The sequence below is a fragment of the Centroberyx affinis genome, unplaced genomic scaffold, assembly GCF_046629955.1.
Source record: "Centroberyx affinis isolate AG114_WGS23_722 - 3 ecotype Tasmania unplaced genomic scaffold, CSIRO-AGI_Caff_v1 ptg000225l_1, whole genome shotgun sequence".
Lineage (NCBI taxonomy): Eukaryota > Metazoa > Chordata > Actinopteri > Beryciformes > Berycidae > Centroberyx > Centroberyx affinis.
In genome coordinates, this window is record NW_027278912.1 from 2,048 (window position 1) to 145,877 (window position 143,830).

General features: G+C 44.6%; 4 protein-coding genes across 5 annotated transcripts; 3 read left to right on the forward strand and 1 right to left on the reverse strand.

Annotated features, from left to right (window-relative positions):
* Positions 1-4,450: 4,450 nt before the first annotated feature.
* Positions 4,451-10,497, reverse strand: LOC139663441 (ubiquitin-conjugating enzyme E2 variant 1-like). Of its 2 annotated transcripts, none has more exons than XM_071542117.1 (4): positions 10,439-10,497; positions 7,169-7,317; positions 5,812-5,937; positions 4,451-5,022 (listed from the first exon to the last, which is right to left on the reverse strand). In XM_071542117.1, exons 1-4 carry the CDS (start codon positions 10,458-10,460, stop codon positions 4,876-4,878), a joined length of 444 nt encoding a protein of 147 aa, XP_071398218.1. In that variant the 5' UTR covers positions 10,461-10,497; the 3' UTR covers positions 4,451-4,875. The 2 variants fall into 2 exon arrangements, with proteins under 2 accessions (XP_071398218.1, XP_071398226.1); XM_071542125.1 differs by lacking the exon at positions 10,439-10,497 and adding an exon at positions 7,752-7,773 and having other exon boundaries at positions 7,169-7,308.
* A 6,174-nt stretch (positions 10,498-16,671) lies between these two features.
* On the forward strand, positions 16,672-95,001 carry LOC139663455 (plexin-B1-like). The gene is made up of 39 exons (XM_071542137.1): positions 16,672-16,845; positions 33,466-33,536; positions 59,990-60,078; positions 60,789-61,953; positions 65,045-65,227; positions 70,426-70,554; positions 70,855-70,955; positions 74,089-74,221; positions 75,813-75,969; positions 77,428-77,536; positions 78,724-78,832; positions 79,357-80,340; positions 81,034-81,168; positions 81,276-81,398; positions 82,189-82,282; positions 82,888-83,054; positions 83,938-84,089; positions 84,263-84,368; positions 84,829-84,965; positions 85,252-85,428; positions 85,544-85,757; positions 85,921-86,163; positions 87,292-87,471; positions 87,632-87,780; positions 88,091-88,191; positions 88,837-89,054; positions 89,167-89,345; positions 89,463-89,529; positions 90,286-90,432; positions 90,537-90,702; positions 91,381-91,484; positions 91,691-91,775; positions 91,938-92,104; positions 92,759-92,919; positions 93,054-93,201; positions 93,345-93,409; positions 93,707-93,782; positions 94,505-94,579; positions 94,870-95,001. The coding sequence occupies exons 4-39, from the start codon at positions 60,799-60,801 to the stop codon at positions 94,972-94,974; spliced, it is 6,801 nt and encodes a 2,266-aa protein (XP_071398238.1). The 5' UTR covers positions 16,672-16,845; positions 33,466-33,536; positions 59,990-60,078; positions 60,789-60,798; the 3' UTR covers positions 94,975-95,001.
* Positions 95,002-98,036: 3,035 nt separating this feature from the next.
* Positions 98,037-104,476, forward strand: LOC139663464 (probable peptidyl-tRNA hydrolase 2). Its single transcript, XM_071542149.1, has 7 exons — positions 98,037-98,203; positions 99,392-99,505; positions 100,353-100,424; positions 100,538-100,612; positions 101,016-101,113; positions 101,876-101,990; positions 102,789-104,476. The coding sequence occupies exons 2-7, from the start codon at positions 99,398-99,400 to the stop codon at positions 102,873-102,875; spliced, it is 555 nt and encodes a 184-aa protein (XP_071398250.1). The 5' UTR covers positions 98,037-98,203; positions 99,392-99,397; the 3' UTR covers positions 102,876-104,476.
* Positions 104,477-106,469: 1,993 nt separating this feature from the next.
* On the forward strand, positions 106,470-138,836 carry LOC139663476 (histone-lysine N-methyltransferase SETD5-like). The gene is made up of 24 exons (XM_071542160.1): positions 106,470-106,864; positions 119,792-120,060; positions 121,514-121,616; positions 122,013-122,275; positions 123,409-123,467; positions 123,881-124,068; positions 124,535-124,573; positions 124,731-125,021; positions 125,353-125,501; positions 125,699-125,816; positions 125,987-126,096; positions 126,577-126,838; positions 127,228-127,311; positions 127,485-127,652; positions 127,746-128,129; positions 129,026-129,286; positions 129,957-130,074; positions 130,596-130,825; positions 131,057-131,113; positions 131,256-131,741; positions 134,433-134,752; positions 134,905-135,023; positions 135,508-135,596; positions 136,016-138,836. The coding sequence occupies exons 2-24, from the start codon at positions 119,990-119,992 to the stop codon at positions 136,577-136,579; spliced, it is 4,533 nt and encodes a 1,510-aa protein (XP_071398261.1). The 5' UTR covers positions 106,470-106,864; positions 119,792-119,989; the 3' UTR covers positions 136,580-138,836.
* The last annotated feature ends 4,994 nt before the right edge of the window (positions 138,837-143,830 follow it).

Genomic DNA, 143,830 nt, shown 5'->3' on the forward strand with positions numbered 1-143,830 from the left:
AGACCCTGTTTTACATTCTGCGTGTGCTACCAAACAGTGTAAGATGAGATGAAACTTGATCGATCCCCACAGGGAAATTAGGGGGTTGCAGCAGCAAAAGTAATAGGATTCAGCAGGGACACAAAAAAACTATGTAGAATATGAAATAAGCAATAAAAGGTAACACTTTACAATAAGGGTACATTCATTAAGGGTTAGTTAATGCTTAATAAGCATTAACTAACCCTTAATTAACAGTTAACTAATGTGTCTGGTAATCATTTACTAATGGTGTTCATGTTAACTAAGGTATTAATTTATACATTATTTAATAGTCATCTTTATAAACTATTAAATAATGTATAAATTAATACCTTAGTTAACATGAACACCATTAGTAAATTACACATTAGTTAACTGATAATAATAAGGGTTAGGCTTAGTTAGTTAATGCTTAGTAAGCATTAACTAACCCTTAACTTAGTGCACCCTTATTGTAAAGTGTTACCCAATAAAAACAGTAAAGAATGATAATAATTGTGGGGTTCTGTAAACATATCCTGCTGTCAATTTAAACATGTTAAGCAGACTGTAGTGGAGGAGTATGGCTTACTAACATGTTTGGATTAAGATAGTTGTTACTGCAGTTTTTACATACAGATGTCACTAGCAGTCATGATTGCTTGCTTAAATAAGGATTAGAATTACACTATATTACATAAATACAAGTATGTATAAGCATAATGTAATTAATTAACTGACAATAACGGAAGAACAAAAATCAGCAAAATGATATATGCTTTGTGTTCTAGTGCATCCATTTTAGTACATATTCTATGTGAGTTTAATTCTGTGAGTAACATCATACCGCGAATATGAGCTCAGTCTCAAAACCATGTGCTCGCCATAAAAAATGCAAATCAACACAGAGTAAAAATCTGTCTCATTTAGCTAATTGGCACTCTCGCTTTGGGCCTGTGTGTCTGAACGTGTGTGTGTGTGTGTGTGTGTGTGTGAGAGTGGTATTGACCCCCCGTGAGCAGATGGGGCCCCTCCACACCGCTCCGCTCGGGCCTGAACACACACCGGGTCGCGCAGGAGAAAGGCTGTGGGAGTGTGTGTGTGTCAGCGGCCATCTGACACCTCCCACAACTGGTCTGCACTCGCCCCGCGCTTTCCATCTGAATGTAACAAATGGAGTGCAATCAGGCAATGGAGTTAATTATCGAGATGGCGTGTGAATGCAGATACTTCACATGATAATCAGGGACTGTCTCCGTCTATCCGGGCGGTAAGCGAACACATCAAGTTCAGTGCAAAAAAGTTGAAAAACGTTATATTTACATTTTACATATGAGGCCTTCAGCTGATGCTCTTATCCGCTTATAATGAGACTAGAATACGCTTTACTTCCTAGATCACTAAAAATGACAAGCAACCAAAAATAAGAAGGTCAAAGGTCAGGGCCTAAAAGGAAAAATCCACCCTTAGATTCTCTCACATTGTTAAATATCATCAATCTTTGATGTTCAATACATTCCAGGAGTTATTTTGCGATGAAGTGTTGCAATTAACTTTTTTGGTGTCTCCACTTTCCCTCAACCTGCCTCCTCTTCCTCTATATTTCCCAGAATGACTTTCGCCCCTTACTCAAAACACAAACATGTCCTGTGGCCGCATTGCGTTCTGGTCTAGGTTTTACATCCTGAAACATCAAACTCCACATCAACAGGAATGAGAAAGATACACCACCAAACAACAAAAATGGACCCAGAAAGGCAAGGTGCATCACCAATACCTGTTCTTTTTTAATAGTGTTTGTTAGTTTGTTGTTGTTTATTGGGTGGATTTTTCCTTTAGTGCCCTTATTATATTCCTGTGACCATAGAATGTAATTGGGAGCGCTAGGACAAGAAATAGAATACGAACTAAGGATTGATAGAACAGGGAAACCTGGGAATGGCGGAAAAAGCAAACCACCAGTTGCGTAGCCTTTTTTTAAAATTTTATTGTATCTACTTGTTCTAGTTGTTGGTGTTCCTGTGGTAAACCAGTGGAGAGAGCCAGGTGGGCCCCGAGGATGATTGGGGGCTGTTCACATACAATTATGCTGATGGAGTGGCGGCCCGTGTTCCGTCTTCCCTTTCATTCTTTGATACAGTCGGGCTAATGGAGGGCCTGTCCGTCACAGCAGATACAATTACAGTGATTGAAGGCTTGTCCGCTCCTCTCTGCCTCTGCCTGTCTGGCCCGTGTTGGGGCTGTTAGGGCGATCGGAGGCGGAACTCCAACAGGATTCACTTTGGCGAACAGTTCACAGAGAAGAAATGGTGAAAGGCGTGTGAATAATGGGTGCAGGCAGGGTTGAACTGCCGCTAGGGATCAACAAATAGGGGCCAATATCGCTACTTTTGTATAGAAGCTGCAGACAGTTGCTATTTTGTACTGCTTCAGTATCTTTAAAACTCCAAGTATTCAGTGTTTCCCCAGACTTTTCTTCATGTCTGGGTGGAGAAGCCTCTGAAACAGGATTTCGACCATCGTGGGACACCAAAACTCTCCACTGACACCCACAGATGAAATTCTTTAGCAGCTCTTTAATGCAGGGTGACTCACCACACCTATTCGACGGCAGGGGAAACTCTGGGATGCATTGCTGTCTTTAAATACAGAATTAATTACTGAACAATTAAATGAATAAATAAAATGTGCGAAGAAAATCGTAATTTTATGTCAGGTTTACACTGTGCTTAGGTAGGAACCTCCATCATATCAGACTGGCTGAGAACAGATTTTTAATAAAAGGCCAATATCAGCTAATTGCCACTTCTTATCACCCAAGTTGAATATCTACTCTTGATACATTTTCTAAAAGGTTATGTCATCTTAGAATCTATAAGGCATCACTGATACATCTAGTTGATTTTGAGCTTCTCTGTGTGCTGTACAGGGTCCTGAGGGGCACCCGGCTGTATCGCTCGCTGTGATTGATTTTGCTAGTCTTTTCTCTCTCTCAGGCCCCGGGTCACGTGCCGGCCTTTGTCCCCCCCCCCCCCCCGTGGCAGAGCGGAGGCAAGTCGAGGTAAAGGAAAAGCAACAGCAGCTGCCGAACGGCCCCCCCCCCCCCCGCAGAGCAGCGTCTTGCCGTCAGTCCGCTAAGACGGACGACAAGACCGGCCTCCAGCTCAGGTCCACAGCTTACTGCTCTCACTGAAGCCTCTCTGAATGAGATGGATGGGGCTTCTGCTGGGTGCTGGGTGCTTTACTTTCTCTCAACCTAAATAAATTATCTTTTCTCTCAGGTTTGAACGGACATAGGAGCTGGGTATTAAAGGCAAACTTGACAAGAGCATGTGGGTTTGGACTTGATGTGGACTATACTGCCCTCTGAACACGATCCTGTCATGATGCGTTGTGTTTGCAGTGTCCCACAGGTGCAGTGAGCACCGGCCCACGGAGAATGACGAGGCAAACACATGCAAAAGTAATGACGTTTAATTCAAACGAAACCATGCGACAGGTCACCATCACCCTGACTAGATTCACACCCGTTATAAAATAAACATCTAAAGCCATACATTGCATTCAGTGGGCATTCACTGTACGAGAGATGGCTCCGTGGAGTTAACACAGGTCAGCCCTAGGATAAAACAAACCAAAACAAGAACCAAAAGTACAAAAAAAAACAAACAAAAAAAAAAAAAAACACAACTCCTCCCTCTCCACACAGGCCACAGTACAGTGGTGATCCTGAAAAGGTGCCGAGCACACAAAATGAGCGTTTTCCAAAATCTGAACAGAAAAGCATGAGGAACCTGTAGCACCCACCCCCCACATACCCACCCACTACCCACTACCCCTCCCTCCCACTGGCTTTCTAATAATCAGTCACCATCACAAAGCGCTATGAACCATATGGCACACAGAGGACAAGTCTGAGAACATGAGTGATGGGGCCAGGAGTGCCCTTGTTGTTGATACATACGCCGCTGAATGTCTAGTAGCAGTTTTATTCCCATGTACCGTACATGCGCTCGTGTTTTTTTTTTTTTTTTAAGAGAAAGGCCCAGCAAATTCACATCATCGGGATTGCGGAGACCCGGATACTCGATTTGAGAACCCGACGCAGCCTGGGGGGGGGGGGGGGACGAAGCGAAAGCGATGTCGGGGGCGGCGGGGGGGGGGATAGCTTTATTTTTCAGCGTACTGAAAGATGTCGAGGTTTTCTCGTTGGGGGGGGGGGGGGGGGGGGGATGTTAACAACTCAAAAAGCAGAATGTGCTGAACATTTAACATCCATATCTCAACGGGTGGGGTGGGGTGGGGGTGGGGGGGCGGTTACGGAAGTATATTTCCTTTTGCCGAAAAGCGAGTCATCTCGAATCCCTCGCCGTGACACACGTATAGTTAAGGAGTAACTGTTGCCGCCCTATGGAAGAATCCGGCACACACACACACACACACACACATATGATAGGTACACTCAGTAAGATCATTTATGTTATTTTACAATCTGGATGTAGAACACAAAAGAGAATAAAAAATAAGATTAGTAAGATGTACAGTATGTTGTTGTTGTTTTTTTTTCCGTATCGTAATGTCTGGTCTGCACGGTGAGCGTTAAGGGACGATCGGGCGGGGGGGGGGCTCGAGGGGAGGGGAGGGAGGGGGCGGGTTCACCTGGGGCGTCCTTCTCTCTGTCCGATGGGAATGGTGAAGGAGGGTTGGGGGGGGGGGGGGGGGGGGTCGGGGTCTGAAAGTGGTAAAGTCAGCGTTAAGTATTTATGATCGTGTGCGGTGTCGTGTGTGTGTGTGTGTGTGTGGTGTGTGTGCGCGAGTTCGTGATGAAGAGGGGGCGGGGCGGGTTTGTGGTTAGCAGCGGGGGGGGGGGGGGCCTCAGTTGCTGTACACCTGGCCCTCGGGCGGCTGGGGGAGCTTGGCGTTCTCTTTGCACATCATGAGCCGCCTGAGCTCCTGCAGCACCATGCGGATGCTGTACGTGTTCTGCCACTTGGCCAGCGTCGACACCGCCCGCGTGTCCACCTGTGATGTCACACACAAAAAAAAAAAAAATGTGATTGACAGATTGAGGGACGGGGCTTCTCGTGTTTGTCTGATGGACTATATGGTAAGAAAGCTTCATCTGTGCTTCTAATGGGCTTATAATCTCTTGGTAATGTATCATAACCCTCTCCAAGTAAAGTGCAACCAGACTTTTCTGCAAGTGTCATCATGCAATTCCAGAAAGAGCTATACATAGGGCTGGGCAATAATTCGATATTATCGTTCATCCTCTTTCAGTGGAATCATATTGTGATGATATGAAGATATTTTGATATCGTGACACACATTTCTGCTGTCTAAACTGATGATGACAAGCAAATTTTACTTAAAAACTCTCATAAAATGAGGTATGGTAGGAATATTATTTGAATATTTCTGTTTTGTTTGACATCACACCTAACATTACCATTCGGTTCAATGAGATGAACATTAATTTGATTATTTAACGTGATTTTGCGTACATGAACCGTATCGTGATATATATTGATATCGAGAAAAATCCTTAGGATTATCGTGATATTGATTTCAACCATATCGCCCAGCCCTAGCTACACATATTTAATTTCTCCTCCTCATGACATATGCATGCAGGCACACTGTATCCCAAACGCAACTCATACACAGATTTAGCTGCTGGATTTAGCTGCTGGAGAGGGTTGATGTTTCCATAATAACATTATTTTCGAGGGGGTAATGTGTCCGGCTACGATGAACGCTCCTGCCTAGAATGGTGATGCTGACATTTAGATAGCCGACTTGGAGACTTACCACTCCGTTTGAGTTGTGTACGCCATTCAGGTTGACCTTGGTCACAAAGCGGACGAAGGGGGGGGTCTCCGGGTATCTGGGTCCACATTCTACCTTCAGACTGTATATCCTGTTTTCATAGATTGTCTGCAATAACAAAAAAGGAGGACAACTTAGCTCACAGAGATAAAGTCACAAAGCAACAGCATTTAGATGGGGGTCTTGCTTCTGTAATTCAGCGTTATTTCCGGTTGAAACGGGACGTTGGGGTGGGACATAACGCGGGGAGGGGCTGTGTAAAAGCGGGTGGGGTTTGGACCGGGACAGACATGGAGAGAGACTCAGAACTGTGAAATGCTTTGTGCATAATCTTCAGCTGAGAGGTAAAAGAGAAGCTGCAGCATAAAGAGGTGGAGAGGTCGTGAATCATAGTTTATTGGTTTGTGGTACGCAACAAAACTAATATGCAACAGCGGGGTCATTCCAGGTTGGCCAGCAATATGAGCTGTTTATGGAGGTAAAAATAGACACTAATCACCCACTTGCTTTGGTAGATGTGTTGGATATTATGTTCCCACTTCATGTTATGCACATGTTGCACGTCACTGCTCTTCCCAAAGCCTACCACCACAGCACCGTTGTCATCCAGAGGTAAATTCGTGTCAGTCGGGGAGAGGCACTTGAGAAGATTTTCTACAAAACAGGATGGTAATTTATGACCGTCCAAACTTGTTCTTCTTGAGTTGCAAGTTTAGATGGTCCTTGCAACTCAAGAAAAACAAATAATGAAAAGACTGCTTACTTCACTCAATGGTGGCCATGTATTTTTGAAATAAATGGCAGTATAAATACTTGATTCCTGAAAAACCTGGATATATGTGGGTATTGGATCTATGAAACGCTTATCCGTTTCATATTCAAATTGAAAATAGGAAAAGGGGAAATGAATGCAATATTCTAAAATCTCAAATTTTGGCCCTGTGGATAAATGCAAAATTGGGATTTTAGACTTTCTTTTGGTTGTTGTTTTCTATGTTTTGTTTCGCTTGTAAAAAATAATAATAATAAATTACTTTTGGACACTAAACTTGCGCACAAATAATTAGGCGGGACGTTGGGCTCCACTGACCGATGCACTCCACCCTTACGCCAATCCACCAGTGGCATGGTGCTGAAATGAAAGATACCCCAGTTTACTGTTCCAGTGTGTGATTGTGAATCGGAACATTGAACTGCGAAGCGTTACATGGGCCCTTTTGTCTTAACAACGGTGATATTTTTTCAAAGCAACTCTTCCCCCCCCCCCCCCCATGTGGTGCTGGAAGCGTGTGGGCCGAGCGCAGACAGCAGCAGCGTGGTGTGTAGCTGGAGGTCTCACCCTGGACGGGCCGAGGATCATGCCGTTCCAGCGGGTTAGCGTCATGTCGTCGTCGTCCTCCAGGCCCCAGCTCACCGTACCGTCTCCCACTCCCTTCTGACCTTCCTCCAGTTCCTCCAGCAGCCGGAAGCTGCGGGGAACTTGAACGCCTTCGCACACACACACACACACAAAAAACAAAAGTTCCGATGATTTTTTGTTGGTGGACACTTCAGGAGAAAATTCATTGTTCACAGACAACTCAAGGGGTTTGCCTGAACGGGAACTGTTGAACAGGAGTTGGTATTAGCAAAAAGAAAATGTCTTTGGAAAAGGGATACATTGCTGTTCAATATTCATTTTAGCAATATCCCTTCATTACCAATTCCTACTTTAACATAGTAGCACTAAGGCGAGCCAGCTATTGCTACCATAAAATCAATCATTCTTTCAAATTCATGGATCACAGAACTGTAATGTCAACAAAACTAATGTAAAGAAAAAAGGATTAGAGTCCAAAGTATTTCATTGTGGGGGAAAAAGTGCAAAAAACAGAAAGAACTGATGCGATGTAGTGTGGAACAAATATTTTCTCTTTGTGCACTTTTCACCTTTTTTTTCCCCATATTGGACCACTTTATAGACTTAATTTATATTTTTCCTCTGTTTGAAAGCCTTCTATCCAAACATTCCATCACTTTCATTAAAGTGTTGGTTGGAACCTATGCACCACTGGATAATCTAGCGATACAAATACTGAATAGTGCCACATAGACGGCCTGCATCTTTTTCCATATACAATATCTAGGACGCACAACCCTTGACTTCCCCCAGTGAAATATTATTCCAACATTTTCAGGCGTAATTGGCTATAATCAGTGCCCACATTCACTGATCACTGATCGTTTAAAAATGTGTAATTGGCCCACATTTAAATGGTCAATCTCTAGTTTGGAGCGGAAACATGCAATTGTGTCTAGCTGGAGAACTGGTTGAGCAACAAAAGATGTGCAATAACCTGTTTTGTCCGACTACCGTGGTTTCACTCTCTACTTGTCTCTTGCCATGGCTAATTTGTGAGAGTGACTAAGGATCAACTTTGTTGCCATGTTTCCTCACCCACATTGACCACAACCAGGAATAAACAGAGGAAGAACTGTGTACTTAGCATGAGCAGCGATAGCCACCATGGCTGAACACACAAAGAAAAGAGAAACTCAAACTGCAGCAACAGAGAATCCAAGGAAAAAGACAAAGTCACAGTACTGGACACACTGTTTGATTGACAGGTGATCCTCTGGGAAGTGCAGCGCAGAAACACCACAGCAATGAGCGCTGAGCCCCAAAGATGGAGACAGAATAAAAACAACAATCTCTTGGATAACTACTCTACTCGTTAGAATAGTCAATAGTTATGGTGGTCGGTGTACTGGTAGAAACCATACACCAGTAGAAATCTGTGCTAAACTTTAGAATTGCCCACACCGTTTCTACCAGATGAGCCACAAAGGCTGGCCGTGAACAATCTTTGGTTGAACATGAGCCATTTGGACGTGTTAACATTCACACAAGGGTTAGGGCTGCCTCATGAGTAGCACCTGTGTGTGTGTTTGTTGATGTAGCCTAAGCAGAGACAGTGAAAGTAAAACAAGCGCACCTCCTAATCTCTGACCAAGCTAAAGCCAACAGAGATGAAGAAGATGATGGGGTTTGTGTGAAACATTTGCCAGTTTCCCTCAGGTTTTGTGTTTTGAGATGTACAAGGACAGTTCTGGCCACAAGTAATATTATGTAGATGCTAGTGAGCAGTGTGGGGGGAAAAAAATCAGGTAGGCCTATAGGTTTCGTTCCAGCACATGCATGAGGATGCGTCAGCAAGCGCTTCTTGATGATGGGTGGATACTGGGTAGGTAAGCCAACTGGATTATCCCTCAGAGCTAAAATAACACTGCATTCAAGCGAGGGCGATGTTAAAACTTTGCCAAGCCTTGAAAATTAAATTGCTGCCAAATGGATGTGAACAATGCAACCCCGAAGACAATCATGTAAAGGGAATTTGCAAAGGTTTTGTGAGATAAGAAACTCATGCAGCTTGTAGATTAGACAATAATATACAATGTTTTTGGAAATGGAGTGATTCCTTGGGGAAACTCCTTGGTGCTATTGGAGCTGAGTTCAATTTAAATGCTGCATGATCCTGTCCTCTCTGTGGACTACACATCTGGACGTGCAGAGCTTTTCTACGCCTATGTGGACAACACACATAGCTGACCAACTGAATCATCTCCTTAGGATAGGCAAATGCCGCCACATCTGTGTACTGTCTGTGAGACTGACACTGGGGGTATCCACAGGTCACAGACCACATGTGACCTGTGGATACCTATAGCTCCTCTATGGCCACACACATGCGCTGTGACATATTGAAGACACAAGCTGACCTTTACAGTCAGCTAGAGAACATTTCATTTCATTTAGTTCAGTGATCACTTTAAAACTACTCACTTAGCTAACGTTAAATGGTAGTTTCGTTACAATCTCAGTCTGTGGGCTTTACTAAAAGACTAAATACACAGCAGCAGACTAGGACAGACAGACTGACTTAAATGTTTTGAGCAATCTGCCATTAGCTTAAAGAATTTTGAAGCTTTAAGAAATCACGTTACGTTAGCTTTCTGTTAGTTGCCTACTAACGTAAACTGCAGGTGTGAAAAGTTAACTAGATAACTTAGGCATAAAGACGATAGTTATCCGGTTATCAAGCACCACGTTAACTACAACTGCGCCTTGTATGGGTTCAACTATTCGCGAGCTAATTTTGTGCATTCATTCTCAAATGCCATGACTCTGCAGTTGTTGGGTAGGGCTGTGTAGCCCTAACGATATCTAACCCAACTATATCTATATCCATCAAGCTCATCACAGTTGTCAATGATTTGCGAACTAGCTAACCAACCAACCAGCCCCCTGAACAAACGTGAGGTGAGATGTGCTCTTCACCAGAATACAGCCTTCCCTCTGCCCTGCTAGCTAGCTAGCTAACGATACATGGCTGTTGCAGTTGGGCGAGTGCTGCTGAAAGACTGGGCCAGCTCAGCTACCAAGCTAACTTAGTCGTTTTAATGGTAGCATGTTCTTGCGAACAGCATGCTATTACAGTCAATGCTACACCGTGGCTTGTCTGTTACACTATCTGTTACTAACAGCAGCGTTTAGGATGTTTTGGAAATCGTACACCTTGAACCAAATCAACGAGTCGTTACTGTCAGTACAAACGTGAAATCGGTTTACCTTCTCCGGCGGCGGCCGCCATCTTTGTCACTGCTCAGCGGGAGCGCGCACGTATGTTGTTCACTCTGCGACGCGGGTCCGTCATAACAAGAAACCAAAACCACCTAACTCCACACCACACCTGCACTGTACAGATGTGAACACAGCGAGTTTCATTTTCCGTTCACTGGAAACGTGTCAAAAAATATATTGTCAAACTAAACTCTTTTTTAACGTCCTTTCCCTGCACTCTGTTAATTATGTTGTTTCTCTTCACTGTGGCCGCCAATTCCTTTGTTCAGTAGCCTGTTATATGGAGTGGAGTTATGCCTGGAGGTATAACGAGAACGGGGACGCAGAGCAAAATGTGACATGGGGGTTTCAGTGTCGGGACTCTATACTCGCTAACCATCTATAAGGCAGCACAAAACCCCATTGGTTAAAGCCAATACGCTTGTGCCACCTACTGGACAATATGAATAATGTCAGATTGATAACTCCCTCAAGCGTCAGCCCAAGGTAAATAAAGTGGATTTTTAGAAACCCATCCTGTATATATTATATTGAGATCTTCCCGTATTCTTCTGAGCGCCAATAAAACCTCTAGATCTGCTGTCATTTCATCTGTATAGCATGCCACTTTGCTCCGTGTCCGATTATTATTAGGCTATTAAAAATGCTCCACAAGCTATGGAAACTCTTTCTCCGTGTCAATTAGCATCCCTGATCCCTGATGCTCTTTTTTTATACAGAAAGTACGAATCACACATTTTAAAAAGCTGTTCGCAAACGCTCCAAATGTTGCTTGAGGTGTCATGACTTGAACAAATGCCATCACACACACCCAAGCTGACCCAACTGGTATTTTCTCCACAGTTGCTGGTGGATTGACATTGATGGGTCAATGTTGGGTTTTTAAAATCAAGGGTTTTAGGCCTGTTGTTTCCCTGTTTATATGGATGTCAAGTTCAGTGTTTTCTGAGATTAGAAGAGGATGAATCTGTGATTGTAGCGTTGGAGTCCCAGGAGCAGACAGGCTTCTAAACCCGTGATTCTCAACCTTTTTCATATCAAGGACCCCTAATTTAGTTCACATTAGAGCCACGGACCCCCATTTCAGAATCAGAATCAGAATTTGATGAGCTTTTGTCTCCCTGACCCAAATCTGAGAATGTTTTTATTGTCAGATATGATGTTGTCCAGAATTCCATGACTATCTGTATTGTAGGTAGAGAGATAACAGAGAAACTATGATCAAAACAGTCATTCTTCTACATTCTCTCATCGTGTCAACTTCTTGTAAATGAAACAATGGTGTAACAGTTTAACAATTCATCAATTCGCTGGGGACCCCCTGGAACCCCCTCAAGGACCCCCGGTGGTCCCCGGACCCCACGTTGAGAACCTGTGTTTTGTGTAGCTCCCTTTTCCAGAAAGAGTATTTTTCGATAAAGCCATTACTGTCCCAAACAGCTGTTGCGCGGACTTGTACGTTCATGTTTGTACGCTATGTATTGCTTCTTTGCATTTGTGTTGGAGCGGTGCCATGTTCCAGCTTTTGGGAAACAGAAGAACAAGTCGGCAGGATTGATCTGTTGCCAAACCCTCAACATACACAAAAACATTTCTGGATGATCTTTGAAATCTCAGAATCGGATGTGACTTGTTTTTCTTTTTGAACAGAGTATTTGATCCTGACAGCCTGAGGACATCATACTGTCTGAAGCAGCTACTGTCTTATGAAAGTGCTCATAGCCTGTCTGATACAGTCTGCTTCCTTTCTTATCATCCCCCTCAATCATATTCTGTGTAATTATGTGGCAGCTCACTGGATCCATGGCTTCTAAAGGCTATAAGACATGAAGCTGTGTTCTTCTGTTTTCTCTCATTTTTCTACCATGTTAGGGTTATGAGATGTAGATATGAATCTGTATGGAGATGCAGACACTTGCTGTCTGCTTGTGAATGAAGATCAGGTTAGATGAAATTGACTATATGGTCAAAATGTCAACTTATTGCAGTCAAAACAAATTGTTAATACATATAATATTTGTCCAAATTCTTTCTGGAAATAATTGCTAATATCTAATTAATATATGAGCTGTCCATAGCTCCTTCTTGTGGCAGTATACTATACTGCACCGAGCTTTCCCATGTCTGATTAGTATACCTTTTAAAGCTGCAATATGTCACTTTTTTCCACATTAAAATAACAATAAAAGTAGGGTAATATATTATATATTACCAGTCTGTGTCTGTGAGCCAGTGTGTCCATGCCTAAATCCGCCCCCTTCTGCCTGAAATTGTTTTTTAAATGATGTTGGACATTTTGGGGCGGATCCCATGTCGTACGGCAGCGGCCAGCAGTGAGCTGGTCGTGGCTACCAAAGTACACCACGTGACTACATCTGCCCCAGCCACGCTAAGCTGGATGTGAATTACCCCAGTGACCTATTAACCACAGAGGAACCAGACAACACAAACCCCAAAGTTCACACAGTCATCCCTGAGATCTGGAGGGAGGGATTAGCCAAAATCCAATCATAAACCCTCTACATCACGCTCAGATCGAAGGCTTTGCTCCCGCATGTGTTCCCGTACAGATCGCCACAGTAGCCCACCGGCAAAACAAACACACCACAAGCCAGCCCCGCCCACCTAAATCTCCGGATGTGTGTCTCAGAGACTTGAAAATGAATTGTAAGAACTGAATACTTAAAAAACGAGGAACCTGCAGATTAACACTTTGAATATATAACCTGTTTTTTTTTTCCTGAAAATGCCAAAGTAGAAATGACATCAGGTCATTCTTTGTCATTTCCCCAAAACTTCTGGAATGATCCGGATGGAAGGAAAGTGACAGCAGGATTTTGAGAGGTGTGTTTGTTTAACAGTCTTGGCACCTTGTAAGCTTTTATTCCCACCAGTCACATAGTGCATAATAATGCAGAGAGTGGAACGTTTGTCGGTGTGTGTGTGTGTGTGTGTGTGTGAGAGAGAGAATCGCTCATAGGAAGGGGGTTGCCCCCTGACCCCCCCACCCCCCTTCCCCAGCCTACCCGCCCGGCTCCCCTCTCTCTGCTCTCTGAAAGGCATGGGTTGGTATTCAGAGGAGTGGTATGGGAGATGTGTGTGTGTGTGTGTGTGTGTGTGTGTGTGTGCTGGGGGATGAATGTGCTCAGTGTTTTCGGGGGGCAGCGTGTTGCCCCTGACAGACAGGCGCGCTCATTCACACACCCGGCTTTTCCCACTTTTCCAACGCACCTCTCTGTCGCCCCGCCATGAATACAAGCCTGTGCTCACACACACAGACACTTCTGCACCAATCCAGACACACATGCTCAAAGACACACACACACAATCTCACTTTTGTTTTAAAACTGTTTTTTTTTTTTTTTAGAATATATTTAAAGTGGGAATCTGTGAGATCCTTGTTTTTAAGACTGAGTCTCCAGCGCACCTGTCAATCAAACAGTGTGGGCGGAGCTTGGATTTTCTGTTGCTGCAGTTTGAGCTGCTGTAGGTGGCGCTCTGTTCTTTGCCTGTTCTGCCATGGTGGCTACCGCTGCTCATGCTAACTACCCAGTTCTTCTTCTGTTTATTCCAAACAAACCGGAGAGGTAAAACGCATCACTTCCTGTGTGTGTTCTCCCAGGAAAGAGCTACCAGACACCGGCTGTTTAGAACAGCAAAATGGAAAAGCTGTCATCACCTGGATATAGGCTGCATCACTGCTGTGTTGTACCAGTCAGCATTCGACAGTATTTATTAAAACAGAAATGTATTTATATGAAAAATGTTGTGGACTTTTACTTTAATCTACTCTCTATAGCAGTGATTCTCAACCTTTTTCACATCAAGGACCCCAAATGTAGTCCACATTAAGGCCATGAACCCCCATTTGATGAGATTTTGTCTCTCGGACTCAAATCTGAGAATATTTTTATTGTTAGATATCATTTTGTCCAGAATTCCATGACTATCTGTATTGTAGGTAGAGAGATAACAGTGAAACTATCATCAAAATAGTCATTCTTCTACATTCTCTAACTGTGCTAACTTCTTGTAAATGAAATAATGGTGAAGTTTAACAATTCATCAATTTGCCTGGGGACCCCCTGGAACTCCCTCAAGGACCCCTGGTGGTCCCCGGACCCCTCGTTGAGAACCACTGCTCTGTAGTGCCTTCTCTCTGTTCTGTCTCCTCACTCGCCTCTAGTCTTGCTTGTGTTGGTTTTGAGGAGTGGCATAGTGGGTGGGACCTAGACAGACAGAGGGGGTGGGGGTGCGGGTGCGGGGGGGGGGCATCTTTGAAGTGAGTGTAACCTATCTATGTTTTTGTCTTTATTAAAGCAGAGTTCAGAGCGGAAAAGATAAAAGGCTTCTTTTCAACGAGGCCAACGAGGACAAAGGTGCACGGAGCAAGAGAAAGCCCCTCCTTAAAGAGGACGAGTGTGTGCAGCGGGTTTTGTGATCCCTGTGTGGTCTCTGTTGATATGCATCAGATGTCTCGGAAGGTGAGGACTCTGGCCCCGCAACGCATTATGCAAATGAGAGCCTTCGCCAGTGTGCTGAAGACAAGCCTACTGGCCCACATGTCACTCAGAATGCAAGCTTTCAGGCCTAAACATGAACAGGAAATATTTGCTATCCATTACAGCTCCAGTCCTGCCACTTCTGGTTTTATGTGGTCGTTGCACACAAGTGATGCTTGTTTCATGGTCCATTATAGCTGGAGGCTGCTGCCAATTTTAAAAGAGTATAACAAAAAACTCTGTCTTTCTTTATTTCTTTCATTCTAATCAAATCCTTGCATATGTAATACATCTATTAGGGTTCGACAAGGTCCTCAGCTATGGGGGACCGTAACTGCCAAAATCAAAAATAAATGACTCAATAAATATATTAATATGCCATTAAAAGCACCAAAAATAATATTAAAAATAAATGTAGGCATTCATTAATTGATAAAATGTGACATAAATTGATATTTCTGTTTTAATTTGCTTCTGTATTTATTTACCTTTGTATTAATTCCCCTATTTTTTTTTTACTTTCCCATTTAATTTTCCATTTTATTTATTAATTCTTTTCATTTTTACATGTATTTCTGTATTTATTTCTGTATTATTGTCCCTTTGCATTTTCCCCCTATTTATTTCCCCAAACTTATGTATTTCTGTATTTTTTATTTATTTTTTATTTTGGCAGTCATGGTCCTCCATACTCAGCAACACGAGAAACACTTTCCCCATTAAGTTTTAAAATATTGCACAATGAATGAATTCAGCTGCCATGGTGTTCACTCTCCCAACTGCCACAGCTACAGTGTAAACAGGTATACAATTTCAGCTAAACCATCTAACTGCAAAAAAAAAAAATCCGCCCAGAAGTGGCTTCGTGGGATAAAATCTTGTCAAGTGGTGGTCCGTGGGCTAATATGTATCTTCATGGGGGTCCGTGGAGTGAAAAGGTTTGGGAGACCCCTGCTAAACCTCGAACCCAGGCAGATGAGGCAAGCATGTCTCCAGTTGGCCAGAAGGGGTCCGCCATTCACCAGCCTTTCACCAATAGCTGATGCTGCCTTCAGGTACTCGCGGAAATATTGGAATCATGGTTTACATGCACACGAAAGACCTAACAAAGCGGCAAATACGACTGGGAGAGTGTGGATTTACTACATGACCACTAGAGAGTATCATCAGCTGATGCTAAACAGATGTGTACAACACGTGAGTAGCCTAAACCCCACACAGCACGCTCATGTTTACCGAGGTTCCTCCTCTTCATTCTGCTGCTGTAGTACAAAGTGGCTTGGTTCACTTGAGTTTTGAAATAAAACCACAGCCTGCCAAAATACAACAGAAGTTTGAAGGTGCATTTTGTTATTTCCGACCAAAAGCACTTGAATCTTGCCACCTCGGAAGCAGGAGATTACGAGGAGCACTTGAAGGCAGCACAAAATCCCATTGCCAAACCCCTTTTTACGCCTGTGGAGGGCTGGGCACTGCTAGTCGTCCCAAGCCATCCACGCACCACGACTTGCCGGGTACATGTGGTGGAAGAAGCCTGCGGAGTGCAACCTCAGCAGGGGAGAAAAAAACGATACTACGCATGACTTTTTACTGCATGGAATAAATGCACAAAAAAATCACCAAACTGTGAGGTGTTTGGGAAACCGGTGAAGTTGGACGTCTGAGAAGAAATTTGCAAGTCTGAACGACAATGGAATTTGTGTTCTCGTAACCCCGGGGAATACTTGTCTCGCCTGTTTTGTCTGGATGTAAAAAAACAAAAACAAAAAACAGTTGCGAACAAATTGGATAATCTCAGTGAAATCAAAGAAAACCTGCTTGGTTCTCTGTAACGAGGAGTAACGTTAAACGAGCAGTTGGACCGCCAAGAAAAAGAGTTGTACACAGAGCAAGGTGAGTGGCAGTGGGTTTCGTTCGCCTCTATTGAATCGAGTCTACTTTCTTGTTTATGTTGATTTCAGTTGAAATTACAAATGCATAGCTTTTTGCAGTTGCTTGTCTTTTTAGAACCTCATTGTTCGCCAGGCAGTATCGCCTTGTTAATAAATTACCATACTGAAGCGTTATTGGAACAAGTTTTCACTATCCACTTCTGGAAAGGTTAGGTGCTTATCTTTCTGCACTTGTTGATAGCTTGTATTATTGTAGTTAGCCCACATAATAGTCTTACCCAGTAATCAAACGAAACCAGAAGCCTTGTTTCAAAACAACTCAAAAGTTAAAGTAATGAAAGTCAGATGAAAGTTTCTAAGCCTTCATTGAATGAGGCGGTATCTCTGTGTTTTAATGAGGGCTTTTTCCTTCGGTCAGCTAGCTTACTTATGTCCTCTAGGCGTCGTCGCTCACGGACAATTTTCAGTAGAAACTTGTGAAAAATGACTGCCACTTATTTTATGACAGGTGAAGAGATAAAACCAAATCTTCATCACTGGTATGCATTCATAAAGTCGTGCTCTTCATAGTGTAAGTGTAGCCTATATAGCCGAGCTCATGGGCACACCAGCCCTGGAAACAGCTTCGGCCCACAGTCTTTTTGGCAGTGCCAGTTTCATTCAGAGATGTGCTATTTCTGACGTTTACATTTCCTATCTCTGCTGGCAGCACCCCAGATACGTCGAATTTCACTTGAAAGTAGTCCGTTTTAAGTCGACGTATGAGTGGTGAAAGCAGCACTTTATTTCAGTAAATTTTCTCAACTTTTAGAATTGGTCCGCACTGCTCGCTGCCGCCCACCACCACGGTGTATTTGGTGGAAGACGTGTGCGAACCGTTTATAAAAGTAAACATTTTTATGGAAGTAAGTGCTGCTTGGTGGATTAAATGTGTGCCGAATTTACCAGTGAAACATAAGGATTCCGAAAAGGTCTTAGGTAATGTTTTACGAAGTACGTGTGTGCCGATAAACACGGCAACCTTAAAAGACAGATTCTTGAAAGGCGTTTGGAACGCATTTCTCTCCGCACAGGATAGAACGGAACCTTTCGCGGATGAATTCTAAATCTCCACACACCAGCCATGCTCAAACTGCGGTAACATAAGGACAGTGATGGTAGATGGGTAATCGGTGATCATCATAAGGTTAACCACCACCACTATAAACATAACTCAATTATACTTTCAGAAAAGCACCTAATTAATCCTTATTTTTCCTTAAAAGACCCATCATCATATAACTTCAGTTTGATACTAGCTTCTATGATATGTACTATGCATTTCTGGCATAAAGATTTGTTGCCAGAAAAAGGTTGGGCAAACTGACTTTATGTGGGTTTAACCTCCACTACATCCATGGATAAGAGAGAAGTCTGTTACTCAAATGCTTTCCTATGCATTAACCCAGTTTGTATTTTACAAATTATGAGCAATACTGGTTACAGTGTGCACTAAAATACAGTATTGCTCAATGCCTTCTGATGGAAAGGAGCATCTGTCTAAAAGCCATGAGAAATAACCATAAGAGATGACTTAATAAGATGTTTTTTTAACACACCCATTTGTTGAACATTTTATTGTGCGTGTCGATATTCACTTGACTACACTTGTCATGGGTGACAGTCCAACACAAGGCCCGTCAGTGAGAGTGTGTGACCTTTGTGTTTTTGTGTCCCATGGGTGACAGTCTCTCCTCACAGTGTAGTGCTGTTCCTTAAACCACGGCCATCTGCTCCTGTTGCTTCTCAACTTAATTGACAGCTTAGTATAAGCCAGGAAATGAGATGTAATATCCCTTCCTGATGATGATGCTGATGATGGTGATTTGCTCATTTAACTCAGATTGCTTGTAGCATTGGCATAACTAGAATATGCGTTTTTTGCGGGGTGAGTGATTTAGTTCCTATATTACATGAAACACAACAGTCCACCGTCTCTGTTGAATGGTCTTTGTACTTGGTTAATCTCTAGTAGTTTTGGTGATGAAGGCATGTTTGTGAGCATAGAGCACAGAGATGCAGAGCCCTTTGAGGCGTTGCAGTATGAATGTTTAATTCTGTGTGGGGCCATACGCCCAAATCAAATTATCTTTAATTTTCTGGTTTTAAAATAAAGATAGTCTCCAGTTACTGAAAATTGGTCAAGTGTGACACATACAAATACAGGTCTTTCTCAAGCTGGCCGCGACTTCCTGAAGTTGAATAACAGTTAGCCTTCTCATGATTGTGGTTCATGTCGGACTGTGAGTGTAAGTAATTAGGGAAGAGTTTTATTTAAGTGGAGAAGAGAGTAGTCTCTGAGACTTGAGTGGGGCGCGTGTTTTCTTTGCCTCTGGCGTGAATGACTGTTTATTAGCAGAACTAGTAGCCGGCACGTTCTTGCACTTGTACCTGGATAAAGTCAGACACCAAGACCCAGAGCTGTCTGGACTTGTAAAATGACCTTTGGCCTTGTGTATAAATGCCGTCATTATGGTGTGCACAGTTTGACCTTTAAAGGCTTGACCTGGAATGACCTGAGATGGGGGGGAAAAAATGCAGTTTTAAAAGGGTGCCAGATGAAAGAGGTGGACTTGGACTTTTTTCCATTTAATTTTAGGAAACCCTGAGGGAAAAGAGCTTACTGGCATTTCAGGGGTAATGATGAAAATATAGAAAGCAATTTCAGCACCAGTTGATTATGTGTGTTCTCTTACGTTTTGTATAAAAGCCCCATGGGATAGTACAGCAAACAATACAAATTATTGCTGTATTATACATGTGTGAATACTTTATAAACTGTAAATGCTTCCATTTTTCAATTTCTTGACTGTCTCATGCACATTTTTGATTGATTGCTTACTTTAGGTGAATCACTGAATTCCCTTTTAGACTAATTACTAACAACCGACTTCAGAGTTGGTTAGAGTACTTCTCCAATACACACGGCTCACCTCACACATTCTGTCACTGTCAAGGTGCCAAAGGTCAAAGGGTGAAAGGGGGATGGGTGTCGACGGCTCTTGTTTTCCGTGTCTGGGCAGCTGGAGGGAACACAGGGAACATGTGGCGTCAGAAACCTTTCATCACGCCCCCCCCCCCCCCTTCCGACCGACCAAATGTCCTTAACACGAGTCAACCGGCGTCATCTGCCCGGGGTGAGGACGGGAGGGCGGACGGCGTCTTGATGAGAGGCGAAGCAGCATTCCCATGATTTGTCTCGTTCAGCATCGGCCGTGACATTTACGCCGCCCGTCCGGTAATTAACAGGTGGGGAGATTGTCAAGGGCGGCGGGAGGGTTTGATGAACTGCAACTGGCGGCCGATGGCACTAGATCACCGGCGGAGGCGTTGAGTAAGTGTCTCCGAACGCGCTCCGGTCAGGACGGAGCTGTCACTGCAAGGTGCCAAGTCAGATGTGATATAGAGAGCTATAAGCCACTTTCCCCTGAGATGAATGTACTCCCCGAGTGCATCGTTAAAGGAAAATTCCACCCTCGCATACTTTCAGATATCGGCAATTTGCGATGTTCAGTGCATTCCAGAAGTTACTTAGTGGTTTAGTTTTGGTGTACCCGTTTTCCATCAACCTGCCTCATCTACTTCTGCTTCAGCTAGTGATTTCCTACGTTTCCCGGAATGACTTTCACCCCTTACTCAAAACACGACATGTCTTGTGGCTGCATTGCATGCTGGTCTATTGAGGCTACTGTCGGTGGAGAAATTGTTATCTCTGCCTCTATTAAGTATCAAACAATTTCCCCCAGGGTTAGGCTTCTGTTCTGCCTCCCGCTACTGATATGTACCAAGTGATTGATGTGATTCAAGGATTGATATGCACCGGAAATCCAACAAGAGCGGTCAGCTGAAAGGAAATATTTGGGGCAGACATCCTCTGCAACTCTCTTATCTGGTGTGGTGGAGAGGACGATCACCCCAACATAGATCAAAGTACAAGTTATTTGGAAGGGCAGCCAAGGCTAGACATGTGAATGCTTCCCTTGCCCGGCAGGGGTCTAGGGCCCCTCCGCTCCCATGGTCAGATTAAATACTCAATTTAATTATGTCACTGAGCATTAAGTCAGTAACCTTATCAGAGTGGTCTGGCTGTTTAATGGGCTTTGCAAGCCAGCAGATGCAAAAAGATTAGGGACAATATGCTGGTGGTGCAAACCCTGAGCAGAGGGATAAAGGATGGGTAGAGAGTCTGACACTCTGTGCCACCCTGTATGAGATCTGAAGATCCGTCTAGATGGCACACGTTAAATACAGCCTCATCTGAAGACATATGTAGATCTGAAAGTATTTAGAAATCAACAAAAGAGCTTGGAATCTGTGCCATCTGATGCACTAAGCAAATGAATTGTGAACTGGATCTTTTACTAAATAGGTTATTTCATGATTTCAGTGACATACATTTTCTCTGTGCTGTAGCAGAGCAAATTTCCATGACAAAGTCACGCAATAATTTGTAAATTTATGCACATTTATAAATAAAGGCCTTGAGATAAAATAAAAAGAAAACCCAGAATGGATTAACTATTTTATGCATGTAGATTTAGAGTTTCAGGCAAATTTAAAAAAGCCCCTGATGCTACACTATCATGAATAATCTTAATTCCCATCTTTCCTCATCAATGGCCTGGCCTGTATCAGGAGCGCCGCTGTGCCTGGAATCCCAGATTTTGTTCCTTTAAACTTGACTGGCTATCCTCCCCAATTTCTGGTAGTCACATTTGGATTCACACAGATTTTTGCATATTGCTTGCGGTGAACATAGCGGCTCAAAAGCCCTAGCTGGACGGGCTGCAGCTCCCGTCTTTCCATGTCCGTGATTTAAATCAGCGAGCCTTTGATTTTTTTTTTGGGGGGGGGGGCGAAAAGGACTGAGGATTTTCTTTCTGATAACAAGAACTGTGATAACACTAAGGATTCTCTTAGGATTTAATTAGAAAGGGTAGCCTGTTCATTATTCAGATATGTAAATGGAGACCCAGATACATACAGTGCTCTGGAATGTAAAATAGATTCAGTACAGTGTTGGAATTCCTTTGAAGCAGCGAGCGAAGTGCTCTATAAGAGTGTGAATTATTAACTCATCAGGGCACCCTGCATGCTTCCACCACATGCGGCTCATGGTGTGTGTGTGTGTGTGTGTGTGTGTGTGTGTGTGTGCATGTGTGTGTTTGCGATTGTTCCCTCATGAATGGAGTTGTGTGTTTGCCTAAGGTCAGTGTTGAAACAGCAGAGCACGTGATGCACAGTCTGCCTCAAGGTGAAGTTGGCCTGAACTGACTGAGTAAAACAAAAAACCCTCTTTTACTAAGTTAATCGTATTATTGACATGCGTGATGCCGGTTTGAGATATCTGCGTGGCCGATCTTGTTAAACAATGTAGTCAAACAGGAATGAATTGCTGTAAATGATGCACCTTCCCCAAGCAGCACACAGTCCAACGAGGAAGGTTGTGTGATTGAAAGGGGGGTGAGGGAACAGGGGTCTAGTCTTTAAAGTTCATGGTGCGGTCAACGTATAGAGTGGGCTATTGTAACAGATGGCATTAGCATGATCCACAGAGTATTTTTTCTCTTTTCTGTCTCTGTCACTCAGATGCCTCTCCATCGCTCTTCCTCGCAAAACTCAACGCAAATTTTCCCCTTTACCTCCTCCACCTCCAACACTTGGCACTTTTTTAGCCGCTCTCATTTTCTCCGTATTCCCTCGCGCTTGCATTCACGCATACCCGCGCTCCCATATCGTTTTCCCATCTCCCCGTCAACGTCGAAGCAGCCGCTTGCGGAAGGCCCTCAGAGAAAGAGGCCCCCGCTAGTGAGATAGGATGACATGGCTGAGAGGGGCTTTGTCATTGCACCCCTGATGAGAAGATGAGACCTCCACCTGGGGTAGGTGAGGGTGGAGACTTTGAACACACACAGACACTTGTACTTCTATCCTTATGAGGACCCTTCCTTGAACACATTCCCTAACCCCTAACATTAGCCTCAGTCCTTTCCACTACATGCCTAACTTAAAAACTAAACTAAATTTAACCCTAAAAGAAAAATCCAACCTAAAACACTTTAACACTATTGAAAACAACTACTGGTGATGTACCCTGTCGTTCTGGACCCATTTTGTTGTTTGGTAGTGTTTTTTAAAGGGCACAACTTTTTTCGACTGCCAACTGACGCTCTCACTATCGCTATCGATTTCGCTACCATCTCTCCACTTACACGTAAAACCCATGTATCAAGTCCAGGCATGTTCACTTGAGGATGTTGAAAGACATGCTGGGAAATGTAGGTAATCACTAACTAAAGTAGAATTAGATGAGGCAGGTTGAGGAACAGTGGGTACAACAAAAAGGTAAATTACAACACTTCGAAATAACTCATGTATCATCAATTACTAGTGTTCATTGCATTCCATAACAGTGTAAGAGTATCTGAGGGTGGTGTGTTCCTTTAACCCTAACCTAATCCTAATTCTAATCTTAACCACAAACCCAAGCCCTAACCCTAAACCGACCCCTTAAAGAAGTGAGGAGCTGCCAAAACACCCCCGCTTCACAAAAACATCCTCACTCCCAAGGTCTAAAACTCAAACTGGTTGGGGCATCTTGGGTTTGAATCTGGTCTGGTACCTTTGTTGCAGGTCATCCCCTCTCTTTTTTTTCCCCCGTCTGTCCCATCTTTCTTCACTCTCTAATAAAGGCAACTGCCAAAAAAAACCCTCAATCTGGTTCTCACAAGGACAGAAGTACAAGAACACACACACACACACTTTTCATTGTGTCACGTTGGGCTTTAAGGTGCATGACGTGAGTTTGGGGAAAACTGGTTCAGAACGTGCAAAGATCTCAACAAAATAACCCGGGTTCAGGTGTTTCATGGTTACTGTTTTTGCATTGTTGTGTTACTGTCTGCACCTGCGCAGGCTTGTGCATACTCCATTGAGATGCTTGTGAAAATGCTATAATGCCCTTTGCATGCAGTTTGCATGTCTGCATGTGTTGGTATAGGCTGCGTGCCTGCAGATACTTTTTTTTTTTTTTTACTGTGCTTGGCCTTTGCAGCTTCGAAAAGGGTGGTCTAGTCTCTGCAGCTCTAGTATCTCTCTCTCCTCACTCCCTCCCTCCCTTCTCTCTGCAGGGGGGAAGAGAGAGGGAAAGTGGCCCTGCCTCCTTTGTTTCTTTTGTTGAAGAGGAGGCTGAAAAGGCCAGCCAACAAGAGAGGGGGAAGCAGGCGGAGGTTGGGAAGAGAAGGGGCGGGGGGTAGAGAGGTAAAGGCCTAACTTGGGGAGAATGGGGGAAGGGGAGAGGACAGGAAAAGGAGGATGTGTGTGTGTGTGTGTCTCCTCTCCTGTCTGTCAGTTGGAGAACAGCTGGTGTTGACTGCAGGCTCCTCTCCTCTTCCTCCTCAGAGGAAGGACAGGTGAGTGGGTGTGGCTGAAGAGGGAGTGTCCACCATCTGGAAACCAGCCTCCAGCATCCAAACTCCAGCATCCAAACAGCTTCTCAGATAACATGTTGTGAAGTCTCACAGTTAAGAGTTTCACATTTTTTCTCAAGTCTGTGCTGTGGAGATGCCAATGGTTTAGGGCAGATGTAGGAATTTTGATCAGGGATTCAGGGATTGATGTTCAGTGTGAAATCTTTCTTTGTTCTTGTTGAATGGTGCTTTGCATTGCATGGCTGCAGTTAGACAGGTGGCCATTCACCCCGGCTTATGATTGGAAGTGAATGGATTTTAAAGCGCTCTTGAAATTGAATATCATCTAAGTGACGTCAGGCAGCTAGCTTTGGCTTTTGACTCCAGAGGCAACAATACAAGAAGCATCTGCTATGGTGACACTAGCCGGGTTTTTTCTTTTTGTGCTAGTGTGTGTGGTTTTTCCAGGCACGCACACGGACGTGAAAAGCAGCATTTTGGAATACCGACAGCAGACCGTTGCCAAGTGGCAACCATGAAGGCCCTTGGAAATCGGGGAGTGCTCAGTTTCCCCAGAAACGCCCTTTTTCTCAAGACAGCTCCCCCCTAAAGCGACCCACCCCCCCTTAACTCCCTTTAAACGCCCCAGGGGGAGGGACCCTCTGTCCTGGGAAAAGGGGGGTTGCTATGGAAAGCCAAGGACGAATGTTGGACAGGCGTGTTAAAAGTTCAGGACCTTGGCTGGCTGCTGGTGGACTCCACAAGTACAGGACATAATCTCCCTGGGGTGCCTGAAATTTACCTTGCCTAACTTTAGGTATACAAATTGTCTATCCAGTAACACTGAATATCACTGACAGCCATGCCATTTTAAATTCTACAATATGTTTTGAAAGGGCTTCATAACCCAGGGTCATACATTTTTCTCACCCCATAGAGGACCATGTAATCCTGTAGTTTAGATAAGCATAACTTCCAGCATTGGAAATAAAGAAATCATAATTACCCTACAACATGTGCACCTGACAAAAGCATTTTGGCCCTTCATAGCAAATGTCTGTGGCTGTAATGACTGCTTACTTAACACACTGCCACAGGAGCCATAGAGTAACCTGATTGTATCCCTTTTTAAAGGCTCACTTAACATGTCGTTGCATACAGCAGACATGTGCCAGGGCAGAGCAGAGTGTTTTTACAACCTGACAACCTGCATGTGTTCCTCCTCTGACCATGACACTTCCTGTTGGTTCGCACTCCCTAAACGGTCAGGGGTCAGGGGTCGTCTGTCAGCCCTCCATAGACATGATACTCCCTTAACACAGCTTTTCTCCAGGAAGCTTTTAACACCGCTGAGTTACCAAGACTTAAGTTAATACGTGTGTGTGTGAGTATGTGAATGCATATCCGTTTCTGTGTGTGTGTGTGTGAACACCCTAACAGACCAAAGTGTTTCCTAGCAACCTTTTGCCACTTGTTGGTAAGCTGAGCTATGGCACACAGTCTTGCAGTATACAAGCTGCACTGTTGCTCTCCCCGTGTTGGATTACAAGGCTTTGATTTAGGCATTCCTTAAGCCGATCTGAAATTTTGGTTCTATTCCTCATTTACTGCTCTATAATCCTGCTGAATAAACTGAGAACCATACAGTGTGACTAATGCATGATTTTACAAAGTCCAAAATATACAAATTACTGTCTACATGCCTTGTGAGGGAGTCAGCCTGCAGAAAGCGCTGGGCTGGTCCCGGTGTAAAAGTTGTAATGTAATGGCTTAACATGCTCGGCTTACATTATACTAGATGTCTCTGTTTAAACCAACGAGCCTACAGGCAGCCTTCATAAATAACTCTCTCTTTGTGTTATTAATGGAGAGCTTAGGTTTTTTTTTTCTTGCTTACCAAGAATAATCTTTTCCACCCGCTCCACCTCAGTAGCTTTAATCTGGCTGGAAATGAACTAGGCCTCTGTTTCCAGGGTTATGGAGGACTCTTAGGGGTGTGTTGTGTGTGTGTGTGTTTGTGTGTGTGTGTGTGTGTGTTTTCTGCCACATAATTCCAACAGTGGTGCAATACTGACATTTGTAGTTGTTCCCTGAGTCCGAATAGGCAGTTTGTTGGGAGAGGTGTGTGTGTGTGTGTGTCAGTTACACAAAAGTCCCTCTGTTTTCCACATAGGAGACTGAGTATTGTCCTGCTGGTCACACCAAACTCTCTCCAGTTGCTAAATGGGTGTGAAATGTTGTCTTGCTGCTCCACTTTGCAAATTGCCCCAAAACGGTGACAGCAATTAGCTATAAACTAAACCATAATAAAAGATTATCGCTGATAGTAGCACATCCAAAATTGTCTCTTATCTTTATTGCCTGCATTTTGGCACCTGCCCCTCCCCATATAGTTCTTTCACTGTATGCTGTTTGTTTTTCCCTTGCTGTCTTTCTGTGTAGAAGCTAGCTAGCACATTAGCATAGAATAGCTACCGAGGGGTCATGGAAGTTGGCTAGCATATTTTCTGTTCCTTTCATTCATACTCAGTGTTGAAATTGTCGGCTGCGTTATTTTTAATACCCCATTATATTTTTCTTTACTGTATCCTATTGCTATTTTCCTCCTCTCTACCATCCTCTCCTTTCGATTCTTCTCGTCCTCCCGCGCTGTCCCGTTGGCAGATAGTCAGGGGGACTATCTCAAGCCTTTCGGCCATTAACATTCCTTCCATTAAAACGTCAACACAGCCCAAGTCCCGGGGCCCGCAGGCGTCCAAGGATCCTGTCGATAAAACCGACCCCCCCCTCCGGGCAGTTGAAGACGACAGGGGCTCAGCGGGTTGCCTGGACTCACATGTGTCCATTTTTTGTTACTGCATATGTCTTGAACCTCAGCTGGCTTCACTTCATTTAATTTTTCTCAATTGCATATAGAGACAAAGGACAAGGATATTTGTTCTTTGTGCTGGTGGTATTTCCATGCAGTACTCAGCAGGAGTGATGTGAGAGGAGCCGTTACACAATTAAACTCCCCCTCCTATTTGACATTATTGGGGTGTTTTGCAGAAGGACGTTAGGCATGGTTTCCACTGGAGCAACTCAATTTGACTTAAAGTTGCCTTGTTTTTACTTTCCTTCAGGCTTACACTGCAGTCATGGCTCATCACCTACCCAACACACTCTTGTTTTTGTTCATGTCTGTTGTGGTACAAGGGCTAATCACTGGTAACATACTTTGTCTTCATTAGTTTTGCCGTGTGTGTAGGATTTTTGTTACATGTATTTCCAATTAAGGATTTTATATTCTACAGTTACATTTCACAAAACATCTTATAAACCTCTAATGAAGCCTATGATCACTCAAGTTCCCAAACCAGTTGGTGACCAAATCGGAATAAAGAGATGTCAAGTCCGTGTCAATCTTATTAAATTCAGACCCCCTTTTTTTTTTTTTTCTTCGGAAGTTCATACATCTCATTTAGCGTGTTGTTATTATATTCCTTGTCTGACACACACGTGCACGCCCACACACACACATGCACACCGCACGTGTGCGCTGAAGTGTAATATGTTCAGCACAGATGTCCTGATGGGATCCAGCTGGAGTGAATTCTGGTAGCAGAAACATGGTGTCGGGACCTCCATACGCCACAAGCACGCTTACACCGAAAACACACGCTACCATGCAGGCACGCAAGGCGACGGTTTGGCCCGAAACACATTCCCCAGTGTCAGGGGTTAACCCAAAATATGTTAAGCAGCGACTCCGAAAATAAAAACACACATTTGTCATGCCAAAAAACATGGCGGATCTCTAGGAGCTGTGATACAATGAAACTGTTTTCATTTCGCTGCACCACAAATATCATCTCATGTTTCATTTTACCTCATGATGTCAGATGGGATGTGAAACCAGTGTGGCTGTGTAAGAGTGGAACATGTGGAAAACTCTCCAGCGCTAGAAAACCTATCTCTTGTTTTGGTTGTGTGCTTCCAAAATGTATGATAGATTCATATGGGACTGTCCGGCCTTGTTGTAGTTTCGTTCCTAGCTGGCTACTTGGTTGGTATGTAGCATAGTGAGGGCATCACCAGACTATATTGACCCTGCCCTCCCCATCCCCTGTCGATTGCAGGCGTTCAATCTGCTGCCTATTGATCACACGCAACAAATTGATTACTATGGCACGACCGTATGTCCTGCATAGTACGAGGCAATCGAAAGGCTGTGGTCTAATTTAAGTCTCGTGCTGTTTAGTGTTACAGCTGGTTTGTACAAACACTGATCTATGTTAGCACATTAGATTCTTGAATATTTCAATTCTTGTAATGGAATTTGATTCAGAAGTCTTTAGCTTCAAGAAGTGGAATTCTTCAGGTCAATTCGTCATCATGCTGGCTCTGACTGGAGCAAGCTGTCTTAGATTAAACCAAATCATAGATAGACTGGCATTAGCAGTTCCTGAACTGATCTCATTTGACGGGAAAAGCAGATTACAGCTATGGATGGCTAAAGAAATGAGCAATCCTCTCAGAAAGTGGACCATAATCTTCCCACGAGTCTCTGCTCCTCCTGTTGGTGTTTGTTAAATCAAGTGGAAAATTGTGGAACGTCCTTTTTTCCTTTTCACTGAACTTTGTAATGAAATCAGTAATCATAGCCAAGTAAGACCTTTGCCTACAAGTTTGTTCCAATTCCATGGGTTCCACTGTAATGAAAGGATTTTAAAAGCGAAGGGCTTTGCCACTTGAGATTAAACTCAACATTTCCCTTCAATATAGCTCATGTGGGTGTCATAGTACGCTCAGCTCATAATTAGATTTTTTTTTTTTTTTACATAAAATACTGGGTGCATGATATGATATTCAAATGAAGTTAAAATTAACCAACCTTGTAGCGGAATAGGTTTAGGCTGTTTGTGTCTTCCCGAACCAAAATTAAATGGATGAGCAAGACAATATCTTGCTACTACCAGTTGTAGTAAGTCATATCCAATTCTGACAAAACTGATTTCCACTTACCTGATGCAAACTGTGACCTTTTTGCATTATAATAGAAGCTTTTCTTTGACAATAGACAGTTATATGTTTAAAACTTGCTTCATGTCCTTTGGGTTATTTATGGTGCAACAGAAAACAGTAAACGCTATGAATTCTCCATTAATGGGAACTATCATTGCTACCACCATCACAAAAAAAATAATAAAAGTCTAACTCTTCCACTGTATTTAGGCAGTTTTCATAACGGGGGACAAATTTTAAAAAACTAAATAATATTATGGTTATGGAACAAAACATTTTTCACCGTTTGTCCTTTACAAGTAAGCTGTGTTGTAACGTATAATTGGCATTGACAGTATGGCTGAGTCGAACTGATCTGGCCTGATTTTGTGGAATAAGCCTGGCCTGTGTAGACTGACAACTGAATGAGAGTATATGGGTGTCATCCCAGTGGCACACTGACCTGGGGGATGTCCTTATTGATTGCCTCTGGGCCTCTGCTGTTGTATTTGATTCATTATCGAGTGTTATCTGTCGCCAGTGGAAACACAAGTTCAGACTTATCCCATGTGCTGCCTCGTAAGAAATTCAAGTGGAATTTCCGCAACTCAGCAACTGATGCTGCACTTGGAGATTTGTCTGGCTGCTACTGCTGATGTGAGCATGACTGGAATCATTGTCTTCAGCGAACAGCAATTTTTGGTGGCTGTGGGCTGCACAACCGCACAAACAGCCCTCTATCTGTTTCCCTCTCTCCGCTGCCTCTAAATCAGATTGACTCGGAGCGTTGTTGTAGTCTTTAACTTTATGTGATCTCCGGAAGATGTGTGAAAGTGCCTGACAGGCATGGCAGGGACAGACCAGACTATTGAGCCTGGGGCTGGGGGGGGGTTGTAGTTGAAACTGTGGGGCAGTGAGGAGGGACGGGGAGGGGGGTGCAGCCAGAGGGAGTGTGACCCCTTGCACTGAGAGTTAAAAAAGCATTGGTAATGAAAGTAGGCAGATGAGACCTAGCTGATAACCTTACCAACCTCTATGTATGTGCGTGGCAGGCAAAGCATGTTACATATTGCACTTTAATGTCCCCCACTTACTAAAAATCAAACTTGGCTAATGTGCCTAGAGAATTTGCACACATGCCGTGTGTTGCTGTCGGATTAAATATGACGGGCTTATCCTATTGCATGCCATTACTGCAACTGAATGAATTGGCCATACAGACGCCATGCTTGTCCTGTTCCGTCTGAGAACACAATTAGACTTAATGAACAAGCTGTCATTGGAAAGCATTCATCCCTTATCTCATTACGGGTTAGGGAGGCCCAGTCTCTCTCTCAGTTCATTATACAGCTACATGAGTAATCCATATGCGCCACTAGAATGCTTCCAAGGAACATTTCCCATATCTGGATGTAGTCATGTAGGAGAACTAGCCTAAATGCCTATGGGTGTCTGCAATTCACCCACAACACTATTTCAGTTTCAATTTGAAACTGAGGCACCAAAGCTGCCTTGTTTTTTTCTGTGGTGGGCTGCATTGGCTTAACCTTTGTTCATCTGGGGCGCAATAGCCAGTTGTTTGCTTGTGGAAGGAAGTAGGATGGCATCAGCCCTGTGCCAAGTAGAGAGGGCACTGCTTTTGAACAGGATGCTTTGGAATTGTATTTTAGTCTCTGTATATATTCTCCAGGGGATAGAGGGGGAAAAAGCAGAACGTTCTGGTATTTAATTATAGAGCGGCAATGGCCAAAGGCACACTGTCAATGGTAGTTTTATGACCGACAGCTTAACAACCTCAGGAATGGTGGCACTGTTGGTTTTGATGACGTTGTGTCATTTCCTCCTCTGAAGAGCCGGGTTTTTTGATGTGTTTGGGAAATGTATGTGTTCCCACTCCTTTTAACGGACGGAATAGAAAGGCCAGTAGAAAAAGCCTTATGGTGCTGTGGTGTGTACCAAACTTTGCCAACACGCCAAGTCAAGGGTAAAAGCTCACGCTTATTTTAGTACTTTATGACGCCTGGAAATGCCATCTTTTTGAAGTTGCTTTTTTCTCACGAGAGTGTCTTTTGTGACAATTTTAGCTGCTTAGAAGGACATGCTGTTTCCCCCTCTTGTTTACAGAAAATATGCTTCCCTGCCTCCCATGTGGTGTGGCAGTGATTTTCTTTTCCGTGTTAATCGGATTTGATTTAAGTTGAGTTGGGCCCTCTCGGCACTGTCAGGTCCTTGTTTATTTGGAGCATGTGCATGTTGGAGAGGATTCTTGGGTGTGATTGCCCCCCCTCCCCTCTCCCCCCACCCACCCCGCCCAAGAGTGTGCGAGGGAGATGTTCGCCCTCCTGTTTTGGCTGGTGACTCACCAGTTTTGGCAAGGGTGAATGAACACAACATGTCACCAGTTGAGTCACTGTACATTTCCTAACAACAATGGGAAGCCTGGCTAAAATCGGCGCAGTCCATTTCATGACCACAAAGGGAGCCATTAAGGCTTAAATGCATCCGGATTCAAGTCGCCCCCTTAACGTGAGAGTGTGTGCCTGGCAGTTGTTTTTTTTGAGTACTCTTACATAAGGTTTCTTCATTTGGCTTGGCGTCACAAGCACTGTTGGCTAACGCTTCCAGCTTTACTGCTTCCAACCTCACTCTGGTTAAGAAAGCAAAATGTAACGGCTAATGTTCTCAAAGTAGAGGTGCTTCAGGCTCTCTGATAACTTGTCTGCAGGCTGTTTGCTCAACCTGATGAACCATTGTGTGATACAGGTCAAACCCAATGAGGGGAACAAACATGACAGCAAAGACGACAATCCTTCCTGTTCCTGTCACATCAATCCTATCAACCCAACGCTGTCTACCCACAATGCTAACTGTTCTGTGCACTTTGTCTTTGGCTCTCCATTTGTCTTCATGTAGATCAGCTCCAGGCCTAGCCGTCACAGTCTGGGTCAAAGACAAATGGAAACATTATATGAGAGCACGATTCAGGTTCATCTCGTGTGTCTGAGCCGGCATCTCACCTGAGGGAATCTCCACATGACAAGACCCAGCAGATCCAGGCCAGGGGGGCTCTTGGAGGAGCTGGTGGATCAGCTGGCAGAAGGCTATAGGGTTTCCTGCTGTTTAAAACCATCTGCACGGCAGTAGGAAAATGCTAAGACCGCAGATGCATCGGTGAGCCTCAAGGCAGAACATAGTGTATCCTATGTGTTTTTTTTTTTTTTTAACAGCCTTGAGAGTGGATTGGAGAAACTCCAGGTTTGACCGAGCTTCGGCCAAGTTAAGGCAGCATTCCTAGACAATGACCGTCATTTGGATCTCCTGTGGCGAAGGGAATGATGCTGCTTTTACGGCTCCAGGACACCCGTGGTGAAGGACAGGCATAAAATGAAAATTTACTAGAATTCCAAGGGCTGAAAAGTTTCCTTATTCATTATCCGCAAAATTGTTCCTGGTTGCATTGTATTTGTTGACTGCTTTTTGAAATGAACCCCATGCAGCTTGGTCATTTAAGCTTGATCAGATTTAGTGTGGTTCAGTCGCACTATGTCTGGCTGTACCGTGGTTGAAGCATTTAGTTGCTTAGATTTACAAACCAGTTCAAGTTTTTGTCTGGTTGACCTGACCCCAAAATATTCATGAAGAGATACTCAAAAGTGCTTTGTAACAGCAGGATTTTTAAATCATAAGGCTTTTTAAAATGTATGTTTTATTGCTTTTTAAACTTTGATGATCCCCTAACTATTTGCCTGCCGAGGCTTTGGGTATCTGTTGTGAAATTGAATGGCGAGGTCATGTTTCATGTTGTGCCAGTGCGCTCTTCTCTGTGGCAGCCATTTGTCTGCCTTTTTTAAAAGGTGACTTTTGTGGTTTTGTGGGTTTGTGGTTTTGCCCCGCCATGTTCAGCAAGCTCTTTGTTGTCATGTTGAACAATAGCTGCCTTGTACGAGGCATGGAGGCCCTCACCTGCATAGCATGAATTAAGAAGACATGGCAGGCGTTGCAAATGCGTTAAGCTCACTTTGTAGGGAAGAATGTTTCAGCCACTGGCTCCTGCTATCATTATCTGTTTCCACGTTATGGTTCCTCGAAGACCGGTTGTGTTATAGTTTATGTCAAGAGTTTGGCCTTTAGGAGAGAAAGCTGTAAAAATGTGCTCTCTGTGGATTTTCTAACTGCATCTCTTCTTCCAGGTTTGGACAAATCCCCATGGGGGCCATGTAACACTTGGAAATGTCAAGCAAAGAGCAGTAGATTTCCACAGGTAAGAAACTACATTACTCCCTGTTTCAGCCAATGGTTATACAAGAAATAATGTATGGTGAAAGATATTGGTAGCCCTACTTCAGAGTGTCTTTCACAAAATCATGTTGAAAATGCAACTTGATTCCTACAGTTATTATAAAGTTGATATTTTGGTCATTGCCCTTGTTGTACACCAAAATAGCCAGATGTGTTAGGGGAGTGATCGTTGCTTTCGAGTTATTTCCTCCTATTCATCTGAATTACACAATAGCTCATCGCCTGGGATTCGAGTTTCCTCCCCCTGCGGTGACAAGTCCACTTCCCCCCAAACCGCATCCCACCACACTCAGCAGCTATTTAAAGTGTCAACGGCTGCTCCCAATTACTCCTCCCCACGCCAAACCAGAAGCTCTGGCCACGCAAAAGGAGGCGAGAGCCCTCCCTGCAGTGGCTTTTATCTGTTTGTTTTCATATTTCCCTTCCCTCGGTCAGCCCTCCTCCCTTGTGCTCTTACCGTTTTTGCCTCAGCCAAGGATTATTGTGTTTTCTCTCCAGCTGACCTTGGTTACATAAACTAGCGCCTGATCCCCCTTCCTTGATTCTCCTCCCTGTCCAGCCTACCATTCTGCCAGGCTCCCATCCCCGAGCGCTCCCACAAAGCCCTGTGTTCTGATTACATTGTGAAATTGGATCCAGGACTATTTATTCCCAGGCTGAGTAGTAAGGGGGACTTGGTTGGAGGTTCAGAGGGTAAATGGAGGATAAGGGGGGGGGACAAGGAAGCTGCTGTGGTCGAACCGGGCGGATGGTGTAGGTGGGCCAGCTGTTTATGCCTCCCCCCAACCTCTCCTTGTGGGCTGAGCATCCAGCCAGACATCTACACCGTCCCATCCCACTGTCAGCAGTTTTTGCCAAAAACCTAAACCCCATCATTCAACTTTGGCCGAGAAAGCGCAGCAGGATGGCCCAGTGGTTAGAGACACCTTCCGACACTGTGTTGGCAAACCTACGCCCTCCTGAGGTGTCCTTGTGAGAGACTCTGAATCCCTAACAGCTGACACTTACAGGAACTCTGTGTAGTGAACACACATTTATAGAGGAGGCAGCGGTGTCCAAGTGGTTAGAGAGACTGTTGTTGAACTAGATAACCTGGTTTCAAACCCATGTAGTCGAGCATCTGCCCTGCTGAAGTGTCTTTGAGCAAGACAGTGAATCCCTACCAGCTGCAGGTGCAGTTCTGTAGCTGACCCTGACCTTTGACCTCCCTGTGGAGAGGGGCAAGAGGTCAATAAGGGGATCAGTAAGGTTACTACTTCTTCTTCTAAGTCCCAAACTTACCACTTTTGGTAGCCTTCATGTCAGATGTATACAAATATGCAACGGCTGTCTTGCTGCCAAATTGCTTCCACCAGTTCCTTTATAGTGTTCCCTCTTCTGTTGTTCCTCACAATGCTGTAAAAGCACATGGACACATTTTGCTAATGTAAAGCCGTCATTTGCACTGTTTTGGTGCCTGGATCTCATGGTCACTTTGTTTAACAAGTCTGTGATTTGAGTACTGTTCAAACACTACTTCACTCAACCAAACCCCAGGGGCACGCACCTCAGTTATCATCGTTTGCTTTTTCATTGACATCGCACTGAGGGGCGTAGTGTTATCGTTGTGTTAAGTGTGTCAGTACACACACACACACACAGTGTTGAGTGAGGAAGTGGTGTTTTGGCGGAGCGTCATGACCTCTCCCTATCCAGTAGCTCAACACAGCATGGCCTCGCTGTGTTTAACCAGCTGCTCATCACACACACACACACACACACACACACACCGAGTCTTCTCTAAACACATACACACCTCATTTGCTCCAGCAGGGCATTACCTTGACCTTGCTTTGCATGCAAAACATACAGACAGACCTGCGCATGCACACACACACACACACACACACACACACATGCATTTCTACATTTGCAGACTCATACACTGATGAGATGATTGAGTCAGGTTAGTTAGGGAAGAGAGCAAAGTTCAATAAAGCCAGGGCTTGTTTTTCCTTGTGTATCACTGGTGCAGGTCAGCACACAACATTGTTCTCTTAGTCAGACATAAAATATAATCGTGCTGCACATACACACACGCAGACACGCACACACAAGCACGCACACAGCTAAAGCCAACCGGAGATGAGCAGCTGAGTATTAGATTACAGGGAAATGATCAGCCATGGCAGACGGGAAACACTGCACAGGAACAAAGTGTGTGTTTGGCTATCTGACTGTGTGTGTGTGCCCTCTTGAATATGACACACCTGGCCTACCATGGACGGTCTCATACTAAAAGCAACCAGACCGTGTAATGGTATCACTTTAAAACCCATGGAACGGTTTAATACAAAACAGGGTATATCATCCATGATTTAGCTGCTGCCACAGTAGACACAAAACAAAAGATAGATTACAGTGTTAAAACACATAAGACTTAAGATAGGATCGCATCAGAATCCTTAAAACCAATTTGAGACCAATTGTCTTTGATTTGATTAATGGAAAGCATACGCAAAGCAGGATGAGACTCGCAAATGGCTCTCCTTGTCTGGCTTCATGCAGAGACTTTGAATCATTATGGTTTGATTTGCAGCTCGGTTGCAGGCCGGGGTCCATGATGGCAACTATGCCGTTTCTGTCAGGCCTGTCAGAGCGACCAAGGCGTGGAGGCATTCGAAACATCCCCTAAAGAGACCGAAAGGATGTTGACATTGAAATACCAAAGTATCCTTGCGAAATGCTGAAGTTTGCACGTCCACAGCACATAACAAACGCACGCAAACTGCCGCCAAGGTAAACTCTGCTTATAACTGAACTACATCAAGCTGTGAGAGGGACTGGACTCTTGGGGTGAAGGAGGGAGGGAGGCATGGGTAGCGGGGCTGCAGATTAGTGCGCCTTTAAGCGTATCAGACATCTTAACTAACATTAGGGGGTTTGATAAGGAATCTGGAGCGATACCAAATAAACCTGCTTAAATGAGCCCATGCTGGGCCCACAGACTGGCTGAAGTCATGGGGCTACAGCAGGGGACAGACTGCTGCCAGCTGCTGCTAGACAACTTTTAGACCTCGCTTGGTGTGGTAACTCAAAATGTGTACATTAGATTTGCCACTACTCCTTTCAGTGCTTTACAGAATACAGTCCACAATGTCAAATGCTTGAGTTTTAACCAATTCAGGTTTTTAAGTCCTCGAACGCACCTCGAAAGAGCCAGAATCTGTGTTTGTTGCTTTGTTGATTCATTCGTTCATTTGCTGGTATGTGTGTAACACTTTTTGCCATGCACAGTGCTTAGGGGAATTACGGTATGCGTTATTTAGGGAACGGAGAACCCCAAGAGCCCTGCACAAGGGGAATTCAGTGTGCGCTCGTATGCCTGGCAGTACAGTAGAAGCCTCACAAGCAGGAGCCGGCTCTATGTTGGTGTGCGGTACATTCACATTAACAGAAAGTAGCTTGGTGATTGTGGTCAATGGTCTTGTTTGTTTACGGAAATTGTACGGATGTCTCATAATTAATGATAATGGTAATGATTTATTGATGATGAAATTCTACACTTGGCACCTTTTAAATAACCTGAAAAGATAAGATAACTTAAATTAAGATAACTTAAGTTTCTTTCAATCCACATTTTTCTTCATTCAAGCCAAGTTGCAGAGCCTCTCTCAACATTTGGATGTTGGCTGCTACAAACATCAGTGGTTCTCTCACTCCTCTAGGGTTTGATGAATACTGCCTTTCATGTTCCCAGTGGAAATGTCTGGCATTTTCAAGTGTGGACACGACTGGGCGTGGTGTGGTTCTACTAATGCCCCTCTTGTCTGGACTCATGACAAACCTGCGTGTCCGACCTGGACCACTCCCCGCTGAAGTGGTGATGGTTCAACGCGCTGAATAATAGGACATATTTCCATTTAGATCCTCCAAAAAGAGAATGACTCAAACCTTGACGAGACACTCTTGGCTTGCCTGTGTTTGTCGGGGCAACATCCTCACACCATGTTACTCTCTGGAGAAAGCACCTCTGTTTTCCTCACGCTACCCCAACCCAAGCACCATATGATCAAATAGATGCTACAGATGACATACTGTATACACATGGGAGGATTACTTTACAGCACAATCTCTTTAGCATTTAGAGTTAAAAACAAAAAAAAGCATATATACCAGTATTTCTCTCAAGAGGTGATCATGTAATCATGTCTTGTAATTGTACTTTTATGAGTCAATCAGTATTGAATCCATTTATGAGTCAATCAGTGTTGAATCCATTATCTCTTGGGGTGTTTGTGTGTTTGGTTGTGTGTATGTCCAAAGGATGTGGTCGTCTCAGAGAGTGGCAGCTAATTGTCAATCCCTTCCCTGGGGGACTGTAATACAGTGGCAGACCATTTGAGTCCTGGATCCTAATGTTCCCGATTACAAAGAGGCTCGCTTTATAAGAGCAGCGCCATGCTCCAGCTTGTCACCGAGACACTATCAGACCAGGTGTCTTCGCTAAGAAACTCACTCGGCCCGTTTGTTAGTCTCATCACAACCCTCGCCTTAAGCCCTCTCAGCTGCCTTCTCTTTATTACAGAAGTAAACCTCCAAGCTACTGAGTTTTTTTTTTTCCTTGTTTCTCTCTCGGTACACGAAAGCGTTAACAGACCGGTGACGTAATGCCAAACACAATCGGCCTCGCTTATCTCTCCGCAGCCTCTCTCAGCGAGGCAAGGTGACTTTCCTCGAGCGAGGCAGCCGGAACACTCGCGGCAAGCAGAGCAATGTAATCAAATCATGTCGTTTAGTCCTCCTCTTCTTCTTCTTCTTTTTTTTTTTTGACTACGTTCTCGTCTCGGGGAGCCTTCGTGAAGTGCGCCTGAACTTGACGCGACTGTCAGGACCGAGTCAGAGAAAAGAGAGAGAGGAACGAAGCGCACGGGCCGCTCACTCATTTCCAGTGATTGTGTCCTCTTTTTTTTTTTTTTTTTTTTTTTTTTCTTCTTTACTTTCAAAGTCACCTACATTCATCTCTCGCTTCCCGGACGTCCAGAGAAGGGTCCGGAATCTCAATCACCGCTTGACCATTTCCGTGACATTCACTCACTCGACTCCAGCCTTTCACGGGCCCCGAACTTTTCTTCCATTTAGCGCCATATCCCCCAATCTAATGCCCCCCCCCCCCCCCTCTCTTCAAAGACGCTCCTCAAAGATATTAGACACAGGAAGCGTTGAGCGCTTTTACTGGGTGGTGCGCTGCCTTTTGATGTTGAAGGGTTGAAAATCCTGCACTGTCAAAAGTGGTGGGCTTTGAAAAGGTAAAGAGAAAAAAAAAAGAAAAAAAGTGGGTCATCTCCCTTCTTTTCATAGGTTTGCCTTCCATATTTTGGCTGGTCTTGAAAGGAAAACGCTGAAACAAGCAGGTTTGGACTCGGAGGCATCGGGGAAAGTGCTGTGACTGGGCATTAGGTTTTTCTGTTGTTGGCATCTTAATACTTGGCATGCTATGACTGCTACTACCGTTACATACCATATACCCCCAGACCACAAGGAATTACCCCCTAAACATCAAACAGGAACTTTTTACTTTGAACCTATTTCTAGAAACGTGATCCACCACCCCAAAACGCTTTTGTGGATGCAAATCTTCCCCCGACCCCTCTGGAATACAAGAACAAAACAATAACAATAAAAAGACCAAAAAGACTACTGCATAAAATATGATGGAGCATTTTAGATGCGGTCCTAATTGGGTGTTTCTCCCTCAACTGGGCCATGGCCTGGATCGCGGTCTGTTTTTGTTATTCAAATGTATTAAAATCCGAGAGTACGCCAACTTGGGCTGCTGTTCCGCCGCGGTTGTGTTTGGGTTTTGGTTATTTGCTTGTTCGTTGCTGGGTCGGTCTCGGCTTATCAGACGCGTGACGGCTTTCCGGTCTGTTAAAAGATTAAATATTTGTTGGCTATTTGTCTGAAATGGGCCGTAAAATAGATGGGTAACGATACCAGTGCGTATTTGATGTCTTGTTTTCCCCTAGTCAAGTTAGTTCGATCGGATTCCTAAGGGATGTGATGAAAGGAAGTCATCCAAGGATTTTCTTCACCGGAGAGGGTATATCCTTTCCCTCTCTCTTTTTTCTCTCTTATTCATTGATTCCCATCCTCCACCTTGCCCCCATACTTTCACCTCTCTCTCTCATTAACCAGCCTTTCTCTGCGTCTCCCTCCCCCCCTCTCCATCCATCCGAGACCGAGTAAATTAATAGATATAGCGAGAAAGAGGGAAGACGCAGAGCGGGAGAGACAGAAAGCAAAATGAGACGGAGAGAGAGACAAAGAAGGGGGTGCGGTGTGTGTGTGTGTGTGTGTGGGGGGGGGTGATACAGGCGAGGACGACAGGGAGATGGATGGAGCAAAGGCTGCCGGGAGAGAGTGATGAGATGAAGGAGAAGAAGAATAGATTGAAGGAGACAATGGCTAGATTAGGGATGGAGGCCAGATGATACCCAGAGGTACAGTTAAACACACATGAGACTGATCAATAAGGTATGCTGGTCTCCAAGTAGGGGGCCTGACCGCCGACACACACACACACACACACACACACACACACACACACACACTCACACACACACGCAGCCTCGCTTGCAAAAGCATGCATGCCTCAGGGGGATGAAAAGGACAACACAACCCATTTGCGCTCTCCCCCTCACCCCATCACACACACACACACACACACACCATCACCAGTCTCCAGGGGTCTTGGGAGCTGAAAAATTGGGAGCCCCTACTATACTGTTCCCTTATGCTTCAAACCACCCTCCAATTAGGCATTTACTAGAGAAAGCCAAGCAGGGAAATGCTAGAAGCCTGACCAAGACGAACCGCTTCTAAATCCTCATATTAAAACAGCTGCAGACGTCGTGATTGTTGTTCTTCTTCTCTGAGTTGTTGACGCCGCTATTTCCACTGTCCCTAGGTCTAAATAAACGAACAATACGAGTACAAGTTACTTTCACCAAAGGCTGTTTCTCAAGGGTAACCGGAGATAATAGGGAGTCTCGAAAGTCACTTGGAGGCGGTAGGGTTGGGAATGCCTTTCCTAATGGCGGCCGATTAGCAAGGCAGATTAGTTTTTCGAGCGTCTCCTTTTAAGTTATAGAAGATGTGTGATTGTAGTTGAAGAGCTCGGAGAACAGACCCCAACCGGAGAGGCTCCACTGTTGTGAAGAGGAACTAATGAAGACATTTGGGAATTGGAGCAGCAAGGGGCAATTTTGTATGTGCGTTTGTGCTTACATGTCGGTTGGATGTTGTTATGTGTGTATGTGTGTGTGTTAGAGTGTGTAATTACCGGTCTCTAGTGAACTGCCAGCTTGCGCATCACCTGACTCCTTCAAAGCCCACAGACCCGGCGGACTGGCGACTAGCAGCTTGTGAAGCCAAATACACTTTTTTATCCTCATCCGCTGCTTACCAGTTGTTGTCCGCACATCTTCAGAACACGCCAGGAACATGTACATATTAATATCACGTTAAAAATCCAAACTCGGACGTAGGCTACATATCCAAGCCGCAAAAACTCTCCGTCAGTTCCCAACCTCCTGAAAATAGCCTCAGTATAAACAAAACACTGGAAAGTAGATTGGAGTTTAGATTTTCCAGGGGTTAACCATGCGTAATGCTATGTTGGCCCGAACATTTGTGAAGCATCCATCACGGTGATGCATGGATGCTGTAGCGGGCCTGCTGCCGTAAGCCCGGCTCTATCTGAGTTAGCCAGCAGGGAGGACGGAGTAATGACTAGTATTTAGGCTGCTGTCAGGCCCTGCGCTGATAACAGTGTGTGGGAGAGACTGCGGGAAATAGACTGTCAATCCCTCATCACGACTCCCATAACCCCCTACTACCCCCTTCTCACACACACACACACACACACACACACACACACAAAGTACAGGGGAATTGGCCAGGAGGCACAGTCCAAATATTTTCTGCTATTTTTTTTTTTTTTTTTTTTTCTGAGATCCATACAAAGCAGAAATGAACGCTCTCTCTCTCACTGTGGCGTAGGCTCGGACCGCATCAAAACAACGGAGTGTTACTTTGAGAAGCCGCAGCGCTCCTCCTAGTCCTCCCATCCGGTTCTCTCCACATCCAGCTAGGTCCGGATAACCGTCGTTAAGTCTAGATCCCGGAGTCAAGCGGCCAAACTCTTACGCTAAAGTGTCGGCATGGAGCACCGGAGGCCACGGTTTGCTGGGGTCACATGGATGATTTCGGTCCATCCATGAGATTACCGCTCTTATTTTGGCACGTGAGTTCAAACAGCAGCAAAGTCATTGTCGATCCCCCTTCACAGGTAGCTGGTAAATAGAGTTTTAGGCCACGGAATCACTTTATTGTTCTCTGTCCCACTGTGAAGATCATGGCGCTACTTATGGACTCTCTACTTTGGACTGTAACTTTAAGACGGCAGACAGATACTCCCCCTGCCATTGTAGACAAGAGCAAACAGAGATGTGTTTGTTGATAGTCTATGACTAGAGTCAGGGTGTGGTTGTATACAGCGGCTAGAAGTCTATTGTTGTCTGATTGTGTGCTTGTAGGCCACACTGCCTCGTGATTATCCAGTAGCAAACTGGAGGAGTGGAGGTGTACATTAAGTTGAGTGGGGTTATTTCTGTACTGGTAGATGCAGTTGCATGCTACAGTGTGGGAAGGAGTGTGTGTGTGTGTGTGTGTGTGTCAATCGTCTGTATTGATCAGCCTTTGAGTGTTAAGAAGCTCATCTGTGACTCTGCTGGGCACTACAGTGCAGTGACACTGCTGCTCATATTGAGTGTGTGTGTGTGTGTGTTCGTTATCAGAACTTCCAGGAAAGAAGGGGGATGTACGCACACACGCGCACGCACACACACACACACGCACACACACGCACACACACACACACAAACACTCCCTCCTATTTGCTACCAGCAGGAGGCTGATGGGGGAGCAGGGAGGGTGCCTATTGTGTTTTAAATGGAGCTGTCCATCCCTTGTATTGGAACAGAAGAGATGAGAGAAGCACCCCCACCCCCCCTACCCAGCCACTACCTCACATCACCCTTCACTCTCCACCCCCTCCCCTACCCCGCCCCCTCTCTTTTTTGTTATTTCCCAGCCTCCTTTTCCTTCCACTGGGGGAGGAAGTGGTGGATGGAGGATGGGACCGCTGTGCGTTTCTTGATTATACCACAACCGTTGGGATGAGCCATAAATCATCATGGCCTGCCCCCCCCCCCCCTGTACTCTGGCTTGGTTTGGACTGGTCCCACTGGGAGATAATTGGGGCAGAGTACCATTGGGTAAACAGATGGGAGGGGTGAGGTGCGCCGTTCCCCCTCCAGGTTAAGGTTTATGAGGGGACCATATTATGGATTTGCTCTCAACCGGAGTGGCTGTTGGCTTTACCTCCCAGGGCTTGGAGGATGTGGTGTGTGCCAACACTGAGTGGGAGGGGTGTGTGTGTGTGTGTGTGTGTGTGTTTGTTTCAGTGCATGGATGTATGGTGTGCATGCAAGGGCACACTTGTTTTGATCATTGAGCTGTGGTGTGTGTGTGTGTGTGTGTGTGTGTGTGTGTCTGTCTGTCTATGCATTGTGACCCCCCCCCCCCCCCCCCCCCCGCTTATCAGTGCTCAGGCAGCTGTGTACCTGACACTGTGTAATCTTATTGATCCCGTTACCAACAATGTTGAACCAGCCACCATGCTTCAAAGCATTGGTCTGCTATGCAACACTACCGAGCCTGGTGTCAAAGGGCCAGTGGGATGTGGTGCTACATGTTGGACTGAGTCCTTTTCACCATTTTACTTTGGATTTATCCCAAATAAGAATTGCATTCTTGTGGTACAACACAGTCCACTCCATTGCTTTCCATATTCAGGCAGAACAATAGTCGGAGGAGGTTTTGGATGGGTACAGTGTGTACAGGGTTCGACAGATATGGGTCTTAGAAGGCTAATACTGATATTTTTTAAATTGAAACTGACGATTTTCATTTCAGCCCCAAAAAATGTCAGCGTCTACGCCCTGATTGTATTGTTGTCGGGATGGAAAAGCCTCTGAAACAGCATTTAGACTTTCCGTTGGAAGCCATGCTAATGAAATAGTCTTGGGTGGGTCAGCAGCTCCTTAAGGCAGAGTGAGGCAGGTTTCACTGACCATTGAGTAAAAATCCTCCCACACCACACTGGAATGATTTCTCTGACCATCTGATATAACAATAATAATAAAAACATATTGACTAGTTGTAGTCAGGGAGGAACCTCCCATCCTATCAGACGTGGACTACATAGATTTTTGCTAAAACCCTAGAAGAAGTAGTTTTGTTTTCAAAAGGAATAACAGGCACATTTTGGGGCCATTCTAGCATAATGGTATTGAATTCCTAGTTGTATATTGAACTCCCGGCTGGCCCTTTTTCTGGCTGTGTAGTGAAGAACTGGCAGTTGTTTATCTACCTGTTCTCCTGCCTCCTGGCTAGATTAAAGCAGGGTGTTGTGTGCCTTCCAAGGTCGGGTCACACAGACCTTGTTTAGATGTGAACGATGCTTTGGGTGCAGTCCGAGCCGAGGCGGTTGGCGCTGTTATCCCCTCGCGCTCTCGCATAATGAGATGTGTGTGTGTGTGTGTGTACAGAGCAGAGGGTCGGTGACCCCTTTGCTGTCTGGAGCACAATGATGAATGAGACTGTTATAGTGGAGGTGTGAGACTTGACTGCGGAGCGCTATACCGTCTGGCACACACACACACACACACACACACACAATTTCCAGCTCTCCCACATGACTGTGTAGATGCGGATGCTGCTTCCGCTCTCCTCCTGGAAGCAGTATCACTTACAGCCGCTGTATCATCATTATTCTTCCGTTTAATCCCGGTTGTCTCATATGTACAGCTCGGGTATTGCACGCGTTTCCCGTAAGCCTGTCCCCGTCTTGAGCCGGTTTAAAAATAGCAGGGGGCACCGCTGGGCCTTTTTTTTTTTTTTTTTTTTCAAATGAATGCCTTTCAAAACCCTAAAACCTCTCCTTTTGATGAATGCCCGAGGAACGTGTCTTTAAGCGGCCATCGCACAGCTGAGCCTAGCCGCCGAGCCATGACTTAACTTCCACCCAGAACCCTGCGCCGAACCACCAAAAGCCAAACAATATCACCACGCAACAAGCAGCAACGACAATGACGTTATTGTGTATATAAATTGAACCACAGCTTGAAAAAAAAAAAAACTGGCCGGGAGTCAAGACGTGAAGGGGAAGGAGAGGGAGAAAACGGGGTGTAGAGAGGTGAGTCTGGAGTGAATATCCTGATTCCAGCCCCGTGAATCACTCAGTGTTTTCATCCGTGTTGGCTCGTAATCCATGTAAGTATGCACTGGGTGATTTGTGCGAGTCAAATGGTGAGGTGGGTTTAGAAGCAAATGCAAAGGAAAAGTGCATCACGGGGGGGGGCCGTAGTGCAAGAGAAAGGAAAGAGCGAGAAGAGGCGTGGAGAAAGGGGAGTCACAGAGGAAAGTCAAAAGTGAGGGGAAACTGATGGACAAAGTGACTAATAGAGGATAACTGAGAGAAAAATGATAGTAGTTGAGCAGAGCGACGTAATGAAAGACAGATTCGGCCGGGGGAAAAATCTGTCAGGAGAGCAGCGGAAAGCCAAGGCGGCTTCTTGACGGAACGAAGGGGTGGAAGAGTGAAAGAAAAAAAGCAGATGGGTTGAAAGAGGAGGCGTAGCTCCTCGCTCCTCCCGCACTTCACCCGTCCCTCCGATCCCTCCACCCCTCTACAACCTAATAACCAGGCTGGCACCCGTGTCCTTCGGCCCTTTATTGCAAAACCTCTGGCTCGTAAAACGGGCCGAGGTGAGAGAGAGCCGGTCAAAGTGATGATCACACACACACACACACACACTTGACACACTTTTATGCGACGCTGCTGCAGGAATGCACACAGCTCTTATCTCTTCTTTTATTTACATTCCCTCCGCCAGTGCCCTCTGTGTGTAAGTTCTGTCGGACCAGCATGCCTCGCTGCAGCCCGCTACTCCTTCACATGGGTTAGTTCACCAAGGGTGGCCCAACCCTGGACGCCCAAGTCCACCTTCAGGGTGGTCCGCTTGTGGCGTAGCGGGTTTGTTTTTGGAGATTACTCCTATATTCAGACAGTGTTATGGTTCTTAGGCAGTATTACACGGTAAGGTAACTCAGTGTAGTTGTCAAATACAGTGTTGCGTTAAATTGGATGAAACCTCCAGCGCTCCCAGTGGGGAAATTGGATCATTGCAGCAGCAGAGAGAAGGATATGGAAAGGAATAGAGCAAAAGAGCGCTTATGAAAACCAAACCTTACCTTACCTTATCACTTACCAAAACATTACACGTATGATAGGCCTGACCTATCACTAATCCCCTCCACCCACCCTCTCTCACACACACACACACACACACACACACACACATGCACACACACACACACACACCTGGCAACTACATATGCACAACCATACACCCCTCGAGGCATTTACCGAACATATGAACTCGCACAGATACTTACAAATGCATCCAGAGAGAGACACAAATCTGCTCCCTTCTCTCTCAAACACACACGCACACACACACACACACGCACACACACACACACACACACACACACACACACACACACACAGGCACACTCACTCACCATCCTCCCCCAAGACATATCCAGAAATATTGACTACATTTGCATCGTAGGCAGCTCATAAAAATGCTCCCCCTGAGCTCCATAAGAGGCCGTCGAGCCGCGGTTTCTCCCCCAGGATGGAGCACTACAACTTGGGATAGAGGAGCGGCGGCAGGCAGGGCCGAGCAGCCAGCGGAGCCGCGGAGCCCCAGCCTGCCGACACACACCTCCAGGAGGAATCCCTGGCATTTCACAGACCCTGGTGAAGAGAGTATGGTCAACGTTTGTCATGTGACCCACCGAGGGTCACATGGGGATAAACGTTGACCATACCGGGGGACCATACTGAGACGAATGTTCTGGAAAGGCTATTGTGCAAGTTGTAGAAGACACAAAATGGATGCGTTTGTGTCTATAGCCGTGCGTTCACACTGCAAGCACTTTGGTATTACCTGTCATAACAGCACATTGTTTTGATGAGTTGACATAGCTAGTTTGCAAGCACCAATTAGGTAGCATAAATGGCAAATAAACAGCCAGCAACCATCAACCCCAACAATGGATGCACAATGGGTCGATGCACTCTCCAAGCTTTGTTTTTGACACGTTTATCCCTGTAGTCTTTCAGATAAAGGTTGTAGAGAACTGTGAAGCTTTGAGTGGCTGTAAATCAATTGTTCACAAATATTGAGTTATTTGTGTTCGTTGGTTGAGCCCTCCAGCCGGGCTGAGTGTTGAAGCGTTAATTCCATGTTTGTCTTTGTTATCAACCCGTGGATCAACCCATTATCTGATTCACGGCCATGGGAACCCCGCAGGCCATTTATGGTTTAGTGGCTTGCCAAAACTTCGGAGGTGTGGCAGACCTCTTGCTTTGTAACCTCAATAGCATAATTCTTTTTTGTTCTGGAGTGTAGTGGAAAATCATCTCGTCTTGTTTTCTCTCCACTCCAAAGTCTTTTGCACCCTAGTAAAAACTGCTCATAACTGCCACAGTAGTGGTCCTCACACTGTTTTACCGTGTCATTCTCACCTCTGGATGTTATGCAACAAGCTTGTTACCCTGGCTCCATAAGCAACACACACCCTAATGTTTTATTAAGGCAACACTATGGAAAAGCAGCATTAGCCGCATGGGAACACAAAGAGGCTCTTTGTATAGCGGTGTGTTTTACACACACATCATTCAGAAAGGTCCAGACAGCACAGCAGTCACACTAACATTTACCCTTCTCTCTCTGCACTGCTCTTGTTATTGCCCAGACCATCACAGAAAGGAGCCTTTATATATGTTTGTGTGTGTGTGTGTGTGTGTGTGTGTGTGTGTGTGTGTGTGTGTACATGTTTGGCCTACCCCTCCATGGGAGAATACTATCCATGCTTTGCAAAATCACCTTTACTGCTATCCCTTCAAAACACTGCCTTTTAATATTATCCTCACGTTGCAACGGTTAGCACTTCTACAGCTCCTCAGAAAAGAAGGCTATGCTACAGCAAAGAGGATTAGCCCACTGGTTTCCAGAAAGAGAGCGAGAGAAACTGCTTGTTCTGTGTGTGTCTGTGTACTTGGGGGCGAGTCCCATGTCAGTCTGAAATTATTTTTTTCAGAACAGTTGTTCAATGTTTTCAGAATGCCATTGGAAGCTAATCCTTTACCATGCTCTCTTTCACCGCTCCTGTGGTTTCAGCCAAATCCAAGCATGTCCAGTTTGTCGTGCATCCCTCCATGCACAAATTGATTGTTTGCAATTTCAGTGTTGCGAATTCCCCCTCGGCACAGATTGCGGCCAGTAAAGCGGGAGCCTCGAAGGCTCATGCCGGCCGTCCCGCTGTCACGGTGAAACTGAGAAATGCCAGGCTTAAATAGACTGAATAATAATTTCTCACATTTTTTTAAAGCTGTTTGATGCTAATGCTGAATGATAGGAACACTGGTTTGAGCGTGAGGCACAGGGGAATAAATATTAACCAGCACCCTGCACAGTTAGTGGAGCGAGAGGGTAAGGGTGTTTGTGCACTGTCCATCTCTTGAGACGTCATAGGTTCCACAACTTCTGTGTGTGTGTGTGTGTGTGTGAGAGAGAGAGAGATTTGTTATTCCATAAGTGTTCCATCCTCCATTTCCTTTTGACTTGAGATGAGTCAGTCAAAGAACACAAATGAAATCACTGGGAACCTTCATTGGAGAGTATGTGTGTGTGTGTGTGTGTGTGTATTTCCAGTCTTGGGGGGATCCAGAGAGGTCCACCATTTGAAATAACGTCTGGAAATGTCAAAGCTCAACTGTTAAACTTTAACTTTAAACTTTTCACTAGACACAATTAAGTTTGTCAGGCGTGGAGAAGGAAGGGCCTGAATCCCAATGAAATCTTAAAGGAATGCACCAACTTTTTTGGAGATTGTCCGGTTGGTCAACTTACCCGTTAACTGGTGAGAACATAGACACCAAAATCATCCGTGTGTCCCCAGTAGATCATTGGCTTCAGTGCTTCTTGCTAACACTTTAACATACTCTATGTTGAGTGATAATAGGACACTAGAAATATCTCAAATATAGCAGCTCTGAGGCTACATGCTAAGTATTAATTGATATGTCTAGCAGATTTGTGTAAGAAATGGTCAAATTTACATGAAATATGATTGAAAAATAAGTTACTATTTTGAACTAGCAGGGGCTACTTTCCCTGTTTCTGTAGGAAGTCAAGGTGGTGGACAATGGGAGACTGTGTACAACTAAAAATCACTGCACAGTGGATGAATAATTAGTTGCTCAACTAAAATAGTTCCAAAAATAAACCTGGCTACATCAGCTGCATTGAGATGAAGATATTTCATTTCACATGGTCAGTCTTCTTACTTTGGATAATGCTAGTGTCCTACTATCACTCAACGTAGTGTATGCTAAAGTGTTAGCATGGAGCCTAGTATCACACAACATAGTGTATGCTAAAGTGTTAGCATGGAGCCTAGTATACATAGTGTATGCTAAAGTGTTAGCATGGAGCCTAGTATCACACAACATAGTGTATGCTAAAGTGTTAGCATGGAGCCTAGTATCACACAACATAGTGTATGCTAAAGTGTTAGCATGGAGCACTGGAGCCAATGATGGTGTCTGTGTTCTTAATGGGTAAGTTGACCAACAGGACAGTCTACCAAAAACTCGGTATACTCCGTTAACCTTCACTAATAGCATATGATCAATTATGACAAGTGTTGAGTGAAAAGTTAAGAAATTTAATAACTGAGTTCCACTTTTGGCGTGTCTGTGTGTTAGCATGCGCCATTGTGGTCAACGCTTCCATACTGCTGTCAACACGCCCTTCTCTTTGTACCACTCAACAAAAAAAATCCACTTCTCCCTTGAGAGCGCCAACTCCCGTCCTCCCTCCATCTCTCATACGTCCATCTGTCGGTCCATGGCTGGCTGCTGTCCCTCTCCCACTAGTTATTCTATTAATAGCTTGTTTTTCTGCTGTGATGTTGTCAGTCATGGTGATTCTGCTCCAGGAGAGTCAAAATATTTGTCTTTCTTCCCATGGCTGCCCACCATCAACTCCAACTATCGCTCTGTCTCTGGTCATCACTGTCCATCCTTTTCTGTCTCTCCCTCACTTATTTCTTATAAGTGGAGCAATGCCTGACAAGATATTATTTGGTCAATGTGATAAATTATTAGATGTAGGTCACCAAACTCTCAGCTCAGAGGGAACATTGCCCCTGAATGCTCCCAGATGGGACTGTTTTTCTTTTTAGATTTGCCTTCCAAACAGTTTTCTGGCAAGTTTTGCTTGATCTTTGCTCTTCATTTAAATGCTTAAAAACAAAAAAAACAAAAAAAACCAAGATCAAATTTGGACTCTGGCTAATCAATGGAAAATGCCCACACCTTGCTGCAGCCAATTCACACCCGTGAACTGACGAGATGCTGCAGAACACCGAAGCTTCCAAGCCTCTTTCTGCTGACAGCTATTTGTGTCTTGCACCTTTAAATATTAATGCTACAGTGACATGCTGTATACCAAATGATAAAAGGAGATTTTGAGGCTTCTGGAGATAGAAGAAGTCAATGTATTCTACCTGAAACAGACCCCCGATGGGAAAGAATGGCAATATTTTTGAGATATATTTTTGCATTTGTGTCCAGGCGTACTAAAATATTGTCACCGGCTGTAAGGTATAGATAACGATGCAGTTATGAGAAATGCAACTTCCTGAGCACACAGGGGATAAAAATCCCAGAACAAACAAGACCCACTACCAATTCTAGAAAAAAAAAATCTGAAAATGTCAAACAGTTTCTTTCTTTACAACAGAGGAGGAGGATAATACGCAGATGTCGTATTTATTGTGGGAATGCAAGAAGAGACAGAAAATGTGAATTTTAACAATGGGGCATCCCCTAATATGGTGTCTGCCTTCCCCTCTGTTGCTAGGAGGCCTTGACCAATCACACTTTTCTTTGTTCCCTCGCTATTGGTCGTCAGCATTTTATTTGGCCAGCATGAAATCCTGTACTACAAAGTCAAGTAGCATTAACAAGCTATCAAGGCCTGATGTGTGTGTGTGTGTGTGTGTGTGTGTGTGTGTGCACGCGCTTCTGCTATCTGGTCCCCTCTCCTAGGGCTTCAGTCATGAATATGGAGCACCTTGCTGCTTTGTTCGGTCACTCACACACAGCATCAAACAGAAGGCGAGGCTGACAGGGCGAGGGTCTGCCTTCAGAGCAGCTTAGACCAGATGAATTACAAGCCCTGAACCAGCAGTTTATATGCCCCGGCATATGGAAATGGGGGGTGTATCTGGAGCGTGTGTGTATTCCTGTACTCCCATCCTTATGAAGACGGAGTGCCTTCCCCAAAATTGATGAAAATCCCCGAAAATGAGGACATTGTGTCATTCCTCACCTTGTTCCTAAGGGTTTGGGTTCAGGGTTAAGATTAGGTTTAGGTTAGGGTTAAGCTTAGTTATAGGGTTAGGGTTAGAGGTTTGGGAATGAATGTAATCAATGGCAGTTTCTCACAAGTATAGCAATACACAATAATCTGTGTGTGAGATACATTTGGCACTCCTTGAGGTGTAGAGGTGGGTGTATTCCAGGTTAGTGTTAAGTTACCTTATTTGCTGTAGTTTAAGTGCAATCAATCTGTAGCCCATTGCCATAAATCTTAGGTTCCTTTGTGTGTCCATGTACCGATGTGTGTATTAGTCTATTCCAAGGATGAGTTATAGCAGGTCTTTTATGTGGAGAGCATCCTTTGTGTTGTGCTCTCTCTCATCACACCGCCCCACGACGCCTTTCAGCAACATCAAAGAGCATGTAGATATGAATCACCAAACGCAACTGACTTGAATCTCCTCAAGGATCAAGCGTATTTGCGAATAAACACGGCTGGTAAATGTCGGACCATTGAATCGCACAGTTGCCCATAAAAGCCGTATTGAGAAAATCCGAGGCTTTCTCCTTCAGATGTCAACGAAAGGTTTCTCTTTCCGTTTTTGTCTGAGAGTTAGCTGTGGCAAGCTGTAATTGGCCTCCCATGTTTTCCCGCAGCTTTTTAGCTAATGGAGTCATATAATGGATGCTATTTTGAGCCAAACAATGGTCAGTGTTGTCAGATTCATTGACAAGTGGCTATTAGCAGGGCTAGGCTAATATCTAAGATGCCTTCAAGTGCTGCTTGGTCATCCTATGTCTAACTTTGGAAATCGTATATATGACTTAACATGTATTGTGCTCTTCGCTGGAAATAGAGTACTAACAAAAGTAGTTGGTGGCCGTTTTATTTTAGAAATTAAGTGGCATATGAGTAGAAAATGGGCATTAGGCATGTAATGGATGTTTTTATTCATTTTAGTCAAAAGTTGTCGTACACATACTTTTAACATTAATTTTAACGCTCTTTGCCCCCTAAATGTCACATTTCAGCAACTTTGGCATCACAGAAAGTTCCCACTTTCTCTGTTCTATTTTCCATTTTGTGGAGTCATTCATGTGCACTCCAATTGTAAGTGCTATATTCCCGACAGCACTTTAAGGCAGTTACCTATAGGCCCATTACTGCTGCTGTGCTGTGCAGCCTGCTGATGAAAATGACAAGACAGGAGAAAAAATAGCCCTCGTCCTTTCCAGTCTCTGCCCTCTGTCAGGGAAGGTTCTGCATACTTTCCGATAGCATGTGCATAGTTCTCCCCGCCATAATCAGCATGTAAAAACACAAGCTGTAATTTCCCCCTGTGAAGGCATTGCCTCATGAAAACACACACACATACACACACACGCACACACACTCCATTTCTCTTCACCCTTCCCAGCGTATTAGTGCTAGACAGTGACTTTGTCCTGTTTATATGAGCATGATGGGAGCTGATATCACAGTCCAGTGGAGCAGAGACCCAGACACTATAGCTGCTGTCTGCTTCTCAGAGCCATAAAATCAGAATTATCACTTGGGTTATCTGTTGGAAGTGTTTGACCACAGGTCTGCCTGATTAAAGTGTTATCATCTGTTCCAGTGGGAGAGCTTTACTGAACGGTCCTGGACGGGGGGTTATATGGCATGTATTGATTTATATGGCATGTGGTTGGGAATGATGTTGAGTTCTTACACCGTAGACCTGTTTACAGTAGCTGGTGGTGTCTGGTTTTGTTTTGATCCTAATACTGCCTAATTCAGCAGTTTGGCTTTCTGCTTAAGTTACTGAATGGTGTGTGTGTGTGCATGTGGGATTGGTTTCTTATGCGTGCATGTGTTTATGCCTTGATATTTCCTCCATTTGAACACCTCCTGCCTCTGTGTGTGTGTGTGTGTGTGTGTGTGTGAGTGTGTGTGTATTGGTTTGAGCATATTGGTGTGTGTGCTTCCTGCTGATCCAGCAGTCGGCATGGTAACTACCTAGCAGAACTCCTACAGTAGCCTGCAGGGAGTACATCTTAATCACCAGCCGACTGGTACACACTGTCCACTCAAAACACACGGCCTCCGGGCACAAGATGGCCGACACTCGGCTTATTATGGAAACTGTGGTCTTTCCACAAGGCCCGACAAGGCCGTCAGCCGCTCGCTCGTGTCCATAACTGGCCCTAGATCTGCTCTGGGCAGGGCAAAGCAAACCAATGTCAAAGGTTGTGTTTGGGTAATTTGCCTCAGGGTAACTGCCGTCCTGCCCACCGGAGCTCCCGGTGAAACAGCAGAGCCATTCACTGGAATGAATGCACTCAAGTCTACTCCGTTACTGAGTTATGGGGGCTTGTGCGCTCAACATGGTATAGTGCCACCTACTGGAGGTGCATGAATGAATTTGCTTGCTTACTCTTTCTTTCTTTAGTGTAACATATTGATGCGATAGTGGCACTGACAAACAGTTGGTGTCCATCTCTCTTTATCCCTCGCTGTCTCTGAACATTACTCTCTCATCCCTAATCAGTCTCCTCGGAGCCCCTTGTAACTTTTATGGCTCACCTGTGATAACAGAGCTCCACCCCCGTCTAATGATTGCTTTGGTTTCTCTCACTGTCTACCTGGTCAAGTGTCCATTACCGCTGTCTGTGGGAATGGCTGGTTGGTGGTCTTTGAACTGCTCAGACCCTTAAGCAGATAAATGCAGTCGTTCGAGGAGCTGCTCTCAGTGTGTAAAGTCGGTAATGATAGTGTGTGTGTGTGTGTGTGTGTGTGCTGGTGTCCGTGTCCCCACCCTACTATTGTGTGTCAGGATGAGCGTCCCGCTGGACGGCTGCCACCCGGAGTTACTGCCCTAAACAATGGAATTATACATTGGGATTCAATACACACACACCCACACACACGCACCACTCTATATTTTTCCTAACCGAGTGTGGTGAGGTGACCGATTACAGAAAGTCACACACACATGCACGCATCATGTCATGTGCCTGCAACTATGGCCATTAGAAAATAGGCTGTAACATAGGCTTGTTTTCTTTTTTATACTGATTGACAGCTTATTGACACACTCAATTTGTACAGAGTAGGTTAACAGAGAAAAACAGCTTATTCAGAATTGGTTAACACATTAAAACATCTTATTCAGAATAGGTTAATGGATAAAAACGGCTTTTTCAGAATAGGTTTACAGATGAAAACAGTTTATTCAACATATAATTGATAGTATTTGACAATCTGAGTATGATGAGTACTTGGGAGCTGCATTGGCTCTGATCCCAATACTACAGATACCTCTATATCACTAATGTCTACCTTGCACAGTGTGGGAATGATATTGACCCACTAGCCCCAGTGCAGGTAAGATTATGCAACATAATGGACATGGCAACATAATAGGCCCACTCATTGAATAGATGAAGCTGAGGTCTGTCTATGTAGGTATTTCCTCTGCGAGATGATGTCATGGCACCCTGTGAGCAGTTGTGGTGTCACGGTTCGCGTCGGGCCGTCCGGCTCCGGCGTGGCGGATGGAGACAGGTGGCTGTCCGGCTCCGGCGCAGGAATGCTTTGTCTCCACGCCAGATCATGTCACAGCGGAAGAGTTAGAGCCGCGGTATGAGTTCGCTTCACGCATTATCGCATCTCTGTTCGAGTGCGTTCAAGAAGTTACCGCCCGCGCCAGTACAGGCGTTTTCTAACGCGCGCGAGGCCAAACGCACCTGTCGGCGTCTGAGTTACGATCCAGATAGACTCCCGAGACTTTTATAGCTTCCTCTCTGGCAGCTGTGGGTGTTTGTTTATGACGACTTAATAAATGAAAGCTACATGCTCTCGTTTATGCCCCCCTTAACATCCGATTCTATATCAGACGTGCCCCTTCATCATGTTGATTTATTGTGCTTAATTTGTGGCCGACACCAGAACTGACCTCAGACCGGGAGGCAGAGGTCCTACATGCAGAGTAACACCGATTCACGGTGAGGAAAGAGGAAACGCACACGCACGTTTCGATCAGAGCTATTGCGTGCCAACCCAAAAGAAGAGGCGTCGACCTTTCGACCCGGATATCCGTCCTCCCTCCGTCCTCCCTCCGTCCTAGCCCCCGCTCAGCCTCCGTCACCCCAGGGTGATTTCTAAAGGGCCGTAAAGTTTAACAGCCATGGGAACTTCCTCCACCCGCCCGGCCAGCCCCTCTGCAGTGACGAGCGGCTCTGAAACGTGTCCAGAGAAGCCCGTCATCCCGTCACCGAGGGACTTCGCCCCTTAAAAGGGCCTAATCACGGAAACTGAGGGACTTTCATGTCTTATTTTCTTGAAGGACTTTCCGGAAGAGAGCGCAGGGCGATAATATCCCTCCTCCTCCTTGTCCTCTCTCGCTCTCTCTCTCTCTCTCTCTCTCCCTTTCTCTCTCTCCCTCTGAAGTTCATCAGCCAAGGAGGAATGTGTTCCTTTTTAGATGGGCGGCAATTGTTGGGGGTTTCTCTATAAATAACTTCTTGTCAGCTAGCCAGCCAGGCCGTCCAGCTAGAGCGCCAGAGGGCAGACTGATGCAGTGAGTCTATGAGTTTGGAATACACTAATAACATAACCTAGCTGCAACTTGACACACAGATGTGCAATAACTAACTAGGTTATGAAGGGTTTCATTCCAAAACGCTACACAGCCATTTTAGGGCTAAAAAAATTGCAGTTTCTGTCCTGTAAAACCAAACAATTTTGTAAAACAGTATTCATAACCCATGTGCTTAACTTTCATGCCAGCAATAATTTTTCAGAGAAGACATTTTTGGAGTGGAACTTGTATGTGCATGAAAATATCTCACATTAATAAACATGACCAGCAATCATTTTTCAGAGAAGAACATTTTTTGGAGTGAAACTTGTATGTGCATGAAAATATCTCACATTAATAAACATGACCAGTGTGTCAGCCAGAGCGTCTCACGGAAGCAATGTCGATGGCGTACAACAAGCTGAGCGATATGGCTGGCCCTGATGTTATGACCGGACCCGTTATTAATAGTTCCTACGAAGTGCTACCGACGGGGGTGGGAGAAACCGTAGCGGACGCACAGCACAGTATAAAACCCGTCTCCGGTTTTCAACGTCTTGGAAGAAGAGTCGTGAGCAAGCCAAGATAAGGGAGATGATTTTGCTCTGGTTTTTAATGGGACGCTATTAAAGTAATGTGTTACTAACCCGGAGAAGCTGGCAGGTGCGACTAGCAATTATGTGTTACACTCAGCAGCACAACTTGGCTGTGAGGGAGGGGAAACGGTGCATGTGTCACTGGTAAAGAGGAGCGCTTGGCTCAACCAGATTGCATGAGCTGGCATATCTGGATTGCGAAAGTTAATATCCTGACTGTGTGTCATTCTTTCCTTGGTAGTCTGTATTTATTTCCATTGAATCCTATGAGTTGTCAACTTGTCCAACCTGAAGTTTGGCTGAATACATGCGGCACCTTTTGATATTTGACCTGATCTAAACCCCCAGTAGAGATTAGAACACATTGCTTAGTCCTGTCCAAAGTCCGTCCTAAGCTTCTGACCCGCCGTGTTACGATTTCTCTCTCCCCATTGGATGCTTTGCTTATCCAAAGGACAATGGTGAACATTTGCAGCGACCCTGGGTCCCTATTGGCCGTCTTTACGAGATAGCCCTAATGGTTTACACAGCTCGTATATCACAGCAGTAACAGTTGCACTGTGGATAAGCAGGCAGGAGGATGTTGACGGCCAGTGTTTGTGTAATTGAACACCGCAGGCTCTCAGAGCCACTAAAGCATCCTTTGTAAACACCGTTTGTTGATGTTAAGGCAGTGACTGATTGCAGATGGCTGCATTCACTCGTGGCCTTGATAAATTCTGTTTTCCTGTGTGTGTGTGTGTGGGTGTGTGTTGGCGTTATGGAGTGTTTATTTGTTTGAAGTGCACATAGGAGGACTTCTCATTATAGGCCTGTGTGTGTGTGTGTGCTTGTGCTCACAGTCATGTCACTAATTAGAAACTTACTTTATTCTCCTCTCCCACATTCTGTGAATGAGTGGGTGTTGAATGGGGCATTATGGGTAGGCACTGTAATTAATGGCTACCTCACCCTCTTCTTCCTCGTTCTCCTCTCTCTCTCTTTCTTTCTCTCTCTCTCTCTTTCTTTCTTTCTTTCATTCTCTCTCTCTGCACCTCCTCCCCCCCCCCCCCCCCCCCACCAGTTTCTGGCTTATTATCATTAGTCGCATTCCATCAGTTCTCATGGAGCACTGAGGCTTGCAGGCACTTGTTTGTGGCGATTTCCCTTGCTGTTTTCCCTCTCTAGCTCACTCCTTTTCCCCCCTTTCACCATTGTCTTCCTATACCCCCATTTCTGTCCGCTTATGTCACTCTGCCAGCTTTACACTTCAAATATCTCCCTTACCCTCTGGCCCCCTCCCTGTCGTTCTCTTTCTCTGTCTCTCCCAGAATGTAGGGTAGCTGAATTGGAAATGAGCGAAAGGGTTGACTCAATGAAGCAGATGATGGCTCAATTGAATGTGCTTCTCAGGAATGCTCCGTTGTGTTGTCGAGTCTGTTGGCTCGGGCCCAGTCCATTTGTAGCGGGATGAGGTCGGTGGCCTACAGGGAGTCTACCCTGCTGGTCCTGTCCATCTGCTATAGGCACCATGACTACCTGTCATCTGAAGAATAAATGAGGGACTTGTCTGATTCTCATTCTTACATGACTTATATCTTACATGACTTATATGTGTACTATACAGTCTTAGCCCATAGACTTTATTTTGGCTAATTGACCTGTATATGTTGTTTGAATACTTGGATCTTACCATAGGAAATGCGTTAACCTCCCATTATTTCTACAGACAGTGCTGGAAAAAGGTGGAGTCCATTACTTAAAAGTGATGGAACATTACATTCATATAAACCAATTAGAAGCACACATTTCCTCCCTTCTCCTCCTATCAAACTGATACCTTAGGCTCGCTAAAGTGACGGGAAAAAAAACTACTTTCAACCGGAGGCAAAATGTGATTTTCAAAGTGAGGGAATTGAATCAGGAGTCCATTCTCTTGTTCTCATGTGTCTCAAACTCTGAATGAAGTTGAGCCTGATTGGATTATTCACTGCAGGAAAGGGACACCTCTGCCAACTGAAATTGGCAAGAGCGAGGGCGGCCCAGTTTACTGTAGATTTTGACGTTTTTTTTATTTGTAGATTTTAGTGAATAGCAAGTAAAGATAGATGAGGAACTGCCCGACCTGTTGCTCTTAGATGAGGAGAGTGATGGCCTGCAAATTTTCCAAAGTCCCCCCCCCCCCCCCATTCCCAAGTCTAGCGCTGCGACCCACGGCAGGGTATTATGCAGCTTCCAGAAACCATTGGCCTGGGGAGGAAGCAGGAGAAGCTGCTCCGGTGTTTCTCTGAGTTAACATGCCAGTCATAGCTCTGCTCCATTAGGCTCCGGACCGGGGCCTTCTCAGGATTATCTGGACAGGGTTATAAAGCGCCTTTACACCAGAGTCGTGACACGCTGACTAACATGGTTCATAGCTGAACATAACTCTGAGTAATGGAAACTTGTTCCCCTCAAAGGTCAAAGGACAAAGTCTGTCTTTTGGTTTAGATTTGATGTTTTCAACATTGGAGTAATGTTCCGTCACTGAAGCATCAATCAGCCCTACTTAGCCTTTGGGCCTGGCTAGCCTGTACAGGAGCCGAAATTAGTTCTACATGAACATGCAATCAAGTAGACAAAAAATATTTTTTTTTAAGGAAGTGGCTAATGAGGGGGTTCAGATGTAAGTTACGTCAGGTTGAAATTATACAGATAACGATAATTATTATTATGCTCCAGTAAATGTTTTTTTTTCCCCTCTTGCTTTTCATGTTTGGCCTCTTGCCAGGCCTTTACCCTCATTCCCACATAGATTGCCGCCAACAAAGCGAGCTCTCTAAATGCTCCCAGTGTAGCAGGGAAAGAGGTGTGTGTTTGTGTGTGTTTGTGTGTGTGTGTACACTTGTGGCTAGGATTGGTCTGTTGAACGGGGTGAATAGTGTCTTTTTCAGTCTGTCTCCGTCTTTCTTTCCCAACCTCCCCCCGCATAGACCCACTGGAGACCCGCCTGAACTGGTAGGAGATAATCCTACTTCCGTGCCAATGATGAAGAGAATGATGGGTCGGGGGGTGGGGGAGGTAGAGAATAAGTCGGGAGGGGAGGTAGAGAGAAAGAAGGGGGAGAATGAGGGAGCTAATGTGTGTGGGGGGGGGGGGAGAAGAGAGGAGGTATGGAGAGAAAAAAGGAGAAGGGAGTGTAATTTAATAGTAATAGCTAGAGGAGGTATACAGTACTTTGCAAAATAAAACAGATTCAGGCGACTGAACAAGAGAAATCCCCCCCACTTTACTCACTCATGCCATCCTCTTTTACCTCACAGCAACTTGTGAATCTGCCTTGGACTCTGAAAGTGTTTTGTACCTTGTATCCTAGCAATGACGAAGGATTGTGTACTGGGGCAGAGTGTGTGTGGTACTGAAAGCCCTCTTAGACTGACACTACTTGACTTGGCTTCTGCTAAGGGCTTCCCTATCCACAGAAACGGATGTGGCCGGCCAAAAACAGGTCTGACAGGAATTTCAATGGGAACGAGCTTCCCATGGCTTTCAGTGGACTGCGATGATGTCAAAAAAGATACAAGGTGCCTGTCTTTGCAGCGAAGACGCAGCCTTGCGGTTGATCTGTGTGTGTTTTTGGGGTGAGATTTTCATCTCTGCGCTTGGTACCCTAACTCATACTTGGTGTCTTAAGTTTACTGACATGTCATCTCTTCTCTTTGTGTCGCAGGTTGTGTCCAGAAGGATGTGTTTTTAAACCCGAGCTGCTGGGAGGTCAAGAGGTGACATGCCTCTGTAACACACCGCTGGAAACAAATGGTGAGCCGATGTCAGGTGTCAGATAATACTTTATTATGCTCAAGGAGTTCCTCTCAGATTGTTTAAACAAATGAATACCGCTTAGTGTAGTCATAGATTCTAATAATAGAAAGGGTTTAGTGTTTCTTATCTAACCTCGATAGTTTTATGTGTTAACCATACATGGTTAATTCCTAGAGGGGACACAGGCTTTTGTAGCAACATCAGGTGGTAAATGTCAAAGGTGAAAGTTTGCACTCTCTTTCAGGACTGCTCAGCAGTAGTACAACAGGATTGTACGGGATCATTTTTCTTGGCCTATATACTATTAGTGAAAGAGTATACAGTTCTTCTAGTGCAGTGGTTCTCAAAGTGTGGCCCAGGGGTCCTTGAGGGGGTTCCAGAGGGTCCACAGCAAAATGAGGCATAGTTTTATTTCACTCATTTAATTCACTTGAATTTATCCCAATTAGGGAATGTATAAGAATGACTATTGTAATCACACAATACACTCTCACCACTACAATGTAGACAGTTGTACAATTCAGTGCTAAATCAACAACAACAAAAATCTTCCCATATGGGTCCATGGGACTAAATTTTATGAAACGGGGGTCCCAGGTCTATTGTGTGTCTACCTGGGGATCTGTGACATGAAAACATTTGAGAAGCCCTGTTCTAGTAAACATAGATATCCTTTGTAAAACCCTGTCCTGTCGTCTGTCCCTCAGATCTGTTGCCATGCCTCCGGGGACGGTGCGTTGTGTTTCAGTGTCGGCAGTCCGAACCCTGCTGTCTCTGCTGCTGCTAGCTGTCAACTGGCCTTTCACCTCTTTGCCCTGTGGTGTCGTCCTCGGGTTCTCCCCCTCCAGCCCGTATCCCACCTTCACCCGGAATGACACCCTGTTTGAACACTTGGCCCTCCATCCAGACCCTGGTGTGGGCCGGGTGTACGTCGGGGCCCGGGATCGCCTATTCCAACTGGACCGTTTCCTCCAGACTGAACTCCAGGACGACACCGGTCCGGTCACAGACAGCCGCGAGTGCTTGCCCCCGGTAACCGAGAGCAACTGCCCTCAGGCTAGGGTCACCAGCAATCACAACAAGCTCCTATTGGTGAACCCTTACTCCATGGAACTTATTACCTGTGGTAGCGTCAACCAAGGGATTTGCCAGAAACGTAGTCTGGATTCTGTGGTTAAGGTGCTTTTCTCCACCGAGAGGCCGGTGGACACTCAGTACGTGGCGGCTAACCACCCCAACGTGAGCACCGTGGGACTTGTGGTCCGCTCTCGTCCCGACAGGCAGCCGGTGCTGTTCGTGGGGCGGGGTTACACCAGCAGCCACCCGCCCATCTCCACGCGAAACCTCGCCCAGGAGCCGGTCTTCTCCTACGAGGAGACCGCCAAGTTGGCCGTGGCTGGCCGCCTCTCGGAATACGACCACCATTTTGTGGCTTCTTTCGCCCACCGCCAGCACGTCTACTTCCTCTTCTACCGGCGGGACCTAAAGTCGCAGTCGCGCGAGTACCGCACCTACGTCTCTCGGGTGTGTTTGGACGACCAGGCCTACTACTCGTACGTGGAGGTGCCCTTGACCTGCCGCTCCAGCGCGGGTAAAGTCTACAGCCTCCTCCAAGCCGTCCGACTCGGGCTCCCCAAGGACGGAGTTGTGACTGAAGGGCCGGAGATCCTTCTGGCCGTCTTCTCCACTCGTTCGACTTCATCGACTCGCCCCAGCGAGGACTCGGCCCTCTGCATGTTCAACCTCGAAGATCTGGACCACAGGATTAACTCCACCAGAGACCTGTGCTACACACAGATGGGTAAAGAAGCAGGGGGAGAAGCGGCCTACATTGAGTACGAAGTCAAATCCAACTGTGCCAACCTGCCAGCGGTGAGTGAAATAGATTGGGTCTGCTTGGTTCTATGGTTACTTGTTGTCAAGCCTTTTTTTTCTACAGTTATCATAGCTAGTTTTCTCAATTCAGGTTGAGCTCTCTGAGACACAAACATTAAATTCAACAACTTCGCGCGTCAGAATGTCAATTTTTGACATAATTTATTCAACAGAACATTTTTCAATTCAATGGTTCAATATGAGCATGGCAAATTCAAATATCTTTCCATAATTGGGTTTGTGAATCGCAGGTCAGTAGTTTGAGTTGCCAGAATGGTTCTGAAAATCTTGAGTGGGGGAAAGTGAAGGTGAATGGGCCATCCTCCCCCCTCCCTTAATAACTAGCATTGAGGTATCCTTGAGCAAGACACTTAACCCACAATTACCCCAGTGGAGCTGCTCAGTGGTCAACAGACTGTACAAGACAGCAGTTTTACTGGTCCACTCCCATGTATGAGTGTGTGTTATTGTGTGGCTGTGAAGCATATTTAGCAGACCTTCCGGCAAAAATAAAGGTAAAAACCTGTGCCATTGTTTTGAAGAAAGTACATTTTCTTTCCCTGCATGAAAAATTCAGCATAGACTGAGGGCAAAGAAGAACAGAGTGAAACAGTTGCTAAATAACTCAATATACTTATTGACATTCTCCTCCTTGGTTTCATTGTTCTGTTTACAAAAGAACATGCCGTCCTGTTTTATTTATTTTTTTTATTTTTTTTATGGTTTTTTTTCAACATAAGTGATTTTTTTTTCTGGGTTGCCTGTATCAAGTAAAAGCTTTCATTGCTGGTGCCATGCATCTGAAGCTTTCCAGGGCCACTCGCTTCCAGCAAAGTGACCTCTGTATCAGAGAGGGAATGAAATTTAATTTGACATTTTTGTAACAGACAAATGTAATCCTCTAGTGGAGGGATCGAATTAGATTGGCCCTCTCGTAACACCACCGTAGCTTTGGAAATCTCAGTTTTGTGTGTGTCTGTTTGTGTGTATATGTACTTGGACGTCTGATTTAAATTCATCTAAATGCATATACATCATTGTGTGTACTGGTGTGTGCTTCTCAGCTAGTTTGGCATGCAGTGCAGTGACCCACAGTGCATTTACTGATCCATCCTCGATCATCACGGCCTCATGTTGAGAGGACGCAGAACAAGCGCTGACCCTTGAACCCGGGCTGCTGTGCTCAACAGATTGGCTCGGGGGGGGAAAAGCTAGTGTGGGCAGCGTAATTTAATAGGATCGCTGGTCAGGGAGGGATCGATCGGCGGCATTAGACGTACTTAGCGGGAGGGGGCAACGTTTAACGAGGCCTGACAAGGACGGATAAAGTCACGACAGCCGACGACGAGGCTGGGAAGAAGAGAGAGAGAGAGGGAGTAAGAGATTAAGGGATGGAGATGCATAGTGGTGCAACAGAATGAAGAGCAAAGAGAGGAAGAAAAGGAGAAGGGGCAAGACGGGTGGGGTAGGAAGTGGAAGGGATTGAGATATGAATGCAAGATTTAGAAAATAAAAGTGACTAAAGGGACATCAAAGCAAACTGTGTAGAACAGATGGTATAATGTTGTAGTGAATGGCACGAGAGGAACAATGATTAGGGAGCTGGATCTGACAAAGAGATTTGCAGTGTGATTAAGATCCCTGTACCAAAACAACACCCAAAGCAGCCCTCATCCCTCCAGAGCCTCTGCCAGGACGGTCCATCTGCCCCAGCACCAGACAGAGTGATGGTAGCTCACGCGAGGGTGAAGTTGTTGTGAACATGCTTAAGTATTGATGGATTCAGGACTCCAGCCAATATGCAACTTTGCATGTGGCATGGCTATAGCAATTTCTTCTCATTAGTTAACGACCTCATGGTTATTACTGCCATCAGCCTTTATAGACAGCTATTCAGATGATTGCAGTCCAGTGATTGCATGCTCGTAAACATGTGTGTCATCAGCCAATGTAAATACAGGCTAATCTCACTGGCTAGTGATACACTAGCCTTTAGGCTTCCAGGCCGTGCTCCTAGACTGGACGTCAACCCTGCCATTAACTTAGTATTTCAGCAGTCAAAAGTTTGGGGTTATTCTCAGCACGCATTATCCATGCTTAGTTTGTTCTAATGGATGGGTTCCCATGTTGTGGACAAAGCAGGCCATAGTAACTATCCTTCACTCCTCGTGATTTAACTTGATCAATAGCCCAGTGAGGCCAGTATATAGCTGCTGTCATTTTAGTTTGGTCACTATTTAGCCAAGTAATCACAACTAAGCTTTGCGTCGGCTAATTTTAGTGTGGTGGCAACAATGGCAAGACATGTAAGTGGTAGTCAGGTTGTATGCATGTTAGGTAGTGATGTAGTTCAGTTGTACTGCCATCCCAGCGGTATCTATTTTAAAGAGTTGGCCAAATAAGGAGCCCATTCATAACAAGCCAGCCAACTACATTAAATCCCTCAAAACAAGTAGCCATCAACAGTCAGAGCTCTCAGGTTCATTGCCTCCACTTCCTATTGTTATGATTACCAGTGATGAGGCAATGACCTTGCTTTCAAATGTTCTCGTGGAAAAATAAATCGTGCGGAACAAAAAAAACAACAACCCCACTGCCAGAGCAAAGAGTGTCCGTTGCCAAACTGTGAAAGCAAAAACAAATTCTCTGTAAGCTTTGAAGCACCGAGAGCAGAGGTTGCTGGATTCTTGCAATAGTTTCCCCCTCACCTCCAACCCCATCCACAGTAAATCTTGCTGGGATTTTACAGACCACAATAGGAATACTGCAATTGTATTTTTGGTGCCTGTCTTACTTGCTGAGCAATCGATAATGACAATTCATTTATCAGGCAGTACAAAGCAGGCAGCATAGTTTTCATTTCACCTGTCATTTAGCGTGTGCAGCTGAGCTTCTGTTGTGGATTTTGTGCAGAAGTAATTGACTGATCGATTGCAAGCTATATAAACTCTGCTGTTTGTTATAGGGAGACTGGAGAGGTTGCTAAATTTTACATTTGTTTTGTCAAGCTGCATCTTCACGTTGCCCTGAACACTACACGTTGCGTGTCTGTACCCTGATTTCCCATCCTCTCCCTCCCCGCTACTAGAATACCCTGGACGCCTACCCCTGCGGGTCGGACCACACCCCCAGCCCGATGGCCAGCCGGAAGGCCGTGGAAGCCGAGACCATACTGGACAGCCCGTCCGCCCGTCTCACCGCTGTGGCCGTCAGCGTGAGGGCGGGACATACCATCGCCTTCCTGGGGGACTCCAAGGGGAACCTGCACAAGGTAACGGGCCGTCGCGGATCAAAAACAGGGTGTCAGTCTGGCTTTGCGTTCTGGTGTATTTCAGTACGGCATTTTCTGAGCGTTCAAGCACACACGCATACAAAAACACTAACATGGCACAGTTTATGTTTGATAAGTGTGATGCTATGTAGAGATTGTGTTCATGCTGCAGGGAAGTTTGACAGAATAGAACTTGCGTCATCATTTTCATATGCAGACCCTATTCGTGTAACATGAAGTACGCCTTGAATATTTCTCATATAACTGTAATCCCATTACCTGCAGAGACATGGCAGCCAACCAGACAAACAGACATTCAGTTCAACCCATTTCTCAGTACACCTCCAGACCCCAGCAGCTCTCTATTCCCACGCCAACAAGTGGAGGACTGAAATAGCCTCACTGTGTAGCAGGAGGCAGGCTGAACTCCAGAAATAATGTGTGGGAGCAGAGTCGCTCCTGGTAGCTAATGGCATCTATTACTATGTTTCTGTCTAACTGTTATAGGAATACACTAGGTTTTTGGGAGATTTTTCCACTTGGTCAACTTACCCGTTAAGTGATGAGAACACAGACACCAAAATCACGCTGTCCAAAGATGAAAACAAAAAATTGCACTTGGCGATACTCTAATATACCATCTAATTTGCAAAAAACTGCTTGGATGGAAACCCAGCTTATCTCAAATAAGCCCGGAGTGAGTTTGCTTTTCTGTGGATTGACCAGATAACAGTTACAGAGCTTTACAGTTTGTGTGTTTATCAGTACACAGAGTGAGTCTGTTTTTCTCTCCTCTTTTCGTTGGCCCTTCTTTACCGTCTCACTGTGTTATTGTCCGATCCGGGTTTATTTATTTTTTTGTCCGTCTTTTCTAAGACGTCGGCGGGGTATTCCTTTGCTGTGGTCTGTCAGAGCCACAATAGGGCAGAGGAAGTGGTAGGATGTAACCTCTTCGTAGAAAATAGAGTGTGTAAACAAATACTGGCACCGCTGTTTCCCACTCGCTATATGGGGTTAATCCTGCCTCCACTGGGTGCCACTTAACCAGAAACGCATCACAGGGTCTATCCCATTCAGAGTGAACAGCCCCTCAAAGCATTAGGCTGTGTACGGCGTCCCAACATATCGCTCGAGTCATGCGAGGCCCGGTGTGAAACGGCGATGCGCCGAACGGCCCCGTCAGTCTGATTTCCGAGGTGCCGCGGATGGGTGCGGGGGTCACGGTGGGGGTCACGGCGGGGTCACTTATAGCAGGGTCCCTCTGGGTTCAGACGGGGGTCGGGGTAAAGCCCGGTCAGAGAGGAGGCGCGAGGAATGTGCTGTTGTTATGGACAGAACATGGGAGAAAGGCAGATTTCAAATGTAAAATGACTTCTTGTTACATAGATTTTTCTGTTACAGCACCCAAATTGGTGATGCATACATCCAGTACATCCACCCAGAGAAAGACAACTTTTCTACCATTTCTCATCGAAGCCACAGATACAGGCCAATGTGTATCCCCCAAAACATAAAAATATGGAAGATAGATGCAGAGCCTTATCTATCCTACTCAGCCAGAAAGTGAATAGAGCAATACACTTGCAGCGAAGCCTCTTGATATTGGGTGTCCGTAGCTCGTAAGCACGCTCTCAAACAGTTGGCTCTTTGTGTCCTTTTTTTTTTTTCTCAATGGTTGCTTGTGGTTGAGGCCCCTGCACAAGCAGAATTAGCACAATGACACCCATTAACAGTATTTTTACACAGTTACATACCACGGAGCCAGCTCAACCTCCAGCCGTACATCATCATGCCCCAGCTAACGGAGCTCCGTGCTTCGGCTCTTTGTTGTGCACAGTCATCGCTGACTGGTAAACACATGCGATTCCGAACAGAGGGTCGCATTCATAATTATGGAAACTCATTAGTCATAACACCAGACAGTGTCAGTGTCGATGTCACCGTCTCATTAATAGTCACATTGTCAGTCTCCGTCCTTTTGACTGGAACCTTCAACAAAAGACATTTCAATTCAGACTCTAATTACACCCTTAACCGTTGCGTTAATGTAGTCGATGCTTGTGTCCTTGTGGAGAGCGTTCGTCCCAAGACAGTGAACAACCTTCTCAAGAAAGCAAGAAAACCGAGCTATACAGGGCTTGACGTCACGCGTTAAATTAAGAGGCACAGCATTTTCTCAGCTGATTCACCCGCTCTGTGCTACAGACTAAAGCGCTGTCATGACATGATGCGTCGTTCTCACACTGAATCTTGGGGCTTCTCCTCATCGGCTAAAGTCACGATCTGATGCGTCCTCGGTGCGCAAGTAAACTTACAGGGATCTCTATCTGTCCTCTTAACTTGGTGTTCTTTAGTTTTGGGATCATTCTCTGGCTGGTATTGATAATACGTAAAACACGCCATGGAGGACACGAGAACACAGATTGAGAAAGACCCAAATCTTTTTAGATACTAAGCTGCATAACTGACATTTTTGGCTAACTTGTGGTGTAACAAGGTTTTCTTTGACCAAACCACAGTGTGTTTAAAGTTGAGGTTTTGTTACATATACAGTACAATGACGTCAACTTACTGCTTATCTTGACTACTTGTGTCAAAAGTTTTGATTGTGACATGTAGACCTACTCCCAGTATTGCGGACTCCACGTCATTGGCAAGGGAACATGGCTTAGCATGACCGGTTAAATGTAACTGCTAGGAATAACAAGCGGAATAAATCAAATCACGCTGGTATTTCAAGACATTGGAGCCGGTGCGGTTTCAGGGGGGAGTGTGATTCCTGAAATGTCATCAGTCTTATAAGACGCTGCATAAAGACACACTGTCGACTAGCTTGGCTTCCATTTCTAAATGTTTGTTTTGTTGAGGTCAGCTGGGTGCGTCATGTTGGAAGAAAGGGGATGTTTGTGTGGCAAGCATGCAATGGTTGTTATTCAGTCTTTGCTGCTTTCACTATCTCCCTCTATCTTTCCATTTCCCAGCCCTCCTGCCAAGTCCGTGTTTGTGTTTGTGTATTTTCTTGCTCTCGGCGTAGACAAATATCCATGTATGTACTTCTTGTACTCGCGTTGTGTTTTTTCCCCCCAAAACCTGGGCAGGGATTTTCCTTGGCGCTGACACAGAAGAAGCTCCTGATCAGCTGCGGCTCCCATCCCAGAGTATTCCCCCCCCCCTCCTCCGTTACTTCTTTGAAGAGGGGAATGTCATTTAGCCGCTTGTCTCTTTTTTTTTTTTTTTTTTTCCTCCATCTGTTCTGTAGCGATAGTGGCTCAGTGTGGGCTAGACGGACAGTTATTAAAGCCCGGACAGTCGGCCTTTGAGGAGCCGAGGGATCAAAGAGCGTCGGACTGTATAGCCGACCCTCAAATCCTCCCGATGCCAGTAGGATCGGATTAGCTGGGCATCGCGGAGACGTCTTGGCCCGTATCGCCATTCATCAACCCCTCCAATATGTGTCATGTGTCTGCTGCTGCCTATGCACACACATATACACACACACTGTTTTCTTATTGCCTCAATTTTACATGGACTAACACTCAGTGACGTAGTAGTAAATTAAAAGGTATATAAGCTACCTCCACTTGGTCATCATCACAACCCTCAGTATAAACAAAAATCAATTACAGTATATTTTCAGACAAGCATTATTATATGCAGTTTGATGCAATTTACTATGACGTACACTAGAGATTGACCCGTTGGCCAAGTTCGCTGTGATGAGAACATAGACGCCAAAAGGTGAAAACAGTGTGCTCAACTCCCAGAAACAATTCACTCTGTGCCTGGTTCAAAACATCACGACTTGTAGAGAAAAAACAGCACTTTCATTGACTAATGTTTAACAATTTATTTGTGCAGTGTGTCAACGTATGTTTCGCTGATGAAGGCTTTATAGCTGAAATGTCCGTTGACAAGCTGCCCAAATAAAGTGAGGGTTAGTGAGGGTGGTGGGTGATGGAAGACTGTACAGATAAAAATCACCTGAAATAGTTCCACATATAAACCTTGCTACATCAATTATATTGAGTTACTGATATTTCATTTTCAAAATGTATGAATCTACAGGCCATATAATAAAAAACATGATAGTAGCGACTATTTACAACAATAAGGTCAGTCTTCTTACTTTGGATAATGCTAATAGCCTCTATCACTCAACATAGTGTGTGCTAAAGTGTTAGCACTGGAGCTACTGGGGACACATGGATTATTTTGGAGTCTGCTCTCATCGTTAACATCGCTTACTTCCTTTAAAGATTTATATCAAGTTAAAACAGTGGGTCAACTCTGTTCCTGCAAATAAAAAGGCGGGTAAACTGAGTTTAGGTGGGTTCACCCTCTACTGCATCCCTGCCAACACTAATACACACCACCTCTTCCTCCCTCTTACATTAGTGTAAGCCAAAAATTGCAGGTCAGCTAAGGGAATCCACAGTTCCACCGGGCCCATGCTGGATTTTCCCATTAGGATGATTGCTGTCTTTGTCCCAGCAGAGCTAGCCGTGACAGTGGAATAGCACACTAATGGCATTAGAGGGAGTGAACCTGCTGTTCGGGCTCCTGTAAATAACATAAAAAAGGCTGCTGTGGAACAGTCGGTTAAGCCGCCCTCTCACATTAACCCACATTGCAGCAGCGTGAACGCCCATCACAACAGGAGGCCAGGCTGTATATCAAGGCCTTGTAATGTTGTCTGGTTGTTTACTGCCACCGACTATCTGGATTTGGCTCTTGATGCTATCAAACCTCTATTTCCTCAGCCACCTGCCATAGAGAATTTGTAATCTGGATGTGTTTTTTTTCCTTGTCACTTGTTTTTTTATGTGGTTGTATAACAAAACCACATAATTGAACAGCTGTGTTGGGGATCGCATATTTCATATAACATATAGCAACATTTTTATATTCTTATGTCGCTGCGTTTCCACTTCCTTTATTGATGTTGTTCCTTGAGCTCTGTAGACCAACAATTTCTTCCGTTTTTGCTCAAATTAAGGTTCTTATGGGTATAATGGGTATAATGAAAAAAATGGGCAAAATGAAAAAGAATGAAGCTCTCTCTTGTTTATGTTGTCAGGGTGAGACCTTTTAAAGAGACCCACATTCTCCGTTGCGGGTTTGCGTGTCTTTGACTGTGTTCAGCAGTCCGACATACTGCTAAACGATAATTAGTGTGTGTCTTATGTGTGTTTCCTCAGGTGTTCCTGGGTCCTAACGGCGAGGTGGAGGAGTACTCCGTGATCTCCATTCAGCGGAACACGGCCGTCAGCTCGGACCTCATTCTGGACCAGAACGAGGAGCATCTCTTCATCATGACCTCCACCATGGTACTGGCACGCAACTGACCAGCTGATTTGTATAATTTGTTTCAATATCATAGGGCTTAATGTGTTTTTGTCCCACACATACCAAAGTCTTGTTTCCCAGTAATGACGGTGAACATTTAGACTCTCTCGATGCTGTCCCCAATTCTCTCCCTTCCAGTAAGGCAGCCTGTAGGTGGGATTAATCTAACGACCACATTTTCATTTTGTATTGTTCCATTGGGAAAACTGGGCCACCTATTCTTTTTAATCAGATTTTGTAAGAGCTTAGTGTGAATATCTTTGCGCTGTTCCCGCTTCCAGCTGCAGAAGAGGCCGGTGGCCGAATGCCAGCAGCACCCAGACTGTCACTCCTGCCTGCTGGCCCACGACCCCTACTGTGGCTGGTGTGTCCTGGAGGGAAGGTGAGATTACCACTACCAGTAAACACTCTGTAAACGCTGTGAAAAGTTACTGAGTCACTTTAAAAAAAAACAACAACAGAAATTATAGGCCTATATAGGATCTTTCCCATGCGATGCAGAAAGCATGAGAGGAGAGAGTTCAGTTAAATACCATACAAGAAGGGCCGCTGTATTGTTGTTTTTGGCACTAGTGTTAATTGTAGTGTTGTTGTTTTTATATAGCATTTACAACAGTTTCAAACATGGAACAAAGTGATATTGTTCAAGTTAGAAGGTACATGTTTGTGTGTTGTTGACAAGCACTCATGTAGTGCCTCTTGTCCAACTGGAAACAGATGTTGTACAGCCTAATATGTGACATTGCACATGTTTTTACAGACTATGTTAAGCGTTTTAAAAATAAGATTCTGAAATTCATGTCTGAAAATGTCCGTCCACATTACTCAACTACTACTCAACACAACTAGCCTAACAAAGAAACAATAATACTGTAGCTGGATGAATGTTAACTAAACTACTATCATGGATGCATTTGAGTATTTCATGTTAGAGGTAGTGTTTCCTCCTCATGCTTGAGTAGGTTTGATGCAGATTGGTTTTACTATTGGCCAGTTTCTGATGCAATGCATATGGAGAGCCTACAAACTTTGTTTTCTCTCATGTGATGTGATTTTAAAATGTAGTCAAGTGCAATGCTTAAGTCAAAACATACTTATGTAAAACTCATAATTCCTGACTTTTTATTTAATTTCTGAAAAAAAAAGAAACACCTTCACACACTAAGGGAGGCCTAGAGCTGAGATGTTCTGTTTCCTCCACTGCGCTATCTTGAATCAAAGATGGTTAGAGCTGATTTAGTCCACAGTGTTTCAGTGCGAACCACTGCTACAAGCCTCAAATGACTTCAAAAAATACTCAGAAAAGTACAAGTACACAAATAAAGTTACTGAATTACAGTGAACGTAACTTCCACCTTTGAGTAACAGTTACTGTAAACTCAACACCATAGCTCCAGTGCAAATCCCATCAATAATTTGACAACCCAGTTTCATCACAGGGATCATTAAAGTTTCATCTAATGTAATCGAATCTAATCTTGCCTAATCTATTATTAAAAAAAAAAGTTTGGACAAATGTGAAACTACAAATAAATAAACCAGAAAGTTATGCACAGTTTGAAAAGTTGTTGATGAAAAAAGTCTAACATTGATAGATGGCTCCTCTTTCTATCCCTGACTCTTTTCTTTTATACAGGAACTAGTTTGTTGTATCAGTGACAGTGTATTAGTATTGGTTGCTTGTAACATTAGCGATCCAGGAACTTAAACTTCTGTTGCATTCATTTGAAATTTTCTCCACATAAAACTCTCAGCCAGTCAGGTTTCTGTTGTGTTACATTGTTTCATTTAGAACCACATAGGCCTAGTTCATAGGAATTTTACCAAAACTCACAAAAACAAATGTTCAGGGCCATTATTCAGCAAAGCATCTGCAGACAAGGAAGCTGCTGGCGCTCATGTTGGTTTAGACCGAGTGTTTTTGCCAAGTCATCCTAAAAAAAGACTTTGAGTTCGCTCTTTGGGGATTGTTTTCCGAGTGTGATGAAAGGCATCTAAACCCGCCGTCCCATCTGTCTCTCCTCCTCTCTCCTCTCTTCTCTGCCTCATCCACCTGGCCTCTCTCCTCCCTCTCACCTGTTTTTCTTTTCCCTCTCAGTTCCTCTCCTAGTTTGTTCTTTCTTTTAGTTCCTCTCAGTCGATGGGTTCCTCATGCAACAGTGCTCTCGTCAGATTTTTAGGACTTTAAATTCAGTTTTCTTCCTATCTTTTTCCCCTATGATGATGTATGCAGGATGTTCGAAAAGTCTACATTTATTATGAATTATGAATTAAAATCAGTCACTGCTTTCTACTCAACATGAACACCGGCAACTTCCCGACATGTTGGCAAATGGAGTGCTGCTATTTAAAACTTACTCACTCACTTACACATTGACCCACCTGGTCCTCAAATTCCCGGAATACCATGGAATTTCAGGGAATGTCAGGGGTTTTGATAAATTTTCTGGGATATATATCAGGATAAATATCAAGGTATTTTACAAATGTGTCATACAGAAATATAGCAGAATGTGTTTTCCAACTTCTTTCATATATTCATTGCATTAGCTAGTGGTTTTCAGCCCAACTGGACTGGAGACCGGACTGTTCAACCCTTAAGAAAAAAGGCGGGGAACTCTTTTGTATGACGTGCAGAATTAAATGAGATTGGTCTTAAATTGTATTTGAACTTGAATTAAAAAAAGTCCTAAAAAAAATCTTAAATTTGACTTGCAGAAACCTGTAGTCACCCTGACTTAGACTCTAGAAAGAAGTGGCTCATCTGAGGAAAAATGATGTTCTCTACTTCGTTTTTTAGATGTACAGTAGTGATGAATTATCTGCTACTGGTGGTATGCAGTTTAGGACTTGTGGTATGACTTGTAGATGCATAGTAGATGATATTGAAGATTCATTTTCATGGCTTAAAATGATATAGAACAGTTGAGTAAGAGAGACAGACTGATAGATCTTCAGTATGACAAGGGCAGAGAGCTTGTCTTAAATTCCCAATGCATGGAATCAGAGGTGGGGACTCGAGTCACATGACTTGAACTCAAGTCAGACTCAAGTCACAATTTTAACTGCTTGGGACTTGACACTGTAAATGACTTATATTGAAAGTGATGAGATTTGTTCCAGCAGACGACTGAATTTAAATTCTGTTTTCTGAATTTGTATGGAATGATTGAATTTATTGAAGTTGAAACTGATTATAGAAATCAAACTCATGATGCTCTTACCACGTTTTTTATCCAATTAAAACCATATTGCATTGAAAAGTCCTAGATATTTAGTTTTCTTTAAGATATTAAATTGGACTCTTGATTTGTTCTGACGTGACTTGCTGTTCTACATTTAGACTTGAGACTTGACTTGAGACTTGTGCCTCAAGACTTGAGACTGACTTGGGACTTGAGTAAAGTTGACATGGTCACACCTCTGCATGGAATACATTGTACATGTGTCTTGGACCGCTGCTCCATGTAACACCCCACTGGATCTAACAGTGTAGCCTTGGTGCTGTCCCGTAGGTGTATGCTGCAGTCAGAGTGTGCACGTGGGGCCCAGCCAGGCCAGTGGCTGTGGAGCTTCGACATGGAGCAGCAATGTCTGGCCGTCCAGGACCTCAACCCCTCCAACATCAGCAGAGAGGAGACCAGGACGGTAAGGCTGCACGACCTCAATCCGAGGCCTTCAAACCTTAGAGTCTTAGGGCAGATTTCTATAGTCTGTTGGCTTTGGTCTGAGTCAGGAGAGGAGTTGTCGCTCTGCTGTGTTTACAGTTTAGTTACATTTTACTGGGGATGGGAAGATATGCTTATCTCACGATATGATTCAATATGCCATATGGGGTTCACGATTCTGTACAACCATAATACGATGTAATAAATAAGTGCATCTCTGAGCCACAAATCTTTCTAGCGATGGCATTGGCTCGTGATTACTGCAGCAGAATAAAATGGAGCTAATATTGCGTTTCATTTTTCTGTTCCATGATATGTATTGTCACATTTTTGTATTGCGATATACTGAATTTTGATATATTGTCCCATCCCGACGTTTTACACAACAAAAGTTGGTGCTGGAAAGGACTTTTTCAGGGTAAAACCTGTCTTTAACCCATAATTCACGGTGTATTTAACCCATAATGCACTTGGTTCTTGTTGGGTTGGATCACTCCAAACAAAGCTCCGGGGTCGGTTTCAGATGTTTTGTATAGCTTTTTCTCAGTGCACTACTTTTTGCACTAAATGAGAAATTTCCCTTGTTGCACAGGCACATACTTGACTGTTTTTTTACTGTTCAGGCTGATTGAAGCCTGAGGGAAAATTGTCTCAAATTTTATTTGAAATCGCATTAAAGTGTTACATTTAACTTGCACAAACCCGTAGCCACCCTGATTTAGACTCCAGAAGAAGAAGTGGTCCATCTGGGGAAAAAGAACATTCTGTGCAGCTCATTCTAGAGTTGTTTTCCAAAACTATATATATCTATTTTGGAGAAAAAAATCTGCCTTCACTTAATGTGATTATATGTGCATCAATGTGTCTGTGTATGTGAGTATAGGCGTCTCCCAGATTGTAAATTTCTTACATAAAAATGCAGACATCTATAGTGTGGGTATAGTATGTCTGCCCTCATATTCTGCACGTACACCCCCCCCCCTCCCCCTTCTATAATAACAGTCCATTCACATACCAAAACATCATAATACATAGGGCCCGCATATCACCTAGGCACAATTCATGTCCCCGTTGGAATCCCTTATCAGCTGAGGTGGGAGATTTACTGTTCCTTGCCTGGGTGGACTGTGTGTGTGTGTGTGTGTGTGTGTGTTACCTTGTTATTGTTAAGTGTCAGTGCCTCAAGAGCAGATAGCGATCGCAGCCCCGTCCTGGCCTGTCCTGGCACAGTGGAAATGCACAGTATCAATCATCTGCGTAGAGGATGGTGCCTCTGGATAGCGTGGAGACAGACAAACAATACATAATAACTGTCTGACATCATCGGAGGACTAAAGGACAAATTGTCTTTGGATGAGTCCAAATACACTGAGTGGGTGTAAAGTAGACCTGTTGGGATCGAAGGCTTGTTTTTCTGTAAGTTCTAGATACACTGAGACTAGCTGAACCGGCTAAATGTTAAGTGTGTTTTTCAGTCTGATAGAGTGTGATAGTTTGGGATCCCAAGTCACTCATAATCAACCGTGGATATGGATTATGGATAGAAAGTCTCTCTGTCTTGTCGTCTTCAGATCTCTCTGTCAGTCCCAGGCCTTCCGGTGTTAGAGGAGGGCGAGTCCTACACCTGTGTCTTCCAGGACAGCCAGAGTCCCGCCGCTGTCACCGAAACCGGGGTCACCTGCCAATCGCCCGACACCCACAGGGTGCCCATGGTGCCACCAGGGCAGGGTGAGTACATTTTTTAACCCCTAGGCCTGGACTTTTTATTGTTTTGGGAACAAAGCCGATGACAGAGAGTGTAATAGAAGGACTGAACTCTTCAACTTTGTGATTGGAGGATTTGGCTGCTGTCCTGGATTGTGATTCATGCTTGTGTGTGGTTCAGCCTCTGTTCCTGTATATCTAGGCTAGCCCAATCCTCTTTTATAAGTCAGGTTGCGCAGTGGGGAGTAATCTGTATTTGTGAGCAAACAGCCTTCTGCAAATCAAATTCCTCCAGCGTTTGTATGCCTCTTTATGCTCTTCGGTTTTCTCGGGGTGTGTGATTGTTTAGCGTGTTCAGAGCAGCTTATTTTGTCGAGGTAAGTCATCGGTGATGACAAAAGAAGATTAAAGCGGCTTGTAAATAAAAATTGAAGCATCTAAGGCGGTCACACTCCCCCATACAATCACACAGAAACAGAAATCCCTTGCTGGCAGAAAGGCATCTAGTCTTGAATCCCAACATTCACACGATTTCTCTCTCTCTCACTTTCTTTCTCTCTCTCTCACACATACACACAGACACACACACTGGTTCCCATGCCTACATTCCTGGAGCGTTCGGCTTGTTGTGGTTCTCAGGGCGCTAGAGTCAGGGGGGAGGCAGCCTGGGGGTATTATCGAGATATGGACACACAAGGAAGAAGACTGTCGGATCTGAGAGGCATTATTTAGGGATCTAGCCGCGGCTTATCTTCGCTAAAAGAGGGCTGGGACCAGCGCTCTGTAAACATCGCGCAGGAGACGTGGAACCGCTGCCTGAAAGTCGGAGATCAGATTTTCACCTGAATGTTCACTCTGTGCCTTTTTTTGAATTGAAAATCATAGCGTTCAGTATGTATTCACTCCAGGCTGTCTGCGGTTTAAAAACGGCTTGAATTCAATTATCTAAACTCCAGGTGTTTACAAGGTCTTGAATACAGTTTGTGTGCAGTTCGCTGACTTCACCCTTTTCAGGATTCCTGGGCGCCGATGTTAAAATGTCTCGGTCACCTCTCGTTGCTATTTTGAGCCACCGGCATGCGAAGCGGCCTTGGCCTCTTATCAGCTCACGCGTGCGAGCCTCCAGTGTGTCCCCAGCGTTCGGTACACAGTAGGCCACCGAGCCTTGAACCCTGCTCTTGTTTATGTCTGGGCTCATGGAGCTGGGGTGAGGTGGGGTGTATGGGGGGGGGCATGCACATGGATTTTATTAGGGCTCTGTGTTTCGGCCAAACCTTCTCCCACGTCCCCCCCCCCCCCCGCCCCTCAACCCCCTCTCGCTGTGTTTTGAGGAACCGCCGCGCTCAGACTAAGACGTACTTTGTTTTTTTCCGAATTAAGACGATAAGCCTCGCCAAGTATTTTTTCCAGAGAGTGAATGTTGTTTTTCAGCTTCCCCCCTCCTCATGCTCTCTCTCCCTCTGCTCTTCTCCTCCTCCTCAGATTTCGTCACGGTCACCTTGTCTCTCCGTTTCGGCGACGTCACCGTCACAGAGCGGGACTTCACCTTCTTCGACTGCACGGCCGTGAAGCAGCTGTCTGGCAGCATGCCGTGAGTTAGCGCCCCGTGATTTATCGTCTCCCCTTTTCTTCTTGTCTTCTTTCGGCTCGGCTCAGGCTCCGCTCTTCCGACTTCTTCTCCTCTCCGCGGACTTTATAATCGAGTCTTATTCTCTGCGAGTCTCTTCTGTTCCCCTTTTTTTTTTATACCTTCATCCTTTGTCTCTCCCATCAGTTTCTCCTTTTCCTTCCTTGTTTGTCTGTCTTTTGTTTCTTGCTTTTTTTTTTTTACTTTACTTCTTACTCGCTCTCTTGTTTTTCCCTTTTCTGTCTTTATTCCATTACCCCAAACGCTGTCCTTCAGCCACGTATCTCCTGATGAACCAACACAACGTGTGGCTCTGAAGGCTGCAGGCTACCTGACTCCTGCCTTCCATTCTCCTGATGGTCTTTCCAGGTCCACATGTGCCGATCACATGGCTCAACCCTGCTCCTCTAGCCTGGGTTGAATTGAAACTATCCTCCCACACCACACTGGAATGATTTGGACAGACATCTGGTATAAGAATGTTAAAAAACAAACATGCTGACTAGCTCTGGTCAGGGAGGAACCTCCATCATATCAGTGGTAGATGACATTGATTATCTGATATGTTAACATAAACTGAAATCAGAACATCCCAAAATCTCACTAATGTAATGAAAACCTGTAAAGCTCCAAAATGAAAGTTGAGATGTTTTGAAGTTTTTACCATGCCATAATATCATATTATGACACTTTTGTGCTTCTTTGGCTTGACATTGAATTTTCTCAGATTCTTTCCTGGGTACCTTATCTTCTCTGATCTCATGCTGTTGTGTTGCCATGCCCTGCCATGCATGTCTCCCACGCTTCCCACCACTCCGATAAGGAACTGAGGCTCAATTCAATTAGAGCACTGACCTTTCTTACCACTGGGGGCAGATTGGCAGCAATTGGATTACTCTGTGTGGTATAAACTGGCTGGGTCTCTCTCTCTCTCTCTCTCCCTCTCTCTCTGTGTAGCATCCTTTTCTCCTTCCCCATCTCTCATCTCCCTCTGACAGATAAACAGCCAGCATTTCTTATTCTGCCCCTCTTTGTCTTCACTTCTCTCCCCCGTAGCTCCTAACCTTGACTCATCTTTTTTTTTTTTGCCGAACCTTCCAGGAGCAATGCAATAAATCTTTAATCATATAATCTACCGTGTCTGTCTCCAGTTGCCGTGGGTGTGTGTTGAGTCGATGGGGCTGTAACTGGTGCGTTCACCAGCACTCATGCACCCACAAGCCCACCTGTGAGGAAGGGGTGATCATCTACAACCAGCACGTAAGTTGCAGTGTAATATCAAATGCACACAGTTCATCTTATTTTACAGGCTCCAATAAGACGGCAATGATCAAGGTATTAAAATAGATGCGGACATCCCCAAATGTCAATTTTTGAAAGGTTCATTTTGTTATTATTTCTGACTAAAAGTACCTGAATGTGCGTAAAGTTGTATTTATGACTTCTGAACTCGAAAGTAGGAGCTGGTAAGTATGTGAATGGTCAAATGTTTGTTATACGAAGGAAAGTTTTAATTTTACATGAATGTTTTCACTGAGCCTCATATACCAAGACGAGCATACATCATTTTTTAACCTGTAATCATTCCATGTAGCCTGTGTGGCCAAGTGCATGAGCCATAAGCGACAGTAACACAATAACACCCGGTTATGTGTTTCACATCACATTTGAGTTCTTCTCAGTCTGTGAATTTGGTTATTTCCATTTTTCTTTTGCCGTTATGTTTTTTTTCTGTCTCACCCTCTCCTCATGTCTTCCCGTCCTCCTCCTCCCCCCTCCCCCAGTTTAAACTCCCCACCTCGGCTCCTCCCACAATCAAAACTCTTAAAGTCGCCACGACACCCGCTACCACAACGGTCGCCCCGACAACCACCACCACCCTCCCGACCACCACGACACCCGCCACGACCACGACTGTCGCTACGACGACGCCGACCCCGCCGACGACCGAAGCCCCGACAACCGTAGCGACCACTCAGGAGCCGACAACGCCTCCGACACCCACCGCTCTCCCTACGACCACCAGCCCAGAGCCGACAACCTATCCCGTCACAACCCTGCCCCCCCGGCCTCCCAGCACCCCGCCGCCCACCGCAGCGGCACCCACCTCCTCTCCGCCACTGGAGGTCACCACAGGGGAGGAAGAGCGGCAGACCGAAGCGGGAGAGCTCGTCGTCGCGTCCGAAAGCGACACCGAAGACGCGCCGGTTACCCCCGGCGACGTCGAGGTCGCCGCGGACACCGAGCCGGCGCCCGTCACCACCGCGGACGCCGGTCGGACCGACGATCCGGACCCCCTGATGCCCCTGATGATCCCGGCCCCCGAGGCCTTCCCCCTGGAGGTGGTGACGGAGTCGCCCCCTAGCGGCGCCCGGGAAGCCGAGGAAGCGCCGAGCCTGGCGGAGCCTCCCACGCGGGCCTCCTCCGGCCTCCCCCTGCCCACGCCCTTCCCCGTGGGCGAGCCGGCCGACTCGGAGCCCTCCCTCTACCTGGACCTGACCCAGCCCCCGACCCCGCTGCCCCCGCAAGACCCCGAGACCCTCACCGAGGCGGGGAGCCGGGGCGGCGACCCGGAGGTGCCCGTCTGGCCGAAGGAGGAAGCGGACGAGGCCGCCGCCGCCGCAGACAATGACACGGCGACCTTTTCGGCCGCCACGGTGCTGTCGGGTGACGGGGAGGTGGACCACGGCCCCGCGGCCTACCCCCGCCTCCTGGACGCCGACTCGGAGCTGGACTACCAGTACGACCCGGCGGACGCCTTCCTCCCGGTGAGTTCCAGCCTCCTCCCTCCTCCTCCTCCTTCTTCTGGAAGCTTCAGCGGCCTGCCAGTGCTCCCAGCTCTTGACTGGACTCTGTAGAAACAAACCGTCTGACTCCCGCTCTCTCCACAGTCTGCCCTTTCCCTGCTACTCCTTTCCTGTCTTTCACTTGTGGCGTTCTCCTTGTTTTGCTTCTGCTTTGGAAAAAAAATGGCTGCTTCAGCTTCAGCTACAGTGGCTGTTTTTTTTTGTGTGAATATTTTCATGTTTCATCATTTGATCAACCATGTTAACAGCTTAGAGTTTAAAGCTCATTTTAAAATGGGCATTTTTCTTTGAAAGGATCCTGGGTGTGTTTTGCGCGAGGAAAAGAGAGAGACAGTGGCTACGTTTACATGCGCACAGTATTTCTGATACTGGCTCAAATCCTGGTCTAGAATCCTGGTCTGAAAACCAACAGCTAACAGGATACCATGTTTACATGCTTCCTTATCCTAGATAATACAAGAATATCCCAGCTACCTTATGCAGCTTATTTGGGTTATTGTAAACAGGATGTGGTGTTACTGGTAATACTTGAGTATCCTGCATTATAAGGGAATATTGGTGCGGGTGTAAATGTAGTCAGAGAGTGAGACAGAGAGGAATTGAGTGTGTGTGTTTAACCTCCTAAAACTGTGTGTGTGTGCACGGGGGACACAGGGGGACGAGGGCTCCTACGTGAGCTGGGGTTCCTCAGCTTGTCCCTGTGTAGAGAAGGTCCAGGGTTCACCGCTGCTCCCTGTCAGAGTGGAGAGGAAGATAACCCTGCTGGCCCGCAACCTGCACCTCTACCAGGTACAACACAGTCCCACACACTACTGCACACAAACACCCATAATCCACACACACCCCGATACACAACTGAAGACTCTACGAACGCTCTTTGGCTTTGCGGTGTGCAGGACAAAGACTTGGACTACGAGTGTGTGCTGGTGATCGAGGGGCGGACGGTGGTGGTGGACGCCTACGTGGAGATGGACGAGATGAATCCCTCCGTCTTCGACATCACCTGTCAACTACACCAGGTCTGACATCCTGTAGTCGCTCAGTATTTTACAAAATTAATTCTCTGGCTGTAATTGATGCAGAATTATGCCGATTCGAGCTAAATTTAGTTCAGTTTCAGTCTGCTGTACATCTGTTTTAACTCGACTCAACTCAATAACTCCAGACCAATACATGATGGAAACGTCATACTTACACCACAGGTTCCACCGGAGTAGATTTTGGACCACCTGGCTGCATAAATTTGCATATTAATGAGGAAAAACTCCCTATAACCCCTTAATACTTTAAGATACGGAGTTCATATTAATACTGCCCATGTGTTATGTGAAGACAAGTATGTTGACGCAGATATATTTGCCAATTAATGCATTAATTAGCTTAATGAATGCCCTCATTAGCATAACCGGTTATGTTTATTATATCATAATAATAATAATAATAATAATAATAATAATAATAATAATAATAATGATACAACTTTATTTGTATAGCACCTTTCATACAAGAAATGCAGCTCAAAGTGCTTTACAACAAAGAAATGACATGCATGAAAATAGACATAGAATGAGCATAACATAAGATGGAAAATGAAACCCACTGAAAAATTATAAAAATAAAGTTAAGAAATAGAGTACATAGAATGCATAAAATCAAGTAAAATACAACATTTTAAAAGAAGTGCAGCAGTGCATAAGCGCGAAATCACGGTGATATCATATCTTTCACATGGTGGACACCTCTTCGTGTATTGAGTATACACAGTTCCTTTTGAAAATGAAACCATCCCGTTGTGTTTTTTTCCCCCAGTATTCGTACTCGGCTCTGGCGGAGGAATACAACGCTATGGTGTACGTGAAGAGGAGGGACACCTTCCATGTGGACAGCGCTCCCGATCTATACGGTGAGGTCAACACCGGTTCTCTCTTCTCGTCTCATCCCGTATTGGAATTGCTCCGGTCTCGTCTCTCCTGCAGGCCGGTGTGCATCGCCCCCCCCCCCCCCCCCCCCAGCTGCAGGTACAGGTCGAGCTTCGGCCTGGACCGGCAGCTGTGTTATCACTCAGAGCCGAACCCTCTGGGCACGCCAATTAGTTTAGCGGTTATTGTTTTTCTGCACTCAACATACAGCTAAAGTCCTCCGAGACAGCTTTTCTCCCCCCCCCCTCCCCCCCCCAAGGACACAACAGCGATCGACAGATTAACACACTCTCAGTGCTCTCTATGGAGTCTCTCTCTCTCTCTCTCTCTCTCTCGCCCACTCACTCCCTGCACGCCTGAGGGTGGAGTACATGTATTTCTCTCTTAGGTATGATATTGTCACATTTGTGAACGTCTGGGGCAGTACACTATGTATCCTCTGAGAAGAACTGACTGTACCTGTGTAGTTATCATTGTTGCTTGCGTGGGTGTGTGTGTGTGTGCGGGAGTTGTTTTGCGTACACTGATACACGCTTCAACGCTGTATTATGCTGATCTCTCCCTCTTCTCTGTCCGTTCTACACCCCAGTGACTCTGTACAACTGTGCGGTGGGCCGGTCAGACTGTAGCCGCTGCCACACGGCGGACCAGAAGTACGGCTGCGTGTGGTGCGGCGGCGCTCAGGCCAGCTGCCTGTATTCAGACTCCTGCGGCGAACCCATAGAGCAGACCTGCCCCGCCCCGGTCATACACACCGTGAGTACAGCCCCGCCACCTCTTCACTAACCGTCGGGGACACGCGATTTGTGTTTCATACAGATGATCTTGTAATGTTAATACGGGACTTAACCTCTTGCCTCACCATTTTTTTTTTTTCTTAATGTTTGATTTTTATGAATTTACTCTGTACAAGTCTTGATGTCCTCCTGTCATTTGTAATCAACCACTAAAAACTGAATAGGGACCGGCAATAGCCAATGAGAGTTGAGTAAAAAAATACAGAAAGGGCTCTACTTCCCGTGTCTGGTTTGGTTGTGTGTTGCAGTAGTGTGGGAGTTTGTGTTTTCGCCAGATTGGGAGGTTGCATGGGGTTAAATCTTGGGTAGTGTGTGTTCCCCAAAGCAAAGATAAATTTAGGCAAGCTGAATATTTTGAAAAGTCTCAGTTGTAAAACTGTGATACGCAAAACCGAAATTCTGGGATTGGAAGCCAAGTGTTCCAAGGACAATCCTCATGCTACAATTACAAATACCCATTTACGCAGTTAACAGATTTACAGATTGATTACTTTACGACTCTTGTCAGTTTGTATCGTCTTGATGCAACCAGGACTTCCTCTGGTCTGGGGAACTTTTCCTAGCAACTCTCCAGCTCCATCTAGTTTCTATGTGCCTGTATGTCATTGTTACTCTGAGGAATCGCTTACTAGGTTGTTAAAGCTCCACAAGAGACTGTACAGACTTATTCAGTTTAATCATATATAGTGCTTATGTGTTGCTATCTATTTCCCACCTGATCACTCAAGTTGTCCACACAATAGATATCTGTCTTTTTGCTCATTAGCCAAGAACTGACGAATATATAGCCAAAACTACTCCGCTCATCCAAAGTAAGTAAACCGTTTCCCGTCTTCCCTCAGATTGAGCCGCTGTCCGGCCTGTTGGAAGGGGGGACGGTGGTCACCATCTCAGGCTCCAACCTGGGCCAGAAGGCTGAAGACATCCTCCACTCGGTGACGATAGCCGGGGTTCCCTGCACCGTCATCCCCGGCCTCTACGAGGTCTCCTCCAGGTACAGACCAGCTGCTTTTTCTGTGTGTCTGAAGGATTCCCTCATGGGTGGAGCCAGTTTCTCGATATTGGGGATTATAAAACCCATTGACAACGCATTGTCTCAGCAGCCTGGTTCATGGGTATTGACTTTGGGAATAACCCCCCCCCCAAACTGTGATTTCTGTCCCCCAGGATCGTGTGCAGGACCAAGGCCAGTGGAGGAGAGAAGGTGGGCCAGGTTTCTGTTGAAGTGAGCGGAGGAGAGTTTGGCCTGTCCAGCCAGAGGTTCAGCTACCAGGTAACAGATTAGACTCAATTAGATCAAGGCAGATTAGATTCAATTAGATTAGATGAATCTTTAATGACCCCCTGGGGAAAGAGGGCGGTTGCCGCAGCAAAATATCAATAGGATTGCAAAGATTAATATAGGATATGAATAAGAATAGAGCAAATGGAGGTTAAACATAATGCAAACAACAATAACATCACTAGAACATATTAAGTAGAAATATAAGCATTAAAACATACAGTATGTATGCAGGATGTGCAAAATAACTAGTAGAACATACTGAGGCAAAAAGTGAATATAAATAAGTAAATATGTACAATGTGAAAATATACAGAAAATGTATGCAGTATGAAAATAAATGAAAGATGCAAAAATATCAGGATATAGCAAATGAGAATATGAAAAGAATGAAAGAAAAGAATGAAAAACAGTGAATTTACAACATCCTCTCTGCCCCCCCTCCCCCCAGGACCCGTTTGTGATGGGGGTGTCACCGGAGAGGGGGCCCAAGGCGGGAGGAACGTCCCTGACCATAACTGGCCGCAACCTGCTGACCGGCCGTCCCACCGACCTCGGCGTCACCGTAGGAGGGGTCCCCTGCAACATGTGAGGCACACACACACACACACACACACACACACACACACACACACACACACACACCTCCATGCTTCAGAGAAAAGACAAATTTCCCTTCAGCGACCAATAAAATATCGCATTTATTTATGTATCGCATTCTATATTGTTTTTTTTCCCCCCTCATCTCTCCCTCTTTGATTTCCTCCTCCTCCCTCCTCCCTCCTCCTCCTCCTCTTCCTTCTCCTCCTCCTCCTCCTCCTCCTCCTCCTCCTCCTCCTCCTCCTCCTCCTCCTCCCTCTTCCTCCTCCGCCAGAGAGCCGCAGGTGCAGGAGTCCAGTGTGGTGTGCGTGACAGGCAGCAGTAATAAGACGGGGGACCACCGGGTCACGCTGCACTACGGCAGCAGCCAGCGCCACCTCCACACCGCCACCTACCACTACACACACAACCCCAACATCACCCACGCCACGCCGGCCAAGAGCTTCCTGGAGTAAGTCTGCGTGTGTGTGTGTGTGTGTGTGTGTGTGTGTGTTATTATAATTAAAAGATAAGACAGACATAAAGGGAAATACTGTGAGTTTTTTAAGGCTCTTCTCTCTGTGCAGCGGCGGGCGGCGGATCTACGTCTCGGGCCACAACCTGGACGTGGTGCAGGAGCCCAGGATGGTGGTGTCCGTCTCTCCCTTTGAGTCCATCAGCCAGGCGGAGAGGAGGAAGAGGAGGAGGAGGAGGAGGAGGAGGAGGAGGAGGAGGAGTGGAGAGCGGGAGGCCGGCAAGGAGTCCGGCTGTCCCGGAGACCCGCTCTGTCCCGCCAAACAGGTCCGCGTGAGTGTGTTTATCAAAAGTTAGATTTCAAGCCTTCAAAAACCGCCTTATTCACTCGAGTAGGTGTGTTATTGTGTGACACATCAGGGTAATTAACACGTTTCTCTAACATATTTCCCTTCAAAACCTAAGCAAAACCTTCTCACTTCTCACTTAGTTCAACCAGAGCTGCGAGGTCAACTCCTCCTCCCTGATCCTGTGCCGCTCTCCCACGGTGGACTCCTCCGTCTGGGGGTCAAAGGTCACCGTGGAGTTCCTGCTGGACAACCTGCGCTTCGACTTCAGCGGCCTGAACCCCCAGGCCTTCAGCTACGAGCCCAACCCCGTCCTGCGGCCCCTGAACCAGCAGGAGCCCCTCAAGGCCTACCGCTACAACCCGGGCAGCTTCATCCAGCTGGAGGTCAGATCACAACCAGCCGTAGACGGGCTGTTGTGGAAGTGGTGGCGTTATTAAATGAAGCGATGATGGTGCTGTTAGTGTGTTCACTGCCACAACCTGGGTCACTAGATATAGTTTCAAGTGTGAAAGAAGCTTACGTCTCCCCTAAAAAGCTGAACTTTTCTCAACTTTAGAAAACGCTCCACACTGCTTTAGAAGAAGCCAGACAGAGTATCTTTTTCCAAAGCTGCTTTCCATTCACATGCACACGCTTCCCATTGGTTTAAATAAAAAAAAGTCACCGGTAGGTTGAAAAAAGCAGAATGTGTGAAAAGACGAGTTAAGACGAGCAGTTGAATCCAAGACTGGTTTATCAAGGCCTGCTGCCACAGAATTGGTAGCTTCCAGTAACTGGAGATGGTTGTTAGCAGTCATGGTATTTGTCATAGTGTTGGAAGTATGAACAACAGTAGCATGAATCATGTGCTCTGCAAGGTTATTATAGCTAAAAAAGAAACAAAGATCAAAACTAGGTGCTAAAAACATAACTGAAACTGAAATCAAAATGCAAACTAGACTTTAAATGAAAACTAGACTTTCTGCTAAAACTAAAACTGTTTATCTACTTGTAAAACTAACTAAAATAAAATATACATGAAATGTGTTAGAAATGTGTTAATCTGTGTATGTGCAGGGTAAAAAAGAGAATGTATTTTGGGTCAGTAATTGATGGCTATTTTTAATGAACGTTATTGAAGAATTAATGTAAATAACATTTGAATAGAATTTCTGATTCATTGTTTGTGTTACACAATACCTGTTGCAAACATATACAAAATACATGTTCTGAACTTCTACCATTGCACCTTTAAAATACTACAGCTACCAAAAATACTACAGCTAGAACTGAAACTAAATAAAACCTAAACTGAAACTAAACATTTGTAAAAAAAACCCAAAAACAAATAAAAAACCTACCAAATCCACACTAAAAACGAACAAAAACTGAACTGAAATTGAAATAAAAATCCCCAACTATAATAACGTAGTTAGATTTTGTCTTTTCCTCTCTCTCCTGACAAGGTCCTTTTTCCGTTCGAACCCAACATTTCCCTTCTCAACATTTTCATCCCACCCGTGTGTTTCCAGGGGGAGAACCTGGACCTGGCCATCAGTAAGGACGAGGTGGTGGTGTTGGTCGGGGAGGGGGTGTGTGCCGTGAAGACCCTGACCAGAAACCACCTGTACTGCGAGCCGCCGCCCCAGCAGCCGGCCCCGGGGCCCAATGGCAAGAAACGCGAGGGCTCGGACAACCTGCCGGAATTCACCGTGAGTCCATCGCTGTTCTTTTTTAGGTTTTAGTCGCATCATTTCCAAACAAAGCAACTGGAATACATAATCTGTAGCGATGTGACACGCACTGCTGTTTGAAGCCCTTTACTGGCTAATTAACTGTGTGTGTGTGTGTGTGTGTGTGTGTGTGTTTCAGGTCAAGATGGGCAACCTGAACTTCTCCCTGGGCAAGGTTCAGTACGACAGCCTCAGCCTGTCCACCTTCCCTCTGGAGGCCCAGATAGGAGTCGGGGTCGGGGCGTCCATCGTGGCTCTCATCGTCCTCATCATAGTGCTGATCTACAGGTGGGAGGATAGACTGTATGTGTGTGTGTGTGTGTGTGTGTTTATGTGCATGTGGGAGAGTGCACCTTTTACATCAGGGTCATGGTGGCAAACCTGGGATCGGGATTGTCACTTTTAAGATGACATGAAAGACAGACATTTCTGCATTCTGGCCCAGTTTGACCCTGCTATCAAGCCTAAGCTACCCAGGTCGACCCCTTTCACAGTTTTGGGGTGACTAATCCGGTGTGAAATGGGTATTACTTGTCCCTTCTCCTCCATCCCTGCCCCCTCCCTCCCTCCATTCATTCTCCGCGTTTGTCTCTTTCAGGAGGAAGAGCAAGCAGGCTCTGAGGGACTACAAGAAAGTCCAGATCCAACTGGAGAACCTGGAAACCAGTGTGAGAGACCGCTGCAAGAAAGAGTTCACAGGTAAAAAGAGTGCGAGAAGGGGAAAGTGAGACGAAGAGGGAGAGAGCAGGAGAGAGCGGAAGGAGAAGGGGACGGGGAAAAGCCAGAGACGGAAGAACAAGAAAGTTTGTTTTTCTTCCCGGGGGCCAACAGATCCACTTTGTTTTCAGACTGGCCTTATGACATTATCCCATTACATCAAACCTCCCAGATGAAATTTTTCCTCAGATCCCACATGGAGGAACGAGTTTAATTTTAGCCAGTAGTCATCAATGTCCAAAGTCAATATTTACCCGCTCTCACCTCCCAGCACAGTTCCTACCATCCGCTTTCAGCATTCAGCATCCCATCATTCAGTCCTTTAATTACAGTGGCTAGCATAATGTTAAATGGATATGGGACAACACGATAAAATGGCACAGACACGGTTAGAATAGACTTTTGGAAAGGTTTGGTATGTCATAATTCAAATTTGACTGTGATATATAGATATATAATATATCAGAGTATATATCAGAGGTGGACCAGATCTCCATATGTCAGCAAACCCATATATCAGTTTAACCCAAGTCACAATCAACCAAGCACAAAACAAATCGCCCCCCCTAACCTTTCCTAGCCACACCCACTAACCCGTGGCCCCTCTTGTCTCCGTCCCACCTCCAGACCTGATGACCGAGATGATGGACATGTCCAGCGACCTGGTGGGCTCGGGCATCCCCTTCCTGGACTACCGGATGTACGCCGAGCGCATCTTCTTCCCGGGCCACCGGGAGTCGCCGCTGCGGCGGGACCTGGACGTCCAGGAGTGCCGCCGGCAGACGGTGGAGCAGGGCCTGGTGCAGCTGTCCAACCTGCTCAACAGCAAACTCTTCCTCACCAAGGTAGTCATCATCGGGACAACCAAAGAAACCATAGAGCGACGTGAAACATTTGCTGTCGTTTGCCTTCGTCGCTCACGCCCCTCTTCCTTCTCCCTCCCTCCCTCCCCCCCAGTTCATCCACACTCTGGAGAGCCAGCGGACGTTCTCTCCCAGAGACCGGGCCTACGTGGCGTCCCTGCTGACGGTGGCGCTGCACGGCAAGCTGGAGTATTTCACCGACATCCTCAAAACCCTGCTCAACGACCTGGTGGAGCAGTATGTGGCCAAGAACCCCAAACTCATGCTGAGACGGTAAGAGGAGGAACGAGGGCGTCGGTCTCTGTTTTGGTGTCTTTACCGACTCTCCCCTTGCAGTGTAACTGTGTAGCTGTGATATGTAGTTTGACGTTGTGTCGTCCCGCTCTGCAGGACGGAGACGGTGGTGGAGAAGCTGCTGACCAACTGGATGTCCATCTGCCTCTACGCCTTCCTCAGGGTCAGTCCAAAAAATATTACAACCACAAAAAAAAAAGACAAATTCCTCCATAAAATGATTGCCGGCTCAGAAAGCTGACTGATGACTGGAAAAAGAAACATTTGATCAGGACTTGAAGACTGGAAGATTTGCTCCCAGTGTGAATGTGTGGATGTGTGTGAATGTGAAGCAGGGTGTTGCTGCACTATAGTATGGAGCTCAGTCGACTTTCCCTGGATGCATAAAGGTTAAAGAAAATAAGATGTTTTGCTGAAATAAACATCCATCATATAATATTTTCCCCTGCAGTAGAGCGTTTTTTGGAAAGAAACCCTCTCACTTCATTCCAATATGGGAATCCACCTTGATGTCTGCTTGTCAGATTCAGATGACTGAGTTTGGCTACTTTACTCATCAGTTAACCGATGAGTAAGCCAGCTAGGGAGCTTTGAAGACAAATGTATCAAGCTAGTGTAACTTTTAAATGGCAGAGTGTGTGCACTCTAAATGTCAAAACACTGGCATTTGTCGAGTGCCAAGAGAAGCTTTCCGTGGAAATATTCCCATGCAGAGTAAAGGTTGTTGTAAAAAAGTCAATCTCCTAGAGTCAAGAGTTGAAGACTTTCGTTCCAAAATGTGATATCCACCATTTGCAAAAAAGCAACTACACTGTTGTAGTGTTTGGTTGGAATGAAAACCTGCATACTCTTGGGCCTCTATGACGCACAGTTGAGAATCACTGCCAATTGTGTGTGTGTGTGTGTGTTTCCTGTGCAGGACTCAGCTGGGGAGTCTCTCTACATGCTGTTCAGGGCCATAAAGCACCAGGTGGATAAAGGGCCGGTGGACGCCGTGACCGGCAAGGCCAAGTACACGCTCAACGACAACCGGCTGCTACGAGAGGACGTGGAGTACAAGACCCTGGTGGGGAGAGCGCACAGCAACACACACACACACACACACACACACTCACACACACACTCTAAACTCTGTCTTTCTAACGCTCCTCCTCTCTCCCTCGCCTCCAGACTCTGAATGTGTTGATGCAGGGCGGCGGGGTGAACGAGACCCAGCCGCTGCCCTCCAAGGTGCTGGACTGCGACACCATCACCCAGGTCAAAGAGAAACTACTGGACCAGGTCTATAAGGGCACCTCCTTCTCCCACCGGCCGCACACCGACTCGCTGGACCTGGGTGAGCCCTCCCTCTCGCCACACACACACTCACATATGCAGAGTTCATTTTGGCTACGTTCGCACTGCGGGTCTTCATGGTCCAATCATATACAGTATATCTATTCGTATCTATTCTAGGATGTATGACAGTCGTCTCAGGTGAATGACAACATTTCCTTGTCAGATGTGAGGGAATAAATCCGAACAGCTGCAGTGTGAATGTAGCTTAGTGGCTGGTGTTCCCTTTACATTTATCTAGCTGTGCTCGCCCCCTACAGCTAGGAAAATGTAAATACAATGGAAATTCATCATCTGGCCTTATTGCTCCTCCCGCCACCCCAAAACGATAACAGCTATAATTGCAATTAGACAACAATTGTTCTAATTTCATGATCTAAATATCAAAATATTATCATTAAACTGCAATATGTGGGATTAATCCTGGAGCAGACCAAGAAGTGGACCTTGGTCTCAGAGCTAGAATTACCCCCACATCTATAAAGCACTGATTCAGCATCCCTAAAGAGGAGGATCCAGTCTGTAAAAGTGTTTTTGTCAGCCAAAGACTTACACTGTCCTTGTCCAAGTTGAATCCCTCTCTGTTGACACCCACAAGCACACACGCACACACCCACACACACACACACACACACACACACACCGAGCTGACGGTCTAGCTGTTGTGTGTTTGGTTCAGAGTGGAGGTCCGGCGTCGCTGGCCACCTCATCCTGTCAGACGAGGACTTGACGTCTGTGGTCCAGGGCAACTGGAAACGCCTCAACACCCTGCAACACTACAAGGTCAGTACACTGGCTTCACAAACCCAGTTAACACTACTCTAACGCTTTGTCAGGGTGTGAATAATGAAGAGACACAAAGACTCACTGTACTAGTTGGAGTGGAAGGAGAGCAAATGCTATCTTTCAGGCTGTTTGGATAGGCTTGACTTCCTCGATAAGCCGTTGTGGTTGTATAATGCTACTGGATCATTTGTGTTGTTCACCAGGTCCCGGATGGTGCGACGGTGGCACTCGTCCCTCGCCACACCAAACACATCCACCACGACAACCACGACTACGTGGCAGGAGAGAGTGAGTTCCTTTAACACACTTTATAGATCACCTTCTCTACTACAAATCCCTTTTACTTGTTTTTTTTTTATAATACCTGAACCTAAACTAAGCAACTAGCAGCAAACCTTTTGGATCTCTAATAAAGGTTTTAAAAAAAACAAAAAAAACCCAACTTTGCAGAGACGCCGATGCTGGAGGATGCCGACGAGGGCGGGGTGAGGCTGTGGCATCTGGTGAAGGCCAGCGAGGAGCCGGAGCTGCCCAAACACCGGAGGGGGAGCCTGAGGGAGAGAGAGAGGGCCAAGGCCATACCAGAGATCTACCTGACCCGCCTGCTGTCCATGAAGGTAGGCTGGAGGGACACACACACACACACACACACACACACACACATACACAAGCTAGGCTTAATCTCTAGCCAATGCTTCAAAATACTTTATTTGAATTCTGTTGCACTGAGTGAGTAAGCAAGTTTTAAATTAACAGACAGAACCTGATTTTACACATGAAAAAGCATTGAAAACATGCAGGGTGGCATATTTCTATGAAAGATGTACAGTACTGTGCAAAAGTCTTAGGCACCCAAGAGTTTTTATATAAATTGTGTCTTAGATGTTTATTCATTTTTTTCTGCATTAGTGTGTCAGTAGACTGCTCTTTATAGTGCATTTTTTGATATTTAGAAACTTTTCATTTAATTATTTTTGAAAGCATCTTCACTTTACTGTTTTTCTTTTACATGTGCCTAAGACTTTTGCACAGTACTGTATATTAACTATTTTGGCCAGTAAAAATGAGTTTTACTAGCCCTTGGTAGGAGAGCCATAAAGTTAAATTCAAACACTGATTGCAAAAATAAAAAAAAGAAAATTTGGTGTGTTTCCATCAACAGTCTTTCAAGAATTGATTAGTATGGGGCAAGTTGTTACACTGATGTTGACTCCTGCACTCATTGACTATGGGTCTCATCGTCACTTTTGGATGTCCCTCCCTGTCCACAGGGGACGCTGCAGAAGTTCGTGGACGACCTGTTCACGGTGATCCTCAGCACCAGCCGCCCCGTCCCGCTGGCCGTCAAGTACTTCTTCGACCTGCTGGACGACCAGGCGGGCCACCACGGCATCTCCGACCCCGAGACCATCCACATCTGGAAGACCAACAGGTATATATATACACGCATGTATAATGGTATATGGCTATTTAGGTCTACTGTTACTCAAGTGGAATGACGGCCAGTGAGAGGAACCAAAGAGGGAATAAAACACTGAAATTCTAACGTCTCCTCCGTGTCTCCAGTCTCCCGCTGCGCTTCTGGATCAACATCGTGAAGAACCCCCAGTTCATCTTCGACGTCCAGGCGTCGGACCACGTGGACGCCGTGCTCTCCGTCATCGCCCAGACCTTCATGGACTCCTGCACCATCGCCGAACACAAGCTGGGACGGGTGAGAGCTTGAGCCGGGGTGGCCGGGTTCTTCAGCACGCGGTCACAAGTACCGTAACTGTGCATCTAGCTCCGTTAAGTGGAGCGTCTTCACCCAAAAACCCCCTTGTCCCATTCTCTCTCTCTCTCTCTCTCTTTCACCAGGATTCCCCCATCAACAAGCTGCTGTATGCCAGAGACATTCCCCGCTACAAGCAGATGGTAGAAAGGTCGGTACAGCTTTACAGCTCTAGCCCATAAAAGTCTCTCATATTCATGGCTCAGTATTTCAAAAAATGCTGATGATTGCATCCTCAAAAATGCTGTTCAGTCACAAGTTTAATTTTGAATAATAATTTTATTATGTTTTACTATTATATTATATTTACCTCCTATTCTTGTGTTTTTATCGTTCGCCGCCTTCTTGATTTGACTTATATTTTGAGTGTGATATTTGCTTTTATTGGATTTCCAGAGCACTTTGTAAACTGTTTTTCTTCTTCTTCTTCTTCTTCTTCTTCTTTCAGGTACTACGCTGACATCAGGCAGACCATCTCGGCCAGTGACCAGGAGATGAACTCTGCTCTGGCTGAACTGTCCAGGGTGAGTGGAGCCGGAGCCCCATGTTATTCGTTTTCACCAGTGGTGGAAGAAGTACTGAGATGTTTTACTTCAGTAAAAGTAGCAATACAACAATGTAAAGATACTCCATTACAAGTAAAAGTCCTGCATTCAAAATCTTACTTAAGTAAAAGTACATAAGTATTGGCAGCAAAATGTACTTAGAGTATCAAAGTAAACATACTCATTATGCAAACTGTCCCCATTTAGAGAGTTATATTTTTCATAAATTATTGGAATATTATTACTGATTTATTGACATACATGTACATGTAAGCAGCATTTTAAAGTTGTCAACGTGAAGTTAATCTTAACAATTTAGCTATACTTTGGGGTAGTCTAATTTATAACAATTCTATTTTATAGTTATTTTATAAAGATGATCAAATGTTTTAAATATAAAATATTGATCTGAAAAGTAACTAGTAACTATAGCTGTGAAATAAATGTAATGGCGTAAAAAGTACAATATTTCCCTCTAAAATGTAGTGGAGTATAAGTACAAAGTAGCATAAAATGGAAATACTCAAGTAAAGTACAAGTACCTCAAAATTGTACTTAAGCACAGTACCTGAGTAAATGTACTTAGTTACTTTCCACCACTGGTTTTCACTGACTACAGTAGAGTCCGCAACATGGAAATGAAATGGAAATATACATCGATACACAGTGGGAAGTCTCACCTGCATGGCTCTGTGTTTCAGAATTACTCAGGAGAGCTGAATTACCTTGTGGCACTGCACGAGCTGTACAAGTACATCAACAAGTACTATGACCAGGTGGGTTTATCACTCAGCCTGAACCGGGCTTGTGTTAGTTTTTGTGTGTGTGTGTGTGTGTGTGTGTGTGCATGCCTCTTCTTTCATCAAAGATTTATGTGAGTAGAGTGAGTTCCGGTGGGTTTACTCCCCACTAAATCCCTGCCTACAGCAATAATGATTCTTCTTTTTTCTTGTGTTCGTCACCTCTATCCCCTCACCTTTCCCCTCACCTTTCCCCTTTTCCTCCTCATCTCTCCATCCCTCCGTCGTCGTCTTCATCTTCATCTTCATCTTCATCCTCCCGTCAGATCATCACCGCGCTGGAGGAGGACACCACGGCCCAGAAGATGCAGCTGGGCTACCGGCTTCAGCAGATCGCCGCCGCCGTGGAGAATAAGGTCACCGACTTGTGACGGAGGAACCCGCCGGCGGCAGACGGGGTGGGGGGGGGGGTGGGGAGGGTTGGGTGGGGGGGGTGGAGGTGAAGGGGGACCAAATCAAATGACACGCACCCCGCATGGTTTTAAACCGTAAGGAGGAGGAGGAGCGGACGGACCGGGGGGGAGGAGACTCTTCTGTCTGAGGAGGGAAAGGTCGGGTTGGAGAAACAAGGATTTGGAAGATTCACGTCCAAGTTCACAACTCAGCACCCCCCCCCCACCCCCCCCTTTTTTTTTTTTTTTTTCTCCTCCTCTGTTTTTTTTTTTTTCCGGCAAAGGGAGCATCGCAAATTTAGGCCCCCCCATGTACTCTCCGGAGCCACGATAAGAGAGGTGCGAGAGATTCCGTTTTTCCCGCCACCTCCTCCTCCTCCTCCTCCTCCTCCTCTTCGTTGAAGTTTGGAGGAAAAGTGTTCAAGTGTTTCCGTCTCGATACGACGTGCTGGAGTTCAGACTGTCTAAACGCTAACCCGACTTGAAGACTGATTTTTATGTCAATGTTTTCCTTCTCCGGTGTGTTTTTTTTTTTTTTCTCCGGCGATGTCGGTGCATTTTAAAGAGGTACCTCTCTTACGCCTTTGTGTGCTTGTCGTTGCTGTTAGGGGTCAAAAGTCTTTCCCTCTCCCTTTCTTTCTTTCTGTGTGTGTGCGTGCGTATGGTGATCTGTATCTGTAACCCACATGGCCTCGGTCTTCAAGCCGCATCTTCACACTGCTATCCACACAGTCATCTGAAATGCGTGACTTTTTCTGTCATGATACCCTGAGTCACATTTCTCTTCATCTGCCATTTGAAACATATGACGCCTGCCCTTGCAAAATGATATTAAAGTAAATCCAACTATGGAATATAAATTATTAGTTATCGTACAACCCTTGTTTACATTTTGGAGGATGTAGTCGTCTGTGTTTTGGAAATATTAAGAACTGAACTTAAAGAGTGACTAAACCCCAAACCCAAATCTGTGTAAAGCCTCACATCTAATAGTAAAAAAAAAACATGCTACTGAAAACGCCATCTGCTATTGGCTGATCTTTTTGAAGTGATGTCATCTTCTATAGAGGACAACAGGTGGTGACATCACCTGGCACCAAAGATTAGCCAATAGCAGCATGCTTTTCACCATTAGATGTCAGGCTTTACACAGATGTGGGTTTGGGGGTTTACTTAACTCTTTACAGGTAACAGGTTTTCCTCTAAAATGGAAATGTGTTTTGGACTGAAACCTTCACAGCATTTGTTTCTATAATCCCCTTTATTTTGAGTCCAGTTACTTACAGGAGTTTCACAAGTTATTGCCACTCTCTACCTCAGCCTACTGTGCTGCATCAACTAAATACTCTTGGGTGGGATGTTTTGTTTTTTTTGTTTTTTTTCCGTTTCAGCACCACAGCTCACGTTCTAACCAGCTATCGCCACCAGTACGGCAGCACAGCACATATCCGTCCTACTAAGGATACGTGGCATATGATGCATATACAGTAACAAAACTCTAAACATTCTCATTTGCACCTGTACACACCCTGTGTACACACACACGCAGACACATTTCACCCGATCCAGACATTTCTAGTCGATCATTTCTGTGCTTTTTTTTCAGTCATAAAGTGCAGCGAGAACGATTGGCATTTTTAAGGTACTGAGTGAGTGACGGTTTACTTCGGCTTCTGCTTTCGTTTCTTGCTTTTATACTTGCTCGTGTTGATGTTTCTGTAGTGTAAAAGTCACTGGAAAGACGGCGGAGGAGAGACGAAGCAAAAATCCTCGCATGAAGATGCTCGAGTGGAATCCGTGTGTGCACCACCGTGTTTTATTGTGTAATTCATCCCTGTTTCCATTTTGTTGTTTTAACATTCCTTTTTTTTTTAGGTTTTGAACAAGGAACAATGTGTTGAATCATGCTTGACCTTGTTCTGCTCCAAGCCAAGGCCACGGTACTTCTTGAAATTTTTGGCAGTCACATCATCGTTGGTTTCTGTACAAGGTGACACTGCTTTATGTGCTGGCATCTACCTGGCATTTTGCCCCCCCCCTAGTGGAAATTGATTATGTATTGAGCACACTGCTGTTTTTTTTTTTATTTGCCTGATGGAGTGTATTGTCTCACTGGTTCAGTAGGTGTAGTTCATCCTCTTTTCACACTGTTCTGGTTTCTGTTGGAGCAAGGAGGCTTTCCATACACATTTTAGGTGATCAAGTGGTAAACTTCATGTACCAGAGAAGCTTTCCGACGCATCTGAGCTGGTGTGTTTGCTGATGTATGCCCGAACTCGTTTAAAGGACAAAGACTGGGGCCGCGCTCTTGGCCTTCTTCGTGGTTCGTGACCAAAAAAAAACAGACGAGACAGCGGAAAGGATTATCTTTAAACAACCGCTGTCCTATTTGAAGTGTGTGAGGTGGATCAGCTTTGGGCCTTCAGTAGTGGTGTGTGTCATTTCCAGGTGCAGCCTCAGCATGCCAGAATGTAGCCCATAGGTTTCTCACTACAGTACTTAACACACAAGCAATTAATGACTCATTTGTATGGATGGTTCGTTGTGTCCTATGCTTTGCAGATGCAGTGCAGATGGGTATGAAAGCCCAGTGATGGTTGAGGCAGGCCATTTGAGGGAAAACTGTAACTATGTTGTTAGGCTGTATAAATTCGGCGATGTAGAGCAGGCTCTGCAAGGAGCAATTTTAAGGATGTTTCTTATTTTGCGTGTTAATATCATTGTACATAATGATTTAATAATGTAACTGTAGTGATTTAACCTGTTTAATAAGAGAGTGCAAATTCTCACAGATGGCGATGTAATAAAGTATTCATAAAATTATATCTGTGCTGTATTTTTCTGAGTGAGACCATAATCATCAGCAACACCATCATTAATATTAAACCCCTCAAGATTTTCATTTCTACGTGATCTTATTTGGGTTTTGGAAACGGTAGTGATTTGTAGTATTTGTAGTTGGAGCCCTGTATTGCTGCATGGACAGGATGCTACTGGGTGACGGTATCCGGTAAAATCCCAACACAATTTCGTGTCCAAAATGGAGTAAAGACGCCGAAAGACAGTACTCCCATCTCCCACTGAATGTCATTCTTCTATAAAATAAGAAATTGTTTTGTCGCAGTTGAAAAGGAAGACAGAGGACCTCCAGAAATTGCAGACAAATCGTCATCGGCATTCCTGCTGTCAAGCTAGCTGCGCAGAACAGGTAACTGGTAACCTGCGTTAGCTTAAGTTAGCTAACACGGCCAATGGTAGCTAATGCTAGCTAAGTTAGCTTGCTAGCTTTAGACAAGTAACTAGCAGCTGTTTGGTAAATATTATGAAGAGTACCTGTGTTTATTAACTTCCAGAAATGTGTTATTACTTTATGCATTTTGGTGCCATTGATGCTGGGTGCGAGTATAGTTTGTTATTGAGATATTAGCCTAACGCTAAGTGGAAGCTAGCACACGTTAGCTAACGTTACGGGTGGTTATTTTGTTTTCATTGACATTTCAGGAGTGTTGTTGCCTAGTTAGTTGGCAAGCGAACAGGCTAACAGTTAGCCCCCACCTAAATAGTACGTCTTCTTGTACAACTAACTCAGTGCTTCTTTTGTTACGCTAGATGTTAAGTTATACGACTTTTGTATCCAAGTTCAGTTAGCTTTAGCTCCAATGATGATCCGTTATCTCTTGGAGAGAACGTAACGGTATCCATTCAAAATGTTGTCAATTTAATACGAACCTTCCGCAAAACGGGAGAACCTGAATTCAAAAGTGTAACGAATCGTTACCAGCCAGTCTTCAATTCGGCATACATTCAGTACACCAAACGGCACTTATTTCAAGAAAATTTCAACTTTTAAAAGCTGCTCAGCTCCTATTCCTACAATGTTTGTTCCACCAAAACACACCATGGAGGGCGGTAGTGAGGCGTGTGAAATAATTGTACAATTTTAGTTTTTATTGAAATTAAGTGTTGCTTTGTGAATCACTGGTATGCCGAAATTACCAGAAGACCCTAACGATTCGTTAAAGGTCTCAAATCCTATTCTGAGGGGTGCGCAGCTTTTGCTATACGCAAGGCAGTATTAAAATGCCGGATGGAATGGCATTTTAATACTGCTTTGAAATGGAGTTTGGTTTCTCTCCATGCACGACAGAACAGGACTACATTTGCTACCTAGTTAATGTGATGTGTTCAAAGGCACGCAGAATACAGGCACCTGTTTCTACCCAAATTACTGTTAACTGCAAATACATGCAGGGATCGCACAGATAATTAAACTGCAATTTTGATGCACAAGTAGTTTCCATTGTGGATCCAAGTAACATTTCATTTGTTCATCTGACGTTCAACATCTGGGTCCAGTACTGTGCGAGGTGTTGAGTGTTTTCTTTCCCCGTTGCAGCTCAGAATGGAGCCGTCGGAGCAGTCGGGCCCAGACTCGGGCTCTCAGGATGTCAACCCCGTGTTCCTGCAGCAGCTGAGAGAGCTGGACATCCCAGAGGAGGCAGCCAAACAGGTGGGACAGCACACCGCTTCATCACATCATAGACTTAATGGCTACGTCTGCATGCACACTGAGTCAGTCTAAACCCGATGAAGGCAATACTCTGACTAAATTGCCATGTAAACACCTTCATCTGATTACCTTAATTGGATTAAAGTCTTAATCATTAGACCGTAAGTGTAACCCAGTTAACACACCCACATTTCTGCTCAATCTTTGGATTTATTGGGGCACGTAAACACCTTTTTGTCTGTATTGTTTTTTTGTTTTTTTTTATGTTGCATGGCATGAAGGTCTCCACAGCAATCTGGATAAACATGGCTAACAACATGGCGCAGTGCAGCAGACTGACAAGCAGTGGTAACAAACAGTCACCTTTGCAGTGATGAAGAAACCCTTTGTTAAACCAAACGAAAGAATTGATTGATTGTGTCCATGTTTCCAGGAATAAACACAGTTTCTGGCTATCTGTTCTCCTGCCAATGGTTTAGGTAGCCAAGTGTTCTACTGAGCTTGCACAGACTATGATAACCAGTGTATAATATGTTAACATGCGTCAGAATCACAAATATCTGCTGTTGAAAGGTCATCTGTGCCTTATCTGAGTTTCTCATATCCGGAATAAGGGCTTATCTAGGTTGTTGTAAAAGGGATATGGCGCATACATCCACCACCTCAAAACCACAATGCCTGAATATCCCAAATATTAAGGGAATATTAATGTGTGCATGTAAACGTAGCCACTATTTCAATCTTCTTCCACCTTAAGACACTGTGGGAGGTGTTAGTGAGCAGCATGACCCAGTTCTAAAAGTTGAGATTTTGTTGAAATAAGCAATGACATTTTATTTTTTTCCAGGCGCTCCTGCACACTCGGAACGTGTCTGCCGAGGAGGCGGCCATGTACTACTTCAACAAGCTGGAGAATGAGGTGCCCATAAGATAGCCTTAGTCCCCACAGGTACACCTTGGTACATTAGGCCTGCTGGAGTTTTGTCCAAGCCAATGCTCAGTGTCTCTCTCCCTGTCTGCTCTGACCCTCAGGAGGAAGGAGACGACGACCTCATGTTCAAGATGGTGTTCGTGGTGAACATGGACCTGGCCATGGGTGTGGGAAAGGTCAGTACGGTGACCCTTAAAGCGAAACGTACATGTTTTTCCCGGGACATCCGAGACAGCTAGAGACAAGAGAGCTAAGATTTTCTTGAAGACAAATCCTGGAGCTGAAATGGAAGACCCAAAAACAGTAGCCAGGGTGTTTTTAAGATGTCCATACATTTTATAACTTCAAATTGTTGTAATTACAGTACAGCCTATCTCCAATTTTCCATTTCCCCCCTTAATATGAATAAAAGCCTACCAGGTTCTCTGCGTTACTGCTACAAGGCTTAATTATATGTACTTTTCTTTTTTTTTCTTTTTAACTGTGGAGCCCACTTTCAGAACTGCTGAAAACCAACCATTCATCTTGACAGATTTCCATGTAGGTATGAATCTGTTTATGTGCCATGTGTTTGTGCAGGTGGCAGCCCAGGTCGGCCATGCTGCTGTTGGTTTGTACCAGGCTCTGCAGGAGAAGAACAGCTGGAGGGAGATGGCCTGGAAGTGGGATCATGGCGGGTAAGGCCTGTGTAGTTTGTTACCTGGAGAGCAGGCACACTGAATAATGGTATTAGTTCATATATGCTTTATTTCATATCCAGTTGTTCCTTGATGAGGTCAGTTTTTTGGCAAAGCCTGTATCAGAGGTGGGGATTGGAGCCACATGACTTGGACTCGAGTAACAATTTGAATTGCTTGGGACTTGACTTGATGCATGAAGAGAAGACTTGAGACTTGACTTGCTTTGACGACTTGAAAAGGTTTCTAAAGTCTTGACTTGAGATCTTGTGTTTGTGTAAATGACTTAGATTGAAAGTGATGAGATTTGTTCCAGCAGACGACTGAATTTAAAATCCGTTTTCTGAATTTGTATGGAATGACTTAATTTATTGAAGTTGAAACTGATTATAGAAATCAAAGTCATGATGCTCTTACCAAGTTTTTAACCTATTAAAACCATATTGCATTGAAAAGTCCTGGATATCTAGTTCGATAGCATCAACATTAGGGCTACAGCAAATGATTATTTTGATAACCTATTAATCTGAGAATTATAACCGTTAACGGATTAATCATTTCAAGCGGAAGCCTTAATGGGTCATAATAAAAATATTGCATCAAAAGCTATTTCATAGGCTTGAGTATCGGTGATGACAAATTGACAACAGGAATACAATTTGGTCATTCTTAATTGTCAACACTGTCGATAATGTTGAATAAATGTTTGATCCCTTATCAGCATCGATGATGAAAATGTAAGTGGATGTTGTGTTGATGCAGAGCCAAGAAGGTGGTGGTCCAGGGCACCAACATGGCTCATCTACTGGAGCTGCAGGCCCTGGCCATGAGCCTCAGCCTGCCCACCTACCTGGTCCAGGACGCAGGCCTCACCCAGGTCAGAGAACCGCACTCATGTTTTATGCCTGTCACACCACATCATCGTGTTCCCGCTACAGAGCTAAAACATGGACATAACTAGCTTCTTTCTGCCTTCTACTGTAATTCTCCCATTAAACCTGATTGGGAAACTATTAGAAAAATGGTATAGCGCTTCAACATCAAACAGTGAGACTGTGTTTCTTTGCAAATACTCACGGAGCTCACTGTATTCAAGACTGGGATATGGTAAAAATTCTACATGGCACAATTTCCCCATAACAAAACATATTTGACAATATCTGAAATTTTAAAATACACCTGTCGTTTCATATTGAGCACTCGATATGAGCAAAGCCCGGACATATTAATTGTGTTACAAACATTACAGATAAACAGTAGACAGTATTTTGGTCGTTGTCCAATATTGTTGTTATTGTTAATTAAATGAGCCATTGACTAGAAACATGTAGGATACCAAGGGTTTACAGGAGTAGTAGTCAAACTTCATATAAAAAAAAAATCTTTACTAGTTAATTAAACTGGGACTAATTTAACTTCACTGTTATTTCAATGATTTGAAGAAAGGATAGTAAGAGAATGGTATAGGAATATCTATTCTCATCCTAGCTTCTCCCCAGTGTTATCTCCCCATTTACAGTATAAACAGTTGTCCAGCTCTCTACCAAATCATATTCAACTACAAAAGTCAGATGAAATCTTAATGTGGATCTAATTTACGTGAAAACATTTGGGCAACCCCAAACACTTGGAACCCAGGTACTAAACCCCCCCCCCCCCCGGCGGTCTTTGGCAGGTGGAGGCAGGCTCCCGCACCGTCCTGGCCATCATGGGCGAGGAGGAGATGGTGAACAACGTCACTGGAAGTCTGAAGCTGCTCTGAGGGACTCGACCCCACAGCGGAGAGGCACGGCTCTGCAGTGCCACTCAGGCGACCAGCAGAGGGCGGCGTCCCCCCGGCGGCAGGGAGGGTCTCGGCATGCAAGAGCGCAACAACAACCTTAACACAAAAAAAAAAGAAGAAAAAAAAAAGAGGAAAACAAGACATGTCCCAACACCAGACGACAAACACACTTGGCCATTTTTTTCCCCCCTTTCATTCTTTGTCTGAGCCGCTGAGTCGGCCACTGAGAGCAGCAGGGGAAAGGGACCGGTTCCTCACAGAGGGACGAGTTGAAGGCAGTTAAACACATTTTTCCTGTTGACCTTTCTCTTTTTCAAACGGGGACTTAGTTTGGCTAGTGTTAGAGGCAGGTCATCTATATAGAGGAGAGCCATATCCAAGTTTTAACACTAATTTAAAACCCATCTCATCTGTTAAGTTTCCCAGTTTCAGATATGAAGGAGACAATGCAAGCATAGAACATAGCATTTTGGTGGTTGTCCAATATTGTTGTTATTGTTCTTCAAGGAGCAACGTATTGTAACACATTATATAATTGTAATAAAACCCATAACAGATGTAGGATCTCCCTGTGGAAGTAAGTTACTACTCCTCAGTGAAGGGTAACCGATTAACTGATGATATGTGAACATTCATTTTTGATGTTTAAATGATATTGTGTCTGTATGCAACTGTTCTCCCAAAGATCCCTATCCTATAGAATCAATAACATTACTTATTGTTAAATGGCTATATTTTGTTTACATATGCCTGTTAAGGCCATATACTGTATAATCTGTGGTGTGCCATCCTTAACGTTCTGTACAGTTACTGGACTTTGTTGCATTGTTTTTTCTTTATGCAAAAGAAAAAACTTCTTCTCTTCTGAGCTTCTCTCAGTTATAATTCCTGGATTTCATGGTAGAATTTGAGGGTGAGTGAGGAATGTTGTTGGAGTGAAAATTGCTACTTGGTCAAGGCCTGTGCTGGGCCCAACTTTATGCACTCTGACTACCTATGGTGGATAAAGGCTGGTTTACAATAGTGAATTTTGTAAACTTTACAACTTGGGAGAGCAGAAATGTATTGCTAAAGAATGTGTGTATGACAATTGTGATGACTGGGTAAAAAGTCTTGCACAATAATAGTCAATGTATGAGCTGTTGTGTGTCCCCATGTCCTTATTTGCAGCACATAATACTACTTTGTGGGCATGAGATGCCACTCCACAAGTCTTACCCTAATGTAGATTGTATTTTATTTTTAACACAAATCTTTAAAAAAAAATGGCAGTGTCACGCATGCGATATGAAATGTATATATGCTAAGAGACCATGGGAATCCCATAGCCGTATCCATTTTAATAACATGTACAAACTTTGATACCTCCTGTGTTATACCATCATTTGTTTGAGTGTTTCAGACCATGGAGACAATTAAAATGCCTCCAGACCAACTGATAAAGCTGATTTGTGTTTTTACCCTACAGGTACTAGCATACAAACTATGCAAATGAAATGGATGCGTTACATGACTGTGAGTGCTGCCCGCGTGGGGGAGGGTTGAGTAGTGCTATGGTGCAGTGCTCGGCTAGCCGGGCCTTATGATATGACATTGCTTTTTCACCGCAGTATAATGGCAGCATTGTGAAATACGGCCTTGGTCTGCCAGAGAATGTTTGCTGGGAAACTTGGAAACTGTCCTTCGACAAGAAATCTCATGACGTGCCCTCTTAAATCAAGCTAATCCTGTTTTAACCGAGCAACACCCAGAGAACATGCTCGAAAAAAGCGATTAGAAAACGGATAGCCCTGGTCTTCAGTTCTGTGGCGGAGTCATTTTGGAAACCGTTGTAAAATACATGAAAAACCATTTAATATCACCACCGCCTGATAATGAAAGATTTATTGCGTTCTTGTAATACAATACAATATGGCGTTTCCGAATCCGGTTGACTTATTGCTTACTATTATTTTAGTTAAACGGTGTTAAGTGCTGCTGTGAAACATAACTATTATGTAACTATTTCTCAGACACTGTTGTATGGTGTTGGTTGCTGGACAGTAGCAGTTATGAATCGGCAGTTTTCGTAATCGTAAAAACATGTAAAGGTGTTTAACACGGTGATAAGTAAACTCATGCAAATATGTTTTGCTTAAGGGGGCTGTCGGTACGTATTCGACTGACCTCAGGACAGTCACAGTGACAAAATATACACTTTCTACCAGATTCATATTACTGCGTCTATACTATACAGATTAGTGACTTGCAGTAAACGTACCCAGACATTCTTTTTCCACAGAGAAAGGTATTGTTGGCTGTCACCATAATGTTTCATGATTCTGTTTGATAAAACACACGTCTCATTTTTTTTTTATTATGGAGACCCTACCAGACGTAGCTGCAATGTAACAATTTTATTATTCTGCTTTCTAATCTTGTCGCTCGTCAGACCACTGCAACAAATGACGTTGGCATTTATCACCTCAGCCAATCCAAAGTCGTCTCCCAAGTCCCATGACAAGAAACCAATCGTGTCATTGTGCCTATTCGTTTAGAAGTGTTTTAGTCCAAATGTCAATTTATTGTAAGTATTGAAAATAATGTCTCCGTTTCACGGTTTGCTTGTTAATCCAATGTGTGTGGCAGGCTAGGGTAGCATGTAATTGACTCGAAAACAAAGGCTGCTTCTCCATATGCCTACTGTAAACACTAAAATCATAATAAAAGTACGATCGCTTCTTGCCCGTTCTCCTGGTAAAACTTCCGGGATAGTTTGGTATATGGTAAGCCCATTGTTGATAGGGGTATTTTCGTTAGTGTTAGTCCTTTTCTGTGTCTGCAAGTGTATGAAGAGACTGATTTCGACAGCGGGGAAGTGGAGTAGGAGGGACCAGTAATAAATAGATGCAGCCCAAGAGCACTGGTCAATTTCCCTGTCCAATCCCTTACCAGATGCTACCAGAGCGACACCTCATATTCCATTCATTTGACATAGATGGGGCTGACCCAGTGGGCTGACCCTGCCTCTGTTGTCCCTGGAACTGGGCCCCAGAGACCCCGTGTAGCTAAGGCTTGCTACTATGTATTGGTATGAACTGAAGCTTCTTCCATTGTAGATGAATATACCCCTCAAATAAAAAACAATAATAGTCCCACTAACGAATTAAAATTAATTCCACGGCATTTGCATTTAATAACGAGCATTTCCCAAAATTTTGAAGGCACAGATCCGCTCTTTTCTGTCAAATTATCTCCCGAATCCATCCAAACACTCTGCCTCTCCTGCTTGTGTGCCACCAGTACACATAACATGATGGAACTGAATTTTAGCACCCCTCCTCAAAGCAGTGCCCGCCCCTCTTTGCGTAGTTGACGAAAAAAAAAAACTCTCGCGCTCTAATTGACCAATGACTTGCGTGCTCATCTAGTTTACATAATGACTGACACTTTTCTGACCAGTCATTTGCGACAGGCGGGACGTCGGCGCAAGGCCCGCCCAACGAAAGAGCCCCTGCATGGTCGCCTAGGAAACCCCGTGGCGTGGTTGTGTGTCAGTTTCGCTGGGACCCGCGGTCGATGCCGGTGAGGAGGGGGATGGGCGCCTCTGCGAATGTAAGGACCCGAGACAGAATCAGAGCCCTATATCACATAGAGCAGCATATACCCCTTTATAAATATCGACTGTAAATATATAAAACACTAAAATAAATGGATTAAATCACCGGGGATCTATTATAGACACTCAATGGAAGCACTGCACCTGAGCAAGACAGGGAATTTAACTTTCCGCCTATGCGTGGGGGACACTGAGAAGTTTGTTTCCTACCCCTGGAGAGGGAGCTACTTTTAAGGGCAAAGGATACAGGAGACACCGAGGCTGAGATACTGGCCTACTGGTCTGGTTGGATTTGATGTTGGGATACTCGAAGGTCTTCCTACTGTACATGAAATTGCCTTGTTTGCACTGGTTTGGAATGTCTCTTTAGGTGAGTGTTCTGCATGTATGTGTTTATTATTTGTTAATAACGTTACCCTGTATCTCTGGAGACCGTAACATAAATACAACAGACACTAACCATGTTTTCGAGAAAGCCAACATAGCTAGCAAGCTAACTAACTTAGCTAGCCGAGTACTTAACGTCCACTTGAGTTCTTTAGAACAAGTTGGTTGCCCTCACTATCTTTGCAGTTTCAGGTGGTATGCTTTGCTGGCCAAAATGCTCCCATGTTAACGGGCTGCCTTGCAGGGCAGCTCTTGGCTGTGTCTGGACTGATCCTCCATGGTTTTTGATCAGCTCCTCGTGTTATGTTTGCCAGCTAGCTTGTTAGACCGGGCATACACCACAGTAATACTTTGATAATGTTTCATTATTTCATGCAACCATGTTTCATAAGCTCTCTACAGCATTCTGCAACAGTTTTCAGGAGTTTGACTCAAGTAGTCCATCAAGGGTGTCTTAATTCAGTTAGTATCTCACACCGTTTCCACCAGGATTAAACCAGTCTATCTAACTTGCCTAACGTTATAATAACTAGGGGATTTGAAGTGTTTTGCCTCATGACCACCAAGGTACGAATGGGTCCTTTTTCGAAACATTAATGAATACCTTTTGGTTTGTTGACTAATTACAGTAGGTTTAACTAAGTTTCGACAATTTATTGCTGCCATGGCCTAACATATCTTACACTGTCAAAACATCATGGGCAGCACATTATATGGATTGTATTCATGCTTATTGATGCTTAGTTATTTGAGCTTGAAACTGAGAGCAGGAGAGACATGCACCCCAGCTATTTGGCTAGTAGCACAGACAGACCGGGCAGGGTAATAATGCAAACTTGTTAAGTTAGATCCAAAAAAGCTATTTGTTGCATTGTTCTTTTGACATCAGTGTATTAAGTGTTGTTATGGGACCACGAAACTGTCGAATTTAGGTAGTTACCTAATGACATGAGTTGCATTTGAGGCTTTATATGGGACCTATCTCAAGCCACCAGATGCTGTATGTTAGTTAGCAGACATAGGTAACAATGCTATGCTAGCCAGTTAGCTAACTTTTTGGATGTTTTCCAGTTGATTGTGTCCTTACTTCGAGCCTGTATTTCACAACATAAAGATTGCGACCACATCTATATTTGGCAGTTATAGACGTGTTTATAAACTCGACTCGCCATTGTTATGGATTTTAGATCTGGTGTGTTTTGTTTTCTGTAAAATATTATGTTTTCATTATGGAGGTGTTTACATTATGTTAATGCATTTGGCTTTGGTAACATTCCTGACTTCGCTTAGGCGTGTGAATCAAGCTGAAAGGTTGGTGGTGTTTTTCTGTATGTTGGCTTTTTTGTGTGTGTGGGATCTAGAAATCAGAAAACCAGATCTGTTGAGTAGTGACTTGCTGTTATTCGTCTTCACCTCCCCCACCTACCAACCCCCAGCCTCTGTGGCGGTTAAGAGAAATGGGTGGTATTTTAGAAGGGAGCTCTCGTTTCCTTTTTTAGCCTCCATTTTTTATTTCAACGTGTGAGTAACTGCGAGTGGCAATGTCGAGCCAGAATGCAGCGATCACAGCTAAGTTTCGACCAAGTTAGAGCCCTCATCGTGACACACTGCCTCTTGCTCTTATGTTTATAGAAAGCATCGCGTTGTTTGATAATCATAAAGGGGGGGTTTCGGCTTCACTTCCATTAGGCTGCTGCAGGGATCAAATTCTGGTCGCATGATTTAGGCCTTTTCACTTACACAATGTAGGTTACTCATCACTTTGAATGTGGCACTAACTGAAACATTGTGACAAGTGTGAGCTAATTGAATACCACAGATGAGCGCTGCCGGGACGTATCTCGGATTTTTATGCATTTTAGCGTGTTCCTCTACATAGTATGTTTCTTGTGGTATTTGTCAGAACCCCACATTTTTATTGCACCAATGGCTGCCCTAACCTTCGCCTGCGTAGTTTCTCCTTGCTCAGCTGCACCACGTAGACTTGCATTGTGCTGTGGACCGTCGGCCCGGAGCTCAGAGCAGCAGACACGGCACAGAGAGAAAGGAGACTCTATCGCTCCTGGTTTCCCTGCCCTGTTAGGCCAATGAATGTGCTACCGGATGTGTGACGACCTCGCCGCAGCGAAATGTTTTGTGTCCGACCCCTGTGTCTGACGTGTCATTAATTCGTTTTCTTGAGGGAAGCAGCTGGTCATATTTCAGTCATATTTTTCCCTCCACTCAGGCGTCTCTACATTTTCTCATTAAAGATGAATAACATGGATTGTTTTAATATCAGCTTTGAGCACAGTATGTGAGGTCAGCATGAATTCATATCCAGCTATCTTTGTTCCTTGTGCCTTGATCACTGCTCCAATGTGTTGTAGCTTAGCTCCATTAAAAATAACAAAAATCTACTTAATAAACCTATTTGAGATTGGGAAATGTAAGTGAGGTTTCGTATGACAGTGTGTTTTTCCTGAGCAGTTGTCGACCTTGCTTCACAAGTACAAAGATTACACCCATGGCCTGTTGGGTGTACGGCCAGCACCAAATGTTTTGGTTGATCTCGAAGCCTGTCGGTAGCCAGATTGCAGTGCGGGGAGCCTTGTTTTCATTGGTTGAGGCTCACATTCTCTGAATATGTTTCACATCTTTTAATAGACTGTGTGGACTGCAGCCTGCCAACCTGGCCACTCATAACCATTGGAAACATGAGCCCCCCCCCCAACACTCCCCCTGGCCTGACCCTTCTTGTTATCTAGAACAAACGCTGTGCTCACTACCAGAGACAAAGACAAGTACACAGCCCCCTAAGAAATGGAAGGAAAATTTGGGACACCGGCAAGCACACAATGCCGTGCTTTCTTAGCTCAACCTGCCACCCTGGGAAAGCTAAGAATGTACTGCCTGGCTTGTTGCCACTGCTCTTGTGAAGTAACCGCCATGTTGGTTTTTCAGGCCTGTCAAGCAGCTTCGGATTATGTTTGAAAGTAAGATACTTGTGCTAGGGGTGTTAAGTCAGAATGGTTGGTTGAAGGAAGTCTGTTGGGGAGTTTTGTCTGTTAGCTTGTCTTTGAGAGCAGCACTGTACTTGTGTGTGTCTGTCTAAAGGATGTGGAATCCCCCCCAAATGTGGGCCTCAGAAACTTTGGAGATCTGAGGAATGTGCAGACAGGCAAGGTTAGTCTGGCCCAGTTCTCTGTTCACTAAGGAAATAGTCTCTCTCTCTCTTTCACATGCACGTACGCCGAGCGGTTACAAACCAAGTAATCATTAACTATTGGGTGACATGCCCTTGAAATCATTGAAGCCCAATCATTAGAATGGGGAAGCAGCATTGAGGTCCTTTTAAAAAAATCTTCACCGTGCCATACAGCATTTAAACCCTAGTTTGTGTGTGTGCTCGTACAAGAGGGATTGAAGCAGGATGCTGGCCCATTTCCAAATGAGGAAGACAGGATCCTATCTCAGTGCAGACGGTTGGAAGAGAAAGAGAGATGGAGCGGGGGATGTTGCTGTGAGGGATAGGAAGAGAGGAGAAAAACCTCCTGTCTTTTTAGCTTTCCATTTGCATGCTGATGACACTGTATCATTACATGGAGGGCAGGTGTAGCTATTGACATGTTAATAAGATTGTGTGTGTGTTGTGCCTATGTGAGCATCGAGTCAAGTCAGTCTGAGTGTTGTGAATCTGTAAATATATGGGAGCAGAATTAAATTCACAGGACAGAAACAAGTGAGAGGCGGTTGTGTGCATTTCATCGCAAAATTGTGACCCCTGCTGCATTTTATTAGCCTGTAGCAAATGGTGCTAGCTCCTCTCTTGCTCCTTGATTGCAAGTCCTTGCCTGTGTCTTGTATGAAAAAATGCCTTTTCAAAATGCTATGATGATTTTAACATGACCTTGGTTTTGCACAATATGTTTCCTCTTAGCTATACCTATAGTTGTTTATTTCAACAGAGATAAAAGGTGATTTCATTTTCACAACTGGGATTTTTATTTGCAACATAGTTTTTTTTCTGATTTCATACTGATGTATGGGTGCGTGAGAGTCTGTCTTTGCCTTTTGAATTTCCTCTGGGGATGAAAAAAGTACCAATCCATCTATCTTCCTCTCTATGTGGCTTCTCTTCAGCAGCTGCTGTGTGTTGTGTTTCTCGTCGTCTTGCACAACAGGGTTAAAAACAAGTCGCTGTGACGCCTGCCTCTTTGGTGCACTCCCATTGGCCCAGCAGCTCTGGAGCTGCTCCAATGGGGCGCGGCAATTCCTCAGCACTGGGGGAGCAGTGTTGCAGAGGGCTCTGCTGGGTAATTCTGTTTTGTGCCGAGGAGCAAGGCTTCTTGGGAGAATAATAATGGAGGAGGAGGAGGCTGGGAAAAAAACAAGGCTGAGAGGGGGAGAGGCGGGCGTTCTACGTAATCATCTCTCTCTCTCTCTTTCTCTCTCTCTCTCTCTCTCTCTCTCTCTCTCTCTCTCTCTCTCTCTCTCTCTCTCTCTCTCTCTCTCTCTCTCTCTCTCTCTGTCTTTCTGTCTCTCTCTGGTTTTATCACACCCTTATGTTCTGTCCTTCATTTCTTTTTCTTTTTCTCACTGTCTCACTGCCTCTCACACAGAACATGGCTCTCTTTTGATAGTTGGTTTAATGTATAGCAGGAAAAAAAGCTTAGTAAGATTCAGAGTTTCTGTCTCCACCTTTTGAACTGCAGGCAGCCATTTTAGGTTTCACCACATTGACCCCTTCTCTCTCTTTCCTTTCCCATCCCCTCCCCCAGCCCTGTCTCTCTCTCTCACATGTAAGTAAACAGGACAATAAAGGAGACTGGGCTGAATACTGGCCGATTAGCTTGGCTCCTTGTGCCAGGTGAAACCAAGATTGCAAAAACCACAGGCACATTTCTGAGTGTGTTTGCTCAAAGGGTGTTGTCAGAGGGGGAGAGAGCAAATAAGGAACAGGAAAGAAGAAAAACAGCCAGGGAGAGCTTTTGCACCAAAGTCAAGCCACTCGACACCTAACCCTTCCTCAGCTGCCCTGTTTTGTAATGCACAGCAGCAGTGCTAAAAACAAAAGGGGAAATGAATGGCCGGTGCCAGGTTTTTCCTGTTCACAATCCCCTTACACTGTCACCTGGTTGGGAAGAGTGGGGTGGAATTTTTTCCCTCTTTCCATAAAATAGTCTTTCTTCGTGGCTGTTAACTTGTCCTCTTAAAACTGGTTTGGACTTGAAATGGAGCACCTCCTCTGAACCTTTTGAACCCAGATTTGTTCCCTCACCAAAGCTTGGCAATTATTCAAAGCACTGTCCAAACATGCTTGTTTTGTTCAAATACCCCCCTCCCCCATAACTTTTACCATCCTCTGTCATAACATTTAAGATTTGTTGTTTTCTCGTGTTAAATTTCCTGAGCTCTAAACACAGAGAGAGACAGACAGAGTGAGACATTGAAGCCCTACAGCGATTCAAAATGGCTGCCCAGCCTTGTTGTGTGTGTGTGGTTTTTTTTTTTTTTTGGAGTGACACCTCCTAATCTAGCATTGGCTAGTTTTGTGTATGTGTTGTGCTTCGAGTGTTATGGCTAGGTGGAGCCAGGGCAAACCCTCATGTCGCTCTGGATAAGAGTGTTGGCCAAAAGAGGAAATGGAAATGTCATCTAAATGTGTTTGTCATGCAGTGAGATCACGTGGTGAGAGACAGAGAGGGTGTCTCTGGTTTATGTTATGCCAGAGCATGAGCTTATCTAATAACGAGGCAGCTTTTTTGTGCCTCATGCTTCTGCTAGACTACCTCTTGGAAAAAATCCACCCTCACCAGATTTGGGAGTAGACACTTTGTGCAGGGACTGCTGCCATTTGTGAGGACCGAGTGTACCTGACTCTCAGGCTCACAAAATACAACATGTTAATCTCAACCAGCAACACAGCACAGTGGAGATTGGGTCAGTCATTTTCAGGCTTAATACTTCTTATTTAATCAAGTTTCATTTTAGGGTTGCCGCTGCTTTGGACTTTGGTAGGTAGTCTTGATAATGGTTAATTTATTCAGTGGCAGCAGCTCTGTCTGTGCGACGAAGGGGAAAGAGAGGCAGCAGCAGGCCAGACAGGGCTAGTCAAGCCCAAACAGGCAGCAGTAGCTCCCTCATTCCTTTTTTCTCCTCTAGGTTACTGCAGCCTCAAACGGACAGTGGCTGGCTTGTTTGCTCTGAAACAGATGATTGATTTTGTGTCACGCTGGCCCTGCTGTCGACCGCTCTCTCCCCCACCCCTCTTACAGCACCCGCTCGGCCTTTGTTCTCCATTGTGTGTCTCTCATCCCCGGTCTGGTCCCGGTCCATTCAGGCAGCTGGATATTGTTGTGTTAATGGGCAGGCCGCACTGCTCTCCCAGGACGCTCCACCGCTCAGCATGACAACGGACACATCACTACTAGAGTTGAAGGGTATCTAGTGTAGATATTACCTAGCCACCAGCCCCTAGAAATATAGTACACATTTCTAAATATGGTGCCAGATGTTCACATCAATTCTCCATATCTGTCATTTATTTGCCCCCACATCATCAGCTCAAGTGTGCAAAACAAGTTTTCCAATCTATGTTTGTGTGTAATTTTCTAATGACGACTTGTTCCAGGAGTGTTTTCAGCTGGCTGTGCTGCGGCCATATCTGTTTCAGACAGCTCTTGTGCTGTGTAATTGTGTTTGGGGCCCAGGATTGTGCTACTGTGTCCGGAGCAGACAGCTTTTGAATCACATAGCCTAATTGTTTTATTATTTTTTTTCATAAAGTTTTGGGAAGACAACTCAATTCGGAGAATATAAGCTGTTGTAATGCTGCTCGATTTGTTTTTTTAATGCTGTGTAGGTGCTTGCACTTTATGTTATTTTCCCTGTCATTTTTTATCATCCCTGTCATTTATTGAAATTCACAAAGCAGTTTAACAACATAGGCCTTCAAATGAATAGCTTGTATAGTTGGGCTGGGTGGTATAACGAACATTTACCAAAACCAACACTTTGAATCTTTCACCGACCTAGTTTTCCACATGTTGATATGTTTGGTAAATGCATTCCTCTAGTGCTGTCAAGTGCTTGTGGTTCTTTAATTTAAAGCTGCTACCAGTAGAATTGGAAACTTGATGACTCTGGTGACCCCTTGAATCCCTTAGTGGTAGTATTTCACTGTCGTAAAGAAGAAAACTTGCCACTCGCTCGCGCCCCCGCACCCTCCCCTCTCTGCAGTCTGCAGAGAGAAGACATGTACTATAGAAGAGGTGATGTGAAATTGCCATAACATAGCCTATACTAAATAATGGAACTGGAATAAACTTGTACCTCATATGATGCTCGCTCACCCTGCATTGGTCGCATAGTTTTGCATCTGCAGTAGTTACATGTGACAAAAAATATTTTTTACTGGTGAATATTTTAGTGAAAAACTAGGCTACGTTTAGCAAGCTAGGCAGTTTTGCCTAACAGTTGTGGAATTAATTTTGCCTAATGCTAATGAAACTGCGCTGTCTCACCTTGTATTGAGTGATGCTTGCTTGCCCAGTGTTCGTATGCTAATGTGTGTTTGTAACTGGTGGCTAATTTATGTATGACAAAAAATATTTTTGCAGGTGAATATTTTACAACTAAATAGAGCTAACAAAGATTTTTTTGCATAACAGGCTTAGAATTGAAGTTTGGTTTTGGCTAATGGGCTACTGTGATACTGAAAGACAGCTAACATACCACAGCGTAGCAAAACAGTAGAGTAGATCTGTTCTTGACAATACATTGATGAATGATGTGGTTATCCTGATTATTCCAGTACCGTAGTTGACAGAGGGCCATGTCACTAATAGAAAATGTAGTATTTGTTCACCAAGGTAGAAAATACAAACAAGTTATTGTTTCATTTATCGATATTGGGGTAAATGTGACAGTAGCCTATATCGTGATATGGATTTCAGGTCATATTGCCCAGCCATACCAGATGTGTCACTTACCCACACTATATCCACTACAATCTTGTAGGCCCAAATCTATGTTCCTTTTTTTCCATTTGTGACAAATGAAGTAGGCTACTGTTACATTGCCAGATTGTTTAGCATAAATGTCTCACACAACTTAGAAATGACGTAGGCATAGCCTACTACTTTGCACGCACGTAAGAGTCTCACATCACATCTCTCCTGTGTTTTTATGTGTGTGTGAGAGAGTGTATGTCTTTGTAAATTTGTAAATGTGTTTGGGTGAGTGTGAAATAAGATCTAAAACGAGCCATACTTTCTCCCCGGCCACATTTCCCATTTGTCTTGAAGCCAGGCCCTATTGATTTGCCTGTTCTTCATCTTCAATTTCCTCCTGCTGTAGCTCGGGGAGTGCAGCTCAACCTGCACAGCGCCAGGGAACGGCAGATATATTCATATCCTGCCTTGTACAGCCAGCATGTGTGCGGGGGCTGACTGAGGGGGCTGGTGTAATCTCACTGGACTGGATGTGTTGTGAAGGTCTGGCAAGGCACAGGTGGACGCTGTGTGAGCATGGACGTGCTGTTCATACCCAAACTCTGTGTATATGTATGTATTATAGGTCTATAAGCCTGTCTTTTTGAAGCCATAGGCTATGTGGAAAAAACATCTGTAAATGGATTGTAATGTGCGTGTGATTGTTTTTTGCAAGTGTGAGTTAGGGTTTGATCGATATGGGTTTTTGGAGGCCTGTAATCAGTATTTTTGGATTGAAGCTGTGGATGACCAATATTCAGTATCTCTAAATGTGTCCATTCTCATACCAAAAAACTACAAGCATTCAGTGTTTCCCCCAGAATTTTATTTTTGTCAGGATGGTAAAATGGATGGATTAGGTGAGTTTAGCACTCACCCCACCTATGTAATAAAGGGGAAAATCTGAGGTACATCAATGCCTTTAAATGAAGAAGTAATTTACGAAAAACAAAAAAAATCATACAGGTATTTTTTTTCTACAATAAGTTTTTCAGACTATGTTGATGTAGCTGTGGTCACGGAAGAACCTCCATGTTGCCGGTGGACGACACGAGTGGCCGATATCCAATGTTACATAAAAGACCAATGTCAGACAGATATATTGGTCTAACCCCAGTGTGTATGATGTTTATGTACAACTGTGTCTTTCAGCAAAGACAGAAGGCTTTATATCCTCGGTCTTAACGTTCAGCAGCACAGCAAGGTCACTGAGTCGGTGGTAGAAGTTACTGAATGACAACCTGCCTAAGGCCTTTCTCAGTTGCCTCTCCCTTACTTTGGGGGTTTCCCAATAGGGAAAAAACTGTCCTGTAGGCCTATAGTGAGTCTGCTCTTATGTTCTCCCATTTCACCTGTTCTGTGTAGGGGTTTAACTAAATTGCTAGAGGGAGTGTAAGCAGAATGTGTGTGTGTGTATGTGTTTCTGCATGTTGGTGTGCCTGACTATTTTTGGTCTATCGGTATGTTATTTTTGTCCAACGCTTACAAGACTTGCTTCGCCGAGCTCGGTTGAGGTGAGGCGTGGCATTGTGTGTGTATGTGTATGTGCCTCTGAGCTGCTGTGTGTATGCTTGCATGGTTGGATTTGTTTGTCCCACTCCCTATGACGACATGCATACACTATATCACTCCATGGACGCATTAAAATATTAAAGGGAATCAAATAATTTATTGCACAACGGTACAAAACGAGTCTAGGAGCGCCTAACTGTCTGAAGACTGGAGGGTTAAAAAGGAGGGAGGGAAGAGGGAGACATTGGAGAGATGGTGAGAGAGAGAGAGGGTCTTCTGTTTGTGTGTGTGTGTGTGTGTGTGTGCGTGCACCCCTCCCTCTCGGACTCCTCTCCAAAATGGCCTCTGTTCTAGTGGAAGTGAAAAGACTTTGTTGAGCCCGCTGGTAATTTGAGCCCGGTATTCATGGCCAAAGGAACGAACAAGGAAGGGAAGGGAAGGGAGTGAGGGGAGGGGGGACAGGGAGAGAGAGAGGTAAAGAAAGGCTTTCCTTCTTCGTATGGAATTTACCTCCCTAGTTCACCGTCTGGCTCTTTTGGAAGAGGCCCAAATAGTGTCTCCCTTTGTGGGTTGGGTTGGAGCTAGGTAGCTATTTCAGTGAGACGGGGATCATCCACAAGACTAATAAACAGCCAAGTGGTCCTCATAAAGGCTGTGGATGGGGCACCATGGGATCCACTCCATGCCATCTCGTCTAATGCGTCAGAAAGGAGTTAACTCTTTGTGCGACCTTCCGGGCTGTTCTTTTGTCAGTGAGTCACATTTGAGGTGGAAGTGAAGTGGAACAAAAACAATTTTTGTTTAGTCCCAACCAAAATCCTATTTGTCTTGGGGTAACCAAATCTTTACACCTTTTCTTGAAATTAAGAAAGCATGTTGATATTTCTTTTTGCTACTTACCAGTGTCTATCCAGCCAGATGGGGCTGACATTCTCTGTTTGACAGTGAGCAGGGTGAACTGACCTTGACATTATTGGAAGTCCCCAGCCTTACTGTGGTTGCCTCGGTGCTGTAGAGCGAGGGCAACAGCCGGCTGTAGCCAGGGGACAGCTACAGAAATGTCATACATCCTGTTGCTGCTGCTACTGCTTTGGATGGCTTCTCCTAATAAACCAGCAATTCAGGCAGCCCGTGTTTTATGTCGGGGCTTTTTTTTTTTTTTTTTTTTTAAGTCTGGAGCTCACAATTTCCTGTTGTGAAAAGAATCAGAATCCTCCGCCATTGAAGCTTGTATTCTGGTGAATCTGATCAGTGTAGTGTTTGTGGGTGACTGTTTGCATGCGTCTGGCCGAGGGATGACCTTGCTGTAAGCCAAATCCTCTCCTCGGCGTGTGAAAGGAGCACAGAAGGCCCTGTTCCTCTTTTTGCAGCCGTGGTTACTGCCTGCAAGCCTGCTAGCTATGCGTCTGCCTGGGTGGATGAGCGAGCGAGGGAGAGATAGAGAGGGAGAGAGAGAGAGCAGAGGAGTGTGGGTCAGTGTTTCAGCAGTGTGTGATCACATGACTAGAGGGCCCAGCCTCATGTCGGATGACTCACCCCTCCGGCCGTCTGGGAGGAAGGCGCCCCCTGCTGGTTCTCCTTGGTAGTGCGTCCTGATGGGAGGCTCAGTATAAACAGAGCTGCGTAGCCGCTGGTTGTTTTTCTGCTCTCTGAATAGCCCCCCCTCCATATCCATACCGGAAGCCTCTGTATGGATAAGAGACAGTCCTACCACACTATGTCCATATCAAGTTGTCATTTTAGACGGGGCAGATAAAAGCTCTCTGCTGCTCCTCACTCAAAGCCTTTTTTGTCAAGATGACTCAGCAAATTTGGATCTTCATTAGGGATGCTGGGATGATTTTCCACTGAAGCGTTGTGTTTATTGTTGTTATGTGGACATGACAACCTTCTGTCTGTTAATGTTCGACTGTGACTGTGCTGTTGTTGCCCCTGGTAAAGGAGGCAAGTGTAACCGGAACTTAGTGCCTCCATGCTTGAACAAGCCATAATTTGTTTTTTGTTTCACTAGTCAAACAGAAAGCACTCATTTCAAATCACCAGAAGAGAACAACCCTTTGGATAATTGCTTATAAGTAATGATCTATGAAAACAGGCCCCACACTGGGTCATAATTCTAGACTTCTCGGAGGCTGTTACAGAAAGTACAGGTTCAGTACGGCTTCCTATTGTAACAGTGTCCAAGATGGCCTACTGGTGTTCAATTACTTGTTGACCCTGCTGTGCTCTGCTCCTTACGGGTTTTGCCACTGCTGCTGGTCACCCAACAGTATTTTTATGTCAACAAACTCTGCTGCTTCATCAAATGAAACCAAATGAATTAAAAAGTAATCATGAAAGTAAGGTTAGGCCGGTTTGCCGATACCAGGACGATAGTAGGGCGGAGTGATTTTGAAAAAATATCTAATTGCGATTATTTTGACTGATATTGCAATTGCGATATGATTTGCGCTATTAGAGGGAATGATAATTTTTACATCATTATTCTCATTTTCATTGAAAAATGTATTAAAATGATTATGGTGTGATTTTTGCGGGGATCTGTACCCAAACAAAGATGTTTTCTTAAGTCTGTAGAATATGATATGTAGGCCAGGACATCTCTGCAGCACGACAATATTTCATATAAAATGGTATTTTGACACACATTTCGGCTTTAACAAATATTGCGCCTCCTGCGATTTGAAAATTGCAGTAGGCCATATTGCGATTTCGATAAAATTATGATTAATTGTTCAGCCCTAGACGATAGTAGTCTGTTACATCACCAAATGGCCATCTTGGTAGGAAAATAACAGGTGATTGTAATAAAGTAACAGGTGATTATAATCAAATGACAGCCACAGCCAGTGAGCTGTGTATATGGTAAAGCACCATATTTGGGCTTTTATCAAATATCAGATATCGGCCAGTCAATGTCGTCCACCACCAATGTGATGGAAGTTCCTCCCCGAGTCTGTAAAACTTGCAATGAAATTTTATTTTCTTTGCTCTTTTAATTTCTTCATTTAAGTGTTCAGCAATGTTTTATTGTAATTGAATTCTTCAATAGAGGCATAATCTACCTTTGAATAGGTATGGTGGGTCTAACCCTAAAGCATTTCATTATTCTCGGTTTCAATGGAGAGTATATTCTAAATGCTGTTTCAGAGGTTTTCCACCCTGACAAGAATAAAATTCTGGGGGGGGACAACTGAATCCTTGTAATTTTTTGGCAGGAAAAAAGGGTCAAATTAAAGGTTTTGAATATCTAAAAATATCTGTATGGGCCTCCTAAATGAAAGCACAGTGAGTGCAGTTTTTTTTCCATCATTCCGTGTATCATGCTGACTCATGAAGCTTGTTTTTGCGATGTTTTGACTGTATCCAAGCTGTGTGTGGGGGGGGGTATGCATCACTCATTGCCTGTCACCCTCTCTCCCTAGGTCTCCCCATGTCCGTGAGCCGTGGGTTGCGGCTCGGCGGCGCCCCACCCCTCGAGTGGCCTGTCGCTGTAGTTGGGAACCTGTGATTCCCATCCTCACCTCTCCTCCTCCTCCTCCCCCCCTGTCCCGTCCCATCCCTCCCCTCCCCCTCCCCTCCCCCCTCTTCCCCCCCTCCCACGCGTCGCTGTGCTGGACGTCATGAGCATAGTAATCGCGCTGGGAGTCACCACACCTGAAACGTCTTACTCAGATATGGCTGCTGGATCAGAGTGAGTACTCCTTGGAGGAGGGGTGGGGGGTGTTTGCGTCTCAGATGTGTGATCGTCCTACAGCAGTGGTTCTCAAAGTCGGGTCAGGGAACCTCCAGAGGTCTTTGAGGAGGTCCCAAGGGTCACCAGCAAATGAGGAATAGTTCAATTTCATTGCAGTCGAATGCACTACAAATCATCTCTTTAACAAAATGTTTAATATTGACTATTGTAATCATAGGCGTCACTCTCACCACTACATTGTAGATGTGTACAATACTAAAGCATTGTACTCAGTACTAAATCAACAACAAAAATGCTCCTATGGGGTCTTGGGACAAAATCCTATCAAATGAAATGAAAGGTTCAAGGATGTCTGACCTGCAGGTTGGAATAAAAGTTGCATTGTCACTTTCTGCTGCCCTCTCCCTAATGTCCAGTGACATCATTATCAAAACAACATGGCAGCAAAACTGATGTAATGGTTTTCATCTCTGAACTATCTCCCTAAAGGAACTGATTTTGTTCAAAGGTTGACACAATCGAAGCACCTTGGGAGAACTACAAGGTTGTGATGGATATGTTTACTTTGAATATCTGCCTGTCAGGATTTTTTTGTTGTCTCTCCAGAAAATCTGGAAAAAAAGAAAAGACTCTGAGAGTTGGGAAGTGTAGTCCACCAAAGACAAGCCTGACCAACCTTGACCAGACAGAAATTAAGGAGCTGTCTGAATCCTCCATCAGGCCGGCCACATATAAACTTGAAACCCTTTGGAAGATGAAGCCATTTTATTACAAGGCATTGACCCCTATGTAAGGGAGGTAGACCTTTATCAGGTCTCCACATCAGCACCTAGCTGTGCTGAGCAGTGTCTGAGGAAATGGCCACAGACAGCTTAAGTAAGAACAGGCATTGCCACTTCTCTGTAGGTAAGCCTACTTACGTGACTGAGGTTGTGTGGAATGCAGTTGGCTGGAACAGGCTTCCCTCTCATCCACCCCTACCCATGGCCCCCTTTAGTTTCTTCCAAACCTCAGTCAGAGGAACTCACTCCAGCACAAGGAAAAAAACTGTCTCTGCCGACATTTAGAAAATCTTGGGTCTTGAATGTAACAATTTTTGTTTTTGATTCTTTTGACATTTAAGTTAGCTCCAACGTTAGAGGGGTTCAGTTTGTTAGGTGAATGCAAGGTTGTTCTCTGTCTGGCCAGACCTCAGCTAAAGGGCAATGGGAGTTGCATAACATAATGGCGGCCCACATTCCATTTCCTGAATTGTTTTTCTCCCAGGCTCCATCTGGAGGGTGATATTTTGGGTCGTGGTGCCATCTAGTGACTGACTGGGTGTGTTTTATTAAAGACAGTTGTTTACATTGTAGCTCTGTAACAGAGTAGTTGTTGCCGGCTGCTGTTTACTAGTTAATTCTTGTAATTATTCTTGCTAATCATCTTTGTTTTTCTGTTCTTGCCCCAGCCCTGAGTCAGTGGAAGCAAGCCCTGCCGTGAATGAGAAAAACTACAACAGCCACAGCTGTGGGAGCGCACAGAGTCATGGGTATCGGGGACTACCGTATGCTGTGAGTTCATACAGCTCTTTAAAACTTATGAACACAATTCTAATCCTAGTATCCCAGGTAAATTCATCATATGAAATAAGCTTTTACTTTTGTTAATTCCATATTCGATGGCTAGAAATATCTGAACATTTAAAAAATAAAAAATAATGCTTAACTAAAGCTTTCCAGAAAGGAACTATAACGCCACCCAGTTTTGCACCAAGTTTGTTGTTCTTAGGACTGGTGCTGCTAGTTTCATTAAGGACGTAAAAGGTCTGCCTAAGTGTTAGGCTTCTATAACCGCAACACTTCTTCCATTATTAACAGCTGTACTGTTTCACATACCTTTTTTTGCCCTCATTTTCATTCGTCTCCATTTTCCGTTTCCCTTTTTGCCTGAACACCCGTTGTTTGAAGATGCAACAGTCTTCCGTTGTGTGTTGTCAGGATCACAACTATGGCGCGCCCCCTCCCCCCACCCCACCCGCCTCTCCGCTCTCCCAAACCATCATTCCCCGCATGGATCTCAACGGCGTGGTACGCGGCTCCCGCTATCACGATCCCACTGAGGACAACTCAGCCGACAGCGACAGCTCCTCAGAGGAGGACGGGGCCGTGGCTGACTGGTGCCACTGCAGCCTAACACCGGACGGCCTGCTCATCAAGTGTGACAACTGCAGGTATGAGATGTATAACTTAGCCATTCTGGATCCTGGATCATATCCTTATTTCTTCTACTCTGGACTGTTATAACTTGCTGTATTGTGGTATATAGTGTTGTCACAATAACCGAAATTTCAATACTACTTGGATACCGTCTCTTAAAGATGGACTTCAGTATTGAATTTTATAAATGCTTTTACCAAATGTGTTCTTCAAACTGAAATTCTATTTCAACCTTGACTCCAGAGGCTGTGTACATGCAGATGGCATGCACATTGGAATAGTTAAAAGAAGGATTGAAATAGACAGAGTGTTAGTCTGGTTCTTAACAGGGGACAAACAGCTGAAAACATTCAGCAGCGTCGAACAGTTCACCACGTCTTGAACTGAATTCCAGTCCACCCAGACTGGTTGACAAAACCGGTGCCAGGAGCGACATATGGAACTATTTCACTTAGAGAACTCAATCAACCTCAAAACCCTCTGCAGAAGTTGCTACAAAGCTGTCCAGGTGAAGCGTGATAGCACATTGCTTCATGGTTTCTCTTGTCTGCCATGGTATTGTAGTAGTATTGATTTTTTAGATATTAAAGTTGGTATTGGTATCCAACTCAAAATTTCCTTGACTTTGGAATTACTTTGAATTTTGACTTCAATACTATAAAGCCCTAATCCCATAAAGCCCTTTCACAACTGCAACTGATCAAAATGCAGCTCAGAGGAACCATATCACTCCTCTCCTGGCGTCCACTTTAACATCTTGCTGTTCGTTTATAAAGCTCTGCATAGTCTTGCACCTCAGTACCTTTCTGAACTTTTGAACTGAACACCCCAAGGTTCCTCAGGTGCTCTGATCAGAGGTCCTAGGGGGGAAAACATGCTTTTGCTATTGCCACCGCTAGACTGTGGAACAACCTTCTCAAAAGATTCCCTTGCCATTTAAAAAAATATATATATTAAAGACTCACTTTTACTCTGTGACCTTTCAGTGTTACAGGTTTGTTTAGTCTGTTTAGCATGCTTCTTCTTCTGTTATCTTTCTTCAAACATTGTGATGTACTTTGTAGCAAACTTGACTTTACTTATTGTTTCATTTGACTTTTGGCCATTTTGCGCCATGTCTTGATTTATGTTATCTTTTTGGTTGTAGGGGACTAGACAGGAGGAAAGGAGCAGAAGGCCAACACAGGAAACCAGAAAATGTCTCAGGTACATTATGTTTCTATTTTTTAGCATGTTACAACACAACATTAATTAAATGGTTTCATTTTTCTACCTCCAATAGACCACAGCGTAGCTCAGTATCATTGTTAACCTCAGATGAGCAAAACCACAGCCTGAGGTCCGCATGCAGATTCCTTTGGCTGCTTCAACAAGAGGTCCCTATTGGCTGTTCCAAAGTCTAGATTGCGTATACTAGATTATATATGTATACATTATAGATGAGCCCTATTTAATCTCTTATATCACTTCTTAAAACTCATTTTCTAGGCTTTTATATTTATTACCCTTCTTGCACCGCTTCTGCTGTCGATTTTATCGTTGTTTTTTACTCTTTTGTAAAGCACTTTGTAATACCAACTTTCTGATATCTAATGAACATGCCTCTGTTTCCTTGGTAGTTGGGGAGAGCAGTGCCACAGAGAGTGGTGATGAAGAGGTGTCCCCCTCCACCATCTCCTACACGGCCACTCAGCATACGCCCACCAGCATCACCCTCACCGTCAACCGGGTTAAGAGGAACAAATCCAAAAAGAGGAAGAAGAGCACGGAGAAGGCCCGTGGAGCACCCAAGGGCAAAAAGGTCAAGGTGCGCAAACTGTTGAAGAAACCAGTGGTGTTGGTGAGAGTCTAGCAAAGACAGTGTACTTAGGCTACATCAACTGCCAGCTCAAATCTGATTCCTAGCATATCCAGATTGGAGTCAGATTGATTTGATCAAATCTGAACAGCAAAAAAATACATGCTTTTTAAAAAAAATCTGATTTAAACCACATTTGTATGTGGTTTGAAATGCGATTCAAATTGGATTTCTACAGATGCGTCTCAGTCTGACTGCTCTGGCCACTCAAAGCGGTTTTCATACTGTCCTTTGCTCCACTCACAATGCGACACGTGACGCTGGCGTCAGATCCAGAGCGCCAGAAAACAAATGATAACAACAGCTGATGTCTGTTGCGACGGAGGAATTCTGCACTGTGACTAGATAGTGGGCAGATGCAGGGAAACACGTCCATTTGTTAATGTCTTTGTGTATTCATTTCTTTTTCTTTCAGGCCTTCAGAGAGGGTTCCCGGAAGTCCATGAGGATGAAGGTAAGGTTGCAGTTTACCTGAGATATTTGTTTTATTCACATGAAAGCAGTTCAGTTCCCCACTCAGTTGCAGTCAGCCCCAGGCTTTTCATTTCCGAAGCTACTTGGATCAACAGCAAAACCCAGTCACAACTCACCCCATCTCTTCTTCTGTCCAGAACTCAACGACGGAGGCCAACGTGCTGGATGAGAACACGGCAGAGGGCTGGGAAACCAAGATCCGCCAGTGGACAGACCAGTACGAGGAGGCCTTGGCCAATCAGTACAGTGCCGACGTCCAGACGCTGCTCCAGCTGCACCGTGCTGCCAACACCACCGTCTCAAAGACGGAGAGCGGTACCACAACGCCGCCCGCAGCCACACAGATCCACGCCTCGGCCGACACCATGGACACCATCAATCGCACTGAGCTGGCCTGTAACAACACAGTGCTGGGCTCACAGATGCAGGTTGGCCTGAATCTTAATCGAAACTTCACACTTTTTTTCAAACTGCTTGCACCTTTTTACATTAAAATCAATCAGTAGCAGCTGCATGGCAGATGGCTTCTCTTCAGGCAGAGCAGAGTGCTTTCTGAAGTTAAGAAAACGTTTTTCATGACGTCAATCACTTTTTTTGTGAGCTGACCAGTTAGGAAGAAGAGGCAAAGTTTGACACTACAAGGCAGCTGATAGTGTAAGAGGACAGCCACAAGTTGGTAGTGGTTACTCTGGCTGATATTTCCTTCGTTCCTGTGGTTTAAGGGTTGTAATTTGTATTAATGTGTTTTGTTTATTCCAGCTCCAGTTGGGCCGGGTAACACGGGTGCAGAAACACAGGAAGATTTTGCGAGCAGCCAAGAATCTAGAGCCAGACACCCTTATCATTGAGTACCGGGGCAAGGTCATGCTCAAACAACAGTTTGAGGTCAACGGGCACTTCTTCAAAAAGTAAGGAGCTGCAGTATATGACTGTGAGGCTAGAAGATATCCATCTGGTTCCAAGGACAACTGGCTAGATTTACAAGGATTATCTTGTTGTCTCCTGTGTATCACCTGTGTTTTTGGGCTTCCAAACAGGACTTGTTTGTGCTAGATTTTAATATCTGCCTTTGATACCATTTCCATTTTTGTTATATTTTTCCCAGACCCTACCCTTTTGTGCTGTTCTACTCCAAGTTTAATGAGGTAGAGATGTGTGTGGATGCACGGACCTTTGGAAATGACGCCCGCTTCATCAGGAGGTCCTGTACGCCCAACGCTGAGGTCAGCCAATTAGGGTTTTACAGTTGAATGCATGCCAATAATGGAGACAACAGCTTCCTTATGTTTTCACTTAGCATAGACTGGAGTTATTTCAGGCTGCTTTGTTTCCTACTTTGCTTCAGGAGCGCGTTATGAAATAAGATAACTCAGCCATCTGTCCTGTTCCCCAGGTCCGGCATATGATCGCCGAGGGCATGATCCACCTGTGTATCTATGCTGTCAGTCAAATCACCAAGGACGCTGAGGTCACCATTGGATTTGACTACGAGTTCAACAGCTGGTCAGTAATGCCAGATTACCCCCCCGCCCCCACCCCGTCCCTCAACATTAATAAGCATCCACATCAAATCCAGGTGTAAATGCACCCAAGAGAAACAAATCAGACGACAGGCACTTCATATAGTAACATACTTGTCAAAGATGGATTGTCAAGGGAACATGAATGGGGAACAAGTGAGGCAAGGTGTGTATTGTTGACTTTAAAGGATGTAAATGGCACGAGAAGAACTGACATGCATAGCAATCTGTATTTTGGCGAGGGGAAAGAGGAATCTGAGCATACCGTCTGTCTAATGAAGACACATTTTAATGTCAGGTGTAAATGTAATCCAGCTAAGTCCTCTCTAGAAACAATCTGAATATAAGAAAGTGGACCTTAGTTATCTCTCGGTTTCCCCATTCAGTTAGCTTTGTCTTGTCTGCCTTGTGGCATTTTCTCCTATGTAATCTTCTATTCTCCTCTCTCGTAACAATCCACCAGCAACTACAAAGTGGACTGTGCCTGTCATAAGGGCAACCAGAACTGTCCGGTGCAGAGACACAACCTGAGCCCCAGGGAGAGCTTGCTGTGCCCCCCCTCCCTGCCGGCCCTGTCTTCTCTGGCAGGGGCGGAGACTCGGCGGAGGAAGGCCCGGAGGAGAGAGCTGGAGGGCTGCCTTGCCACCGGGGGCGCCTCTGACGACAGCAACCAGCCCCTCGATCAGCACCCAGAGGCCAGAGAACAGGGGACCAGCGACACAGAGGTGTGTGTTTTCAAGTTGCATACTTTGTGTGTTAATATGGCAATGTGTGTAGATGTCTATGAATGTTGTTTATTAGCTAAGATAAAGACATTTTCCAAAAGAATGTACTAAACACTAGGGTAAGACTGATATATGGGTCCAATTCTGGCCTTTTATTAAAAATTGGATATCGATTATCCTGGGTTTCCATGGAGAGTTTAGTGTCCCTTTTGGCATTAAAATGGGCAAATTTAAAGATATTAAATATCAGCACAAAATAATGGTTATTGGCATTTTCAATCCAAAACCAAAAGGATTTATATTAGCCTTTAAAAACCCATATCAGTTAAACCCTAGTTGTAGGGTTTGACAAGATGCTTCCTCATGTGTTGCCTGTCTGTGCAATGAAGGAGGGGCTCCTGGATGAAGTGAAGCTGGAGGAGGGAGAGGAGGGAGAGGTGGATGAAAACGGTGTCATAATCTCCAGCAAAAGAGTATGCTATTCCATTTTCCTTTGCTAGTTATACATGTTCCGTATGGTGGTAGATTCCAGTTGTAGCAATGTATCAGTTAATCTGTAGATAGTTTCAGCTCACAAAAATTTGAGAATTATGTTTCATCAACTCCCTCTGTAACCCTCCTCTCTTCTTTCTATTCATTTATCTAGGCATTTGACAGCATGGAGAAGAGGAGGAGGAGACTAGGAGGAGCAGAAGAGGTAAAGGAGGAGGGTGTGGAACCAGAGGATGGGGCAGGAAACCCCTCTGGGGGAAACCCCTCCACGGTCCACAACACCGGGGTAGGGGTCAGCACTCGACGCACCACCTATGTCACGGTTAGTCGGAGAAGATAGTTTTATCTGTTTTCTTTCAGTGTCAGTTTTGGCAGTACATTGATTTATTTTTCCTACTCTCACATTGTCCTGCAGGAACCGTCATCAATGGAAGCAGAAAAGGGTGCGGCGTCCTCTTCTAACCTGGCTGTCCCGGCTGTTCCCCCTAAACCTCCCCCAGCTCGTTCCACCAAGCCTCGGCCCAAGAGCCGGATCTCTCGCTACCGGTCCAGCTCATCGCAGCGTGCCCGGCGGCAGCGGCAGGCCCTCGCCCAGCAGGCGGCGGCCGCTGCAGCAGCGGCGGCGGCGGTGGCAGCAGAGCAGGGTGCTGCCCTGGTCGAGGAGGGACCCCAGGGCCCACTCGGCGCTGAACTAGGCCTGGGAGAAAGCAGCCTTGGGGCCAATCAGCTCCTAGATGCAGAGGGTCAGGGCCCAGCCTGCATAAATAAAAGCAACCTGCGTTACCCCAAGACCAAGAAGGTTAGAGGACAAAAGACTTTCAAGAGATGAATTTGAGGGTTTATGAGCCAAATCCAAACACACACTCTTTGATGCAGAGTTTTTTAAAGGGTTCCCCGCCGAAAGGCCAGTGATGTATGAAATCGTTTGAGAAGCCAAATAACTAATTTACTAATTATCTATAGATATCTAAAGACAATCAGTTATGAACTTGCACACAAACAAGAAGCATGACCCTTGGATTGCATTTTGGTAAACAAGGTCGTCATATAGAGGATAGACATTTTTTGAGCAACGCCATTCTTTTTTTTCTGAGATTTAGATTGTATTTCTCTGCCTCTTCCATATCATTCCATTGGCTAGTTAAGACTGTATAAAGCTGACCTGAAATTCACAAGTAGCTATCCTCAATTGTTCATCTACATCTGTTGGTTTCATCTTTCCATTGCCTACTTAAGGCTAGTTAAAGCTGATCTGAATTGGTAGGGAGGAAGCAGGCTGCATGAAGACATTGTCGCCCAATGCATTCTAGGGGGTGGTGCTTCTTGTTGTATATCTGTATGTCCTTGGAACCCACTGTCTGTTTAAAAAACAGACAGTGGGTGGTGATATTAGCTTATAAATGAAAATTAAGAGACTCGAGTTGGCAACCTGTAATTCCTACAGCAGTTTGGCACATTGTGAAGGCACAGGCAGGGAAAAAACAAAGCTTACATGAACTGGATAAAGGCTTTGCATTTGACCAAGTCTTTTGCAGTGCAAAAATATATGCGCATCATCTATTTGTGGATACGGCGGGGGGGACAACTGGAAGTTATTGCCATGATTGAGTCAGATTTTCCTAGTCATGTATTTAGTAATTGCCTCTATCCCATGTAAATGCAATGTTAACCATTCATCCCTCTCCTTGGTCCCAGTACCTGGTGACAGAGTGGCTCAACGACAAGGTCCCTGGAGGAGAGAAGATCCAGCAGGAGGTGCCTGTCGAACGCCCCCTGCGCATCACCACCGACCCCACGGTGCTGGCCACCACCCTCAACATGCTGCCAGGCCTCTCCCACTCGCCGCTCATCTGCACCACACCCAAACACTACGTCCGCTTCGGCTCGCCCTTCAACCCCGAGAGACGCCGACCCCGCCCGCTCCAAATGGACGGAACCTATGGCTGCTACAAGAAGGTCAGTGATGGTGGAATGGAGTATATGGACAATGTAGTCAGCCCAGACAGTGTTGATAGTGGTATTACCAGGGTGTCTGCAGGTCCCAGTCTTTAAAAAACTCAAGGCCTTATAGGTCTTCAATACAGTTAAATATATATTTAAGTCTTGAACTCAGTTTTTTGAATCCTAAAAAGTTGCATTTTATTGATGCACTGTTCTTTTTGGAGATAAATCAGCCCAGCCGACCTATGTTTTGATAAATCTGCAGTTCATTTTCACATTTATTACCTCCGCCAAGGAGGTTATGTTTTTGGTGCCGTTTGTTTGGTTGTCTGTTTGTTTGCCTGTTAGCAGGATTACAGAAAAACTACTGGCTCGATTTTCATGCAACTTGGTGGAAGGGTGTAGCATGGGCCAAGGAAGAACCCATTACATTTAAAATCTTGGCGGAGGTCTGCGCTCTCCGAGTGCCCTTCTAGTTTCACTTGTTAAATTGGTCTTACAATTTATTATATCTGGTCTTATAATTTATGATATAAAGGCCTTAAAAAGTCATAAATAAAACTGGATGAAACTTGCAGACACCCTGTATGATAAGCCTAGTGCTGGGCTTACAGAGTGGATGCTGTGAGGTTTGTGTTTTGCAACCAGATATTACTATTGTTATTGTTGTTGTGTCCTAATACAGAGGTGGATCAAGCAAGCAGAGGATGAGAGCTGTTCAGTCAGTGTGGAGGATGGCACAGAGTCCACTTCCTCCCAGCAAAGTACCAGCAGCAGATCCACTCCCAACCCCCTGTCCAACGGTACATGCCTGCCATCATCCAGGCCACTCATTCACTACTGCATGCACATGTTCTGTTGGTCCTGACTAATTTTGTCCCTAGCATTTACTTTAGTAAATTGTATTTGTGTCATTTCTAATGATCCCCATGGGGAAATTTGGTTGACAAAAATGAGAAAATAGTATTAGATACATCAAAGAAAAATAGGATATAGATAAGAATCAAGCAGTTGGGTGATATGAAACATAATGCAACTGGCAATTGCAAAACTATAACCTATTAAGTGAATGAAAGTACGAGTGTGTGCAAATAACGTATAATAAAGTAGAGCATACTGAAGTAAATAAAAAATACATGGAAAATATATCCAATATGAAAATACCCAAAAATATGACACATTAAATTATAAAAATTTAGGGAACTAGAAGTGTCAGGATCTATTTTTTTCCCCATGGTTTTGTTCGCTACCATGTATATTGACTTTTCACGGCCAATAACTCCTCACTTGCGTTCTTTCTCCGTTCCCATTTTTTCTATCGCAGAGGTCAACGCGCCCTTCAAGAAGCGCCGGTCCAAGTACACGCTAGAGATGACGCCGGCACCCTCGGACCACCTGCTGCGCCCGCTGTCGCCCATCACACCACCGCTCCCCGAAGACCCCCTCCACCCGCTGCTCAACACCTCATGTGGCTCCCTGCTGCCCAACGGCCTGGCGTACTCACCCATGCCCTCGCTGCCCACCAGCCGCTGCAACACACCGCTGCAATTCGAGGTAAACACACTGCTAGTTATACTACTCATTATGTACCTATGTGCCTTTTGATAAACTACATTGACAATAAATGCCAGGTTGGAATGCCTGCGTAGTGCATCACAGCACCCGAAATGAATAATTTAATTTACAGTTAATTTAGGTGGATAGGCTACCCACATATAATCAATATATGGGATGCCCTGTGTGTTGGACAATGAATTATCTAACTGACTTTCCCTTCACCTCTAGAACATATCATCCCCTGAGGCGTCTCCTGTCCACCGACCGGAGTCCATCTCTCCTGAGGTAGGCTCACATTTTTCCACCACTAAATTAAAATAACACTGGGTAAATGCTGCTGAACAACTGCTGTATATTGTTACATCTATCTGTCTAATTCCATTTCTTCCTCTCCCTCTGTTTCTGTCCTTTCTGTCTCCACCCTCAGCCTTGTCTGCGGACAGACTTTGACGTTCCGCGGCCCCAGTTCCCGGACCTCTCTCTCCCCTCCAGCTTAGAGAGCCCCGTGGCCATGACCTCGGATGACTTCTCCCTGTCCGGAGGGCCTCCGGGCCACGAGTCCCAGGGCCCGGCCTCTGTAGGCGCCAGCTCCCTCACCCCAGCGTCCTGCCCCCCCTCGGACCCGGCCCCTCAGAGCAGGGAGCAGGCCTTCAGGACAGAGTTCAACCTCATATACACCTGCTCGCCCCTCAACGCCAACCTGGGGAACCCCGCGGCCACCGACCGGCGCCTCTCCCAGTCGGAGGGCGGGTTCTCCCCAGGAGAGTCCTTCTACAGCTCCATGAGTGGTCAGGGGCTGCTGGGGGAAGTGGGCCCCGGCTCCATGTCACCCTACGGCGAGCCTCATTATGGGGGAGGCTACCCAGACAGCGGCACGCCTCCTCACACCAGCAACCCACCGCAAAAGAAGAAGGCAAGTCCTCCAGCTCTTAATGATACCATTGTGTTGGTAGAATGGCACTAGTGAATAAGGTGTGACGACTGATTTGATCACAAGAAGTAATTTTTTCAGGTAAAGCTTCAGCAGTTTCATCTGTTCTCCTCAGGCTGGAATGATTCTGAGTGTGATATGTGCAAATTGAAAAGCCAAACCTCATGACGTGCTCTTTCCCTTGCTCTGTGTGCTTGTCCGTTTATTTTGTGTTTAATATATCAATTGGTCCGTTGTGTCAGTTGGTCAAAACCAAAAGCGAAAGGCATGTAAAGAGACATATTTGACCAATTTTTTGAGTGTATATCTGAAATGATTTCGACTCTGTAGCTTTGACCCTTGCTCCCCCTTCCCTCCCCCTCCTCTCCCTCACTCCCCCTTCCTCCTCCTCACTGCTCCTTGAAACTTTTTGCCAAGTCTCTCTTCCACTTTTCTTCCAAGGCAGAGGGCCAACCAGCATACCATTAGTCTGCTGACAGGGAAGCCAGATTACCAGGCTATAGCTGTAAGAAGTGAATACAAGCCAGTACAAAATATGGTGAATATTCTCCCTACAACTACATCTTTAGAAGTGTGCATGTAAATATTGTTTTTGCATCTGCATACAACACCCACCCCACGCTCCTACAGCTCCGCCCCCTTCCCCCCTCCTCAAAACCTACATTAAACTATTATTCTATAGTTTTGAGCAGGAATTTTAATTTATTATACCATTTTAATCAAATTCAGTCCACCTGTCATGAAGTGTGTTAAGGTTCATCCATTGCCTCCAACACAAGAGACCGATGGTTCATGAATTCTCATGTGGGCATTGAGATGAAGCCCATTTGTCTTTGCTCCATCTCATCCATGGCTCTTTCCTGTGTGTGGTCATTGGTCCATCCAGCCTTCACCTTTAGCAACTCTGAACTTGCCAATGTGTTTCACAGCAGAAAACCATGCCATGTCACAAGGCACCATAGGAAAGTCCCGGGGCCCAGGGTGAATGGATCAAGTGCATACAAATTGCCACCTCCTGGAATTATTATAGTTATTTGGTTTCCGTAGTATTAATTTGCCAGTACAACACACGTCCAGCGTTCCTGAACCAGCAAGAGTGATGCTCTGCACCATTGGATGGATAATGTTAAACCAAGCTGCCATGTTTATGCACCTGGTCCCAACATGTAGTCTTCTGAAAGTTGGAAGGTAGAAATAATGGATTGCACTTAATTGAAATGGTCACTAAAAAGTGATCAACCCATATCAGAGAAACCAAGCCAGATATTCAAGAGAAGACATCTAAAGAGCCAAACATGGATGCTCTTCTAGCCCTCAGATCCTGCTGCCTCAGCAGGTGCTCATTAGATCTGATAAATATACTAAGGTCAGTCCTCATTACAATATTAATGTTTTGGCTCATCTGCCAAGGGCTGGTAAACTAAAAATAAATTACTTGCCTAGAATAATTTTTACCTGCCAAAATAATTAATATGCATTTTTAATGAAAATATGTCACCCTATCCATCTTCAGTGTTACTTTGTGTATAGAATCAGGTGCTGTGTGAAACATTCAATAAAGAGGTTTAGTTTCAATTTTAATTTGCTCACTTTACAGTGGATCAAGTTTGTAATTCATTACCACGTGGAAATATTAAGTTTCAACTAAACTTAGGCTAGTTTACATCTAGTCGGCCAATCGGGGCAGTTTGATACAGAGCCATTGTTCTGTTTTGATTTGCTTGGCTCACAGTCAGAAAGTGTGCAGTGGCAAGCAGGGACAAACTTTGAGAACAGGCAAAGACCAGAGACTGTATATAACTGAGACATTCAAATGTTAATACGTCAAAAAGTTAAGGGCCAGTGTGGCGGGAGACCCTTATTGATTTATCTGGCAAAGAAAATGTATCGCCATTTGGTACTGGGTGGGTGGTAATTTCGGACTCAGAATCCCAGTCCTCATGACAGTACAGCTGCCTTCTGCCCTAAACTTAATCTTATTCCAGAGGTTCAGGTGGCCATCCATCTCAGTATCTGACTGTGTGGTCACCCATCCTGCTCTGCCATCTCCTTCATATATCCTCCTCTGTTCCCACAAGCCTCTTCTCTGTGCCATGATGACATGACAGCTGGGATGAGCTCTCTCATTCTCATTGTTTATAGTGTGGGTGTGTATACTGTATGTGTGTACTTGACTTGGGTGTTTTTGAGTGTGTGTGTAGTTTTTGTTTCAAAGTGGTTGCATCATGGTGTGATGGATTTAAAGTTGCCTGCTATTTGGCCAAAGCTTAAGATTATGTTACTAACAATGCATAAAGAATAAAGAGTTTTATCTGATATGTGGGACAAGACTAAGTATGCTCACAGAATGCCAAAAAATGGTTGCATACAATGTCATTTTCACATCAAAAGGTCATTTCCATGGTATTTGAGGTGTGTTTTTCTTTATGTCACATTGGGTGAATGTAAACGCTTTTTCCAGGTGAGTCCTCTAATAGTTGGCGTGGTGCATGCAGTCTGCCCATCACTCAGTACAGTTTTGGTGAATGATGTGATGTGATGCAATGCAGCCAGGGGTCCAGTATCGGTGTAAATGACATGAAGGTGTATGTTCGGCCCGGACAACAGACTGCGTGTCAGTCCTCCAACTCCAGACGGCTGATGCCGCTGCTCTCCCTCCCTCTGCCTCCTCAGGTGTCTTTGCTGGAGTACCGTAAGAGGAAGCAGGGCAGCGGCCGAGATCTGGAGCCCGGCGGCGGCGGCGGCGGCAGCGGCTCCTCCCTGGGCGGCACCCCCACTCGACCCGGCTCCCACTACAGCCAGGACTCCCATCATCCCCATCCCCATCCCCTTCCCCATCCCCACCACCAGCTGCAGCCCCCAGCCTCCCCGCACAGCTCCTTCTCCTCCCCGGCCCACACCTCCTCCTCCATCCCCCAGATAGAGGAGGTCAGCCCCCCAGACCACCAGGCCTCAGCAGTGCAGCCCAGAGCCCAGGAGAGCAGCAGCCACTGGTGAGAGGCATTACATGGCGCATTACATCACCTGAAAGCCCTCTATATAAAAGTTTATCTGACGGTAGCCTTGATTTGTGTGAGGCATGATTTATTCCCAACCACAGTTGAGTGTCTGGTAAGTAATGTTTAGCGTGTTTGGTTTCCTCCAGGATGGTTCCCACCAGCGTTGAACGTCTAAGGGAAGGCCAGGGGGTGCTGGAGCGAGTGCTGCGAGGAAGCATCAAGATGGATCGCATTTTAAAGAGGAGTGAACCTGACAAGGAACCTGGTATGGAGAGATTAGACTAGATGAAACTTAAATGATCCCTGTGGAGAAATTGGGTAGATGCTGCAGCAGATAAGATATACCGGAAAACGGGATATAAGTGCAAATGTGGTCTGGGGGGGTGGGGTGTTAAATATAGTGCAACGGACGATTGCAACGCTACAACATATGAGTTAAAATATATGAATGAAAAGTCGGTGAATGACAATGTATTAATTACAGCATGTATGCAAAATAACAGAAGTAGAACATGGTAAGAGAAATAAATGTCAATGAAAAATCTAAAATACCAAGATATCTGCAATATATAACATTAGAAATAATGTGAAGATGAAGAAAAACCATGCAAATTTACAGTATATACAAGATAGTCTGCAAACACATAAAGGCTCATGCTAAGTCATCAATGTTGATTTCAGTGGTTTAGTTTCAGACCTGACACGCTTTAGCCTGTCCTGTAGTTGATCTTCCTTCCTGTGCTTTCCAGATGCAGATCGATATGAGATCCAGGCAGCGTCCATGGCCTCTCCCATGAAGAGTCCACACAGATACAGTCCCTCTGTGTACTCACACCAGGTAGGCTGCATGGTTTTCATGAGGAGTTTTATTATTCTTTTTTGCTAACCAATTTCTGATGTCCATTTGAATTAAAAAAGTTAGACTTACAGGATCTAGGCTACTAGTGCTCGCAAACTTTTGAATGCCAGGCAATGGCGGTATCGGTCAACGCTGTTTATCTAGCGCTACCCACCAACTTAATTGAAAACTCAAAAGTGATGCGATTCTGATTTGTGACAGGTCTAAATTTACGTCAATCACAAATAGCCTGTATGACTTTATTTGATCTAGTTTAACAATATATTTATTTTTGACATTAGCATTTAAATGTCATGTCTTGGATTGGATCTGATGAAGTCCGACCACAGATGATGCCAGGTGTAAAGGGCTCATGGTGTCACGGAGTAGTAAATGTGTTTCTGTATGTTTGTGTTCAGTCGTCAGAAACCCACCGGCAGACAGACAGCCCATCCTTCCTCCAGCAGACCTCCAACTCTCCATTCCGGGGTTCCTACAGTCCCTCCTCAGGCCAGAGTTTCTTCCCCCGCCTCTCCTCCTCCCACCCCGGCCTGTCCCAGGACCACCCCCCATCCTCCTACCCCAGTCACGCCCCTACCTCCTCCTCCTCAGACTCCAGGCCACCAGGGGGCTCTCTACACCAGCAGAGTGGCAACACGGACGGAGGCCACGGCTATAGCGGCAGCCACTTAAAAGCTAGCCTTTTGAACAGCAGCGGCTTGGTGGGGTCTCCCACCCCGGGATCCAGGGCCCACGGGCAGACTAAAATAGACTCGGGCGCCCAGGCCTCCAGACTGAGCCAGCAGCAGGCGTCTCGCAGCCTCAAGTCGGGCAGCCCGGGCCAGGCGGCGCTGCAGGCCGGCCCCAGGCTCCTGTCGGCCTCCGGACCCACACACTACCCACAGCGAGGGACGAGCCTCAGTCAGTTCCAGCACCCCCCCCTCCAGGGATCAGGAGTAAGGACACAGTCAGGAAGCTTTTAGGACCTTGTTCAAGTGTGTGTGTGTGTGTGTGAGAGAGAAAGAGAGAGTGAGTCAGTGTGTGCATGTGAGCGTGTTTGTGTGTATGAAGCTGCGTACCTCCTCAACCCCTAAACCTGTGGTGAAATGGGGCTCAGGGAGTTCGGGGAGGGGAAATGTACAGACCTAAGAGGAGCAAGGACTTCTTGTATGGATTTCTCCTTTTTCTTATTTTCTGTCTTTTCTTTCTTTATTTTCAGAAAAACAAATTACTGCATTCTGCACAAAGCTAATCATTGACTTTGGACATCATTAAGGAATCAGTGGAAAGAAGCGATTTGGAAAAAAAAAAGAAGAAAAAAAGACACATTCTGAAAAATAGAGAAATCACATGTAACTTGAAATTGCCCCCAGTGTTTCCTGATGTGTCGGACTGTGCAAACAGGCTACGTAACGTTGGAAAGTAAAAACTTCTACACAAATATCTGTACAAAGTTATAAAAAAAAAAAAAAAGCGTACCCGTCGTCTCGGTACCCAGGTCGGATAAATGCTGCGATGCAGATGTAACTCAAAGCAAGAGTTGTTTTATTTTTATTTTATTTTTTTCCAAGGTTACTTTTTTGATTTGGCGAGCAGCCGAGTCTGTCAGTAAATAAGTGTTTCATTTGGAAAGGGGAAACGGTGCAAGTTGATGTGTTGATCATCCGTTATAAAGATGCATTTGACAGGCGGGGAGGACAGGAGCTCCCCGGATAGGATCATTCCATATGATTACCAGCTTTTGTGTCTCCAAAAGCATAAAAAAAACAGCCTTTTTCTCAAGGTTCTCCATCTTTTCTGATGTTCATTGATTAATTTTTTTTCTGTTCCATTTTCTCCTCTTCTGTTCTTTCATCCCCACTCGACTGTTTTGATTTCACTTTAGTACTACGTCACTGTAGGTTTTTCCGATATTGTACTTGAGACATACAGGTCTTATGATTCATGGTGCTGCAGTCTTGTTTTTCCAATAAATTTGAAATCCAGTTATGTTCCCCACAAACGGCTGCATTCATCTCGTCATTACATCATTTTGAATCCGTTTATTGTCCTCCAAATTGCATCCTGATCATACAGATATTTTATCGTGGAATGCAGGAACAAATTGAGAAGCTAATAATCTGACTTTATTACTCCGTTGTTGGGTTTGTCTCATTTATTTTGAATCCTGTATGGATTTTATATATAAATTTTTTTTGAAAATTTATATGAGTATTTTTTCTGACCAATCCTTGCATTCCGTATACCACAAAATGGGGGAAGGGAGGTTTCTGTGGGATGGTGTGGGATGGTATGGACGGTATATAAAAACAAGATAATAAAAAGCTGCTGTGTTCTCCTTATTTTTATGCGAGAGCTGCTTCACAAAGTTTCCCTTTCCACAGAATGCTGTAATCCCTTTTTTTTTTTTTTTTTTTTTTTTCCTCAATAAGATCCTCACCAACTGAATTGTAAGGAAAAGAGGTGACAGAATAAGTTATTGAGTCGTGTGCCATGAGCGCTGCAGCAGAACCTCAACACAACGTTAAACTGATAGCTGAAGCGTGGTGGGAGTCGCTCTCTCCTCTTCCTTTTTTTTTTTTTTTTTTGTAGTTTGGACCGGGGATGTTGTACCGGGGCAAACGCTGGATTTTTGCATGGAAAACAACTTCAAAGACCGAGGGACTGGTCACCTGACTGGACGCCTGACCTTTAAACCCCACCCCCACCCCCCCTCCTCCCTGCCCCCCCCCCACCCCCACCCCCACCCCATCCACCCACAGACAGAAGGGTACTCACATGTTACATGAATGTTTGACCGACAGAAAGACTTCAGAATAATTGAAAAAAAAAAAAATTGTGACCCAAAATTTTAACCAGCACCTTAAAATGAAAGAAATACAACCTTAAATGACACAATACGACAATATGTATGAATATGTGTACTTTGTATAGAAAGAAAATGTGTTATAGAGACTTGTACGGAGAAAAATATAGTACACTAAATTTACCGCATGATATTTGTTTTGGGGTCTGAGCGACCAACTTTTGTCAGGTGGTTGGACGCTAATCATCGGGTCTGTTCCTGGGTTCCTCCAAAAACCGGACACTTCATTTTTTTTTTTTTTTTTTTTTTTTGTAAAGATCAGATTTTGTTGGTTTTTGTTTTATTTTCACACAGAGCATAGGTGTAACTACTTCGATTTTTTTTTTTCTCCCCCCCTCCAAAAGATTTAAGAAGCAAAAGAGATGTAATGCATTTTGATAATAAAATAATCATGATGGTAATGTATTTTGAAAACTGCCATTTTGATGTTTCATTTGAGTGGACGGGCATGGATGCGGGCAGACCTTCACATTTCAGTATGGTTTGTAAGTATCTGAACTAACCGGGAAAGCGCTCCATTTATCTTTTGGGATACATTACTGCTTTACGTGAAGAATGAATCTACACAAAAAAATACTTTACATTAAGGAATAAAATGTGCAAAGAAAATCAAATCTCACTGTAGGTTTTACAGACATTTCATGTAGCTGTGGTGAGGGAGGAACCTCCATCATACCACAGGTGTGCCCCCATGGTTGAAAAAGTGTCACTAGAGTGGTGAAAAGGAGAGGAAGTGCCCTATTGGCTGCCCTTCACATGGGGAAAAAAAATTATTGAGTGCCCTCTAGGGTGCCCCTTCATGCAATAACTTATGATGATGTGCCCTCTAGAGTGCCCTTAATGAGTGCCCTTCTGGTGGAGAAAATGTGATGCAGTGGCCTATAAGATGCCCTTACAATAGTCTAAAAATGGGATAAACTTGAGGTTCCCTACAGGTGCCTTTTCTGATGAAAAACTCATGAAGTGCCCTCTTAGATGCCCTTCCAAGTGAGAAAACACTTAGATTATGTTAGGTTAACTGTATTTGAAAGTAAAAGACAAAGTAAATTGTTGCCAACGATGACACCATAAAGTTTAAAATACTCATTCCCATTGTTAAAAACTTCCATCTATTCCATCCATGTAAGTTTTCAGTTTTAGCCACACCCCCTCTAGAATGTTCAGATGTCAGAGGGGGCTTAATACAGTCTGAGCTGTAACCCTGACATCCTACTACAGTGTGTGAGGTAGGTAATACAGCAAGCTTTCTTTGAAGTTGTAAAGATTGAGTTTTACCAATGATGCATTTCTAAATACTCATGTATGTACATTGCAAGTGCTTTTATAGATAGCTGTATCACGTTTTAGCCTAGATGCCTAGCTAAAGAGCTAACTAAACAGGTACCTTGCTTAGCTGATTCTATGCCAACCAGTGGAATCAATTTGGAAATCAAGCATAAGTGTAAAAATCCTTCCCTGGCCTATAAGTCTAACTGTTTACTGTTACGTTCCTTGTATTTTGTAGGTGTTATGTTGGAGGGTTGTCTTTTGTTTCTCCCTCTCGGTCTCTCTCTCCCCTCTACTTGTTCTCCCAGGTCCCCGGTTTGGTGTCCAGTGCAAAGGAAGGAGGTGTCAATCAGCAGCAACCAATCAGTGGCCTCCTTGACGTTTTAGAAAGCCCTGGAACTTCCTGGAACGTCTTCTCTGCTCTCTGCCTGCTGTTGGCCTGTTGTGTTTGTTGGGAGCTCATGGCCATTTCTCTTTATTTAAATTTCTGTAATTAAGGCCAATCCTTATGTTTGTGTATATAATAGGAAAACTGGAGCAGGTAAGGGGCCCTACACTTGCCAACACATAGTGAAGTCATGTTATTCCACTAGGTTAGGAGTGGATGTCACCCTCTGTATGTTTTGTTTAGTTAGTTACAGCAGACAGCCAGGAGTAGGTTTTTGTTTCAATGTTATTTTCTTTAGATAGTGAGTTAGACCTCTCCTTTTGAGTTAGTGCTGGTTTGCTTTTGTTCCTTACTTTGATTTGGCATCCCTCTGGCTCCTTGTTTTCCTCAGGGTTTGAACACCCCTAATGTGAATTGTGAATATTGCAACTACCTGCAAAAGAACTAACACTAAACAATATTTCACTATACTCTTACATATCAGTGTGTTTCTGTCCTCCTGCTTAGTCATTTGTCCTATTTCACCATCACAATGATCATGTTTATGTTGTCTCCCCTCACCCTTCATTCTCCTACCATACTGGAGTTGTAACATTACATTTTGGGATTATGGAGTTGGTAGCTTTCTTGTTATTTTGAAGGTGATAATGGTTAGTGGTGATAGACTATAGCCTATGTGAGTGCAATTTTCATGTATTCTTTTTATTCACCATTTTATTTTGCATCACTAACGAAAAATCACTATATTCTTTTTGGCACTTAGTGTGTCAGCGGTGAGTGTATAGTGACTTTGTGGCATAGCCTATAATCTCTTACAGTGGGCTAATACTTAATGCTTTTCTGTGGCATGATATTTTTTTGCACAACAAAAGACTATATTCAAGTTGCAAAGTAACCTTCTAAGATGTAGTTACTGTGTTTTACTTCGGAGGTGTTTGTGAAGGTTTGAGCTTTATAGTTCCCTGTGTGTTTTTATCATAGAGGTGTGGTTATACTTTTAATCTGGATCGCCTAATAACATAATGTTAATCTTAATCAAGGATGAAGACTATTTCATCATACATGATGCATCATAGCTTTTTGCGCGCTGGTGGGGCCCCATGTCGTGCAGTAGGTGCCCTTTTTATTTTTTCACCCCTGCCCTTCAAACAGCCTGAGTCCGCCACTGATTGTCAGCCTGATATATCAGCCTTCACTGTTCTATAGCCCAGTGTGATGTAGCCTGATGGAGTGTAGGTTAAGTTTAGGTGTAGATCGGGGTGGATCTAGGACACCGAAATTCACTGTTGAGCCCTCTGGAGGTGATGTTAGCTCCTCCCATCACAAGAAACATCTGCAAGGGGTGGCCAGTTAAAGGAAAAATCCACCCTAAAACAATTTAACACTTTAAAAAACAGCTATTGGCAGCTAATTTCTATCGATCACACAGGGAGAAAACCATCGTAGAACAGGAAGAGAGACCAGTTTCTCCACCCAAAGTAGCTTCAACAAACCAGAATGCAATACAGCCACCCCCACCCGCTTCATTCCTGATCTTACTTGTGCAGTTTCATGGCTGTAAGCAAAGCTGCAGATTTTACAGACAAAAAACTGATTTTGAGGTGAGAAAGTATTTTTTTTGATCCAAGTTTATATTTTGATTAGCACTGATAGTCTTGATGTTAAAATGATAGAATTTCTATTAGATGAAACAGCAGTCTTTCAAGTAAAATGTGATGCATTCCATCCATGCTAATCTCAAACCACCATTCTACAACAGCTAGAAATATAATGGCTGACAGGGGTGGGGATAGTTGTAGCACTGTTGAAAAAAGTGTTACTGTGACTCAGATTTAACAGTCACATGATGGAGCAGCACATTTCAAGTCAATTAAGTTTTGATTGACTTAAGATTTAAGTTTAATTAACTGAGATTTCTGTTAATTTTGTTAAAAAGACAACCCATACACATGCATGCACAGTTAAGAGATGTTAAAATGGTTCAGTTCAAAAGGATCAGTGTAGTCAAAGACACACACACACACACAAACTGACAGTCATGTTGTTCTTTAATGTCATACATTCTTCATTAGAGCTGTTCTAATGCAAATTGTATAGTCTGGGCTCAAATTTAGCTTCTTTCCTCTTGTTACAACTTACCCCAGTATTGGTGTAGGTGGTAACAACTTACCCCAGTATTGGGGTAGGTTGTAACAATGGAACTCCTTGTAGTTGACATCACTTCATGATTGTGACTGCTATTTGTAGCAGACAGATGTGGGCACTTTGTGTCAAAATTTGAGATCTAACACCAAAACTCTGAGTTATAGGGACTGAGACAAAAAGTGTTACAATCATCCCCAGTCTCCCCTAATTAATAAAGTAGAAACAACAAAATTCACAATAAATAATTACCATACCTTGGTCCTGAATGCTCCCTGATTTTTTGTCTTTAGAGATGGCTTCCAAATAGATTCCTGACCATTTCTCAGTACTGCACATTAAACACAACATGAACGTCCTGTTCTACACAGCATCAGTACTCTCCAGGTCCACTAGAGGGGAGCATCGAGCTCTGCTGGTGAAGAAGTCTCTGGATGCATTATGAAAGAAAGGTACGATATTGGTTCTCTGTGTTAATTATTATGATTATTCTATGTCTTGATGATTAATAAATTGTATTAATTCCAGGGATGTAATGCAGGGTAAACCGGCCCAGACTTATATCTTTATGACATAAATTCATAGTAGACATCATATTAAGTAGTATCACACTGATAATCATATGAACATGGGATCTTTTAAGGTGAGAGGAAGCATGAATGAACGCATCGCTAAGAATATAATTGATTTTTGTTTCTATTGGTGGTTGTTTGCCTCACTGCCTGGAGGTTATAGTTTACTCTCCTTTTTTATTTACCACTACATCCCATTTCCTTCACCTAGATTTAGGCAAGGCAAGGCAGCTTTATTTGTATAGCACATTTCATACACTGAGGCAATTCAAAGTGCTTTACAGAGTAATAAAAAATGTTGCCCTAGATTTCTTAAAAATCCATGGTGAACAGAAACGTTTTAAGCCCTGATTTAAAAGGTTGTAAAGTGGAGGCAGACCGCAGATGTTCTGGAAGTTTGTTCCAGGTATGAGAAGCATAAAAACGAAAAGCTGCTTCTCCATGCTTTGTTCTGACCCTGGAACAGTAAGCAGACCTGAGCCCTGTTCCATAAAGCGGGTTTACCAAATAAGCCAGGCTTCTTTCGGTTAGTCTGACTCACTTTCAGTTGATTTGGTTCCATAAAGCAAATTCAACATAGTTCAAGCTCAGTTACTATGGCAACTTATGCTGGGAAACTAACCTGGTCCGTGCAGGCTAACTGTCAGGCTAAGCCTGAGTTGTTGTTTAACCGGAGTTCCTGTAGCACTGACCCGACGGGAAAGCCATGATTTTACCACTGATTTTCTGGCGTGCTGCCATATTATTTTACTTTATTAACCACTATCAGTCAAACAATTAAAATTCATAGAAAATCAACTTAAATAAATAATAAATTAAATAAATTATACAATGATAAATGATAAGATATAGACCTATGTGTTTAGGTATGTGATATCAAACATTTAGGCTTGTGCTACATAAAATGTCTCAATCTAAATTACCCCAATAGAATGACACTAGCTACATAAATAGTTAACAGTACAATTGCAAAAAATTATATTGTTGATGTAGTATCTAA

Coding starts and splice junctions, on each gene's coding strand:
- LOC139663441 (XM_071542117.1), bottom strand. CDS start 10,460: ATGGCGGCCGCCGCCGGAGAAG. Junction 7,318..10,438: donor GGCGGCCGCCGCCGGAGAAG/GTAAACCGATTT, acceptor GTGTGTGCGAAG/GCGTTCAAGTTCCCCGCAGC. Junction 5,023..5,811: donor TACACAACTCAAACGGAGTG/GTAAGTCTCCAA, acceptor GTGACATCACAG/GTGGACACGCGGGCGGTGTC.
- LOC139663455 (XM_071542137.1), top strand. CDS start 60,799: ATGCCTCCGGGGACGGTGCGTTGTGTTTCAGTGTCGGCAGTCCGAACC. Junction 81,169..81,275: donor GCAACCTGCACCTCTACCAG/GTACAACACAGT, acceptor TGCGGTGTGCAG/GACAAAGACTTGGACTACGA. Junction 90,703..91,380: donor CACCGACTCGCTGGACCTGG/GTGAGCCCTCCC, acceptor TGTTTGGTTCAG/AGTGGAGGTCCGGCGTCGCT.
- LOC139663464 (XM_071542149.1), top strand. CDS start 99,398: ATGGAGCCGTCGGAGCAGTCGGGCCCAGACTCGGGCTCTCAGGATGTC. Junction 101,114..101,875: donor TGGAAGTGGGATCATGGCGG/GTAAGGCCTGTG, acceptor GTGTTGATGCAG/AGCCAAGAAGGTGGTGGTCC. Junction 101,991..102,788: donor AGGACGCAGGCCTCACCCAG/GTCAGAGAACCG, acceptor GGTCTTTGGCAG/GTGGAGGCAGGCTCCCGCAC.
- LOC139663476 (XM_071542160.1), top strand. CDS start 119,990: ATGAGCATAGTAATCGCGCTGGGAGTCACCACACCTGAAACGTCTTAC. Junction 123,468..123,880: donor GAAACCAGAAAATGTCTCAG/GTACATTATGTT, acceptor TTTCCTTGGTAG/TTGGGGAGAGCAGTGCCACA. Junction 129,287..129,956: donor CCTATGGCTGCTACAAGAAG/GTCAGTGATGGT, acceptor GTCCTAATACAG/AGGTGGATCAAGCAAGCAGA.